Source organism: Oncorhynchus gorbuscha, linkage group LG08 (assembly GCF_021184085.1).
Source record: "Oncorhynchus gorbuscha isolate QuinsamMale2020 ecotype Even-year linkage group LG08, OgorEven_v1.0, whole genome shotgun sequence".
Taxonomy (NCBI): Eukaryota; Metazoa; Chordata; class Actinopteri; order Salmoniformes; family Salmonidae; genus Oncorhynchus; species Oncorhynchus gorbuscha.
Genome location: NC_060180.1, coordinates 63,580,476 through 63,724,283, shown reverse-complemented (window position 1 = coordinate 63,724,283; position 143,808 = coordinate 63,580,476). Strand labels below are relative to the sequence as shown.

General features: G+C 41.6%; 6 protein-coding genes, 1 non-coding gene and 1 pseudogene across 21 annotated transcripts in view; 2 read left to right on the top strand and 6 right to left on the bottom strand.

The window, feature by feature from the left end:
* The window catches only part of LOC124041974 (cyclic AMP-dependent transcription factor ATF-6 alpha-like), a 51,301-nt gene extending 21,498 nt beyond the window's left edge, over positions 1–29,803 (top strand). For 7 of the 8 annotated variants that reach the window (XM_046360198.1, XM_046360196.1, XM_046360200.1 and 4 more), the window contains 8 exons: positions 998–1,177; positions 3,874–3,939; positions 4,809–4,932; positions 10,825–10,889; positions 11,504–11,615; positions 21,144–21,228; positions 27,172–27,314; positions 29,545–29,803. In XM_046360198.1, coding sequence (XP_046216154.1) covers positions 998–1,177; positions 3,874–3,939; positions 4,809–4,932; positions 10,825–10,889; positions 11,504–11,615; positions 21,144–21,228; positions 27,172–27,314; positions 29,545–29,679 — 910 coding nt within the window. In that variant the 3' untranslated portion in view covers positions 29,680–29,803. The remainder of the gene's footprint in view (positions 1–997; positions 1,178–3,873; positions 3,940–4,808; positions 4,933–10,824; positions 10,890–11,503; positions 11,616–21,143; positions 21,229–27,171; positions 27,315–29,544) is intronic. The other variant, XM_046360194.1, reaches the window with a different exon arrangement.
* Positions 29,804–29,866: 63 nt separating this feature from the next.
* On the bottom strand, positions 29,867–35,508 carry LOC124040973 (olfactomedin-like protein 2B). Of its 2 annotated transcripts, none has more exons than XM_046358117.1 (8): positions 35,065–35,508; positions 33,610–33,873; positions 33,255–33,362; positions 32,606–32,782; positions 31,934–32,120; positions 31,188–31,691; positions 30,822–30,998; positions 29,867–30,651 (listed from the first exon to the last, which is right to left on the bottom strand). In XM_046358117.1, the coding sequence occupies exons 1-8, from the start codon at positions 35,233–35,235 to the stop codon at positions 30,053–30,055; spliced, it is 2,187 nt and encodes a 728-aa protein (XP_046214073.1). In that variant the 5' UTR covers positions 35,236–35,508; the 3' UTR covers positions 29,867–30,052. The 2 variants fall into 2 exon arrangements, with proteins under 2 accessions (XP_046214073.1, XP_046214074.1); XM_046358118.1 differs by having other exon boundaries at positions 31,188–31,688.
* A 20,472-nt stretch (positions 35,509–55,980) lies between these two features.
* On the bottom strand, positions 55,981–84,861 carry LOC124041973 (annotated as a pseudogene). The gene is made up of 34 exons (XR_006840021.1): positions 84,742–84,861; positions 84,245–84,404; positions 82,899–83,108; positions 82,524–82,693; positions 81,709–81,912; positions 80,249–80,430; positions 79,352–79,463; positions 78,625–78,751; positions 78,250–78,352; positions 78,036–78,133; positions 77,568–77,707; positions 76,823–77,010; positions 75,595–75,718; positions 75,153–75,316; positions 74,802–74,903; positions 74,056–74,211; positions 73,603–73,753; positions 73,215–73,339; positions 72,608–72,720; positions 70,647–70,781; positions 68,719–68,849; positions 68,026–68,162; positions 67,620–67,753; positions 66,854–67,029; positions 66,422–66,524; positions 65,492–65,717; positions 62,179–62,299; positions 61,814–61,949; positions 61,068–61,180; positions 60,626–60,837; positions 57,489–57,586; positions 57,198–57,285; positions 56,917–57,050; positions 55,981–56,835 (listed from the first exon to the last, which is right to left on the bottom strand). The product of XR_006840021.1 is annotated as a glycogen debranching enzyme-like (transcript).
* trnay-gua lies at positions 72,340–72,426 on the bottom strand. The gene is given in 2 exon segments: positions 72,340–72,375; positions 72,390–72,426. It is a non-coding gene; the product is annotated as a tRNA-Tyr (tRNA).
* Positions 84,862–90,229: 5,368 nt separating the features above from the next.
* Positions 90,230–99,707, bottom strand: LOC124041971. The gene is made up of 7 exons (XM_046360190.1): positions 99,472–99,707; positions 98,972–99,116; positions 98,369–98,464; positions 96,828–96,972; positions 91,508–91,653; positions 91,169–91,308; positions 90,230–90,812 (listed from the first exon to the last, which is right to left on the bottom strand). The coding sequence occupies exons 1-7, from the start codon at positions 99,569–99,571 to the stop codon at positions 90,658–90,660; spliced, it is 927 nt and encodes a 308-aa protein (XP_046216146.1). The 5' UTR covers positions 99,572–99,707; the 3' UTR covers positions 90,230–90,657.
* Positions 99,708–99,965: 258 nt separating this feature from the next.
* LOC124041972 lies at positions 99,966–110,095 on the top strand. 2 transcript variants are annotated; one of them, XM_046360191.1, is made up of 5 exons: positions 99,966–100,111; positions 105,173–105,339; positions 106,231–106,332; positions 106,430–106,582; positions 106,691–110,095. In XM_046360191.1, exons 1-5 carry the CDS (start codon positions 99,982–99,984, stop codon positions 107,009–107,011), a joined length of 873 nt encoding a protein of 290 aa, XP_046216147.1. In that variant the 5' UTR covers positions 99,966–99,981; the 3' UTR covers positions 107,012–110,095. The 2 variants fall into 2 exon arrangements, with proteins under 2 accessions (XP_046216147.1, XP_046216148.1); XM_046360192.1 differs by lacking the exons at positions 99,966–100,111; positions 105,173–105,339 and adding an exon at positions 105,712–106,136.
* A 7,442-nt stretch (positions 110,096–117,537) lies between these two features.
* On the bottom strand, positions 117,538–127,816 carry LOC124040972. 3 transcript variants are annotated; one of them, XM_046358116.1, is made up of 4 exons: positions 127,642–127,816; positions 118,986–120,987; positions 118,729–118,814; positions 117,538–118,398 (listed from the first exon to the last, which is right to left on the bottom strand). In XM_046358116.1, exons 2-4 carry the CDS (start codon positions 120,862–120,864, stop codon positions 118,306–118,308), a joined length of 2,058 nt encoding a protein of 685 aa, XP_046214072.1. In that variant the 5' UTR covers positions 120,865–120,987; positions 127,642–127,816; the 3' UTR covers positions 117,538–118,305. The 3 variants fall into 3 exon arrangements, with proteins under 3 accessions (XP_046214072.1, XP_046214070.1, XP_046214071.1); XM_046358114.1 differs by lacking the exon at positions 127,642–127,816 and adding an exon at positions 125,623–125,994; XM_046358115.1 differs by lacking the exon at positions 127,642–127,816 and adding an exon at positions 125,623–125,993 and having other exon boundaries at positions 117,538–118,425.
* Positions 127,817–129,295: 1,479 nt separating this feature from the next.
* On the bottom strand, positions 129,296–143,232 carry palmda (palmdelphin a). Of its 3 annotated transcripts, XM_046360189.1 has the most exons (10): positions 143,115–143,232; positions 138,831–138,910; positions 135,973–136,024; positions 135,782–135,862; positions 135,400–135,518; positions 134,331–134,445; positions 134,165–134,189; positions 133,933–134,016; positions 132,357–133,784; positions 129,296–129,863 (listed from the first exon to the last, which is right to left on the bottom strand). In XM_046360189.1, exons 3-10 carry the CDS (start codon positions 136,015–136,017, stop codon positions 129,823–129,825), a joined length of 1,938 nt encoding a protein of 645 aa, XP_046216145.1. In that variant the 5' UTR covers positions 136,018–136,024; positions 138,831–138,910; positions 143,115–143,232; the 3' UTR covers positions 129,296–129,822. The 3 variants fall into 3 exon arrangements, with proteins under 3 accessions (XP_046216145.1, XP_046216143.1, XP_046216144.1); XM_046360187.1 differs by lacking the exon at positions 129,296–129,863 and having other exon boundaries at positions 131,242–133,784; XM_046360188.1 differs by lacking the exons at positions 129,296–129,863; positions 138,831–138,910 and having other exon boundaries at positions 131,242–133,784; positions 143,115–143,199.
* Between the last annotated feature and the right edge of the window lie 576 nt (positions 143,233–143,808).

Here is a 143,808-nt window from a genome sequence, read left to right as displayed (position 1 = left end):
TTTGGATGAATTTCCAGGCATTTAGAAAAAGGAATTGGTTAGGGGTGTGTTATTTTATGGGGTGTGTTTTCATCTGATGCTACTGCACAAGATTTTGACCACTCTTTGGCATTGTTGTGTTGAGTACCTCTGTCAAATCTTACTGGGTCTCGTATTGTTTTGGCTCGAGTAGGAGGCCACAAGTTTATTATCCTCTTCTGTGTGTGTGTGTGCGTGTATATGCTTGTGTGTGTCTGTGTGTATACGTAGGCTTACGGTATGTGGCCTTCAGATTGCAGGCCTGTCTAAGACTAAGGCAAAGAAACTGGCAAGACGGGTATTGCTCTGTTTCAGCTGTTATGGGCAGCCTAGCTGGGTGGAGAAGGTACTTTTTATATCCTAAAGTGCCCGTGTATCCAATAACTTTTAAATGTTTGAATCATTCCTTGATGTAATGTGATTTGTGGATTCAGATAAAGTATTTAAAATTTAGCCTAGAGCGTAAATTAAAATCTTTGATTTTGTTCACACACAATGGATGTAAGTCATGCCTCTCCTAAGCCAGGTGACGTCTCTGTGTGGTTTTAAGTCTGTAGTCTGGCCACAATGACCAATCCTCTACTTCCTAACCTGTTGTTGTGATCACTCCTCTTCTTGTCTTCAATACCCATCTTGCTTGTTTCAAGCTTATGTGCATTTGGACCTTTTTGATAAAACGTTTTAACTTTTTGAGAAAATGATTTGAAGAGCCTTTATGGATTTATAACACATTAAACACTACCATGAATTTGTGAAATTGGAAACTTTTTTTGATCTTTGTAATAGCTTTAGCCACCATTGGATGTGAATGCGTGTTTGTGTGTGACTGATTCACTGCAGAACGATTCGGTCCTCAAAGGGAAATGCTCGAAAGTCTGTAATGCTCTAATGTTCTTGAACATGTGTGTGTCAGTCCATGTTGTTCTTGCCGTGTTTGGCCTGGCTTGTGTAACTGAAGACCCTGTCCCTCTGGTCTCAGTGTGTGGGAGTCGGAGCCCAGCAGCTCCAGTCTGTCCACGGGGACGCCACAAAGCAGCCGACATCTGCTCAGCTTCTCCCCCGACCAACAACAGAGGCGAGGGGAGGAAACACCAGCCCCGCAGTCCCCATTGGAGCCGATGGATGCCCAGTACCCACAATCCCACCAATCCCAGGACAGGTAATTACCACAACAAGAACATTAGGGTCCTCGAGAGTTTCTGGCCCAATATACATATCATGCTGTGTACTGTATGCATATCATGCTGTGTACTGTATGGACAGACGGACGGACGGACTGAGGGAGGGAGAGAGAGAGGGCGGGGGGGGGGGGGGGGGGCCTACTTGCTTTGGTGCAGCGCTATGTAACAAGGAGATCCAATGGTTTCTGCTAAATAGCTCACTGCCTTCTAATTAACAAGTCTATTTACACATCGGGTGCATTAGAGTTAGGCACAGGCTTGGATTGATAGGCTTTAAAGTCACATCTTTGCCTTTGCAAAATGCTCACAAACCAGGAAGAATATTTTGTTTAAGAAGGACAAAAAAGCTGAATTAAAGAGAAGTGGGTACCCTCAAGTGTTGGCTTCTGGAGGAGAATCGGATCCATCCAAGAGAACTTCATTCTGTCCAGGGAACCAGAACCGTAGAGGAATTGGCCGGTCGTTTCAGTTTGACTAAGCATCTATTTCCAGCCCTGTTTTTCTTTGTTTCTGTACAGCACTTTGAGATATCAGCTGATGTACGAAGGGCTATATAAATAAATTTGATTTGAATGGAAAGATTTCTCATTTTATCTTGGTGATAATATTTACATCCATTTATTTATTTATAGGGGACAGTGCACATTCATCAATATTACAGTAATTCGACATCCGTGTAAATGTGCCGGGGCTAGCCAAAAGCTTATACAGGACTCCTATATTTACCTTATTTAGACTCATTATTCTGTGGTGAAAAATCACTGTGTTGAATAGGAGCGTTGCAAGCAGAGCACAATATAATAGTATTACTTGTGGCGTCTCTTTTTAGTGGCCAGTTTAATTTGAACCAATTTGGCAAACTAATGTTGTCTCGCAAGTTTCCTCTTTAACATCAGTGTATAATTTCAGCACTAGTTATACTCGTGTTGTGTGTGCAGCTGTAGGATCTTAATTTGAGACAGTTTGCAACAGCAGAAAAACAATCCTGCATCAACAGGAAATGTGAATTATTATGTGGATTATAATTTATGGACACTTTTGTAGGGGTTAATACATTTTTTGTTAGGGCAAATCAAGAAAAACATTTCTACGTGGAAATGAGAAATACACTACAAGTTTGCATTTAATTCTTAAAAACAAAATAGTGATGAAATTAAGATCCTACATCTTTATCTCACTCAGTCAAAGATTATGACCTTGCTGTGTACAAGTCATATAGTTGACTGAGTATTTATTTTGGCACGAGTGATGCAAAACACACAAGAGGCCTTAAGAGATGACAGACATGTTTGCAGGAAGCATGCACTGTGCCGTGTATGAGTCATCCTGTATGTCACCCCTGCAAACAATCTATTCATATCCAGATTGACAGACTCTTTATAAACTCCTGGCTCACCACCGGTTGTCCCCATGTGTCCAGCTCTCTGCTACAAAGTACTATATAACTTCACTACAAATACCTTGTGGTAGTACAGCAGTAGTCTAACTGGAAGGCTTGGAGAAGGTTACATAGTCTCCCACTGAGAGAAACCACTTAAGGAGTGGAGCATTATGTAACCGATAGCTTAGTCATCTGGGCCCAGGCTATAGAACACAATACTGAATATCATCAAAGTATATGTTCACCAGCACAATGTGTGTGGACTCCTCCTTTTTGGCTTATGGACCATTTTAATGCCCTTTCTCCACCCTATTGTTCTAATCTGGAGCCCAGGGCTCATCCGAACAAGTGGATGTTCCACACAGATTTCAGGAGCAGACCATTTATCTAACTATTCCCAGGAGAAATCCAGTCCAACCTCTCTGCTCCTACTGTGTGTGTCTGTGCCTACCTGCGTTTGTGTGTGTGAAGATCCCACTGGCTCTGCTGGTTATTGTTGCAGCTGACTGAGCAGAACTCCGTAAAACGTATTAACTCAAACCGTTTAGTTTATGGCATTATTCATCAACTCAACCCCTTCTTTATTTATGGCTTTGTTCATAAACTCAACACCTTTTAATTTATGACATCTGTAAGAACCGATGCTGGAGATGAGCAGCAGGTACAGGGAGTACACATTTAATGAACGGACACGTGACAGAACAGGAACAGGGTCAGAACGGGGAACAAATGACATGACAATATGCTGAAGTCGGGGAACAACCTCGTCAACAGACAGATATAGGGGAGGTAATGAAAGCAGGTGATTGAGTCCAATGAATCGTTGATGCGTATGACAAGGGAAGCAGGTGTGCGTAATGATGGTGGCAGGAGTGTGTAACGCTGGGCAGCCTGGTGCCCTCGAGCGCCAGGGAGGGAGAGCGGGAGCAGGCGTGACATCATTCATCAACTCAACTCGTTCTTTAATTTATGACTTCATTCATCAAGTTGTTTTGTCTATTGAGTCATCTGCAGAGTTTTTGTTCCAGATGCCCGTTTAGAACTGATGAACACCTGGGACATCCAGAGTAAGTGACTGGTATTCCAGTTAATGCATTAAGGTCTATAGACCACAAGGAAAACCCACAACGCACTGCAGCATGGTCCTGTAGCATATCAGCTGCTGAATCACAACGAGATCAGAGGGGAGGGGAATGTGTTGTTGATGATTAATGTCGCCCTCGCTTCCTGTCTCTCTCTCAATCTACCCCTTTGATTCTGTTATCTCTCCCCCCCCAACTATCTGTGCTCTAGATGGGAGGACTATGCTCCAGAGGAGATGGCTTCCCACTCTCCTGTCTCCAGGACCAAGTCCCTCCGGTCAGTACTAACCAAGTCAATCTGATCAGTAGCCTTCTACCAGCAGATAATTTGGTTCTACAACTGTAGGATCTTAATTTGATCACTTTTTTTGCTGAGAATTTTTAGTGTGAGCTTCGCGATTGACATATTCACTGAAAACCCACGGTTATAGTATCAGTATTGTACTTTTCATGTAGCCTACTTTTGGCCAGCTAATAGCCTCACCACTGTTCAATTAACATTATGGACTAAACATTCAAATCCAGTTGCTGCAGGAATATTTTGCTCTGACAATATAGGTCAAATTAAGATCTTACATCTGTACTTAGCCTCAATCGTCCAGCCTTCTTGTCTATATTGTCAGTATGAAAGCAAGATTAGAACATCCGGTTAGGTAAGACTTGGGTACATCGATTTCAGAATTTGAATTCCATATTGAAATCACGGTGATAGCTACCTCAATTGAGTATCAATGAGTCCACTCAGTGCTCTCTGAAGAGCTAGACTTTGTCCTCCTCATTGTTAAGTAGACTGTAATGTGATCCACGTGGACCACTCATCAAACAAGTCTTCACCAGTCGTTTTGACGCCGTCACAGTTGACTGACAAGATGGATGGTGCTCAGTATGAAAACTGATGGCCCACACTTTAGCTCCACCCATGAGGTTGGATGAGGTTCATACTGTATGAAAGGCAACAGCAGCCTTCAACAGCTTTTACATAGAAAAATCTCTGAAAATCAAGTTTTTTAAAATTCTGTCATAATAAAATACAATATGGCTACCAAGTTCATTCCGAAGATGAATAGAAAGCTAATTTTCTTTCAGGCAATCAAAATAAGTTAATAAAGTATGATTTCTAACTGAATATTGGTTCTTCCCCTCCAGTCTGGCTCAGAACCTGAGAGGTTGGGTTCATCGACACGAAGAGGAGAGGACCAAGTCCACACGTTCTACCACCAATCAATCCAGACATACAACAACTGAACAGCACACAACCAAAACTGTCCTGGTAGGTTAGACACGCTTCTTCCCTACAAAACAGGGAAAAAGATACTAACTAGTTCCTAAGTTTTCCCTGGTCATGCAGGTTACATGGCCCTAATAATGAAGACATTTTAATGTCTGAACAGACGTCAGTAATGGTCCTTGCTGATTTTTGGACAGGTTAAGCAGTACCTCAGAGGCTATTTAAACTGTCAGTATGTAGGCCAATGTGTACTCCACAAGAGGTTTCAGGCCCTTGTCAACACGTCTCTCCGTGATGGTCCATTAAGTAGAGCTGCCACAGCAACATACACATATTCTCACTAGACTGTTTATCTTTCTTGTTATGAGGTCACAGCTGCCGACATCTGACACCATTTGGCTAATATTGTAACGATGTACGCTGAAAGTCGGGAAGCAAGTTCAGGGAGTGAAAACATTTAATAAATAAAAGAACAAAACGAACACAAACAGCGCACCGACATAGAACAGAAACAACGACGACTGGGGAAGAAACCAAAAGTAGTGACATGTATAGGGCAGGTAATCAAGGAGGTGATGGAGTCCAGGTGAGTGTCATTGTGCGCCCTAACGAGCAGCCTGGTGACAATTAGCTAAATATGTTTTTGTTGTTAAAACTAACACTCAAATTTAACCTCCGGGTGATAAATCCTTCCTTAGGTTAGATACTGATATTAGTTGATTGCATTTGATTTGTTTTTGATATAGCACTTTTTATTTTGTTTTTGACATCTGGAATGTGTTGTCTTTGACAACTTAAATATAGAGATAGAATAGTGGGGGCTATAGGTGAAGTGTTACAGTTTCAGACTGGCTTCCATTTGAACTCAGACTCAGTGAGTCAAGTCTGTAGTCTGCTGTGCTGCAGTCAGAATGTGAGGAGCCCAAATCATTAAATCAGTTTTACAGGCCTAAAATATTGGTCCCACCTGGAGACAAAGTCCTTTAAAAAAATGTATTTCACCTTTATTTAACCAGGTAGGCTAGTTGAGAACAAGTTCTCATTTGCAACTGCGACCTGGCCAAGATAAAGCATAGCAGTGTGAACAGACAACAGAGTTACACATGGAGTAAACAACTAACAAGTCAATAACACAGTAGAGAGAAAGTCTATATACATTGTGTGCAAAAGGCATGAGGAGGTAGGTGACTAATTACAATTTTGCAGATTAACACTGGAGTGATAAATTATCAGATGGTCATGTACAGGTAGAGATATTGGTGTGCAAAAGAGCAGAAAAGTAAATTAATATAAACAGTATGGGGATGAGGTAGGTGAAAATGGGTGGCTATTTACCAATAGACTATGTACAGCTGCAGCGATCGGTTAGCTGCTCAGATAGCAGATGTTTGAAGTTGGTGAGCGAGATAAGTCTCCAACTTCAGTGATTTTTGCAATTCGTTCCAGTCACAGGCAGCAGAGAACTGGAACGAAAGGCGGCCAAATGAGGTGTTGGCTTTAGGGATGATCAGTGAGATACACCTGTTGGAGCACGTGCTACGGGTGGGTGTTGCCATCGTGACCAGTGAACTGAGATAAGGCGGAGCTTTACCTAGCATGGACTTGTAGATGACCTGGAGCCAGTGGGTCTGGCGACGAATATGTAGCGAGGGCCAGCCGACAGGTCGCAGTGGTGGGTGGTATAAGGTGCTTTAGTAACAAAACGGATGGCACTGTGATAAACTGCATCCAGTTTGCCGAGTAGAGTATTGGAAGCTATTTTGTAGATGACATTGCCGAAGTCGAGGATCGGTAGGATAGTCAGTTTTACTAGGGTAAGTTTGGCGGCGTGAGTGAAGGAGGCTTTGTTGCAGAATAGAAAGCCGATTCTAGATTTGATTTTAGATTGGAGATGTTTGATATGAGTCTGGAAGGAGAGCTTACAGTCTTTTAATTTTTGTGTTTTGCTGTTTTAACTTTGTCAGTAACAATGTCTTCATACAGTTTTGTGAAGCTCACACTGTCTTTTGGTTCTCACGTTCAGCCAGTACTCAGCAGTGTGTCAGGCTCAGTTACATATACAAATGGTTTGAGGACATTATTGTTGATACATTGTGTTACTGTATGCACCACTTACTCTAGAAAGAAAACAAACTAGTAAAAACACCCAAAGATATGGTGCCACTAACATTAGTTGACATGGGAAGAAAATGATAACCAATGGTGTTTCTTCTCTTTGGGAGGATTCCACGTGCATCTCTAGCTTCCTGTGTAAGACGTATTTAGGGGTTGCCTAATTGGAAGTGGGGGGTTTCCACTGTGTATGACACCCTCAGGTAGTTCCAGGAAGTCAGGGAATTATCTGATGATCATGTTAAGTGAGGAAGAGGATATAAATGAATGTTTAATAATGTTAGTTGTGCAGCGTTTCATGCTCAAGGCTCTCCTAAACACGTAACCCTCAGGAGTCCTTGACTCAGCCTTTCTTTTCATTAGCTCCATCTCAAATGATACCATATTGTCTGTGTAGTGCACTACTACAGATGATCAGGGGGCCAGAACATAATTACAAATCATTTGTAGACTGCAAATTGAAGTCAAGAAGCCCAAACCGATATAATATTTGTCTAAAGCAGAATCATTTCAAACCTTGCTGACATTTGTATATAATCACATCACGTATATCTCTCTATTATGCGTGGGAATATGTTGAAACAAATTTCCAAAATTAAAATCACTTTGAGCTGATTTGCTGGTGTTTTTACAGTCTTATGTCCAACAATAAAAACTAAAAATATACTGTATATATTTGTTTTGCTTCAAAAAACTTACGGGGTCAAATAAAATGACATGTGGGCCAAATTTGACCTATGGGCTACCAGTTGGGGAATCGTGGCATATAGTACTAGTGATAAACTCTTCTCAAGGGAGTACTTTTATAAGTGAGATTTACAGTTTGCACACTGTCCCTCTGGATGTGTTTAACTTCTTCCAGACTTTGGGAAAACCCCTCTGCATTTGCTCTACCAACTGAAGAGGCACAATAGAGATTCATGATTTGTCAGACCAGGAGATGTTGTCTATGTAGCTTTGCATAATGTTGGCATATCCTCACATCATGCAACTTTAAAGTACACTTATCAATCAGTTTTGTTTGCCATTTGATGAAAAGCAGTTAGATATTTTTTAGCCCTGTGTGATTCAACCCCAGACTTTGAGTTTATGGGGGAAAACCCCCACTGATCCCAATGAAATGCACGGTAAAGCACAGACTTGGAGAGCCTTCGTCGAATTGGATGAAAAACGCCTGTCTGTAAATCTCTCTCTCCATCCTCACCAACCTGTTGTGCAGAAAGAAAAGGGACAAAGAGGAGACAGGGTTTGTTTTTGTCATATTTCCTGTGATATCACTTGAAATATTATACTGCCGTGTCCTACCAGGTCAGGCCAGATTCGTTGCAGAGCTCTTCTTGAAAACCGCTTTGCTCCACTCGTCTAGTCGCACAGGAATAAGGCTAGCACGCATAGTTTTAGGAGGATGGATATTTCAGGTGAAAAGGGAATCAAATTTACAGTACAGACTGTATCTGATACAATCAGGCAGAAGTCAAAACTCAAGCTAAAGTGGCGCCACTGTCTCAGATTCTGCAGTAGAAGCTGATTTATTTTGTAACATTTTTGGTTTCTCTGATGTGCGTGTCAATGCCTGCGTTTGGTTTATCTTGATTTCTTACCTCTCTATCTCCGTGAAGAGGAGCGTGTCCTAAATTGAGAAACTTGGCACAGAAAAAGTTATCTGTTTTTATCAGTTTCTGTATAGCACATCTGTGTGTGAGACTGTTTTCGATAGCATCTAACTTGCTGAATTATGGAGAGTTGGACGAGCATCTTCTAGATTTACAATCCCTTGCCTCTCTATCTCCTTTTGCACAGAGCAGATACCCCACTTCCTGGCTAGTCTCCCATTCCCTGCCTCTGAAAAACATCACCACAGCATGATGCTGCCACCACCGGGATGGCGCCAGGTTTCCTCCAGCCAAAGAGTTCAATCTTGGTTTCATCAGACCAGAGAATCTTGTTTCTCATGGTCTGAGAGTCCTTTAGGTGCCTTTTGGCAAATTCCAAGCGGGCTGTCATGTGCCTTCTACTGAGGAGTGGCTTCTGTCTGGCCATTCTACCTAAAATGCCTGATTGGTGGAGTGCTGCAGAGATGGTTGTCCTTCTGGAAGGTTCTCCCATCTCCACAGAGGAACTCTGTAGCTCTGTCAGTCACCATCAAGTTCTTGGTCACCTCCATGACCAAGGCCCTTCTACCCCAATCGCTCAGTTTAGCAGGGCGGCCAGCTCTAGGAAGAGTTGTGGTGGTTCCAAACGTCTTCCATTTCAGAATGATGGAGGCCACTGTGTTCTTGGGGACCTTCAATGTTGCAGACATTTTTTGGTACCCTTCCCCAGATCTGTGCCTCGACACAATCCTGTCTCGGAGCTCCACGGACAATTCCTTCGACCTCATGGCTTGGTTTTTGCTCTGATATGCACTGTCAACTGTGGGATCTTATGTAATCAGGTGTGTGCCTTACCAAATCATGATCAATTGAAAAATGTTGAGTCTCATAGCAAAGGGTCTGAATACCTATGTAAATAAGTTGAGTTTTTTAAACACATTTGAAAAAGTTTCTAAAAACCTGTTTTTGCTTTGTCATTACTCATTGAGGGGTGAGTTTTGAGGCTGATGGTGTCCGAAAATGTACACACTGATCTTCATTCACAGTGAAACCTGTTTTCTCAGCCGTGGGCCACTCATGCAATGACCCTTTGAACTGGCATGCCTGGATTCTGTCATTGCCATTGATAGGCTTTAGGCAATTGTTTTTAAAGTGTTACTTTCATCCCATCCGTGTTGGTTTTTACAGTAATATTGCATGTGTCATCCAACAATAACAGTTGTATACATTTTTTATTTAGATTTTTCCTTCAGAATATTTTAAAGGAACTTTTCAGCTTACATTTATTTTGAAGGTTATATACCTGTGCTTCTGTTTTACATGTAAATCACAGGATATGTGTAGCGCAGAGACAGGATGAAGATCAGTGCTTTTTCAGGTCAAACACATAATACAGTGGGCAAGGCTGTCAGAGAGCATGGATAAATCCATACTGGCTAAGGAAATGGTCAAATACATAATACAGTGGGCAAGGCTGTCAGAGAGCATGGGTAAATCCACAGTGGGCAAGGCTGTCAGAGACATGGGTAAATCCACACTGGCTAAGGAAATGGTCAAATACATAATACAGTGGGCAAGGCTGTCAGAGAGCATGGGTAAATCCACACTGGCTAAGGAAATGGCCAAATACATAATACAGTGGGCAAGGCTGTCAGAGAGCATGGATAAATCCATACTGGCTAAGGAAATGGTCAAATACATAATACAGTGGGCAAGGCTGTCAGAGAGCATGGGTAAATCCACACTGGCTAAGGAAATGGCCAAATACATAATACAGTGGGCAAGGCTGTCAGAGAGCATGGGTAAATCCACACTGGCTAAGGAAATGGCCAAATACATAATACAGTGGGCAAGGCTGTCAGAGAGCATGGGTAAATCCACACTGGCTAAGGAAATGGCCAAATACATAATACAGTGGGCAAGGCTGTCAGAGAGCATGGGTAAATCCACACTGGCTAAGGAAATGGCCAAATACATAATACAGTGGGCAAGGCTGTCAGAGAGCATGGGTAAATCCATACTGGCTAAGGAAATGGCCAAATACAAGAAAAAAGTGCCACATATATAAACAAAATGTCTCTAAGTTCCACTTGATTGTTTTGTCATCAATCAGCAAAGACAAAAGACACAATTCTATAGTGTTCTTCATTCAATGATTCAAGTTTCAGAATGGAGCGGTCTGGTTTAATAGCAGTGACTCACTGACCACCATTCTATAACATTTTCACAGAAGTCATCTGAGAGGCCTCAGACGACCCAGTCCAGTAACCAGGTGGTAACAGTCAGCTACTCTGAGTAAGTATTCATCAAAAATGGCAGAAACAATGTGTTGTGCAAATACATTTTAAATGGACCCTACAGTATTTTCAGTGTCTTACTTCAAACTCTTCAAAATTATTTTATGGTCATGTTTTCCCTTTTGGCTCCACTACTGTGGAGAATGAGAGGCCAAAACAGTTGTGTTGCTATTTACCAGCCCAACTACAACAGTAGCCTTTGCTACCAAGTCAATGGTAGACCTATGATACATCGATGCCCCACACATACAACTTGTGTTACACTGTGAGCTAGAAGTGGGAAGATGTTCCTCTAGATTCAACAGGGGAACTTAGAGTACTATTTCTAGATCACTTATTCCCTTAAACATAGTAATAGCATGGTAATAACTTTGTAATAATGTTTCATGTGAAGGAGATGGTGATTTTAGATACAGTAAATGTAGTTACATTTAATCAAAATCTCCTAGGTCTCTTTCTTTTAAATTCACTGACACAGCAGGCTGCAGTCATAAATATAGTCAGACCTTCTTTAAGATGTCAACTAACCTTAATTACACAGATTTCTATTATGTTAGATTTAGTTTTGATATGTCATATAGTCTATTTCACTGCCACCTCGCTCTCTTTCAGCAGACCAGGAAGTGAGGTTCTGGTGTACTACTCACCCCATCAAAGCTACAGCGACTTCTTCGATGAGTTAAATCGACGAGGCGATACTTTCTATATGGTGTCCTTTCGCCGGGTGAGTCACTCCATGCATATTCCATAGCATATTCCGTAGAAGCAGGCAACCATGTATCCATCTGGTTGTGACAATGTGCTGATCTCAAGGCCAAATTAAAATCTGGTCTGTAACTGTTTCATGACACAGTTTTGCCTTCAGCAAGTCTTCAGCGGATGAAACTGATAAGTAGGGAAGAAATGGAATCATGAAGTGGTTGTGAAACTATTTTTGAAGAGCATACTGAGCACTAATCCAGGGCACCCAAATTCAAGAGCAGATGATCTTTTGAAGCTAATGGAAATATTTGTTTTTCTTTCCTTCCTATTTTACCTCCCAAATGCATGAATGAATGGGGTTAGAAAAATGGCTGGTGCTGCTGATTAAACATGTACATTAGCGTTTCAATCATCACATATGAGCGTATGTAATGCATTTATATGTGATTTGTAACTTTATCAGTGTACAGTTAATGATTCACTAATTGACCTTGACACAAATTGCATTTGTGTGTTTTGATGTAGGCCTTTTGGATTTTGAGCGAGCACATTCGGAAGGAATGTTATGGTTTTCAGAGACGTAAGGCATGTAGACCTTATGAAATCAGTGTCCAAATTCAATCGGTGTCCATCTAGAACAATAAAAAGATGATCCTTGATGCTGTTCTTATATTCCTTTCATTCTGTGTGGTGTTTTGGATGAAATGACTATTTACGGTAACCAATGGTGTCCGTTTCTTGTTAAGCTACCAGATTGGAATTTCACTGCAATTTTTATTTGATGTAGCCTAACCACTGAATCTTTTTGATGTATTGATTGAGCACATTGTCCTTCCGTCCCACACATCTTGAAATCTTTTCTCTGGTGAAGTGGAATGATGTAGTTAAACATCTCCAATACATTTACATTAAAGTGAAAATTTAAATCATATTCACAACTGTTTATCGGCAACCTCTGCCAGGAAAGTATTTTCGATGACGAGCCTCCATACCTCCATTTTCATAAAAGACCCATCAACTGTAAACTATGAGATTCTTATATCTGTTATTCCGTCTCCTCTGATATGTCTCCATACATTCCTTTATACATTTGATGGAGCGTTTTATACACTTCTGAGGCTTTGTGAAAGCAGTCTCATGATGCTCATCGGCTGAATCCCTTCTTAGTTCTGTCGGTTTTATTCTTATTCTCAACCATTGCACCCCTAACACCCCTTACACCACCCTATTCATTTAGCCATCTATTCAGACAGCCCCTCTGAAGTCTTGGTTTGATTTTCAACGTTATTCTAACCTGATGACTGGTCAGGAAAGTCAGCAAGGACCATTCTCTTTGACGGCCTGCCAATGTCTGTTTTGTGGGAACCTGAGAGAGAAAGAGAAACAGACAGAGAGAAGGAAAGTGAGCTCTGATTGCAATCTCTTAACTCAATTAATTCAGAGCATCAACTCCAAGAGGCCCCTCTTCAGCTCTTTTGTGTGCCCATCAGCTCTGCTCTCTGAGGGCCCTTTATCCAGGATCAGATATCTGTTTCCTAAAGGCCCATTAACTGAGCCCCGATGGAGGCATTAACCCACCCACCACCTGCCTTCAGACCTGCCTGCATCATTCAGTCCGGATAAGAAGCTCTTGTACAATCGCCATTGTTTTGTATCATGGCCTCAATAGAAACCCTTTGCTGGCAAACCAAGTATGCTCCTTTCCAGAAGGTACTGTACATACGCCGTACATTGAGAGCCGTTGTCAATGTGTCAATCCCACACTCTGACGATCTTAAGCTGAGTGTCACACACGTACAGTAATTGCATGAATTGCACCTGGTTTAACCTCAAACAAGAGTTGTGATGTCATTGGAAATGGCTGCCTGCTTCTGTACGGTCTGTACTTCTAGCCCTCAAATGGGTCATTCAGCCAGCCATTGGATTGGAGTCCCTGTACTAGTAGATCGATTTTTAATTAAAATTATTTTTTTCACTCTTCATGCGATGCACACTGCAGAGAACACCGTAGGAAGAATTATCACTGAATTATCACAGTAAATTATTGTAATATTTGTTAATGTGTCAATTAATACCATAAGGGATGGGTTGCCAACTGGGTATTTGACACGGAAATAAAATGTCATTCATTAATTTCCTTTTTTTTATCATTCAGTAGAGGAGAATGTACTTTAGACGAGGGTGTGCAGCTGCAGCCGGCTCTCCTAAACCTAAGCTCTCTGTCTGGCCTGATGGGATGAACAGAGCAGCGTCTGGTCTCAGTGGCCTGTCTCAAAGAGCACGCCATGGCGCAAGTGATGGAAAGAGCAGAATGCTAACTTAATGCATTGGACCATGGCTGCTGTGGGAAAGAAAAGCTGAGCCCAAAGCTGAGCCCAAAGTTTTGTAGGTGAACATGATGATCAGGAATATATTCATACAGTATTTTACTGAATCACTTTTGATGATGATAATTGGCTCGCTGGGGTACTGTGCAAAGGGCAAAGAAATTTTTGGACAAAATGGTAGAAATGTTTCCCAATAAATAAATAAATTCCCGAAGCTCATGGAAACGTTCCATCTCCGAGTTCAGGGCTACCCACTTTTACAATCTTTGCCAAAGAGAATTCCAAAGGGAATTTCATTCAAATGTTAAATTTAAAACATTTAAAAAGGTATCATTTTTAGATAAAACTATACTAAATATAATCACATCACTAAATAATTGATCAACAGCACTCTGTAGGGTAGCACCATGGTGTAGCAGTAGGACAGCTAGCTTCCATCCTCCACTGAGTACATTGACTTCAATACAAAACCTAGGAGGATCATGGTTCTCACTCTTCCATAGACTTGCATAGTAATTATGACAATGTCCGGAGGATGTCCTCCAACCTATCATAAGTTACAGCTAGCTCGCAGTGCATAGAATGTGGGGAGTTGTTGACTCAGAACTATTTTGAAAAAAATCATTTTGCCTTTTTTTTCATTTAGTTTCACTTACTTAGCTAGCAAATGCAGCTAGCTAGTTTAGCTTCCTGAAACACCCTGCTCAAACAGAGGGATGCTATGTTAGCTAGCTGGCTATGTCTATCCAGCACAATACTGGAACTCTTCCAAGTCAAGGTAAGCTTTTAGTTTTACAAATGTAATGCCACTTCCCGGGGAAGGACTGCCCGTTCCATGATCTCGCCATCACGGTTGACAACTCCATTGTGTCCTCCTCCCAGAGCGCTAAGAACCTTGGCGTGATCCTGGACAACACCCTGTCGTTCTCAACTAACATCAAGGCGGTGGCCCGTTCCTGTAGGTTCATGCTCTACAACATCCGCAGAGTACGACCCTGCCTCACACAGGAAGCGGCGCAGGTCCTAATCCAGGCACTTGTCATCTCCCGTCTGGATTACTGCAACTCGCTGTTGGCTGGGCTCCCTGCCTGTGCCATTAAACCCCTACAACTCATCCAGAACGCCGCAGCCCGTCTAGTGTTCAACCTTCCCAAGTTCTCTCACGTCACCCCGCTCCTCCGCTCTCTCCACTGGCTTCCAGTTGAAGCTCGCATCCGCTACAAGACCATGGTGCTTGCCTACGGAGCTGTGAGGGGAACGGCACCTCAGTACCTCCAGGCTCTGATCAGGCCCTACACCCAAATAAGGGCACTGCGTTCATGCACCTCTGGCCTGCTCGCCTCCCTACCACTGAGGAAGTACAGTTCCCGCTCAGCCCAGTCAAAACTGTTCGCTGCTCTGGCTCCCCAATGGTGGAACAAACTCCCTCACGACGCCAGGACAGCGGAGTCAATCACCACCTTCCGGAGACACCTGAAACCCCACCTCTTTAAGGAATACCTAGGATAGGATAAAGTAATCCTTCTCACCCCCCCCTTAAAATATGTAGATGCACTATTGTAAAGTGGCTGTTCCACTGGATGTCATAAGGTGAATGCACCAATTTGTAAGTCGCTCTGGATAAGAGCGTCTGCTAAATGACTTAAATGTAAATGTAATGTAAATGCCACTGGGGCCCTCCGGTGTAAAGAAGATGTGAGAAGGAATACAACGTGGCTGCTATGAAACTGTGAACTGTGTTTACGTGTGATCTGTGGTGTATTCATTCCACCGATTCTGTTGAAAAATGTTTCTTAAACAGAAGTAAACGGGGATAAACATACCTGAATCTGTCCAATAGAAACTCTCGTTTGTAACTGTTGGACTAATTATACCCACTAACAGCTAGATGCAGGCAAGTCGGTATTGAATGTCACTATCTGTCCGTGTCACTGTCTGTCACATCAATTTTGTCTCTCGACCTGTATGCCCCTACATTGTAAATTTTCATTCATAGGCTAGGTTGTAGCAACCTCATGATGGGTACAGGGAAAATTTGAGTATCATGTAGTAGCCTAAACCTATCGCTGTTATATTTAACTGGGTGAATGGAATATGAATGTCATCCAATATGCTGTAATAGAAAATAAAATGCTCATTAAACAAAAAATGTTCCTCCCTTATCTGAAATGGCAGTGACTGCCACTGACATAGACAGCTAGCACTATCACTTGAAGCTTTTACTTCCTGCTTTGCTCCTATGGCTATACTCGCAATAGCCACCATTATGCCATCATTGATTTGAATGGGGACGCTCGTTTTATTCGATCTATTTCTATGTGTTTAACACTGTATCAAAGCTCCATAGTTTTGTCAGATGTTTAGAACTGGTGTTATTTGAAGGGCTGGATCAGAACCAGTCTCTGTCTATTTCAAGACTAGTTGTCCCTGGCTTCCATGTCTTAAAGCAGTGTTTCCCAACTCCATTCCTTGAGTACCCCACAACAGCACACATTTTTGTTGTAGCCCCAGACAAACGCACGTGATTCAACTCCTTGAGGGCTTGATCGTTAGTTGAAACAGGTGTACTTGTCTGGGGCTGCAACAAAATGTGTGTTAGGGATTATCAAGGACTGTCTTAAGCCAGAAGTCTCAATGTTTATCTCCACCTACTTACACTGTTATTTACACACTGTATTGCGCTGATCCAAACCGTTCCGCTGATCCAAACCATTCCGTATTTCACTCGGAAGCAGACTAATCATGTTGCTTGCTACCTTTAGCACACACTAATGTTTACCTTAGCCAGCTATGTTGATCTTAGGCACAATCACATGTACTCCCAATAGTGGCAGCTGGCTTCAAAACAAAATATTTACCTCTGTGCCGTCACTCTACACTGTAAACGTCTGACTTTTTGAGTCTTTTGGTATGAAAACTAGTCTTTGAGAGCCCTAAATTCAATGGTGTGTTTAGGAAGGGACCTCATAGCCCCTTCAAAGCCTACAGTATAGGCCTACTTTATAGTATATCTGTGCTACATCAGTGAGCTTTGGGATTAAGTTCCTAGTTTTTCCATGACTTCTTCTCTTTTCCCAGGGACAGCTCTGTTTTAACCAGACCTGGGTTCAAAAACTCCTTGAGGTATTTTCAAATACTTCAGCTGGGCTTGATTGAGCTTGCCTGGCGCTTTGGAACCAATAGAATAGTCACAAAACTGAAAAACCCACCACCCAGGCAGGTGAAAACAAACATGGAAAGTACTTTTACTGCTGCTCTATTCCAACTGGGAGAGGAACCGTCTGGTCAAGCTGGTGACAGCAGTCTCTCAACCATGCATGGTTCTGCTCTCCCAGACCACCAATATTTATCAAGACTTTTAGTTACTGTGTTTAAAGGCTAGGGCTCCTTGGAAGGGGCCTAGACGACTGGCTCAATCCACCGCATCCGCCTATGTTGCACTTCCGCATCTGCGGTGAAATGTGTTTGTCAGACCATGAGACATCCCGAAAATTGGTCTTCTCACAAAATCGTCTGTAGCGTCAACTGTTTTCCCTGTTCATGAGAGACTCATGAACACGATGCTGTTCTCAGTTTTTCCCTACAACACCTAAACGGGTCTTAGAACTTGTCTGAAGTTGGTACAGCCGAAGTGGTCCGATGACGTGTCTGCTAAGATACAAGACTAATTTGCTGGCGCATTGAGGAGTATACCACCTCAGTTACTGGCTTCATCAATAAGGGCATCGACAACGTCGACCCCACTGTGACCGTACTTACATATCCCAACCAGAAGCTATGGATTACAGGCAACATGCACACAGAGTTAAAAGCTAGAGCTGCCGCTTTCAAGGAGCGGGACACTAAGCCGGACGCTTATAAGAAATCCCTCTATGCCCTCAGATGAACCAGTGACGGCAAAGTGCCACATGCTACATGACTAAGATTAAATCCTACTACACCGGCTCTGACACTCGTCAGATGTGGCAGATGTGGCAGGGCTTGCAAACTGTTACAGACTACAAAGGGAAACCCAGCCACGAGCTGCCCAATGACGTGAACCGACCACGGGCTAAATGCCTTCATGCTCGCTTCAAGGCAAGCAACACTGAAGCATGCATGAGAGTACCAGCTGGGCGACTGAGTGATCACGCTATCCGTAGCCGATGTGAGCAAGACCTTTAAACAGATCAACATTCACAAAGCATGTGCGGACCAACTGGCAGGTGTCTTCACGGACATTTTCAACCTCTCCCTGACCGAGTCTGTAATATCTACATGTTTCAAGCAGACCGCCATAGTCCCTGTGCCCAAGAAAGCTAAGGTAACCTACCTAAATCGCTACCACCCTGTAGCACTCACGTCGGTAGCCATGTAGTGCTTTGAAAGGCTGGTCATGGCTCACATCATCATCCTGGAAATCCTAGACTCACTCCAATTCGCGTAACGCCCCAACAGATCCACAGGTGATGAATCACACTCCCCTCTGCCCTTTCCGACCTGGACAAAAGGAACACCTAAGCTACCGTTCAAAAGTTTGGGGTCACTTATAAATGTCCTTGTTTTTAAAAGAAAAGCAATGTTTTTTGTCCTTTTAAAATTTCAAGTTGATCAGAAATACAGTGTAGACATTGTTAATGTTGTAAATGACTATAGTAGCTGGAAACGCCAGCTTTTTTATTGAATATCTACATAGGTGTACAGAGGCCCATTATCAGCAACCATCACTCCTTTGTTCCAATGGCACGTTGTGCTAGCTAATCCAAGTTTCTCATTTTAAAAGGCTAATTGATCATTAGAAAATCATTTTGCAATTATGTTAGCACAGCTGAAAACTGTTGTTCTGATTAAAGAATCAATAAAACCTTCTTTAGACTAGTTGAATATCTGGAGCGTCAGCATTTGTGTGTTCGATTACTGGCTTAAAATGGCCAGAAACAAATAGCTTTCTTCTGAAACTCGTCAGTCTCTATTCTTGTTCTGAGAAATGAAGGCGATTCCATACAAGAAATTGTCAAGGAACTGAACATCTCATACAACGCTGTGTACTACTACCTTTACAGAACAGAGCAAACTGGCTCTACCAGAATAGAAAGAGGAGTGGGAGGCCCCGGTGCACAACTGAGCAAGAGGACAAGTACATTAGTGTCTAGTTTGAGAAACAGACGCCTGATAAGTCCTCAACGAGCAGCTTCATTAAATAGTAGCCACAAAACACCAGTCTCAACGTCAACAGTGAAGAGTCGACTCCTGGATGCTGGCATTCTAGGCAGTTGCAAAGAAAAAGCCATATCTCCGACTGGCCAATAAAAATAAAATATTAAGATGGGCAAAAGAACAGACACTGGACAGAGATTGCCAGCATCCCGGAGTCGTGTCTTCACTGTTGACGTTGAGACTGGCATTTTGTGGTTACTATTTAATCAATTTACTCATCAATCTGAAAACAATAGTCAAAGTGAAAACAGGTTTAGATTTTTTTTTTAAATGTATTAAAAATTAAGACACCTTGTTTACATAAGTATTCCTTTGCAATGAGACTCCAAATTGAGCTCTGGTGCAACCTGTTTCCATTGATTATCCTTGATGTTTCTACAACTTTATTCAATTGATTGATTTGGAAAGGAACACGCCTGTCTATATAAGGTCCCACAGTTGACAGTGCATGTCAGAGCAAAAACCAAGCCATGAGGTCAAAGGAATTGTCCGTAGAGCTCAGAGACGGGATTGTGTCAAGGCACAGATCTGGGGAAGGGTACCAAAAAATGTATGCAACATCGAAGGTCTCCAAGAACACAGTGGCCTCCATCATTCTTAAATGGAAGAAGTTTGGAACCACTAAGACTCTTCCTAGAGCTGGCCACCCAGCCAGGGAGGTGACCAAAAACTCGATGGCCAAGCTGACAGAGCTCCAGGCTTCCTCTGTGGAGATGGTTGTCCTTCTGGAAGGTTCTCCCATCTCTGCATCATTCCACCAATCAGGCCTTTATGGTAGGTTGGCCAGACGGAAGCCACTCCTCAGTAAAAGGCACATGACAGCCCTGCTTGGAGTTTGCCAAAAGGCACCTAAAAGACTATTAGACCATGAGAAACAAGATTCTCTGTTCTGATGAAACCAAGACTGAAGTCTTTGGCCTGGATGCCAAGCTTCACGTCTGGAGGAACCCTGGAACACTCCAGAGGGTGAAGCATGGTGGTGGCAGCATCATAATATGGGGATATTTTTCAGCAGCAAGGACTGGGAGACTAGTTCGGGTTGAGGGAAAGATGAATGGAGCAAAGAACAGGGAGATCCTTGATGAAGACCTGCTCCAGAGCTCTCAGGACCTTAGACTGGGGGGCGACGATTCACCTTCCAACAGGACAACGCTCCTAAGCACACAGCCAAGACAACGCAGTAGTGGCTTTGGGACAAGTCTGAAAGTCTTTAAATTGCCCAGCCAGAGCCTAGACTTGAACCCGATTGAACCTGGACTTGAACCCGGTTGAACATCTCTGGAAATACCTCAAAATAGCTGTTTCAGCGATTCTCCCCATTCAACCTGACAGAGCTTGAGAGGATCTGCAGAGAATGGGAGAAACTTCCCAAATACAAGTGTGCCAAGCTTGTAGCGTCATACCCAAGAATATTTGAGGCTGTAATCGCTTCAATAAAGTACTGAGTAAAGAGTCTGAATTCTTATGTATTTGTGATATTTCAGTTTTGTATTTTTAAAATAAATTTGGAAACATTTCTAAAAACCTGTTTTTGCTTTATCATGGGGTATTGTGTGTAGCTTAATGAGGGATGTAATTATTTTATTTTTTACATAAGGCAGTAACGAAACAAAATGTAGAAAAGTCAAGGGGGTCTGAATACTTTCTGAATGTAATGTATATAGAAACTGTTTAGTACCACAAAATACATTACATAACTAAAATATGTTCTTTTTATCTCTCAGATATAGAACTGACACTTCAGAACAAACTTATTTTAGATTTTTTTTTCTGTTTTCCATGTAGTGTTTGTATGGGCTAAAATCAGTGTTAGGCCAAAACATTTTTTAATACTTCAAGGGGTGTTAAAATTCTAACTCGAATAGCAAAATGACCATTGATATGACCCTCTTAAAACAATTCCATATAGCTTAATATAACCCCCCCCCCCTCCTCCGGCTTAGACTATAATGGGTTCAGGACCAGTTCAATTTAGTTAATGCAGTTAGATAACTAATGACTAACGCCAACTCTTTCTTTCCTTGTAGGATCACCTTCTGCTCCCTGCGACCAACCACAGCAAAGGGAGAAGGCCAAAGATGTCCTTAGTGTTACCAGCTGTTAATGTGAATGGTAAGGACTAGGAACTGAGCAATAGCAAGCCAAAAATAACCATTTGACTTTAAACTCTAAGGAAGTTTATTTATGTACGTTTTGGAGAAGAGCTTTCACGTAATCAGAAGCCACAGCCAATCTCCACCTTCCTTCTGTGTATAAACAGACAACCTACGCTCACTATACACTGTAGTCATCAGTTTAGTTACAGCTTGAACCAGCTTGAACAAATTACTGTTATTGTGATGGCTGAATGCTCTCTTTTTCTTTTCGTCTTGAAAGCTTTCCTCTATATTTACTTCCCATTGTATTAGTGACAGAAATAGCTTTCAGGTGTAAACTAAGCTATTTTTTTTACTTCTGTCATGTGCAATGAATTAGGCTATTTTGCTAAGGGCAATCGTATTGGTCTGTTGGTGTCCCTTCTACCCTGAAGAAAATAAGTAGAATACAAATTTTCCAAGGATAGAATGTACACTTTCTGAAGTTCAGAGACAACAGTACTGTACGGTAGGTACATTTGCTTTTCTAATCTTAGGTGATTTACTGTCTCTCCAGTAGCAGGGGAGGGTTAAGCTTTCGAGAAGAGCTTGTCTGGGGGAGCCAGATAAATAGTTTGAAAATACGAGTTGGCTTATACTACGTATGTAGGATCTTCATTTTACCAGTTTCTCATGGCAGGATAATTAGTCTGCAGCAGCAAGAAATGTGAATTATTCTGTGGATTCTAATTCATGAAAATTGTTGTAGGGTTGATACATTTGTTGTTAGGGCAAATCAAATCAGAAATTTGGAAGTGGAAATTACACATTTAGAAGCCCTTTTAAACCTTGAATACAGTTGCAGGTACAGTTGAAGTCGGGAGTTTACATACACCTTAGACCTTAGCCAAGTACATTTAAATTCAGTTCTTCACAATTCCTAACATTTAATCCAAGTTAACTCCCTGTTTTAGGTCAATTAGGATCACCACTTTATTTTAATAAAGTGAAATGTCAGAATAACAGTAGATAATTATTTATTTCAGCTCTAATTTCTTTCATCACATTCCCAGTGGGTCAGAAGTTTACATACACTCAATTAGTATTTGGTAGCATTGCCTTTAAATTGTTTAACTCCGGTCAAATGTATCGGGTAGCCTTCCAAGTTGGGTGAGTTTTGGCACATTCCTCCTGACAGAGCTGGTGTAACTGAGTCAGGTTTGTAGGCCTCCTTGCTCGCACATGCTTTTTCAGTTCTGCCCAATCTATAGGATTGAGGTCATGGCTTTGTGATGGCCACACAATACCTTGACTTTGTTGTCCTTAAGCCATTTTTCCACAACTTTGGAAGTATGCTTGGGGTCATTGTCCATTTGAAAGACCCATTTGCCACCAAGCTTTAACTTCCTGACTGATGTCTTGAGATGTTGCTTCAATATATCCACGTAATTTTCCTACCTCATGATGCCATCTATTTTGTGAAGTGCACCAGTCCCTCCTGCAGCAATGCACCCCCACAACATGATGCTGCCACCCCTGTGCTTCACGGTTGGAATGGTGTTCTTCGGCTTGCAAGCCTCCCCCTTTTTCCTCCAAACATAACGATGGTCATTATGGCTAAACAGTTCTATTTTTGTTTTGTCAGACCAGAAGACATTTCTCCAAAAAGTACAATCTTTGTCCCCATGTGTAGTTAAACTGTAGTCTGGCTTTTTTTATGGAGGTTTTGGAGCAGTGGCTTCTTCCTTGCTGAATGGCCTTCAGGTTGTGTAACTGTTTCCTCCAGCATCTTCACAAGGTCCTTTGCTGTTCTGGGATTGATTTGCACTTTTTGCACCAAAGTATGTTCATCTCTAGGAGGCAGAACGTGTCTCCTTCCTGAGCGGTATGAGGGCTGTGTGGTCACATGGTGTTTATACTTGCGTACTATTGTTTGTACAGATGAACCTGTTATCTTCAGGTGTTTTGAAATTGCTCCTAAGGGTGAACCAGGCTTGTGGAGGTCTACAATTTTTTTCCCAAGGTCTTGGCTGATTTATTTTTGATTTTCTCATGATTTCAAGCAAAGAGGCACTGAGTGTGAAGGTAGGCCTTGAAATACATCCACAGATAAACCTCCTCCAATTGACTCAAATGATGTCAATTAGCCTATCAGAAGCTTCTAAAGCCATGACGACATCAATTTCTGGAATTCTCCAAGCGGTTTCTAAAGGCACAGTCAACTTAGTGTATGTAAACTTCTGACCCACTGCAATTGTGATACAGTGAATTCTAAGTGAAATGATCTGTCTTAACAATTATTGGAACAATTACTTGTGTCATGCACAAAGTAGATGTCCAAACCGACTTAACAAACTATAGTTTTGGCAACAAGAAATTCGTGGAGTGGTTGAAACACTTAATATATGCCATTTAGCAGACGCTTTTATCCAAAGCGACTTACAGTCATGTGTGCATACATTCTATGTATGGGTGGTCCCGGGGGATCGAACCCACTACCCTGGCATTACAAGCGCCATGCTCTACCAACTGAGTAATTAAAACTAGTTCATGTAAACCCCCGACTTCAAGTGTATGTATTTTAAGCTAGTAAGTATTTCCATACTATGTACTATGATTAGCATTTAACCGTTAAAAAAAAAGGGTAGAAGTGTGAAAATCCCAGATTACAAAGCAACCACTGCACTTGAGAATTTAAGCGTCTGATGTTTCTCATAGCGTCCGTTTCTCATAAAAGCTCTATGCTCAGCACTAAATGCTGTGAGACCACCATGCTTTGGAGTTATTATCATGGTTCGTTCATTCCACACCAATACTGTCTTTCAGAGCTCAGCCCTTACAGACAAGCGCCTCCGGCCAAAGGAAAACCTCCTTCCCTGGACACCTCTGGGGATCGGCTGCCTTCAGTACAGGAGCCTCGACCATTATGGCGTTGAGCCAGGCCCCTGTAAACATACTTTAGTGGGTCCCAGAGGCCCGCCAGTACAGAACATTGCAGAGGCTGCTCTTACCCGCCTCACACTGTTAATGGTCCTGAAACATTCCAAGACCTGTTTCCTGAGTCTTATGGATCAAATTTGTTATGCAAACATGCATCATCCTACAAAACCAAACTTTATGCTGACTGCTTGTTGATAGCATTTTTGCTTTCTCTGAATCCAGACATATAAATCTGAATTTTGGCTTGTTTTTGTAGGGAAAGATTCATCATTAACTTCTTTGTTTAAGGTCTAGGCCATTAGATCCCATAACATTAGCCAACATGTTTTGGATCTGCTATTATGCAATTTCATAGATGGGTGACAATATCTAGATTACAGCTTTCGAGTGATTATGAGGAGAAGAGAGAGAGTTGGATAGAGGCGTTGGTGGAATACAATGCAGTCATGTCATGGGAATGCTTTTGGTTGATTTCTTTATCTCTGTTTCTCTTGCTCAGTCTGTTTCTTTTGTTACCACCATCTCAGTTTCTTTTATTACCACCGTCTCGGTTTCCTTTGTTACCACCGTCTCGGTTTCTTTTGTTACCACCGTCTCGGTTTCTTTTGTTACCACCGTCTCGGTTTCTTTTGTTACCACCGTCTCGGTTTCCTTTGTTACCACCGTCTCGGTTTCTTTTGTTACCACCGTCTCGGTTTCCTTTGTTACCACCGTCTCGGTTTCCTTTGTTACCACCGTCTCGGTTTCTTTTATTACCACCGTCTCAGTTTCTTTTGTTACCACCGTCTCGGTTTCCTTTGTTTCTCGGTTTCCTTTGTTACCACCGTCTCGGTTTCTTTTGTTACCACCGTCTCGGTTTCCTTTGTTACCACCGTCTCGGTTTCCTTTGTTACCACCGTCTCGGTTTCTTTTATTACCACCGTCTCAGTTTCTTTTGTTACCACCGTCTCGGTTTCCTTTGTTACCACCGTCTCGGTTTCTTTTGTTACCACCGTCTCGGTTTCCTTTGTTACCACCGTCTCGGTTTCCTTTGTTACCACCGTCTCGGTTTCTTTTGTTACCACCGTCTCGGTTTCTTTTGTTACCACCGTCTCGGTTTCTTTTGTTACCACCGTCTCGGTTTCTTTTGTTACCACCGTCTCGGTTTCTTTTGTTACCACCGTCTCGGTTTCTTTTGTTACCACCGTCTCGGTTTCTTTTGTTACCACCGTCTCGGTTTCTTTTGTTACCACCGTCTCGGTTTCTTTTGTTACCACCGTCTCGGTTTCTTTTGTTACCACCGTCTCGGTTTCTTTTGTTACCACCGTCTCGGTTTCTTTTGTTACCACCGTCTCGGTTTCTTTTGTTTCTCGGTTTCTTTTGTTACCACCGTCTCGGTTTCTTTTGTTACCACCGTCTCGGTTTCTTTTGTTACCACCGTCTCGGTTTCTTTTGTTACCACCGTCTCGGTTTCTTTTGTTACCACCGTCTCGGTTTCTTTTGTTACCACCGTCTCGGTTTCTTTTGTTTTCGGTTTCTTTTGTTACCACCGTCTCGGTTTCTTTTGTTACCACCGTCTCGGTTTCTTTTGTTACCACCGTCTCGGTTTCTTTTGTTACCACCGTCTCGGTTTCTTTTGTTACCACCGTCTCGGTTTCCTTTGTTACCACCGTCTCAGTTTCTTTTGTTTTCAGTTTCTTTGCGGTGCAGAAGTGGATGCCAGAGAGGAATTTGTTTGATGTGCTTATGGCTTTGTTGAAAGGATATGCTATGCTTATTACATATCATTAGATAATATCCTTGGAGAGGCACAGTGGTGGCTGCACATAATTGCCATGTGATTGTAACGGTAGGTTGTAATTTTCCCCAGCCACACAGTGTGGTTGTTTAGAAAGACATATTCTTGCCATAAATAGCTTCCATCTGTAGAAATCAGTTTGATATTCCTCACTACTTGAATAGAAGATTTACCATAGTTTTGTCCTCAGAATCACTCTTCTGGGCTACAACATACGGTGCAAGAATGCCGAGTGGCCTTTTGGGTAACTGTCATAACCAATTGGCCTCAGTTGAATGCTGCATGGTATGTGGAGGATAATGAAGGTTAATTGAGTATTTTTGTTCTCATGATTTGAAATAAGCCATTTCACTGTGTTGTCTTGACAGACCAACATATTTTCTCATGTTCGCATAGTTTAATTTATGGTTGGTCTGACGCAAATACTTCCACCATTTGGAATTAGCTATGCTCAGGTAAGTGCTGTGCCATTTGGAATAAGGTATGGTCTGTATGAATACACAAGTGTTCCATTTGGAATTAGCTATGAAATAAGCTGTGTGTCTGCCAATCAACTCAACACCTTCAAGTTCCAAGCCTTAAAACTGTAATCTCGAGACAATGGAGGTGTACACCTGGCAGCTAAAACTCAGATTCCTTCCACAGATATACGGGCGGATTCAGCTCTCAAAAAATAACAGTAACAAAAGTGTTAAATTCTATTTAGCTTTAGTGGGTAATATTTTTGAATAGTATATCTACAGTAGTGTATTCAGGTACTATGGGCTTATCATATTAGTTTTCATCAAACATACAGTAGAAACACACATACTTTGAATGTCCATGTGTTCACAAAATGTGATCGGCTGCATAACCCTTTCAATTTAATTTCCATATGCATTAATCACCTTTAGATCCAGAGCCTGATCCCTACATGTGTCAATCCAGTCCTCCCGGTGGCTAAGCCACATGGACCTGGCCTTTCTAGCCAGGCTGATGGCTTCAGCCAGTGTTCTTCCAGGAGCTGGTGTTCAGCCTCCAGCCGTCCTGCAGGCTCATCAGCCACCTGACACCAGACAGGGTCTCTGGGAGAAGGCAGTGAACCAAATAATGACTTGCATTTGGGCTCTAGAGCGCTAAGAGGACAGACTTTGGGATTGGATCCTCACAGAGAGACACTAGAAGGGGATCCCCTCGAGATCCTCATTGGATGTCTTGACCCAAGATGACTGAATATCATTTAGATTTTAACCATATTTTTTTACTTATTGTATTTCATTACAGACTCTGTCATCAAGGACGACAAATTTGAGGTGATGATGCAGATTGACTGTGAGGTCATGGACACCAAGATCCTCCACATCAAAACCTCCAGCATCCCAGAGTTCCTACGTGCCAACACCACTGACTTCCAGGCTGCAGCATCGGTTGGTGTTCTATCAGACTCTGCCTGAATATCACTTCAACCAGAATACCTGCCAATCTGAAAGCCTATAATTTAGCCAACATTTAGATATATTGATAAACTGTGACAAAACATGTAGCTCTGTTGTATCCTCTCTGGAAATGTTCTGCATCAATTTCGCACATCCTCTGTCTTCCACATTTCACAAGTCCTTGTACCTCCGATGTTATAAATCTATCAAGACTTATAAAGAAGTTGTCCAGCAACTGTTTGCCTCCATATTGCTTGGTTTAGAGCATCTGGTTTATGTTAAATTGACAGGCTGCCAATGCAGGCATCTAGGTCATTTGTTAGAATAAATATGGGACTTAATGTTGAACCCTGTGTAACCCCTTCAAAAAATTCCTTCACTGTCTTGACCCTACAGCTATTGCGCTCTTTTAATTGAGCCATAATTTTACCAAATGCAACCTAATACCTTTATACAAAACAGTAATTGATTCTGGACCCTATTGGTGGAACCAAGCCACGTTAACAAGATCCTTTTCACATATATTAAAGTTGTTAATAGACATATCTGATGGAGTTATGATTCTTACTTTTTATGAAGCCATGTTGAGTGAACAAAATGACTTACTAAAATCCCAAACAATGTAAGCAATACATTTACATTTTTGTCATTTAGTAGATGTTCTTATCCAGATCAACGTACAGTTTGTGTATTCATCTTAAGATAGCTAGGTGGGACAACCACATATCAGAGACATAGTAAGTATGCTTTCCTCAGTTATCAGGAAAGTCAGAGCTAGAAAGGGGTGGGGGGTCAAGTGCAAGTGTGGTTCAGTTGAATTAATATTATTTTTGTGCCGTAGCAGTATCACACAAACATGATGTAAGGTATGATGTGGCCAATATTTTCAGAAAAGTGTACATTCTGGGTGTAAAAATGAATTTGTTTTGTTTGAGTTTTTAATGGTTTGTCATGGTTTTCAGAGTTTTTCAGAAATAAAACCATGGTCAGTAACATGTTCTAACACTGATGACTAGTGTGTGTCAGTATTCATGTTTGAAGGCATTTATTTTATTAAAAGCTTCATTTTAAATTACAGTATACACGACATACACTTTTTAAACTTCTAACAAGCAGTAAGAAATAACCGTGTCTTACTTCGCTGAATGATCTTGCCTGCTGCCATTTGGGCAGTTAAAAATGGTGACCATTAAATATAAAAATACAATAACATGTGTTGGGACAAAATGGGAGACATTTTGAGAAAAAAACACAAACAGAGCAACAGAGATTATAAAGTGCAAAACACAATGGCCCTGTAGACTGATCTACAATCCACTAAGACATCAAATGTACACTACCGTTCAAAAGTTTGAGAACACCTACTCATTCAAGGGTTTTGCTTTGTTTTTTAATATTTTTTTTCAACATTGTAGAATAATAGTGAACACTGAAATAAGACATGTAGTAACCAAACAAATCAAAATATATTTTATATTTGAGATTCTTCAAATAGCCACCCGTTGCCTTTGACAGCTTTGCACTCTTGGCATTCTCTCAAGCAGCTTCATGAGGTAGTCAACTGGAATGCATTTCAATTAACAGGTGTGCTTTGTTCAAAGTTAATTTGTGAAATTTCTTTCCTTCTTAATGCGTTTGAGCCAATCAGTCACAAAAACCATCAAGCGATATAAAACTGGCTCTCACGAGGACCACCACAGGAAAGGAATAACCAGTTACCTCTGCCTGCAGAGGATAAGTTCATTAGAGTTACCAGCCTCTGAAATTGCAGCCCAAATAAATGCACAGACACATCTCAACATCAACTGTTCAGAGTAGACTGTGTGAATCAGGCCTTCATGATTGAATTGCTGCAAAGAAACCACTAAAGGACACCAATAAAAGAAGAGACTTGCTTGGGCCAAGAAACATGAGGAATGGACATTAGATCGCTGGAAATTTGTCCTTTGGCCTGGAGTCCAAATTAGAGATTTTTGGTTCCAACCGCTGTGTCTTTGTGAGACACGGTGTGGGTGAACGGATGATCTCCAAATGTGTATTTCCCACCGTGAAGCATGGAGGAGGAGGTGTTATGGTGTGGGGATGCTTTGCTAGTGACACTGTCTGGGATTTATTTAGAATTCAAGGCACACTTAACCAGCATGGCTAACACAGCATTCTGCAGCGACACGCCATCCCATCTGGTTTGGATTTACTGGGACTATCATTTGTTTTTCAACAGGACACCTCCAGGCTGTGTAAGGGCTATTTGACCAAGGAGAGTGATGGAGTGCTGCATCAGATGACCTGGCCTCCACAATCCCCCGACCTCAACCAAATTGAAATGGTTTGCGATGGGTCGGACTGCAAAGTCTAGGAAAAGCAGCCAACAAGTGCTCAGCATATGTGGAATCTCCTTCAAGACTGTTGGAAAAGCATTCCAGGTGAAGCTGGTTAAAATAGATTGTGCAAAGCTGTCATCCAGGCAAAGGGTGGTTAATTGAAGAATCTCAAATAAAAAATATATTTTGATTTGTTTAACACTTTTTTGGTTACTACATGATTCCATATGTGTTATTTCATAGTTTTGATGTCTTCACTATTATTCTACAATGTAGAAAATAGTACAAATAAAAACCCTTGAATAAGTAGGTGTTCTTCAACTTTTGAATGGTAGTGTATATATTTAGGATCTTTAATACAAAAAAGTGCTCGTCCCTTTATTATATGGATCACTACTCGTCTGCTTTTTAATATGCAAATATAACATTGTAGGTCACCTGGTGACCGTTGTCCCATGCGTACAGCTTTTTGTCCTTAGGGTTGTAGTCGATTTGCGTCGTGTATGTGTAGTTGTTTGTGAAAGGTATTCTGGGGATCATCTGGGTGTGTGTGTGCGTATCGAAGGCGTAGGATATATTGGCGTGGGTGCGTTCGTAGTTGTCCACTGCATACAGGACACCACAAATGACAAAGGAGTTTCCGTAGAAGTGTCTCCTCAGGCCCGTTCTGAACGTACTCTGGAGGCTGAGGTCGGTTGGGTTCACACGGCTTAGGATGATTACTTCCTGATGGAAGCCCTCCTCATCCAGAGCAGGGTACACTAACCACAGGCCGCTCTCATCCACCGCAAAGTCGATATCCGAGTGTCCTCGCCACCTCCAGGAGGCGTCCTCCTCCTCTAACACGGCATCGTGCAGCGTCGTCCAGGCCGCCACGTAGAGCAGATGCAGGTCGAACTTGATGATGTCACGGGAGAAGGCGCGGTTGTAATAGAAAGCTCCGTTGTACACCACGTGGCCTGTGCCGATCCAGTTGTACGGTAGCTTGTAGGAATTAGTGTAGTGTCCTGACAGGAAACAGACCAGAGAAATAATAAAGTATTCAATACTGAGCAGCACACATTGCACAAATCAAATGACACCATTACATGAATCTATTGCCATGTCTGTCTCGTAATCATGGCACCTAGAACCAAAGCAGTTACTTAGCTTTGAGACTATTCTATTGTGAAAATACCTTGTTTGAAGTTGTCCATGTTGTGGAATTCCAGTAGATGGTTACCGTAGTAGTAGTTGGTGACATATATGACATTTGCGTTGCCTTTTGGGTCCTTCATCCAGGCCCCTTCCTTCCGGCCATAGGTGTTATGGGTCACTGGGTCCGAGATGGAGGCCAGAGTGTCTTTGCACATGCCTGTAAGTAAACATACAGAGATAAAGTTAATCTGTACTCCCCTCAGGTATTTAACGATCAAACAAATAACACTATTTCCCTCCCAAAAAGATCAATGTAGTGTATAATACAAATCATGCCTTTTTCAGCATCAAATTTGAATTTTACTTTGGAAAATAAAAAATCTGATCAACCAAAGATATTTTTTACCAGGGACTTTAGGGATCGCCGAGGGGACCTCTGAGTGGCCCTCTGTCCAGCTGATGTGATGCTTGGGTTTGGGTGCACCAGTCACCTTGCTGGGTGGGGCTGTGGTGCTGTTGACCTGTCGCACTGCAGCGGTTAGAGACGTGGTCAAAACAGACAAGGTTTCAGGTTTCATAGTGGCCACTGGTTGAGTGGTGCTTGCGCTTGCCGCAACCTTTGTAGTAGTGATGGTTGCTGCGGCCGTAGTTGTGGTTGGAATGGTTGTGGTCGGGATGAAGACAGTGGTTGATGGTGTCTCGGTAGCTCTAGGGGCAGATGTGGTGGGATTCCCTTGGGGACTAGGGGCTGTTTTGGAGGCACGGGTGGCCTGGTTGTCTGGGTTCCACTTCCTGTCTTGCGATGTTGGTGTCGGGGTGCCTGCTACAGGTCTGGGCTGGGTGGGTCTCAGGAGCTGGTCATCGATGAGCAGGTCCATGGAACCATCACCGCTCAGGGCTTCGTCTGCTGCTGGTGAATGAGCATCACAAGCATCATCTACAGTACACCAATATACTCAAGAAGCCTCTCCAATCTCATATTAAACCCCAGAACAAAACATGTCTATAGGCACAGACCCAATATAGAGACCCCCAAAAAGAAGCCGTCGACAACACTAAAATCCCTGGGAAGATGTGCTGTATGTTCTGAACTGGATAGACCACTGCTATGTTAGTTGTTCTAGTATATGTCCAGTATTTTAATGGACTTACTGAGCTCCTCAGCGGCTCCATCGTCCACCGTGTTGGCCTTGTAGAAAGTCACTCCTCTGATGACCATGCCGTTGAGTCCCACCTTGCCTTTCTGGGGCTCCTCCCTGTTTTGCTGCTGGCTCCTCTTCAGCATGGGCCTGGTGGTCCCCTGGCCCTTGGCCCCAATGTAGCGCTCCTCATACTTCTTCTATAGGAGGATCCAATCACAAAGGACCAAACGTTACCATTGTGTTATCGTAAAGCTTTTAGTGAGACAACTGTACTACATACTATACCTGTTTATTTTTAGTTACAATAAGTTCTTAGCAGCCATTTGTCGCATGGCAGTAAAGTTCTGTTTCTGATTTGAAATTGTAATACTAGGCTACAGAAACAAATGCTATGGTTTTGAACATGTTGTTTTTCTGAAAATGTATGCAGTCGAGGTTCAAAGTAAGAAAGTAATTTATTGTCAAATACTCTGAAGTCTGAAGAAAATTCATTGTTTTCTGAGACATCTGGAAACTGTTGTAGTCCAAAAAGCAGACTGGTTTTGATCCTGCCACACTGTATTAAAGACAGCGCCAGGCTACTGGCTACCTTAATGTCTTGCCAATGTTTCCACTACAAGTCCAAAGAGACTGACTGCCTTGGTTAGCATAGACTTTGTGTGTGTATGTGTGTGCGTCTTACCTCTGTGTTAGCATAAGCTGCAGCTGTATCCTTCTGCAGGGACGGCTCCAGCTCAGTCAGACGTTTTCTCTTTTCCATCCACTGCTGGGCTCTTCTCTCCTTCTCTCTCTCCTTTTCCTCACTAGAGGGGCTCCTCATACTCACTTTATCCTTCTCCGTGTGGTTACAAGAAAAGGTCTGGACACCCACAGAGACAAAGCAAAATGGTGAGAAGCCAGTACCATGACCATAGACTCTAAGGCAGGGCTCATCGACTAGATGCAACCGGGGGCAGATTCTTTTCTTGAGCGGATGGTCAGGGGGCTGGAACATTATTACAAATAACTTGTAGACTGCAAATTGACCTCAAGGAGCACCAACAGCTATAATATTAAACATAATAACAAAAATAACTAAAACATAATAATTTCAAACCTTGCTTACATTTGTATATGATCAAATATATCTCGCTATCATGTGTGTGAATAATTTGGAACAGATTTGCAAAATGAAAATCACTTGGAGCTGATTTGTTGGTGTTTTTACAGACTTTTATGCCCTTCCCCCCAAAATATAATCACCCTCGGGCCAGCAGTTAGGGAACCCTGCTGTAAGCTATGCAAGCTATGACTGCCCATTCTGAAATGCCTATGGGTGTCAGATAACAAACCTTTTCTATATTGTCAACCCGGTTGAGGAGTTTGGTTGTAACTGAGTGCAACTTTAATAGATCCATCCCGTAAAACGCTCCCTCCAGTAACTCCATTACTGTTGAGAGCTGTAAGAGAAAGAGATCAGAATCATTGCAGTACATTTTAGATAATGTAGTCCTGTCTCACGCCGTTTTCAACCACATATTTTCAATCACAGATTTGGACATTTTCATTCAGCTCAAATAAAGTTTGAGGAAATATTCCATTGCAAAGGGACCTGGCTAACTCCTTGTTTGACAAAGCCTATGGGTTATTTTATGATGGACCAGTGTAGTGTTCTTTGTCCTAAGAGGTAGGCGCTTATGTTTTTACCTTGATGTCATCTTTCTCCGCCTCCTGCAGCTTCTTGAACCTGTAATCTCCCTCGCAGGGATTCAGAGCAGAGGGCGGGGCTATACAGGCACACTTTTTACAACTGGGCCCCGATTGGGTCTCCACTGTGTAAAAGTCTTCGGGCTTAGCGGCGCCCTCCTCTATCCGCCGGCAGGCACTTCTGCTCAGCGGTCTGACAACACATTTACAGCGACAGTCTGAGCCTTCCGACAGCGTTTTCACTTTGTCATAATCTCCCAGCAGCTATAATTGAGAAGAGATGGGTAGAGCATGGGTTGTCCACCAATTTAGGAGCACACCATTTCACAATTCACACAGACACAAGGCATTGACACATGCATAGGGTCAGTTCAGTGGAGGCTGGTGGAAGGAGATGTAGGAGGACAGCCTAGTGGTTAGAGCATTGGGTCAGTAACCTAAATGTTGCTGGATCAAATCCCCGAGCTGACAAGGTAAAAATCTGTTGTTCTGCCTCTGAGCAAGGCAGTTAACCCACTGTTTCCTGGGTGCTGTGGATGTTGATTAAGGAAGCCCCTGCACCTCTCTGATTCAGAGGTTAAAGCTGAAGACACATTTCAGTTCAAGGCATTAAGTTACCTAGTCAGACTAGGTATCCCCTTTTCCTTGGAATGGAATGGAATAAATGGAACTGAGTCAAACATGTTGGTTTGATAAATTCTCTTTGTTCCAGTCCCAATCCAGCCACTACAATGAGCCAGTCCTCATATAGCTCCTCCCACCAGCCTCCTCTGGTGCAGTTACTTATAGGATGGATCAACATAGAATATTAATGAGCATGGATACATTTATCACTACATAGGAAAAATTAGCATCTCATCTCTCTGATACCAAATATTTTATGCACATTGCACATTGAAATCGACTAATGTAGAAAAAAATACTGCTTTTTAACTCTTTATATGGGTATGAAAAATATTTTTGTCTTACGAACATATTTCACATTTAGGAGAACATTTTAAAACTAAAGTAACTATATACTAAAATGACAACGCTCGGTGTGCATGCGTAAGTCCGCATGATAAGTGCTCAACGTAATAATAATATAATAATAATATATGCCATTTAGCAGACGCTTTTATCCAAAGCGACTTACAGTCATGTGTGCATACATTCTACGTATGGGTGGTCCCGGGGATCGAACCCACTACCCTGGCGTTACAAGCGCCATGCTCTACCAACTGAGCTGCAGAAGGATAAGGTAAACTTTTCCAAGGCCAAGATTCATAGACCATGAAGTGTCAATTATTAATATCCTAAACTAAACGGAATAAAAATGCTTGGGAAAATTACATTATTCTTCCTCTTTGTTATTCTCATTAACCGTCGCATTTGGCTTTAGATAGGTATGGGATGTGCGTAAAATTAGGCTATCTAATCGATCCTGTTACAAATACCGAGGAAGGTCGTAAATACCTGAGTTAAAACGTTCTCCTGGTTGTCCATCTCATCATCTAGCAGTGGTCCGTCGGTCTGTTCTAGTTCCTCTTTTATTCCATTATCCATTACGTCGCTGAATGCAACTTGTGCCCAAGTGAGAGCGACCGCACACCACAACAAGAGCAATATCTGCAACCTAGACACCATCTCCTAAATTACCAGGTGCACAATTGATAAATTGCTAATCAAAAAATGATGTATTTGAAACTCTCTGCAGCGAATTGTAAAAATAATAAAGTAGTTTGAAATATTCAAATGTTATAATAAGGAATATTCAAATGTTATAATAAGATGTCCATGATAAAATACCAAAAAATGTGATCTCGCAATGGATGTTAATCCGAGATGTATTTAGAGTCCTGAAAATGATTGTGGAAATGATTGTGTTGCCCTCGCTGTAAGTGATAGGTATGACCCCTGTTGATGGTTGGAGGTGAATGAACAGGCAAGTGAACGTTCTAATAGTTGGTTATGGATAGGTGGGACGGACTTTGTCATTATTGGACACAGGGTGCAGTCTGTCTCACAGAATGTTACAAGAGATTAAACAATAGTTTTCATAATATTTGGTCATTAATGTTCTTTCTTCTGTATAGTTGTATAAATGCCTCTTCTGGCCATTGGTAAATGTTTGCTATATAATTCCTGACTAGTAGGGTATTATTATAGGTGATATTATTTGATGGACTGCAGAATGAAGCTCATAAATCTGACACAATTTTAGAATAGGCTATTTGTGGTTGAAATAATGAGAAAATGTGAGCCACAATTTACCCCATAGCGCCATCTAGGGGATTATTTCTGTCATCGTCGGTTTATGTGATGGACATTAATTCTCCCACCATTACAGCAATGTGGGAATCAAGATAAATGAGAATTATCCGTTATATATTATGTAGAGTGAACAGCCATGATACATAGTGTATTTAATAATAATAATGTGCATTTCCCTCACATTGTGGATCCTGTCATAACTGTTCAGCAGTTATTTACTGGTATACTGGTCTTGATACACAGGCCACAGGTCTTGCAATTGTTCCTTAGATCAGTAGGTGGACTATATGTGAACTTTTCTAATGCAGAATATTGTACTCAAATGCCTAAAGTATGAACACAAATGCCAATATTGTATGTTTTACTTACACCTTACTTTTGATTATCTTGATTGGGGCTAATGAACTTGTTTCCCAAATATAACGTCTGGGGGCCAGAAACAGTTAAATATGTATTTTCAAGTAATTTAATCTCACCTTTGCTCCAACTTAGACACTTTATTCTGTGTTTGGTAGGTAGTTCTGAAAGGTTCTCTTAAAGAGAGAATAGAAAGGTTCAACAGCCTGTGCTCTTATTAACACAAGCCACTCAAACCATTTACAATAACCTCCTCACCCTCTGAAGGATAGTGCTCCTGGTTGAGTAATACTTGATTAATAATTCCCTGTGCTATGGAATGTGTACAGTGGGGCAAAAAAGTATTTAGTCAGCCACCAATCGTGCAAGTTCTCCCACTTAAAAATATGAGAGAGGCCTGTAATTTTCATCATAGGTACACTTCAACTATGACAGACAAAATTAGAAGAAAATCCAAAAATCACATTGTAGGATTTTTTATTAATTTATTTGCAAATTATGGTGGAAAATAAGTATTTGGTCACCTACAAACAAGCAAGATTTCTGGCTCTCACAGACCTGTAACTTCTTCTTTAAGAGGCTCCTCTGTCCTCCACTCGTTACCTGTATTAATGGCACCTGTTTGAACTTGTTATCAGTATAAAATACACCTGTCCACAACCTCAAACAGTCACACTCCAAACTCCACTATGGCCAAGACCAAAGAGCTGTCAAAGGACACCAGAAACAAAATTGTAGACCTGCACCAGGCTGGGAAGACTGAATCTACAATAGGTAAGCAGCTTGGTTTGAAGAAATCAACTGTGGGAGCAATTATTAGGAAATGGAAGACATACAAGACCACTGATAATCTCCCTCGATCTGGGGCTCCACGCAAGATCTCACCCCGTGGGGTCAAAATGATCACAAGAACGGTGAGCAAAAATCCCAGAACCACACGGGGGGACCTAGTGAATGACCTGCAGAGAGCTGGGACCAAAGTAGCAAAGCCTACCATCAGTAAATCACTACGCCGCCAGGGACTCAAATCCTGTAGTGCCAGACGTGTCCCCCTGCTTAAGCCAGTACATGTCCAGGCCCGTCTGAAGTTTGCTAGAGAGCATTTGGATGATCCAGAAGAAGATTGTGAGAATATATGGTATGGTCAGATGAAACCAAAATATAACTTTTTGGTAAAAACTCAACTCGTCGTGTTTGGAGGACAAAGAATGCTGAGTTGCATCCAAAGAAAACCATACCTACTGTGAAGCATGGGGGTGGAAACATCTTTCTTTGGGGCTGTTTTTCTGCAAAGGGACCAGGACGACTGATCCGTGTAAAGGAAAGAATGAATGGGGCAATGTATCGTGAGATTTTGAGTGAAAACCTCCTTCCATCAGCAAGGGCATTGAAGATGAAACGTGGCTGGGTCTTTCAGCATGACAATGATCCCAAACACACCGCCCGGGCAACAAAGGAGTGGCTTCGTAAGAAGCATTTCAAGGTCCTGGAGTGGCCTAGCCTGTCTCCAGATCTCAACCCCATAGAAAATCTTTGGATGGAGTTGAAAGTCTGTGTTGCCTAGCAACAGTCCCAAAACATCACTGCTCTAGAGGAGATTTGCATGGAGGAATGTGCCAAAATACCAGCAACAGTGTGTGAAAACCTTGTGAAGACTTACAGAAAACGTTTGACCTCTGTTATTGCCAACAAAGGGTATATAACAAAGTATTGAGATAAGCTTTTGCTATTGACCAAATACTTAATTTCCACCATAATTTGCAAATAAATTCATTAAAAATCCTACAATGTGATTTTCAGGATTTTTTTTCTCATTTTATCTGTCATAATTGAAGTGTACCTATGATGACAATTACAGGCCTCTCTCATCTTTTTAAGTGGGAGAATTTGCGCAATTGGTGGCTGACTAAATACTTTTTTGCCCCACTGTATATGCCAGTGTTTATGTAAGGGTGAGAGGTGCAGATCCGTTTAGCTTGGCATCCCTCATTCAAAGCTGTTAAGACAACAGTCATTTGTGTAGGTACAGAGCCCTTCAGCAGTAGCAGTATGTGGCAGCTCGGGAGGTTGAAGTTGTTGCTTTGACAGATACCTACAACTATGCCACAGCCGCTAGAGGTCCTCTTTAATGGGTACAATGTGTGAGTGACATCACAGATCCTTTTTGTTTAAAAAATACCTGCAATAGTATTACAACATGTCAGGGACAGCAGCTACTAATCTCAGTGATAATATTTTATTTTGTGGTTGAAGAAAAGTAGAAAATGTAATTGTGTATTATTAGTCAGCGTAGGAGGTCAGAGTTGTTTGTTGGGTATAAGGTCTCACTGATTTACTTCTTTTCTTTTTAGAAGTAATAAATAATTAATGTTATGGTTAGCATGGTCAAACACTTGGTTGGTTTAGGACTGTTTTACATTTGATACAGTTTCCTTTCCTCCCCAAAGAACTTTGAAGGTGAAAGATTCCTTTTTAAGTATTCCACCTGATGTGTTCAGTGAACCACAAAGATAGTGAATTCCTAAAAGAGGGACTCTGACAGCAAAGTTATTTTGGGTGAAACGTCTGAACATGCCTCTTCAGTTCAACCTTTATATTCACAGTAACACTAGAACAAGCTTGCATTATCCAAGGTGATATACTATTGTCTGGTTGGAGTTCAGATGGGTTGGTGCAATCGACCACAGGAAATATATTCAGCAGGTTACCGAACTGGGAAATCTCCTGCAATCTGTTCATTAAAGAGACCCCATCAAAGTCCTCCATAAATATTACATTCATTGGCCTCTATGTAAGATCTTCTGTTGGGGAGCAGGAAATGTTTTGTAGTAACAAGAACTACTACAAAACATACACCTCCCCCTGGGCTTTGGCCTTATTTTACTCCCTCCTTTTACATCGCTCCATATGGAACAGCTTATACACATTGATGGAAACATGGAGACATTTGGCCAGAAAACCAAGTGAAACAGCTACAGGCTTTATTTCCAGTTGTCGGGGCTGGGTTTGACTTCCATAAGCCTATTTAATAGAATATACAGGTTTCATAGATTTTCGGCTTTAAGTGGAACAGTTGTTGGCGTCTGTAACCGTGTTTCCTGGGGAAGACAAAAGCAACATCCTTCCAGCACTGAGAGAATGAATGCAAGCTTGGGTTTGTGTAAATCAATAAAATAATGTTAACAGTATGACCGGTATGAAACTAAATCAACTTTACGCCGGCGTATTTATTCCAACTTACTTTCTAGCAGCATGGGAGGAAGGATATTCCAACTTACTTTCTAGCAGCATGGGAGGAAGGATATTCCAACTTACTTTCTAGCAGCATGGGAGGAAGGATATTCCAACTTACTTTCTAGCAGCATGGGAGGAAGGATATTCCAACTTACTTTATAGCAGCATGGGAGGAAGGATATTCCAACTTACTTTATAGCAGCATGGGAGGAAGGATATTCCAACTTACTTTCTAGCAGCATGGGAGGAAGGATATTCCAACTTACTTTCTAGCAGCATGGGAGGAAGGATATTCCAACTTACTTTCTAGCAGCATGGGAGGAAGGATATTCCAACTTACTTTCTAGCAGCATGGGAGGAAGGATATTCCAACTTACTTTCTAGCAGCATGGGAGGAAGGATATTCCAACTTACTTTCTAGCAGCATGGGAGGAAGGATATTCCAACTTACTTTCTAGCAGCATGGGAGGAAGGATATTCCAACTTACTTTCTAGCAGCATGGGAGGAAGGATATTCCAACTTACTTTATAGCAGCATGGGAGGTAGGATATTCCAACTTACTTTCTAGCAGCATGGGAAGAAGGTTATTTCAACAAGCTTTCACAGTCTTACTGCAGAATTAGACGGTCATCCACGTTCTCCAAATGTCAAATTTTGAAGTTGCTCCTGCTCTGTATCATTCCATATTTCTCCAATGAAAACCAGTGTTTACGACTGGGATTGAACACACAACCTTCTGATCCACCACCACCCACATCCACATCCACAATGCCCTAGCAAAACTCATGCCCACTTGATAGCAATATTGCTCACTGTTGCCCCTAGTGGCTGGTTTGGAAGGCAATACCCGAGGTCGTCAGGACACGGGATAGACGTCCAATTTCAACATCAATCTTGAACAACCTGGCTGGATATTTTTGCCTTAGCTGTGGAACTCTAACCACTTTTTTTGTTGTACAGTAATGCCTATGCATTGTTCACTCACAGCCAGGATCATTGTATCTGTGAACACACACACACACACACACACACACACACACACACACACACACACACACACACACACACACACACACACACACACACACACACACACACACACACGATTCGGTATTATTCTTATTCACAGCGCTGTCTTGCTATTCTGAACCTTTGAGAGAGCATCCAAATCGCATACTTTTCATTCATAAAAGTTATTTTATAATCTTAATCTGTCTTGTGCAGAAAGCCGTGCGCTTCAAACATCCTTGTTCTCAACTCAAATGTCTACGTGTGCATGTATCCCGGTACTTGTCTGCAACTAAAGCCTTCAGATGGCAAGAGGATACTCTGTTTCTAGACTACTAACCCATGCTTGCCCGCAACAGTTTCAATCTATTCGGGACTGTATTAGCCAAAAGGTAGGTTTTGCGCCTTCTCCCCCCACTCCGTTTTATGCCGAAATACTTTTTCTGGACCTTTTATGCTTCAATATCAAAGCCCCAGCTGGAGTCTACATGTCTGCCTGGAAATGTCCTAAGCAGTTGAAGTGGCTGCATATTATTAGAGAACTTTGTAGTCCACTGGACCAAAACTAATGAGGCTGGGCGGGAGACATGGATACGGTACAGGGTTCTACTTTAGTTCTAAATGAAGGAAGGCAGTCTGTAGACGTCTGACATGGGACGATGCTCTAATGCGTTAACAAAACAGTCTAGGCTAGTCTACATCTAACCAACATCAGGGAAACAGTTATAAAACAGCTTCTGGGAAAAAAAGTTTTGAACATTTTCCCCAACTTTTTTTTTACAGACATACTTCAAGCCTTCTAGATGCGTCAAAACAGCTGTTTAGTGACATATGGTTTTCCAATTCCAAGGGTTCATTTCTGCTATTGATATACTCAAGCCTCTTGAATCATCTACATGGCCTCCACCTGACCAGCACCAGACCTGCTCAACTCCAGGGACTTTGAAGTGAAACTGACCAATGTCCAACTGGCAACATGGTCTCAGGGAATTCGTATTATTCTGTATGTAAATCTGTGACTCCCCCTTTAGTATCAAATGCTACATTATGTTAGGTTACATTATGAATGGAATAGCGGTCGTGCAATATCATACGAATTAGAGGACGTATATTGTCATATTGTAATGACCTTGATAGATCATTAGTAAAATAATATCCAAGATAGTGGATCGCTTTCTCGAATCAGACTGTTTTTTATGCAACTCGAACACGTATGTCCGTAGCCTACACCAGTAAATCGTTTTACATAAATCACTAACTCTGATAGCTATCTCACTGATCCAGGACGTAAGATAGAGAGAATAATCAAGCATGGCAACATAACACAACCTGTGGTGCCCAGCCCCCTGCCCTAGCAGACAAGCAGGGAGGCTGGTATACTGTACCCCGCAAAACTCTGAGTAACTGGTAAACGTGCCCTGATAACCACACAACAACAGAACGTCAGAACACAAGCACACAAAACTGTCCAAGCACGTCACTACAGATGAAATCATTGATAATACATCTTGGAGTACGTATAGTACTATAATCTTTATTTGAGACCAGGTTGCTTGGTATATCCTACCACCATTAGGACACATCGCCCTAGGACGAGCTACTTCTTTTCAAATTGAAATGATGTGGAAATGACGTTGATTTAACCAGTGTGTTCAGAGTGGGAAGTAACTAGACCTTGATATGGCTGAGCAACAATCGTCCTTGATATGGCTGGGCAACAATCGTCCTTGATGTGGCTGGGCAACAATCGTCCTTGATTTGGCTGGGCAACAATCGTCCTTGATGTGGCTGGGCAACAATCGTCCTTGATATGGCTGGGCAACAATAATCCTTGAAATGGCTGGGCAACAATCGTCCTTGATATGGCTGGGCAACAATCGTTCTTGATATGGCTGGGCAACAATCGTCCCCACTGCTGGTCGCCACCACCTCCAAAAAGGTAGTGATTTGGAACTTCCGGGAGGTTCCAGGTTTGATAGCCTTGTGCATTAAAACCTGAAAAGTGGGGCCTGCACATTCTTGTTTGTACATGCATCACTCTAGTACCCTAGTTGAGTTACAGAATTGTCAGACTTTTGGGGTTCTACCCATGTTTGTGATTTCAACAAAATAATTGATTTCATACCTCTTCTTGTGTTCAAAGATGTGGTGATGTAAAATGAGTTTGTCTTAAAATCTATATGGCTGTCTGATGTAGACTATAAACACTCAACAGAAAATAATCACCCACAACTCAAGGTTGAAAACAGGCTGCTTAAGTATGGTTCTCAATAAGGGACAACGATTGACAGCTGCCTCTGATTGAGAACCATACCAGGCCAAACACAGAAATATCATAGAAAAATGAACATAGACAACCCACCCGACTCACACCCTGACCATACTAAAACAAAGACATAACAAAAGAACTAAGGTCAGAACGTGACACCCATGGTGTTTATACTTGGGTACTATTGTTTGTACAGATGAACGTGGTACCTTCAGGTGTTTGGAAATTGCTCCCAAGGATGAACCAGACTTGTCAAGCAAAGAGGCACTGCGTTTGAAGGTAGGCCTTGCACAAAGTAGATGTCCTAACAGACTTGCTAAAACTATAGTATGTTAACAAGAAATTTGTGGAGTGGTTGAAAAATGAGTTTTATTGACTCTAACCTAAGTGTATTTATACTTCCGACTTCAACTGTAGGTATAGGCCAGAAAAACATGCAAACACAAGTCTTCCTAAAATTATAGGCATTAGCCAACCAAAAATACCTCAAACAAATAGCTGCAACTCATTCAACATTTTCAGATAAATACAGCATCTATAATCACAGTTTTTACTCTTGAGAACTATTGAGAGTGAAACCTAAATCATTGGGGGGAAATCATAGGTTCTGCAACAGCGTGTCCAGCCATGGCAGTGTCTGTGTGCTGTTAATGCACTGTAATGGTCAGGTTTAATGGGCTACGATTAACCTGAAGTCTAGACAACAGGAGTCAGCTTCAGTTACTCACAGGCAGCCACTGGCCCTTTCATTAAGCACTCGTTTTAGAGGCCCTCAATCCTCATTCTGTCTCCATTCCTCCATCCTTCCTTCCATCCCCCCTCCCTCCTCCTGCCAGTCTCTCATCTACCCCTCTATCTCAGAAAAAGCATAGTAATGATCTTAAAAGTCTAACTCCTACCTCTCTGTTAAGAAAAGAGATTCATAACCAACCACCAGCTCTGTTTTTGAATCTCTCTCTCTCTCTCTCTGTCTCTCTGTCTCTCTGTCTCTCTCTCTCTCTCTCTCTCTCTCTCTCTCTCTCTCTCTCTCTCTCTCTCGCTCTCTCTCTCTCGCTCTCTCTCTCTCTCTCTCTCTCTCTCTCTCTCTCTCTCTCTCTCTCAAATGTGTTACAGGTTTTGGTCTCTGCTTTCCTTGAAGTACCAGAAGTAAACAGTTTTACCCCTGCATCTTTCACGGTCCCCCAGTTTCATCATAGCGCTTGATGGTTTTTACAACAGTACTTGAAGAAACGTTCAAAGTTCTTGACATTTTTTGCATTGAATGACCTTCATATCTTAAAGTAATGATGGACTGTCGTTTCTCTTTGATTATTTGAGCTGTTCTTGCCACAATATGGACTTGGTCTTTTACCAAATAGGGCCATCTTCTGTTTATCACCCTGACCTTGTCACAACACAACTGATTGTCTCAAAGGCATTAAGAAGGAAAGAAATTCCACAGATTAACTTTCAACAAGGCAAACCCTTTCATTGAAATGCATTCCAGGTGACTACTCATTAAGTTGGTTGATAAAATGCCAAGTGTGCAAAGCTGTCATCAAGGCCAAGGGTGGCTACTTTGAAGATTTGCAAATATAAAATATATTTGGATTTGTTTAACACTTTTTTGGTTACTACATGATTCCATATATGTTATTTCATAGTTTTGATGTCTTCACTATTATTCTACAATGTAGAAAATAGTAAAAATAAAGAAAAACCCTTGAATGAGTAGATGTGTCCAAACTTTTGACTGGTACTGTATATTGTTTGAAAGCTTAGGCTTTATAGATTGTTTATTTGTATGTGTTGGGCTTCAACTGAGATTATTCTTTACAGAGTCAGGTGTATTTGACCAGGCCTCAATCGTTTCCCGATAATTCTAATGTTATAACTTCTAATAGTTGAAAATAAAAGAGAGCCGCACAGTCTAGGAGCTCAGATGCAAAAAATGTATTTCCAACGTTTCGACAGCCAAGCTGTCTTCATCAGGATATTACTTCTAATAGTAACTTCACACACTGGCAAATTGGGAGAGAGTGAGTTGATTGCCATCTAAGGGCCAACCTCTTTTTTGCAGTAGTGACAGCAGTAATCATCTCTGATTTACAGAGAGATTCAAGTAGCGATCATTGTTAAGTAACATAGTCGATGCAAAGCATTGAACATTTACATTCATGCACTTCAAAATTGATTTTGTAACTTTGTCCCAGAAGCATTTAGCTGCTGTGCACTCCCACATCATATGAAGGAATGTACCTACCTGATTTAGGAGACACAGTGAACAGTTAGAAGTTGGGGCCAATTTAATCGTAAAACATTTCCTTCATGTTAAATACTATCTGTGAACCATCTTAAAATGTAAACGTTGATGGTTTGGGTTATGGAATGCCCAAGGCCAGATGTTTTTATTTTCTGTTCCAGTTAAAGTTTTATATATGAACAGAATATGAACTTTCCAAAAGTTGTTTATATGTATTATAGAGATCAGTTATTTCAGAGCCTAGATCATTTATTTATGAATCCCATCATAGGATACTTTGTTAGTTGGGTTTCCCAAGCTGAACTACATTGGAAATATAGAAAAAAAGGAGTTTCCTGGTAATGTGTATGTGTTCTCAAACCATTACTGTCCATTATATCGGCAAGGGTATGGATTCCACATTTGGACAATTGGGGGGACGCAAAAGGCTGCCCTCCAGATCACAAGGAATGATTGTGAAATATTGGAGTATGGGCATGCTAACTATGCCACTTCATACATACTCATCTCATATGTATATACTGCACTCAATACCATCTACTGTCTCTTGCCTATGCCGCTCTGTACCATCACTCACTCATATATCTTTATGTACATATTCTTTATCCCCTTATACACACAAGTGTAAGGTAGTAGTTTTGGAATTGTTAGCTAGATTACTTTTGGTTATTACTGCATTGTCGGAACTAGAAGCACAAGCATTTCACTACACTCGCATTAACATCTGCTAACTATGTGTATGTGACAAATAAAATTGGATTTGATTTGATTTGCTATTTTGATTGATGATTGATTTTGATTCCAGATACTATAATGAACTCCAGTTCAATCTTACCACACTCCCAAGTCATATTCAGGAAGCCTGGAAATAGAGGTTGAACCATCACACACTCAACCAATCAAGACTTATAAAACACATCCAGTTTCTTGCTGTCACCACCTGTTACCATTACACTTATGACAGCCTGATGTAGTTGTTACAACACACATTTGTAAGTGTTACGGAAATGTCTGCCAGTCAAGGGCTGATGAGGCCTGACAGGCTGCAGTGCTGTTAGCACGCACACACACACACACACACACACACACACACACACACACACACACACACACACACACACACACACACACACACACACACACACACACACACACACACACACACACACACACACACACACACACACACACACATTTTGACAGTTGGAGCCTGAACTGAACCCACTACTCATACTGGGGGGTGTCAGTCCTCATCAGCGAGTTCGACCCCAGAGTTAATTTAAGCGGCTGGTAATTGGGGGCTCAATGACCTCTGGTGTGAAGTGTCCGTGTTCAACCCTGCCTGACGGCCCCTGCGTGTGTGTGTGACATACACTGAGCGTACAAAACACGGTTAACTTTCCGTGACATCGATTGACCAGGTGAATCCAAGTGAAAGCTATGATCACTTATTAAATCCACCTCAGTCGGTGTAGATGAAGGTGATGAGACAGGTGAAAGTAGGATTTTTAAACCTTGAGACAATTGAGACATGGATTGTGTATGTATGCCATTCAACAGGTGAATGAGCAAGACAAAAGATTGAAGTGCCTTTGAACGAGTTATAGTAGGTGGCAGGCACACCGGTTTGTGTCAAGAACTGCAACGCTGCTGGATTTTTCCACATTCAACAGTTTCCCGTGTGTATCAAGAATGGTCCACCACCCAAAGGACATCCAGACAACTTCACACAACTGTGGGAAGCATTGGAGTCAGCAGTCTGGCCAGAGTGACAGCCATATTTATAAAAGGCTTTTAATCAGGCGGTGGGCCATTTAGGGGGAGATTCCCCCCACAGATAAGCACCAGCTGACAACTATTGGCACTTCCCCTGTGGGGTTGGGAGGAAAATGTAAAAAGGGAGATGTGGGTAAAGAGATAGTGAGTGGAAAGGAGAGAGAGATAGGGAGAGGGGAAAAGAGAGAAAGAAAAGAAAGAAAGAAAGAAAGAGAAAGAAAGAGAGAGAGAGAGAAAGAGAGAAAGAGAGAGAGAAGGGGAGAAACATCTGCAGGGGAGGAGTGGAAGAGGTGTTGGGAAAAGCTGGGGAAAAGCCTGGGAAAGTTCAGCATCTGGAGTCTAGGTGGGAACTGGGACTTAGAGTCCGACAGCTTGATGTGTCTATCTCGTGTTAGTCCTGTGGAAGGCAGGCTAAACATAAAGGTCTGACTCCATCACAGTGGAGCAACTAGAGGTGAACATATAACCTGAAATTATTGTGAACTGTGAGAGAACTTTTGAGTTCATTTCAACCTTACAAATGTTAAGGAGTGTACAGTGAGACCAATAACAGTGTTTAAACTGAGGTATATTGTAATGTCACATTTCATATAATCACATTTTGTCTGCTCATGCAAGATAAGCTCATATGTTTAACCCTTTCTCTCCAGATTCACCGACACACAAACCATCAACAGCTCCTTCTGTGTGTGATCTCAGTATCAGCTGTGTTCATTTCAGGTATGCATTTAGACTAACACCATGAAATGAAAATGTTCCTCTCATTTAAGAACTACACTATATATACAAAAGTTTGTGGCCACCCCTTCAAATTAGTAGATTTGGCTATTTTAGCCGTGTATAAAATCAAGCACACAGCCATGAAATCTCCACAGTGGCATTAGAATGGTCTTACTGAAGAGCTCAGTGACTTTCAACGTGACACCATCAGAGGATGCCACCTTTCCAAAAGTCAGTTTGTTCAATTTCTGCCCTGTTAGAGCAGCCCCAGGTTAACTGTAAGTGCTGTTATTGTCAAGTGGAAACATCTAGGAGCAACAACAGCTCAGCCTCGAAGTGGTAGACCACACAAGCTCACAGAACGGGACCCCCAAGTGCTGAAGCACGTAATGTGTAAAAATCGTCTGTTCTCGGTTGCAACACTCACTACCGAGTTCCAAACTGCCTCTGGAAGCAACTTCAGCACAATAACTGTTCGTCGGCAGCTTCATGAAATGGGTTTCCATGGCCGAGCAGCCACACACAAGCCTAAGCAAAGCCAAGCGTCGGCTGGAGTGATGTAAAGCTCGCTGCCATTGGACTCTGGAGCAGTGGAAATGCGTTTTCTGGAGTGATGAATCACACTCCACCATCTGGCAGTCCGACAAACAAATCTGGGTTTGGCGGATGTCAGGAGAATGCTACATTCTCCAATGCATAGTGCCTGCTGTAAAGTTTGGTGGAGGCTGTTATAGCAGCGAAGGGGGGACCAACTCCATATTAATGCCCATGATTTTGTAATGAGATGTTCGATGAGCAGGTGGCCACATACTTTTGGTCATGTGTATCAACAGAGTCAGTGCTGACAGTTTGTCAAAACACCTCAAAACAAGACATGATATCAAATACAAGATAAGACTAGCTGAAATGAGCCACTCAAAATTCCCCACACGTTAGCTTCTTGTCATTGTTACTAGCTGTTTGGCCATCCAGAATCACAACAACACACTGCCTTCTTCCCCATTGAAGAGTGCACATTGTTTTCCTGACGTTGTCAGCTAATCTGTCTATTGGGATGAGTCCTCTATTTCTCCCTCTTCCTTTCTTTCTCAAGTGTTTGCCTAGTCGTATTCATTTGACGTTCCTTTTTCTCACGATTATTCTTTCTTCTGTGTCTTTGTCTTTCATTTTATTGTCCGACTCTGTCTTTTGCCTCAGGAATATAGTACCATTCCATAGAATGTCTTACATCATGCTTTAAGGTCCCAGTCCAAGGTTTATATCATCTTCAAACTCAGATTATTGTGTCTATGTTTCTAGGAAAATTACATTTAGATATGACAAATTAATACATTCTCATATCTAATCATATTTGGGTCAAGTTCTTAATCCCTGTACAATCAAATCTCCATTCTAGACAATAACCTCAGGGACTGGCTTTTGTAGCTCACATCAAAACAGGACTAACTAACTTAGAGTAACTGAACATTTCTTTACGATGTTCTCTGATGTCACTTCCTGTCCCAGATGACTACATCAGTATCTCCAAGAAACCGTTGGTGGTTGTGACCTTCAGTGCACAACCACCACAGGGGAGAGGCAGCTATTGGTTCAAAGCATCTGCCCAACAATGTCAATCAATGCTCTTTGGACCTAGGTCTCTAATGAGTTGTTGCTAGGAGGTTTTCCTGATTATCTACTTAAATCTGGTTTAGTTCAAAGCATCTGCCAAACAATATAGATAGTTTTTTCTGGTCAGGTTACAGGAAAATTAGGAAAATGATCCCTAGCAATGAGGTCTCTGTTCTCCTCTCTCCCCTTAATGCCCTATACTACAGATGGTGGGGTGTGACAGCAAGCTTCAGATGGTGGGGTGTGACAGCAAACTTCAGATGGTGGGGTGTGACAGCAAGCTTCAGATGGTGGGGTGTGACAGCAAGCTTCAGATGGTGGGGTGTGACAGCAAGCTTCAGATGGTGGGGTGTGACAGCAAGCTTCAGATGGTGGGGTGTGACAGCAAGCTTCAGATGGTGGGGTGTGAAAGCAAGCTTCAGATGGTGGGGTGTGAAAGCAAGCTTCAGATGGTGGGGTGTGACAGCAAGCTTCAGATGGTGGGGTGTGACAGCAAGCTTTACTCCAGTGAAACGGTAGATACGTGCGGTGTGTGTGGCGGGAATGGCAGCTCCTGTTATAGAGTGTCTGGGTCTTATTTTTTTATTTTTTTATTTCACCTTTATTTAACCAGGTAGGCTAGTTGAGAACAGGTTCTCATTTGCAACTGCGACCTGGCCAAGATAAAGCATAGCAGTGTGAACAGACAACACAGAGTTACTGGAAAGGGAGCACACAGTTAGGTATATCTATCTATGTTTTTAAGCAACGTTTCAACATTTGTAAAATCAAAGAGCTTTAACCTCAATGTCACAATGTGCCTGGAAATAGAGGCTCAACTAAAGTGGGTGTTTGTTTTTCCTTTGGATCAGGTTATGTGTTTATTACCAAAATTCCTACCGGTGCTACCGACATCCAGATCAGAGAGATGGAAAACAGAAAATGTTCTCGGTAAGATCCAGATCATGATGTATGGAGTTTTATTGGGATACAGTAATTCAAATTTTTTAAACTTAACAAGCAGAACATGCTTGGAGGATATTATTCAACTTTAAAGTTTGAGTAGTTGCCCTTTCCTGCAGTCAAATGACCAAATCTCACTCTAGTGGCCTCATGGGTGGAATGTTATTCATATTTTTCATATTTTCATAATTACTTAACATTATTTTTTTAAACATGCCAAACATGCAGTGTTTCTATGTCAAACTGTTTAGTTATATTCCAGTCTTCTGTGATTTATATAAAGTGTAGTTTGGGTGTATACTTTTGTTTCAAAGTAGATTTGTTTAAGACAAAGAAACACTGTATGACCCTGATTTAGCCCACTGCAGTAAAAGGTTAAGTTATATTTGCTAGAATTAAAAAATATGTGCAGTTATTGATTTCTGCGTGATTAAAAAGGCATCCAATCAACACTGTCAGGGTTTGTGGAATAAGTATTTGTGGAATTAGTATTTGGTAGCATTGCCTTTAAATTGTTTAACTTGGGTCAAACGTTTCGGGTAGCCTCCTACAGTAAGTTGGGTGAATTTTTACCTATTCCTTCTGACAGAGCTGGTATAACTGAGTCAGGTTGGTAGGCCTCCTTGCTCGCACACACTTTTTCTATAGGATTAAGGTCAGGGCTTTGTGATGGCCACTTCAAGACCTTGAATTTGTTGTCCTTAAGCCATTTTGCCACAACTTTGGAAGTATGCTTGTGGTCATTGTCCATTTGGAAGACCCATTTGCCACCAAGCTTTAACTTCCTGACTGATGTCTTGAGATGTTGCTTCAATATATCCACATACTTTTCATGATGCCATCTATATTATGTAGTGCACCAGTCCCTCCTGCAGCAAAGCACCCCCACAACATGATGCTGCCACCCCCGTTCTTCACGGTTGGGATGGTGTTCTTCGGCTTGCAAGACTCCCCCTTTTTCCTCCATACATAAGGATGGTCATTATGGCCTAACAGTCCGATTTTTGTTTCATCTGACCAGAGGACATTTCTCCAAAAAGTACGATCTTTGTCCCCATGTGCAGTTGCAAACTGTAGTCTGTCTTTTTTATGGCAGTTTTGGAGCAGTGGCTTCTTCCTTGCTGAGTGGCCTTTTAGGTTATGTCGATATAGGACTTGTTTTACTGTGTATATAGATACCTTTGTACCTGTTTCCTCCAGCATCTTCACAAGGTCCTTTGCTGTTGTTCTGGGATTGCTTTGCACTTTTCGCACCACAGTACGTTCAGCTCTAGGAGACAGAACCCGTCTCCTCCCTGAGCGGTAATACGGCTGTGTGGTCCCATGAAGTTTATACTTGGGTACTATTGTTTGTACAGATGAACGTGGTACCTTCAGGTGTTTGGAAATTGCTCCCAAGGATGTACCAGACTTGTGGAGGTCTACAACATTTTTTCTGATGTCTTGGTTGATTTCTTTTGATTTTCCCATGATGTCAAGCAAAGAGGCACTGAGTTTAAAGGTTGGCCTTGAAATACATCCACAGGTACACCTCCAATTGACTCAAATGATGTCAATTAGCCTATCAGAAGCTTCTAAAAGGGATGACATAATTTTCTGGAATTTTCCAAGCTGTTTAAAGGCACAGTTAACTTAGTGTATGTAAACTTTGACCCACTGGAATTGAGATACAGTGAATTATAAATGAAATAATCTGTCTGTAAATAATTGTTGGAAAAATTACTTGTCATGCACAAAGTAGATGTCCTAAACGACTTGCCAAAACTATAGTTTGCTAACAAAAAAATTGTGGAGTGGTTAAAAAACGAGTTTTAATGACTCCAACCTAAGTGTATGTAAACTTCCGACTTCAACTGTAGATGTGCTTTTGTTTGAAGGCTCTTTGCACCTTTATATTAATTACCTAATCTGTTGGCTTCAATTTAGTTTAATTCAGACATTCAATCACCTTTCTCCCTCTGTGTGCGTCTCATCTCTTTTTCCTATCCTCTGGTTTTATCATTCTTTCTCCTCTCTCCCGTGTGTTCCAGCAGCAATGAGTTTGAAGTGCGATTGCTAGACCATGACATCAGCCTTTCTGACTTGTACAGATGGAAGGTATCTGCGTATGCACCCTGCAGTTCAACATGTACCACAGGTGCAGCTACCAGTCACACCACACATTCAATGTACACATACACACACTTTACACATACTCTCAAACACATTCACATACATTACACCAACATTGATCATACCTCCCACTAAAGATAGTTTAGTCTCATGAACAAAAGAACCATAAAGGATACATGTTCAATGGGATATTTAGTGTAAGCCTGATTGTTTAGTATTATATTGGTCATGGTAGTCTATGCTCTGCAGGTATCAGTATCGGTGTGTTCACTATGATGGCTCGAGGTGGACGAGACTTACTGCGACACCGTGACCAAACCTGAACCCACATGAGTTCTGCACTGGGAGGAGTGTCCACCAAGGTGACATCACATCAGAGTTCTCACGGACTAGGACCTGACGGTGTGAATTAGGGCTGTTACATTGACCATATTACCGCCACACCGGCAGTCATGAGTCATGATGGCAGTCAGATTCCACGTGGCCGTTTAGTCACAGTAATTAGGCTTTTCCGAGCTCTGATGCTGTTGATGGTCATTAGTAGCCTACCAAACTTGCTAATTGCCTGGCACTCAAATCAAATCAAATTTTATTTGTCACATACACATGGTTAGCAGATGTTAATGCGAGTCTAGCGAAATGCTTGTGCTTCTAGTTCCGACAATGCAGTAATAACCAACAAGTAATCTAGCTAACAATTCCAAAACTACTACCGTATAGACAAGTGTAAGGGGATAAAGAATATGTACGTAAAGATATATGAATGAGTGATGGTACAGAGCAGCATAGGCAAGATACAGTAGATGGTATTGAGTGCAGTATATACATATGAGATGAGTATGTTAACAAAGTGGCATAGTTAAAGTGGCTAGTGATACATGTATTACATAAAGATGCAGTAGATGATATAGAGTACAGTATATACATATGAGATGAATAATGTAGGGTATGTAAACATTATATTAGGTAGCATTGTTTAAAGTGGCTAGTGATATATTTTACATCATTTCCCATCAATTCCCATTATTAAAGTGGCTGGAGTTGAGTCAGTGTGTTGGCAGCAGCCACTCAATGTTAGTGGTGGCTGTTTAACAGTCTGATGGCCTTGAGATAGAAGCTGTTTTTCAGTCTCTCGGTCCCAGCTTTGATGCACCTGTACTGACCTCGCCTTCTGGATGATAGCGGGGTGAACAGGCAGTGGCTCGGGTGGTTGTTGTCCTTGATGATCTTTATGGCCTTCCTGTGACATCGGGTGGTGTAGGTGTCCTGGAGGGCAGGTAGTTTGCCCCCGGTGATGCATTGTGCAGACCTCACTACCCTCTGGAGAGCCTTACGGTTGTGGGCGGAGCAGTTGCCGTACCAGGCGGTGATACAGCCTGACAGGATGCTCTCGATTGTGCATCTGTAGAAGTTTGTGAGTGCTTTTGGTGACAAGCCAAATTTCTTCAGCCTCCTGAGGTTGAAGAGGCGCTGCTGCGCCTTCTTCACGATGCTTTCTGTGTGGGTGGACCAATTTAGTTTGTCTGTGATGTGTACGCCGAGGAACTTAAAACTTACTACCCTCTCCACTACTGTTCCATCGATGTGGATAGGGGGGTGTTGCCTCTGCTGTTTCCTGAAGTTCACAATCATCTCCTTAGTTTTGTTGACATTGAGTGTGAGGTTATTTTCCTGACATCACACTCCGAGGGCCCTCACTTCCTCCCTGTAGGCCATCTCGTCGTTGTTGGTAATCAAGCCTACCACTGTTGTGTCGTCCGCAAACTGGATCAATGAGTTGGAGGCGTGCGTGGCCACGCAGTCGTGGGTGAACAGGGAGTACAGGAGAGGGCTCAGAACGCACCCTTGTGGGGCCCAAGTGTTGAGGATCAGTGGGGTGAAAATGTTGTTGCCTACCCTCAACACCTGGGGGCGGCCCGTCAGGAAGTCCAGTACCCAGTTGCACAGGGCGGGGTCGAGACCCAGGGTCTCGAGCTTGATGACGAGCTTGGAGGGCACTATGGTGTTAAATGCCGAGCTGTAGTCGATGAACAGCATTCTCACATAGGTATTCCTCTTGTCCAGATGGGTTAGGGCAGTGTGGTTGAGATTGCATCGTCTGTGGACCTATTTGGGCGGTAAGCAAATTGGAGTGGGTCTAGGATGTCAGGTAGGGTGGAGGTGATATGGTCCTTGACTAGTCTCTCAAAGCACTTCATGATGACAGAAGTGAGTGCTACGGGGTGGTAGTCGTTTAACTCAGTTACCTTAGCTTTCTTGGGAACAGGAACAATGGTGGCCCTCTTGAAGCATGTGGGAACAAGGTTTTTCCAGCCCTGGTTGCGCAATCGACATGCTGATAAAATTTAGGGAGTCTTGTTTTCAGATTAGCCTTGTTAAAATCCCCCAGCTACAATGAATGCAGCCTCCGGATAAATGGATTCCAGTTTGCAAAGAGTCAAATAAAGTTTGTTCAGAGCCATCGATGTTTCTGCTTGGGGGGGAATATATACGGCTGTGATTATAATCGAAGAGAATTCCCTTGGTAGATAATGCGGTCGACATTTGATTATGAGGAATTCTAAATCAGGTGAACAGAAGGACTTGAGTACCTGTATGTTGTTATGATCACACCACGTCACGTTAACCATGAAGCATACGCCCCCGCCCCTCTTCTTACCAGAAATATGTTTGTTTCTGTTTGCGCAATGCGTGGAGAAACCAGCTGGCTGCACCGACTCCGATAGAGTCTCTCCAGTGAGCCATGTTTCCGTGAAACAAAGAACGTTACAGTCTCTGATGTCCCTCTGGAATGCTACCCTTGCTCGGATTTCATCAACCTTGTTGTCAAGAGACTGGACATTGGCGAGAAGAATGCTAGGGAGTGGTGCACGATGTGCCCGTTTTCGGAGTCTGACCAGAAGACCGCTCCGTTTCCACCTTTTATGAAGCCGTTTTTTTGGGTCGCCGGCTGGGATCCATTCCGTTGTCCTGGGTGAAAGGCAGAACACAGGATCCGCTTTGCGAAAGTCATATTCTTGGTCGTACTGATGGTCAGTTGACGCTGCTCTTATGTTCAGTAGTTCTTCTCGACTGTATGTAATGAAACCTAAGATGTCCTGGGGTACCAATGTAAGAAATAACACGTAAAGAAACAAAAAACTGCATAGTTTCCTAGGAACGCGAAGCGAGGCGGCCATCTCTGTCAGCGCCGGAATATTGGCCCCTCGAATATTCTGACAGATTCAAATGCAATGTAAAATCCAATCAAACACTTCATGAGAGCCCATGTTGCGCAACGTTCCTATAAGCTATGCAATTGTGTGAGAAAATAGAGTTGTGATGGCCTCTTAAAAATATTTGTGTCAATCTCAAAACTTTTGGCCACGACTGTACACTGTTACTGCATGATGTTCTCCATGGTGCAGCTGTAGAACTTTGAGGATCTGAGGACCCATGCCAAATCCTTTCAGTCTCCTGAGGGGGAAAAGGTTTTGTCGTGCCCTCTTCACAACGGTCTTGGTGTGTTTGGACCATGATAGTTCATTGGTGATGTGGACACCAAGGAACTTGAAACTCTCGATCCACTCCACTTCAGCAAGGTCAATGTTAATGGGGGCCTGTTCGGCCCTCCTTTTCCTATAGTCCACAATCAGCTCCTTTGTCTTGCTTATACTTAGGGAGAGGTTGTTGTGAGACAAAGGAGCTGATCGAGTAGGTGTGTTCAGCCTTTTGACGGGTACTGTAAAAAAACATTTATTTTGTGCTGTGTCTAACAATCCAGAGAAAAAAAGCTGGTGAACAGGCTAACCCTATTATGGGTTTCTTTACCTCAACACAAACATCAAGTCAAAGACACAGAATGTCTCATGTTGCAGACTGTTTATGTGACAACACTATGTAGACAGACACACTTATGAATCACACTATAAACTGGGAGCATGCTGACCAATAAAAAGTGGCACCAGATTCACAAGGAGCGATGCATCACATTTAGGGTGGGTTATGGATAGAACAGCTACTCTACAAGTTCTTCTGTCACAGTGATGCTTTCCACAGAGGTTTATTTTTAGGGATCTAAACTCTAATAAAAAGGCATGGAAGCACACAGCAATGGGTTGTCACCTGACTAATTTCATAGTACAGTACATTTTGATACCATCTTTAAAAGGATCTCCATGGACCGGGTCGCAGTGCAGGCAGCACACGGTTAAAGTTCAACTGCCTATGAGGTTAGCTGGTTTAAAAACAGTCGGTCTTCCAAACCCTTCCAATACTTTATCTTTAATACTTTATCATTAAGTGCTTTAACATTAGCTCATGTATCTACTGTAACACAGGACTCAAACCTTGACAAAACTAAGTCAGCCGTCAAATGAGGCCGTGAGCTAAAATTTCCCAATGCCGTCCACAACCACTAGAATTGCTGGTGTTCACAAGGCATTACTGTATACTTGCGAGCCCAGTAGGTTTAATGCATAGGGTGTACACGTGGTCCAAAACAAGACAACAAACACCACACTATGAAGGTGAATTAAAACAGTGCCGGACTACAGGAGGACATTAGATCATGGGGCGAGTCTCCACCCACAGGAAGTAAGGTGCTATATGTCGTGGAGGACTTCCAGCACCGTGGAGATGGACCAGGCCTGTGATTCGCAGCTGAAGGGACAGTACTGGCCATTCTCATTGGTCAGCTCTGGCAGACCCTTCCAGCTAGACCTTAGAGGGTAGGAAGAGACATGGATGAAAGTTCAAAGTGTGTGTGTGCGCATGTGCAAATGTGTTAGTGTGTGTATTTACCTCTCCAGGTGGACATAATGCTGAGAGAGAATGCTCTTCACCAGGTACACTGTCTGTTCATAGGTCTCCTTCCCAAGCTTCTTGGCAAAATAGAGCTTTGCTCGCAGGAAGTACCCAATTGGCCATAGCCACTCCTAAAAACAAACAAAAAGTCATTAAACCAATCAGATCAATTTAATACAACTTTATTTATACCCTCGGGAGCATTGACATAATAAAGTTAACAATAACTCCTAATTCAAGGTATAATACAACTCAATTCCTCAGTAAGGGACACTCACCGGTCCTTGGTGGTAGTTGAAACCTCTGGCCACGTTGTAGTTATCGTTGTCCAGGGCGTTGTCATAGACACCACAGTACACCATATCACTAGGGGAGAAATTAACTTGATGTCAGTATATGTGCCAGGAAAATAAGTATTGAAAATAAGTATTGAAAATGAATCAGTTAATGAACAAGTATTAGTGGGGTCAGGAGTTTTTCTTGAACATATGACCTGAATAAGAAAAACTCAGGGCCCTAGGTTCTCCTGGTCAGGTCCCATGGTGATGAGGGATAATGAGGTATCTTACTCTGGGTCCAACGTCTTCATTCCCAGAGGTCCTAGCAGCTTCTTCTCAGCAATTCCCAGGGCTCTCCAGGCTCTCTCCACAGTGAACAACTCCGGAGCCTCAAGGACAGAATAGAGAACACCATTCAGGTCAACTTATTAACCCATAAGAGTTATTCTGAAGTGAAAATGTCTAGAAGCAACAACAGCTCAGCCACGAAGTGGTAGGCCACACAAGTTCACAAAAACAAGACCGACGAGTGCTGAAGCAGATAACGCGTAAAAATCATCTGTCCTCAGTTGCAACACTCACTACTGAGTTCCAAACAGCCTCTGGAAGCAACGTCAGCACAAGAACTGTTCATCGGGAGCTTCATGAAATGGGTTTCCATGGCCGAGTAGCCACACAAGTTTTGCTGCCATTGGACTCTGGAGCAGTGGAAACGCGTTCTCTGGAGTGTGATCAAGCTTCACCATCTGGCAGTCTGACGGACTACCAATGACATTCTAGACGATTCTGTGCTTCCAACTTTGTGTAAGGCTCTTTCCCGTTTCAGCATGACAATGGCACCGTGCACAAAGCAAGGTCCATAAGGAAATGATTTGTCGAGATCAGTGTGGAAGAACTTGACTGGCCTCAACAGAGCCCTGATCTGAACCCCATCGAACACCAACCTCATTAATGCTCGTGGCTGAATGGAAGTAAGTCCTCGCAGCAATGTTCCAACATCTAGTGGATGTTCTTCCCAGAAGAGTGGAGGCTATTATAGCAGCAAAGGGGGGACCAATTCCAAATTTATCATAAATACAGTGTAGACATTGTTGATGTTGTTCATGACTATTGTAGCTGGAAATGGCAGCTTTTTTTTAATGGAATATCTACATAGGCATACAGAGGCCCATTGTCAGCCCATTACCCTTTGCAATTATGTTAGCACAGCTGAAAACTATTGTACTAATTAAAGCTGGCCTTCTTTAGAAAAGTTGAGTATCTGGAGCGTCAGCATTTGTGGGTTTGATTACAGGCTCAAAATATCCAGAAATAAATACCTTTCTTCTGAAACTCATCAGTCTATTCTTGTTCCGAGTAGTGAAAGCTATTCCATGTGAGAAATTGCCAAGAAACTGAAGATCTTGTACAGCGCTGTGTAGTACTCCCTTCACAGAACAGCACAAACTAGCTCTAACCAGAATAGAGAGAGAAGTGGGAGGCCCCGGTGCACAACTGAGCAAGAGGACAAGTACATTAGTGTCTAGTTAATGAAACCTGTTGGGGCTAGGGGGCAGCATTTTCACTTTTGGATGAAAGGCATGCCCAGAGTAAACTGCCTCCTACTCTTTCCCAGATGGGAATATATGCATATTATTATTAGTATTTGATAGAAAACACTCTGAAGTTTCTAAAACTGTTTAAATTATGTCTGTGAGTATAACAGAACTCATATGGCAGACAAAAACCTGAGAAGAAATCCAAACAGGAAGTGAGAACTCAAATTTAGAAAACAGTGCCATTTGATGTCCATCTTAGATATGGATGAGCATGCACTTCCTAGGGCTTCCACAAGATGTCACCGTCTTTAGATTCTGGTTGTATGATTCTACTATAAAGGTGGGGCTCATAATAGCTCTTTGAGTGGGTGGTCTGGCAGAAAGCCTCAGTCTCATTGCACGCAGTCACGAGAGAGTGTCCTCACGTTCCAAAGCGTTTCGTCAGACAATGAAATTCTCCGGTTGGAACCTTATTGCTGATTAATGTTTAAAACATCCTAAATATGGATTGCATACATCATTTGACTTGTATCTACGACCTGTAACGGAACTTTTTGAGTTTTTGTCTGGAAGAATTGCTCGTGCTTTTTGAGGATTGAATGCTGGGCTGAACAAGCTAACAACAAATGGCTAAATGATGGGCTTTTTGGAACTTTATGGAACAAATCAGTCATTTATTGTCGAACTGGGATGCCTGGAACTGCCTTCTGATGAAGATATTCAAAGGTAAGTGAATATTTAGTGTTTTTTGTAGCTTCTGTTGATGCCAAAATGGCGGCTATTTCTTTGGGTTGTGAGCGCCGTTCTCAGATGATTCTTTTTCCGTATATTTTTTGTTGTTGAAAAATCTGACACAGCGGTTGCATAGAGGATACGTTTATCTTTAATTCTGTGAATAACACTTGCATCTTTTATCAATGTTTATTGTGAGTATTTCTGCAAAATCACCGGATGTTTTGGAATCAAAACATTACTGCATGTAACGCGCCAATGTAAACTGAGATTTTATATATATATATATATATATATATATATGCACATTATCGAACAAAACACACAATACATGTGTAACATGATGTCCTATGAGTGTCATCTGATGGAGATAATCAGAGGTTAGTGATTCATTTTATCTATATTTATGCTTTTGTGACTGTGAAAAATCGCTGTGTGTGTTTTTGAATTTGGTGGTCATTTAACAAAGATATATGTTGTGTTTTTGCTGTAAAACATTTTTTTTTTAATCGGACTCCATGGGTAGATTAACGAGATGTTTATCTTTCATTTGCTGTATTGGACTTGTTAATGTCTGAAAGTTAAATATTTCTAAATAATATATTTTTTCAGCTAAATGGGATCCCTTTAGGGAACTCCTTGTGCCCCCTAGCCCCAACAGGTTAAGAAACAGACGCCTCCTCAACTAGCAGCTTCATTAAATAGTACCCGCAAAACACCTGTCTCAACGTCAACAGTGAAGAGGCGACTCCGGGATGCTGGCCTTCTAGGCAGAGTTCTTCTGTCCAGTGTCTGTTTTTTTGCACATCTTAATCTTTTATTTTTTTATTGGCCAGTCTGAGCTATGGCTTTTTCTTTGCAACTCTGCCTAGCAGTGATGGTTGCTGATAAATCGGCCTCTGTACGTCTATGTAGACATTCCATTAAAAAATCTGCCGTTTACAGCTACAATAGTCATTTACAACATCATCAATGTCTACACTGACACTTTTGAACGGTAGTGTATATGGGCTAAGGACCAGGGTTGGTGTCAATTCCATTTCAATTCAGTCAATGCTGGAAGAAAACTGAAATTCCAATGCTTCTCTATGAGAAAAAAAACATGCAAAGGATTGAAGGAACGGGGCATGGGCTGATGCCACACTGATAGCGACTCACCACCACCATGGCAATGCAAAAGTTGGGCCTGAGCTGGTAGTCACACCAGGGGCTGGAGGCTCCATGGCTGTCCTTGTAGATGCCTCTCTTGTGGACCAGGTCGGGGTGCTTCTCGTTGGGGTCCTTCTCGTCGTGGGACACATAGAAGTTCCTCTCAAAGTTGGCCAGGATCTTGTGGTTCCACTCCTCATAGGAAACCTTCACCTCCTTACCTGCAAGGGAAACCAATCATATAATAAAACATGTTTCATTATGTCTTATTAGCGAAACAATTGTCTCTGAGGGAGGGACATTGCACATGTATGTTTGCATACATGTCAATGTGTGTGTATGCCAGCACTGCTGGTGCATGTGTGTGTGTGTGTGTGTGTGTGTGTGTGTGTGTGTGTGTGTGTGTGTGTGTGTGTGTGTGTGTGTGTGTGTGTGTCCAGGCAGCACTCACCGTCCCGGTGTATTTTCATGGAGCTGTGGGGGAACAGGCCCTTCTTATGGAGCTCCACCAGCCAGCGCACCGCAGACTTACTGAGGCCCACAATCTCCACCGCTGACCCATCTCTGGAGACACACAACCAGGGAGACAAGTCACATCAAATCAATTTAATATGCATTATTACATCTTTACAAACTTCAGGAGAAGCAGGAAAGACACCCAACTAAACATACACTGGCTTTTCCCTTTTCCCTAGTTTGGTTTAATTGTATTGTTTTGTAGGTTTAAAGGCCCAGAGCAGTCAAAAGCTTGATTTTCCTGTATTTTATATACTATATTTCCACACCATGAGGTTGGAATAATACTGCGAAATTGTGAAAATGATGGTAATGCCCTTTTAGTGTAAGAACTGTTTGAAAAGACCGGCTGAAATTTCAGCCTGTTGTGGTGGGATGGAGTTTTGGCCTGCCTGGTAAATTAGTAAATAGACCAATAAGAAAGACCGTTCCAAACCTCTCTGCCAAAAACAGCTTGTTTTCAGTTGTCCCCTCCCTACTCAGACAACTCCCAGACAGTCCTAGCAAAATTCTTGTTTGAGAAATTACTCTTTGCTAAGAAGCTATTTTTAGTTTAATTTTGACCATTTTAATCAAATCACATTAAGGTGATTCAATGTTACCCAGAAATGATTTGATATTGAGATAAAAACAGCTGAATTGGACCTTTGAGAAATAGGGGTAAAGTGGATAGAGTCTTACCTGGGTGTTGCAGGCATGCCCTTGTTGCGAGCTTTGTCACTCTCTCCCATTTTGTCCATCCATGTTCCGCAGTTGAAGTGGTTGCCACCGTAAACAAAGCCAGTATCACGGTGCACTTTGGCCACAACATTGAAGCCTGGGAGCAAGGAGAATAATAACAATATACCATATTTGCTGAAGCAAGACAACAAGACAATGTGCACCTCATAACAAAAACCTTAAAAACAAAAAGAGCCACTTGAAGGGAATAACAGGTGGCCCAGAGTTTTTCCTCGTCAGGTAACTTGGTCAGTAAAAACTCCTGGTACTACTATTAACTCAAAGTGTGACCGAAACGAGAGGTGACAAGACTGTGGCAAACTCACCCTCGTCCTTCATGTGCATGTCGATCTTTGGTCCTGCGTTGCGCTCTCTGAAGTCGATACCCTGCATGTGACGTTGCATGGCCTCGTGGATGACATCACACAAGAGCTGTGTGAGCAGGGACTGAAACACACAAGGATCAAGTTAGACTGTACCTGTGCGTGATGTACAGAGCCTTTAGAAATGTTTCACACCCCTTGACTTTTCCACATTTTGTTGTGTTACAGCCTGAATTTGAAATGGATTCAATTGAAATTTTGTGACACTGGCCTACACACAATACCCCATAGTGTCAATGTGGAAATGTTTGCAAATTAATAAAAAATTAGTCAATAAGTATTCACACCTTTGTTATGGCAGGCCTAAATAAGTTCAAGAGTAAACATTTTCTTAACAAATCACATAAGTTGCATAGACATTGTTGAATGACTACCTCATCCCTGTACCCCACTGGTCCCTCAGTCGAATTTCAAACAGAGTCAACCACAAAGACCAGGGAGGTTTTCCAGTGCCTCGGAAACAAGGGCACCTATTGGTAGATGAGTAAAAATAAAAAAGCATACATTAAAAATATATCCCGTTGAGCATGGTGAAGTTATTAATTCATTGTTTATTTTTATTGAACCTTTAATTACACTTTGGATGGTGTATTAATACACCCAGTCACAAGATACAGGTGTCCTTCCTAACTCAGTTGCCGGAGAGGAAGGAAACCGCTCAGGGGTTTCACCATGAGGCCAGTGGTGACATTAAAACAGTTACAGAGTTTAAAGGCTGTAATAGAACAAAACTGAGGATGGTTCAACACTGTAGTTACATCACAATACTAACCTAATCAACAGAGTGAAAAGGAAGCCTTTACAGAATAAACATATTCCAAAACACGCATCCTATTTGAAACAATGCAAGTAACACTGCAAAAAATGTGGCAAAGCAATTTTTGTCCTGAATACAAAGTGTTATATCTGTGGCATATCCAACACAACACGACTGAATACCACTCTCCATATTTTCAAGCATAGTGGTGGATGCATCATGTTATATGTATGTTTGTAATCGTTAAGGACAAGGGGGGGTTTGTAGGATAAGAAAAAAACGGAATGGAGCTAAGCACAGTAAAAATCCTAGAGGAATACCTGGTTCACCAGGGAAACCTGGCTTTCCCACAGACACTGGGAGATGAATTCACCTTTCAGCAGGACAATAACATAAAACACAATCCTAAATCTACACGAGAGATGCTTACCAAGAAGACATTGACTATCCCTGAACGTCTGAGTTACAGTTTTGACTTAAATCTACATGAAAACCTATGGCAAGACCTGAAAATGGTTGTCTAGCAATGATCAACAACCAATTTGACAGAGCTTGAAGAATTTCGAAAATAATAAATGGGCAAATGTTGCACAATCCAGGTGAGGAAAGCTCCAGACTTTCTTTCTTTTTTACCCCACAATTTCATGGTATCCAATTGGAAGTTACAGTCAGTCGTCTTATCGATGCAACTCCCGTACAGACTCGGGAGAGGAGAAGGTCGAGAGCCGTGCATCCTCCGAAACACAACCCAACCAAGCCGCCCCGCTTCTTGACACAATGCCCACTTAACCAGGAAGCCAGCCTCACCAATGTGTCAGAGGAAACACAGTGCACCTGACCAGTGTCAGCGTGCACTGCGCCTGGCCCGCCACAGGAGTCGCTAGTGCGCGATGGGACAAGGACATCCCTGCCGACCAAACCCTGCCCTATCCTGGACGACGCTGGGCCAATTGTGTGCCACCCCATGGGTCTCCCGGTCGTGGCACACGGTCGTCGGCTGCGACAGAACCTGGACTCGAACCCAGAATCTCTAGTGGCACAGCTAGCACTGCGATGCAGTGCCTTAGACCACAGCGACACTCGGGAGGCCGGAAAACACTTAGACTTAATCGCTGCCAAAGGTGCTTATACAAATGTGTCATTGTACACTGATGAGTCATGTTATGTTCTTTTAAATCCACAATTTGGATCAGTCCGCAGCCTCAGAAGATCTAAATCATTTCCTTAACCTCTGGATTACAACCTAATTAAGTGTACTTTACGTATTGGATTTTTTTGTTTTTTTACATTTGACATTACCATGTAGTTTACCAATAAAATGGTAAACGGTGAAGTGGCCATAATGGGTATTCATATCCCAAAATAAATGTACTTGTTCACTGACAAGGATGTAAACAAATTTGTGCACAAAATTTGAGAGAAATAAGCCCCTTGTGCATATTGAACATTTCAGGGATCTTTTATTTCAGCTCCTGAAACATCGGACCATGTTGCGTTTATATTTCTGTTCGGTATATAATTGCAGCATTTCCGCAAAAATGCCCTAGATTAAATAACAAAACTGGTTAAAGAAAATTGTGATAAATAAAGAAGTATACAAGTTTAATTTAAGGACCCAAAAAATGACAGCTGTGCCATACAGACTGCAAAACAGTTGGAAAGAGATTTTTCGATGTACCGATTCCATGGCACATGGTTAATGAACTGATACACAAAAAATGTTGAGTTTTTTCAAATAGCACTGCAAATAGCACTGCTGTGTGATATGAAAACTCCTAGTCAATTGATCAATAATATAATAATACTCTTAGCAAAACATTTGATCTTTAATTTACAATCTGTAGAATCTTTGAGAATAGAAAGGTTCAGAACCTTCGTGAAACATCATCGCACAATTGAAAAACACTGTATATAGCAAATAGAATATTTAACAAAAAATATATGGGGGATTGAAAATGATGCAGATAATTACATTGATTGAAGTTACAATCTATTTGCAATACTAAAGCTCGTCTACCCCCCAAAAATCTATTGACTCAGGGGTGTGAATACTTATGTAAATGAGATATTTCTATATTTCATTTTCAATAAATTAGCTACAATTTCTAAAAACATGTTTTCATTATGGGGTATTATGTGCAGATGGCTGAGAGAAAAACATTGTTTCAATCAATTTTGAATTCAGGCAGTAACAACAAAATGTGGAATAAGTCTAGGGGTAAGACTACTTTCTGAAGGCACTGTATGTTTGTGTGGACCTGTATGTGTTTATGGATATGTGTGTCTATATTTGTGCATGTGAGAGTGTGTTGGTGGGAAAGAGAGAGAGATGGAGTGTGTGTGTGTGGGGGGGGGGGGTGACAAAGAGAGATAGATGGGGAGTGTATGTATGTGTTTATGCATGTGTGTTCGTGTCTGATGTGTACACGTGGGTGTGTGTGTGTGAGAGAGAGAGGGATGTGTGTGTATGCATAATGTGTATGTATAGATATGACCTACCGGAGTGCCAGGGACCTGGGGCTCAGAGTCGTCACGGGGGTACATCCTGACCACAGGGCAGCGGAGGATGGCAATGCCCTCGGGCACCAAGGTACAGTAGTCCTGGATGCACTGCAGCCACCACCACACGGCATCACGGCAGTTGAAGCGGGCACAGATGCCCTCGCCCAACAGGTTGGGGATAAGACCGTGTCTCAGGGTGCCTGCAAATGCCAGGATGATGTTTCTGTAGGAAAAAGAGACATTCAATGAATATATCAACTGTACTCCAGTGCAATATCCAGTGGTGGAAAAAGTACCCAATTGTCATAAAAAAGTAAAGACACCTTAATAGAAAATGACTCAAGTGAAAATCACCCAGTAAAATACTACTTTAGTAAAAGTCTAAAAGTATTCGGTTTTAAATATACTTAAGTATCAAAAGTAAATGTAATTGCTAAAAGATACTTAAGTATTACAATTAAAAAGTATAAATCATTTAAAATTCCTTTATATTAAGCAAACCTGACGCCATCATTTTCTTTCTTGTTTTTTAAATTTACGGATAGCTACGGGCACAGACAGAATTTACAAACATCATGTGTGTTTAGTGAGTCCGTCAGATCAGATGCAGTAGGGATGACAAGGGATATTCTCATAATAAGTGCATGAATTTCACAATTTTCCTGTCCTTCTCAACATACAAAATGTAACGAGTACTTTTGGGTGTCAGGGAAAATATATGCAGGAAAAATAACATTATTTCTTGAAGAATGTAGTGATGTAAAAGTTGTCAAAAACATCGATAGTAAAGTACAGATATCCTCAAAAAACGACTTAAGTAGTACTCTAAAGTATTTTCACTTAAATACTTTACACCACTGGTTATATCTTTTCTAATAGCTAAGAAGTTCAAATAGGATACTACTACAGTACAGACAGAATACACACCTAGCCTCCAGGTGACGACCAGTGATCAGCATGAGTCCACGCAGAGCGATGAAGGTGTCTCGGCCCCAACAGCGGAAGATCCCAGAGGAGAAGTGAGGCAGACCTGTGAAACAGGAAGGCAGAGATGAATAAAGGAAGAAGACGTTCAAATGCAGCTGAAATTCTAACACCAATTCTCAAAACGGTACCGAGATACAAGTAGGACTTTGTCAGCTGACCTACTGGATTGGAATGAAGCTTGTAGAATTGTGTCAGCTTAAAAATACCAAGCGACTGACTACAATAGACCATTTTGCTGACCAACAATAGACTTAAAACACCACTTTCGTGAATATCAACAGAGAAGAATTTTGGTTATAAGGTTGGCATCCGACTACTGTTTACAGAAGTAGAATAGAATATATAATGGAAATTGTTTTTTGCTAGGCAGACCTGCGGCCAGGGAGATGCAGCACTGCTCCTTCTTGCCGGTGTCCTTGTTGAGGCGGTAGGGGACGTCGGGTAGTTCCAGGGACAAGGGAGGCAGAGCCGGGAAACTTCCCACACCACCCATCTGGACCGAGCCCAGAGCTAGCAGTTTGACAAAGGTCGAGCCGTTCTGGACGAAACTGAAAGAGACAGAAACCAGAAAAAAAACCATGGTTTTACATAAAAAAATATTGTGCACCATTACTGGACAAAACTGAACACGCCACAAGAAAATAGACATGTTGTAAAAAAGGATAGAGGTTAAAAGATATTGTCAAAAACATTTAATGGTATGGTTCTGGGTTTCGGCATAAATACCCTTAAAGGTGCAAGGCCTTTTTTAATACAAATATTCTCACTAAATCTAATAATTTAAGAATATTCCATTCTTCTATTGCATCATTTCCGCAATGTATGTTGGGTATGAGATAAACGTTATAGGGTTGTTTGTGTGAGACATCCAGGTGCAAGATTTTAATTTGACCAGTTTCTCACAGGAGGAAAATAATCCTGCAACTTCAGGAAATCTGAATTATGTGTGGCTTATAATTAATGGAGATTTTTGTAGGGGTTGTTACATAATTAGAACAAATCAAGTCTGAAATGTGTAAGTGTAAATTACAAATGTTTGAATCTTTTTAAAACCTTGAATACACTAGAGGTTTGCATTTCCTGCTGTGCAGGACATTTCCTGCAACAGGGTGATCAAACTAAGATCCTAAATTTGTACCTGGACATCTTGTTGAAGGTGGTGTCAAGAGCCGTGGTGTAGACTCCCACTAAAATGGCATCAAAGTAGCAGGGGATGAGGTAGCGAGGGATGTGCTTCAGATAATGGAACATCGCCTTGAGCCACTTGCCCACCTGGAAACAACACATGTTATCTGGATAACACCAAACTCAAAGATTATGACAACGGAAAATGGCTATTATCATACTGCTACCACAGTGGTTGATTTAAAACTCAGGTCTTAGACCTTAGCTGGGCTGAATTGTAGGATTCATTTCTATTTACAATAATCATTGTCAAGTTCAGACCATCTTGTTTGTCTACTTCTTACCATCATAAGGCCTATAAAAAAATCAAAATGGGATTCATTCATTCAGTTTAAATTACTGTCACTCAAACCGCTCACCTCTCCTAGAGCGCCACTGTGGCACACCAGCCTGTTACTGACGTAGTCGATCATCCAGTCCCCCTGTCTCAGGTTGTCACACACCGGGTGGCCCAGGTCGTTCTTGGGACGAATGTCCGCCATCACTGACAGAAGACCTGTATGAACACAATGAATCCCGTTTTCAATGTCTAAGTCCAGTTTCATTCAATAATATGTGTACAGCTGCTTGTAGACACAGCTCTAAGATGAGCTAACCAACTCAAATCCTAACCTTAACCATTGTGGGTGATGGAAAAATATCTGACCCTGTATCAGTGGTTGGGGCAACTTCCACAATGTGTGCTGACCAGGGTTAGGATTAAAACAGTCAATTCAGGAAGTAAACTGTACAATTCCAAGTTACTCTGAATTGACCGCATTTAAACGGAATTGACCCCAATCCTGGTGCTGACTGGACCACCTCACTGTGCACTGGGGCAAAATTGGGCTCCTGAGTGGCGCAGCGGTCTAAGGCACTGCATCTCATCCTGGTTCGAATCCAGGCTGTATCACAACCAGCCGTGATTGGGAGTCCCATAGGGCGGGGCACATTCGGCCCAGCATCGTACAGGTTTGGCTGGGGTACAGTAGGATATCGTTGTAAATAAGAATTTGTTCTTAACTGACTTGCCTAGTTAAATAAAGGTTAAATACATTTTTTTTAAACTGTACCTTGCAGGCCACCGTACTTGAAGCTGGTCCAGGAAGGGATGTTGTAGCAGCCTCCTCCGTCCTCCTGTTCCTCAGAGTCACAGCGGAACAGCAGCATGTTCATGTCGCCCAGAGTCAGCTTAGACATGATCCTGAATGGGGACAGAAGATGGAGTCAGATAACATTAGAACACACCCACCTGAGAGCACAACTGGAGACGACAGAGCCCTGCTGATCAGTATTTCAACACAAACTGTATGGACACAATTCATCACTATACAAATATATAGCCACCAGGAAAAAACCAAACGCTTACAATGGCTTGAAAGGTATAGTAACGCTTTTCCAATACACTTGGTGAGTGAATTCGGAAAGTATTCAGACCTTCAGTTTCTCCACATTTTGTTACGTTAATGCCGTATTCTAAAATGTATTCAATTGTTTTTTTCCCCTCATCGATCTACACACAATACCCCATAAAACCAGATTTGGAATAACTGAAATATCACATTTACATAAGTATTCAGACCCTATACTCAGTACCCTATACCCATGACAGGTTGCAGTTGTAAATGAGAACTTGTTCTCAACTGGCCTACCTGGTTAAATAAAGGTGAAATAAAGGTGAAATAAAAAACACTTTGTTTAAGCAGCGACTACAGCCTCCAGTATGGGTATGACACTACAAGCTTGGCACATCTGTATTTGGGGAGTTCCTCCCATTCTTCTCTGCAGATCCTCTCAAGCTCTGTAAGGTTGCATGGGGAGCGTCGCTGCACAACCATTTTGTTGTCCTATTGGAAGGTGAACCTTCGCCCCCAGTCTGAGGTCCTGAGTGCTCTGGAGCAGGTTTTCATCTCTCTGTACTTTACTCCCCTCATCATCTTTCCCTCGATCCTGACTAGTCTCCCAGTCCCTGCCGTTGAAAAACATCCCCACAGCATGATGCTGCCACCACCATGCTTCACCGTAGGGATGGTCCCAGGTTTCCTCCAGACGGGACGCTTGGCATTCAGGCCAAAGGTTTCAATCTTGGTTTCATCAAACCAGAGAATCTTGTTTCTGATGGTCTGAGAGTCATTTATGTTTCTTTTGGCAAACTCCAAGCGGGATGTCATGTGACTTTTACTGAGGAGTGGCTTCTGTCTGGCCACTCTACCATAAAGGCCTGATTGGTGGAGTGCTACAGAGATGGTTGCCTTCTGGAAGTTTCTTCCATCTCCATACGAAGAACTCTATCAGAGTGACCATCAGGCTCTTGGTCACCTCCCTGACCAAGGCCATTCTCCCCCTGATTGCTCAGTTTGGTCAGGCAGCCAGCTCTAGGAAGAGTCTCCAAACTTCTTCCATTTAAGAATGATGGAGGCCACGGTGTTCTTGCGGACCTTCAATGCTGCAGAACTTTTTTGGTACCCTTCCCCAGATCTGTGCCTCAACACAATCCTGTCTTGGATCTCCACGGACAAATCCCCTTCGATGCCATGGCTTGGTTTTTGCTCTGACATGTGCTGTCAACTGTGGAACCTTACATAGACAGGTGTGTGCCTTTCCAAATCATGTCCATTCAATTGAATGTACCACAGGTGGACACCAATCAAGTTCTAGAAACATCTCAAGGATGATCAACGGACACACAATGTACCTGAGCTCAATTTCGAGTCTCATAGTAAAGGGTCTGAATACTTATGTAAATGTGATATTTACATATTTTCTTTTTAATACATTTGCAAAAATGTCTAAACCTGTTCTCGCTATCATTATTATGTGTAGATTGACTCAGGAATGTTTTTGTTTAATCCATTTTAGAATAAGGCTGTAATGTAACAAAATGTGGAAAAAGTCAAGGAGCCTGATAACTTTCCCAAATGCACTGTATATGTTTGCAATGCAGTGTGTGTGTGTAAAGGTACCAGGTACATTTGCGTGTTTTTGTGTGATGTATACTCACTGTGCCAGTGGTATCTCCAGTATGGTTGGTGTGTGCTGGTCAGGCAGACTGCCAGGCTTGTACTTGGGGCTGAATTGGATCAGGTGATGTCTGATGACTCCCACCAGCCCCTGAGCCTTAGGGTCCAGACTCACCCTGGTGAGGGAAACACATATACACCTCCAGTCAAAAGTTTTAGAACACAACATAGTGAAGACATCAAAACTATGAAATAACACATATGGAATCATGTAGTAACCAAAAAAGTGTTACACCAATCAAAAATATTTTATATTTGAGATTCTTCAAATAGCCACCCTTTTGCCTTGATGACAGCTTTGCACACTCTTGGCATTCTCTCAACCAAGCTTCATGAGGTAATCACCTGGAATGCATTTCAATTAACAGGTGTGCATTCTTAAAAGTGAATTTATGGAATTTCTTTCCTTCTTAATGTGTTCCAGCCAATCAGTTGTGTTGTGACAAGGTCAGGGTGGTTACAGAAGATAGCACTTTTTGGTAAAAGACAAAGTTCATATTATGGCAAGAACTGCTCAAATAAGCAAAGAGAAACGACAGTCCATCATGACTTTAAGACCTGAAGGTCAGTCAATACGGAACATAAAGAACTTGAAACTTTCTTCAGGTGCAGTCGCAAAAACCATCAAGCACTATGATGAAACTGGCTCTCATGAGGACCGCCACAGGAATGGAAGACCCAGAGTTACCTCTGCTGCAGAGGATTAGTTCATTAGAGTTACCAGCTTCAGAAATTGCAGCCCAAATAAATGCTTCACAGAGTTCAAGTAACAGACACATCTCAACATCTACTGTTCAGAGGAAACTGCAGTGATCAGGCCTTCATGGTCGAATTGCTGCATTGAAACCACTACTAAAGGACACCAATAATAAGAAGAGAATTTCTTGGGCCTACAAACACGAGAAATGGACATTAGACTGGTGGAAATTTGTCCTTTGGTCTGGAGTCCAAATTTGAGATTTTTGGTTCCAACCGCAATGTTTTTGTGAAATGCTGTGGGTGAGCGTATGATCTCTGCATGTGAATTTCACACTTAAAGTTTCGACAGGCAAGCTGTCTTCATCAGGGTATAATCACAAACAGTGCAGGGTGACTCGTTTAAATAGTGTCAAAAAGAAACACAGGTGTCGTAATCATGGCCAAGAGTGGCCTAATATCATTGGTTAATTCTCAAATATTAAAATGGCATACAAAGAACAGCATACAAAAAAACAAATGGATAGCATGCGATCATAGATTAATTTTAGACTACACAAGCTTACAAACAATTACAATGGCAAAACTCACAATAATCACAAGAATGGCTTCAGATCAAAGTCTACGTTGTTGAGACCAAAGGGAGCAAGGCACACTTAGAATTCAAGACACACTTAACCAGCATGACTACCACAGCATTCTGCAGTGATACGCCATCCCATCTGGTTTGGGCTTAGTGGGACTATCATTTGTTTTTCTACAGGACAATGATCCAACACACCTCCAGGCTGTGTAAGGGCTATTTTACCAAGAAGGAGATTGATGAGTGCTGCATCAGATGACCTGGCGTCCACAATCCCCCGACCTAACCGATTTGGGGTCAGGCTAGGAGACATACTGTACAGGCTATTCAAGGCTGGAGAGATTCCTGGATTTATGCCATGAAAGGTCAGCCAAAAGCTAGAGGGAAAGGTTTCTTCCTTCGAGCCGAATTTGAACCAGCGACCTAAGGACCACTGCTATTTTACCTACAGTCCTCCGCTCTACCAACTGAGCTATCGAAGGGGTGCAGAGTCAACAGTATTATCTGTGAGTTGTGAGTGGACAATAGGGACTAAACAACAGTGTACAATAGGGGGCCAAACTGGCCAGAGAATATCCCTCATTGGTGTGTGTTACAATAGACTATGCTTTGAAATTCTATTTAATGGGTGTATATATTGGTCTGCTCATTATGACCTCTGACCTGAAAGCGATGACGCTGCCAGGGGTGAGGCGCTCGAAGATGATCTCCTGGACAAACTCACTGCTGCCCTTAGACGTCACGCCTGCGTGTTTTACAACACCACTATCTTTCAGCTGGGGTGACAGGGGACACAGAAGACCAGGGGTGAATAATGTTTCACTACCACACAAAACAGTATGACGGTCCACAATGGGCGATTGAGAGGAGAGTTGAGGACAATTATGAAATGGCTTTTGCTGGTCTATATAACCAAATATTGTGTGTAGATTGAGGAGGATTTTATTGTTCATACATTTTAGAATAAGGCTGTAACGTAACAAATTGTGGAAAAAGTCAAGTGGTCTGAATATTTTAGAAATGCACTGTAAACTAAATGGCATTCAACAGAAACTGACAAACATTCCAGACAGAATACAGACACAATACCAGCTTGTGAAATGTAACCAGATGCCACTGAAGCTTCTTGTTTTTCAAGACCCAGTCTGAAAATGGATTTGTTTTGGTTTGAGAGGAAATATTTGTCACAAGGCGATCTTTACTGCTCAAGCTCATTGTGACAGGAGGCCTAAACAACTAATTATTACCCACATTCCCAGCATCACGTCACCTGGATGTGCTCCTTAATCTCCACGGTGTACTCCGGCATGCCGTTGATGTACTTCTCGCACTTCTTGTAGGTGCCGGCTTGCCGGTCAATGATACGCGCCTCCAGAATGACCTCCTCAATTTTACCTGGAGATGGAGAGAGATGAAGGGGATTGTGTTAAAATAGTAGGTGCATCCAGGTCAGTAGTGTTCTCCTGTGCCTCTCTTGACATTTTTTTATCTCCAATTATACTGGTTTTTAATTATCCCTGACTAAGATGGCTGCCATTATCAGCACATTCTAGAGTTCTGAAGATGAATGACATAGGCCACTCAAGTATAATTGTATTTTTATAGATAGCCCATTCTGAGGACAGTGTCTTGTTTATGATAACAGTGAAGCATCACACCAGGGATAAACATGGGTGGAACCTCCTTCCTGTACTGGTGGTGTTTGGGGTTATGGAAGGCAGTGCGACACACGGCCACCACAGACTGGTGGGTACTGGGACAGTGACGTGTCACCGCTACAATGTCCTCGTCCACCTGGTCAACGTACACCTAGGAGAGGGGCCAGGGGACAAGCAGTGTTACAAACAACTTTTATCAGGCAAATACATTTCCACATTCACACACACATACTGACCTGAATACTGTAGGGACAAAATGATCCTTTGGTTATTATCGACTCCTCTTCACATCTCAAAGGACTAAATAGGAGTAACTGCTATGTCATATCTATTTAATCTAGTCTACAATTACCATTCACCATGTTGTCAATACCCATTCAAAGGCCTATGGATATGGGCAAGAAATTGGTTTGAGATTGAGTCAGACGAACACCCATTCCCCCACACACCCACCTGGTTGAAGCCCTTGGAAGCCAGTTCCTGGTGCATTTTGTTGAGGGCCAGCTTGCCAGCGATGATACCCGTCTTCAAGTTGACCTCCCCAGGTGACGAGGCCTTGGCTTCAGGGTTCCACTTGGGGTAGAAACGCTCCTCCTTGACCACTGAGATCTACAGGCAGACAGGCAGGAGAGATGGTCACTAAAGAGTCTAGTCCAGGAAGGAGAGATTGTCACTAAAGAGTCTAGTCCAGGAAGGAGAGATGGTCACTAAAGAGTCTAGTCCAGGCAGCGGTGCTCAAGTACTATTTGAGACCCCACGGCAGGTAGCCTAGTGGTTAGAGCGTTAGACTAGTAACCGAATGGTTGTAAGATAGAATCCCCGAGCTGACAAGGTAAAAATATGTTGTTTTGCCCCTGAACAAGGCAGTTAATCCACTGTTCCTAGGCCGTCATTGTAAATAAGAATTTGTTCTTAACTGACTTGCCTAGTTAAATAAAGAATAAAAAATGTTTCAAAAATAACAATATTCACACCCCTCTTATTGGAGTAGAGAACATGTTGCAGTTTTAAATCTCCTTTCCTGAAATTCTACATATGATACCAGGGGTAACTAGCTACCATCATTCTAAACTCCTTGGCTTTATACTTAGTGATTTAAGATATTGTGACGCTATAGTGGTGTATATGCATTTAAGATATTTGTATATCTGTCTAAAAGTCATTATACTGTTATGACCAAGAAAAGGTGTGAGAGTTACCTGGTGAGGCACCATCTCATCATATCCCCTGGTGCTGCCAGAGCAACAGCAGGCCATTGAGACGATGGCAGAACTGGGGAGTGAGTCATACGAAGAGCGGAGCTGGAACATAGACAACAACAAAGGAATTGACACACACCAAGGTTTGTGGTTGTCTCTTTTTTGCCACTAGGGGAAATGTTCCCAGAGAGTAAACATGGAAACAGCACACACACCTCACTGGAGTTTCATATTGTGCATATTGAAATAGTGCCTAGATATTTTATTTACAGCAATGAAACAGCAATGGCCACTATAACACTGTGATGTACCTGAATAGCGGAAGTCAAGGATAGGCTAAGAATAAAGTACCTGGATGGGGCACTCGTTGTCATGGGTGACGTCCAGGAACATGGCGTGGGCGATGCTGGGCACCAGGGGGCGGAGGCTGGGCTGGACGAAGGCCCCGACAGGCTCCCCTCCGTACCGGTACACAAGCCTGCCCTCCTCGTGACTGTCCCCTGCACTCATTGCCTCTGGAAGGGCCAGGAAGGGAGGGAGAGGGAGGGGTTCACAGGTACACCACTGTATAAGTTTGTAGTCTTTTCAATCACATACAATGGTGTCAACATACAGCAATTGAGAACGCCCGTTGGTACAATGTTTCATTCACAGATGCAGTGATGCGTTAACCTGGTCTCAGATCTGTTTGTGGTGTCTTACCAACTCCTATGGTTATTAATGACAATAACCAAAGGAGTTGGCAAGACTGCACAAACCATTCTGGGACCAAGCTAGTGGTGTGCAATCCTACCTCTGATGAGCGAGGTAATGCCTAGCTTAGTCACAAAGACATTGTCCAGGTCCTCGCTGCCCGTGAACAGCTCAGCCACCACGTACAGACTGGGCCTCAACACACGAGCCACGTCCAACATGTACTACATGTCCACATCCACAGGTCAGTCAACGTTGGGTTAAAGCACAGAGAGGGTGGGGTAGAGGGTAGAGGAAGGAGAGGGAGAAGAAGTGGAAATGTAGGGAGGTACGGTGAAGCTAAGCAGGAAAGCAGGTTAGTATGGAAGAGGGGGTTCAAGGTTCAAAAGAAAACAAGCCAAACACCAAACACAAACCAAACAAAGAGACAGAAATATGAGAAGGGAACCGATAAAGGGGTGAGGAGGACGCCAATGATAAAGGTCAAAAGGTCAATGAGGTGTTTAGACCAGGAAGTAAAAGAAAGGTGATATGTTTAATGCAAAAATGTTTAGCAGAGAGAGAGATAGTATGTAAAGTGGGGTATAGGAATGATGAAATGAGGATTGTAAATGGGAGATATTAGAGACAAGAGAGACACAGAAAGAGACAAAAACAGAGACTAGATTTAGTGTCATGCCAAAACAAAACGTTTTAGGTAACACTTTATTTTACAGTCCTAAGATGGTATTTGGTGTTTACTCAAAAATGATGTTGTAACCAAAGATACTTTCTGGTATTTGCTTTGAAGACACTGGTACCAGATGTTACAAATATATCTGTTTTTCAATTAATCTCAAAGACACCAAAATGCAATTATGTCATTTAAATAAACATTTTCAATTGAATGTTTAGTAAACACCAGATAGGTCAAATAAAGTGTAACCTGGGATTTAACCCCCACCACTCCAGTGCTGTATCTACTACATGTCAACGTCCAGTACCTCTGACAAGACTGGTTATCCCCAGGCGGTTAACAAACACATTGTCAATCAGCTCGCTGCCCGTAAAGAGCTCAGCGATTACATACAGGTTGGGCCTGATCGCCCTGGCTGCAGACAGCATGTGCTACGGAAGGAGAGTGGTTTCAGTAATGACATTGTTTTGTCACTTTACAGCGAATAATCACTAACTTTACTCATGTATCAACTGTATCAATTATCTTGGAAGATACCTGAATCGTATTAATTGGCCATACAGTAACGTTATGAGTTTCATAGATAGCATGTCCTACACGGAGTGTAATAACAAACTCAATGGCTCAGACTGAATGGAATTGTGTACAGTACCTCAGCGACATGCAGTGGGGTGGAGTGACAGTTGTCCAGGCGGACCCCAGCGAAGTGCTTGGCCGTGATCTCTGTGTACTTCTGCATGTGGGCCCACAGGTAGGGACAGTCCTCGGGCTTGTTGCCGTAGCGAAGTTTGACGCTGTCGCCCCAGCAGATCAACTCTCTCCTGATGTACACGTTGGAGCCTGGAAAGATGGGAGAGGCATTTGTTTTCTTTCAATTCTCAGACTTGGCCTTTAGTAACACTGGGAATTATATTTACATCACACTGGCTCCCCCTTGTGGAATGATCAGGTTACCACAGAACCAGCATCACCATTTCCAGCTTTTTGTGTATAAAGTCTGAACTAAAAATGTATCTTTATATTCATCTCTATCACTTAGGCTAAATATGTTTGGTAATATAGGAGTTGTTCTTAATCAGAGTGACTTGATCACGCATCTCTACACTGTTTGCGTGTCATTGACCCATAGAGAGACACTGGTCTTTGCCCTGAAGAAAAAAGTGAGCATAAAGTTATCTTCCTTAGCTGAATGCGCTTATTGCAAGTTGTTCTAGATAAAAGCACACGTTTGAATTATTATAATTTAAAACAATTGACTGAGCTCCAACATCCCCAGAGCTGGGGAACAGTGGAGAAACAGCCGAAGATCGTCAGAAGTGAAGATTATTTTGTTGCTGCCTCAGTGCCAGCCGGCACAATGGGCAGGAATGAATGAATGTAAAATAAAAAGTATGGACCTGGCTCAGCAAAGTTCCTAAGAGGGTCATCTCCCATCACCCAGCCGTTGTGAGCCAGGAAGTGACGGGCCTTGTCTGGCTGGTCCATCATCAGCAGGTCTTCCTCCAGGCTTTTCTCCTCGAATGGGAAGGTGAAGTATCTGTCAACATACAAATGCATTTATTTATTTGGATCCAGAATGAGATGTGTAAACAAATGATCCAAATTGTATTTAGATGTGCATGACTGCTTTGGCTCGAAGGAACGCACTCCTGTTCAAATAAGCTTAGCATGATATAATCGCTGATGTCACAGATGGAACTCCCCATTTTTTCAATGCCAGGAAATAAAGTGAATCTCCTTCTTTAACATTACAGTCCTAATACTGTAGACCTTGTTTCTGAATCTGTTTTTATATTAATGTGAGTGAAGTAAACTCATTAATCAAGCCTTTTAAAATCTACATACAGTCAGCACACGCAGCATACCTGGTAACAATAGGGTCTTTCCTGGAGACGGGGCCCAGCTTGGGCCCATGGTCAGCCAGGCGCTCATAAACTACATTTCCCACAATGCAGTTAGCAGCCTGTTTGGAAAAAAATAAGCAGAACAAAGAATTGTAAAATGGACGGACTACATTACCCAGAAACACATATGGTACATACCAGAGCTACTGCTGGGGGTGGCGGGAGTGTGCCCTACCTGCTCCTGGTGCTGTAACATCTGCTGGTACTGCTCTTTATTCATCTCCTCCAATCTCCCCCACAGCCAGTTACAGGCCTCCAGAATGGCTTGAGGACTGCGGCTGGACAGGGACAAAGAATCGACAATGTGCAGGATGAGACTTGGCTTTAGATTTGGGGATCGATTCATTCAAGAGAATCTACTCAATTAACTGATGTTAAGTCATGATCATCGATTCACCACACACACACACACACACACACACACACACACACACACACACACACACACACACACACACACACACACACACACACACACACACACACACACACACACACACACACACACACACACACACACACACACACACACACACACACACACACACACCTGTGAGGCACAAAGGTCTCCAGAGCAGAGTCCATGTCCACTTTATTTCCGAACCGCCTGAACTTGGGGTCCTGGATGATCTTAAGTCCCTGTTTACCCTCAGTCTTCTTCTGGTCTGGTTTCGCTCCTGAGTCCAATCACATAATACCACAACATATAAATGACTTCATCAATACCAACACATTCAAGCATATCCTCAATACCAAATTACAATTTCTCTGACTGAGAAATTATAGCTGTCAAAAAAGGAACATTGGATAATGATAAATCAACAACACTTTTGCAATTTCTCCTCATTTATATGATGTTTCTTTTTTATGGAGTCATTTGTTTCACATCAGACATGGACAAACTGAGGTGGAGGTAGGTGCCTGTTTGACTGTGACTTGGCTCTACTTCTCATGCGAATCCATACACGGTCACTGTTTGGACAGGTGGAGCTCATAAGAAAAGGAGATGGTTACTCTTTTGAACAACAGACTGACATAAGGTGTCTATAAATCAAAGGTGTATTCATTAGTGCACACCATAGCAAACCGTATTAAACATTCTGCAATGAAAATGAGAGTTTGTTATTGGACAAGTTCATGGAAGTAGGTAGGTCTCTCAACGTTTTGGCCTGCTTGCTTCCTTGTGAATACACACAATTTATTATAATGACACAGCAGATGTCATGAACAGAAAGATAAAGACAGTGCTGTACAGTGCTCAGTTTGATTGCTCCCACCTTCTGTGAGCAGGGTCCTGAACTCCTCCACAGTGCACTCGATTTTGACCTGGAAGAATTCCCACAGCTTGACCTTGGGGAACACATGCTCCCACAAAACACTGCGGATCGCCTTAGAGAGGTAAAATAAACAAATAAAGGTTTAGGTCTTCACAAAAGGAGCTCACAATTTCATTAAGACAAAATGAACGAGGTGTTATGTATTAGGCCCTGGAGTTTTTCCTGACCACATCTGACATGACCAGGAAAAACTCTAGACCACCATTATAGTGCTTTTGCCAGGGTACAAAAATGAAGTAAGCTTTCCTTAAAGGTCCAATGCAGCCATTTTTATCTCAATATCAAATCATTTCTGGATAACAATTAGGCACCTTACTGTGGTTCTTTCCATTAAAATAGTTAAAAAAAGTAATAGCTTGTTAGAAAATAGCAATTTCTCAAGTAAGAATTTTGCTAGGACTGTCTGGGAGTGTTCTGAGTGGAGAGGGGGAAACTGAAAACTATATGTTATTGGTAGAGAGATTTGTAACTCTTTCTTATTGGTCTATTGACAAATTTACTCCATGGTGATGTCACCAGGCAGGCCAAAACTCCATCTCACCAAAACAGGCTGAAATTCCAGACAGTCTCTTCAAACAGCTCTTACACTAAAAGGGGATTATCATCTTTTCACTATTTTACTCCAAACCTCAGTGTGGAAATATATATAAAACACAGAAATATCAAATGTTTGACTGAACTGTGCCTTTAAGTTCCCGGTTTGAGGATTCCCTCCTGCTTATTCCCTCCTGATTCCAAGAATCCTCCAACCGGGATATATATTTTTTTAAACATGGGAATTTTGGGAAGGTTGGAATTTCACAATCCTAGCCAAGAAAGTAAACCTCAGACACTCACATTGAGGTGCCCCTCGTTTTGGACCTGGGCGGGGAGGCCCATAGCAGCGTACTTAGCGTCAGCCATGTTGCAGGTCATGTGCCATATGGCCCGGTCCAGCACCCAGGCTGACCTCAGGTGGGGGGAGTTGACTAGGTTGTAACCACACTCAGGATGCTCCTTGATCCACGGGCTGTTGGCGGCTGCACAGGCAGGGAAAGCACACAAAGCAACAGTTACCACACTGAAATCCTCAGTTATGGAGGACATTGAGGCCTTTGTCAAGGAATATTACAGAGGGGAATGAAGGTTCATTGATTCTATGCAGACACTCCCTGAGAACTAACCTTCTATCAGTGGTAGGATAATCGTTGGGCACATGACCAAAATGGCAGCGGTAGTATCTCTGCACTCGAGTAAACCCTAGAGACTTTTTTTTGCATGAAAAATATGTTGTTTTTATGTAAAACACTGAACATTTTCACTTTTGATCTAGGTTATTTCTCAGATAATACACTGACCACAGATCATAGAGTTCAGCAGGTTTCTGGACATCAGTCAGCACATGGCCTTTAAGCTGCCATGGAGATAAGGTTTCTCTGACCATCTGACCTTTCACAATACTGGGTCTTGGCCATAGAGTGCTGCTCTCAAAACCTCATCCTCTCCAAGCCTTACCTAGGTTTCTGAAGCAGGCTACCTACAGTACACTGAACCTTATTACAGACACTTGCAAACCATAAAGGATACAACTGCCCTGAATAGAAACTAGTAGACAATAGAAAAACAACTCAACTACCTCCAAGCAAACACCACACTCAAACACTGAAGACAAAAGAAACCAGCACTGAACCAATGGCAAGGAGCCACTTTGACACAGGTTTCATTCAAAACACATCTAATCAATAGGAGCTTGAGTCAGCGAAAGCATTCTCTCTTTTAGCTTAGCATGCTAGTCACATAGATTCTGTTATGCAACAACTTGGCTGCAGGGCTGCACACACAGAGACTGGGTTCACCAGCAGCCATGACCAAGTGGTGCAGAATTATCTAGGGAGGGTATTTTTAACACGCCACTCATCTTTAAAGCTCGCACTAGACTGGAGGACCATGACTCGTCCTTATTTTAGAGACTGTGGCCTTTTCCTAGTGACCTTTCCCTAGTCTACATTCAGTAAGAGACATGCAGTATGCAAACATTGGCTAGAGTGGGACTTTAAATATGTTGTAGATGTAGAGGTTATTTAATGATATAAGACTGTTAAAACTATGAATTGTGAGACCTGCCTGGCTCTTTGACAATGCTGGTACTTGTTCTAAGGACTTTAAGAGGAACTACTCTTTAGGTATAGCCTCACAGTTACTGACTGTGAAGCAACATCTCTAACCTAATATGCAGCTGTTGCAATGACCCTTCAACCAAACAGACAGAGACACTCACTCGCATAGGCACACGTTCACCCCACGTCCCACCTACACACCTGTGTGATTGTAGACCACGTCAGTGATACAGATCATATTCCACTCTTTCTTCAGTTTCTGCACCAACTCTCCCACTTCTGTCCAGGTGTAGTTCTTTCCCGGTGGTGAAAACTCTGGGTTCAGGCTTAGTTGGTCAGCTAGAGAGTAGCAGGACCTGGATATCCCTAGAGTCTGGAGTGGGGTGAAGTGGATCATGTTGTAGCCTGTGAAACAAACAAAATTAATTTGTTAATATCTAAGCATTGGAGCTAAATGTTATCAGTTTACTTAGTTGATTATGTTCTCATACGAAAAACTCAGGGAATGGCGTCCTCGCATGGCATGATAGCTATGCTTTCCATTTCACTTTAATGCATGCACGGTTATTACTACTACATACAGTATGTGTTTTGGAACCAGCTTGTTAATGATTAAACTACCCCTCTTTCTATTGTCAAGTGAGGACAAGCCTGGGATATTGCAAAATGACAAGATGAAAATGTAGTGTAAACATTGACTTGGAACCATGAACTGAACTGGTGTCCGTAGGTGACCTAAAACTAATTCTGGCAAAACCTGTTAAATGGGATTTAAACTTCCTGGTGAGACGACGGACTTACAAGACTATTCTTTGCTCTTGATCCAGGAAAACTGCAAGCATAACACACCTAATACTGTACAGCTAATTAAGTTGATGACTAGTTGAATCAGGTACTCTAGTCCTGGGTTGGAACAATTAAAGCCCTACACAGACTAGACAGCCCTCCAGGACAAGGATGGAAGAGAAGTACAGGTAAAAGCAGGCTGGCATAAAGACGTCACCCTTCTCTCTCACCAGACTCCTTGGCCACCCTCAGTCTGGCTGGCCAGTCATCCAGGTGTCCCAGGCATTTGGACAGGTAGGTCTGGATGGTGATACAGTCCAGATGGACGTGGTGGTTGTCAGCCCCGGCACGCAGCACTGGGTCCACCACTATGTAGCCACCGCCTGACTTCTCCTCATGGCTGGGGGTGAAAACATGTAGAATATTGACTTATAGTGGTGATATCAAGCATTATATAAGGACAATAAATTATTATATGAAGACAATCTGGACAATGGTCCAACTTGAACATACAACACGAAGCTATAGTTGTTCAGTGATGTTGTGGCTCATGTAGAAATGCAATATGAATACTGGTCTCTATTACAATAGTGCTTAACTCTCACCCATGACCAAAGTAGTATTGGTATGATCCAGCGATCTGTAGGTCTAGGTGCAAAACTTGTCAGAGTCGTCCTCTCTTCCCATGGGGTTGTGCCAGGCCAGGGCCTGGAAGGTGTGACGGTCAAAGTGTTTGCCCGGAGCAGGGTAGTTAGTGTGCACATGCACATGTTTTCCCTGGAGAGTAGGGCCCAGACGGAACTGGAGCTCAAAGCCTTAGAAGAAACATGTAGTACAAACAGGCCTGAGCATACAATACATTTCTATGATTGTATGCTGCAAGGCACATGGATCAAGTTACGTCCCCCCTTTCGCCATGCTTTTGAATGCACCACTAACTGATCCGTTTCAACCAACATTTGCTACTCATTCTCCAAAAAAATGCAAGAAAGGAGATTTTACACATTGCTATTAATGAACCAGCTAACAAATTTGGGACCAGTTTCCCAGACATATTTTGCCTAGTCCCGAACTACAAATAATCTTCAACTCTACATTGAGCTTGATTTTCAGTCTAGTACTTGGCTTAATCTGTGTAAACCACCCCTTAATCTGCTAAACCACCCCTTAAAGTCTAGTTGCCAGAGACCAGGGATGGGTTGCCCATCCCTGCCCTAGACTATAAGTTATTGATAGATATAGGAATAACAATGAGTTGTCTGATCTCTGAAAATAGATTCTGCTGATAAGTGCAGCAGCAGCTGCCTTATCAAGTATGGTTGAGACTGCAACGCTGCAGTTGCTCAACTGGATAAGTGGAGTGATACTGGATCTCCACTATTTCCTGTTGTTGCTCTACAACTGTACTTGTGGTTTATGAATATAATTTAGGCAATGAACAAGATTATTTGAATCATCTAAACCAGAATCTCTTCTTAAGGATGAAAACTATGTTGGCTTTGTCTCATAATGGTATCACGTTACCAGATATCACTGAATTAATATTAATAATGGCTGGGATGAGGCTATTAGGGATTATGTATAACGTCAGTGTTATCTAGAAAACGTTGATGCATTTGTATACTGTAAATCTTGGATGACCAACAGATGTCTTAATTCATGCAATAATTTGGTCTATATTAAACTAAAACAAGGCAACACTCTCACCTAACAAGAACAACAAAAAAATGACTACAAAATAACAAAATGTTCAAAAACTGCAATGCAACAATAAAGAGTCTGCCTGCAACCATACTCCCCATGGGCTATCTATAGAAACAGCACACTAGCAAATATTTCTACACGTCTCATGTTTAAATACCACCTTAACTGTAACGTTATTCTCATTCTCAATTAATCAATACCCTGGTGGCCTAAGTCATGCATAAAAAGGGAAATAATGTCCAGGTACCTTGGTCCAGGCGGAAGAGTGTCCTTCCCAGCTGTTCCATATCGTTGAGGACCTGGACTCTGACTTGTTTTGTCTGGAGGGACATTTTGACTTGGCCTAAATAGGTCGTCCTTTACTGTACAGGGGATGATGATATGGATTTTCTTTTTCCGAGAACCTCCTGTTGAAAAAAAAATGTAATATGTCACCAGCCATCAACAACATATTTCAGCTGTCTAAAAATAGTTACATTTTAGCAGCCTATTGCAGTTTCTAACATAATATTGTTGACATGTTGTGACAGCTGAATGGTGTGGTTGAAATTGGACAACTGGATCCAATTCTTAAAGATCAATGCATTTGGAATGTGATAATAGTCACTACAAAGGTGAAGTTCTTAGAAGTGGAGCTGTCACTTGACGCAATTGGCAGGCAACCTTTTATCCAGAATTGGAAAACATGTAACTAGCCAATGGTCCAGTTTAAATCCGGTCCATTATCAACTAAATTCGGCAGACCTAATTTTGAATCTTTTTCAGTTGTTCAGTTGTATCCCACCGCTCCTCGCGTCCACAATGCGCGCATCACCAACACGCACTGTCAACAAACGCCCACTTGAAATTGCGCAGCGCATGAGTGTCCATATTTAAATCATAACTCATTCTGGATAAGGTCCAGAATTCAGTCGCTTAAAAGGCCAACCAGGCTATTAAATACTCGATCTACCGTGTCCAGTCTGTCGGCCACTCACTAAAGTATAAGGACCAAGCAGACACAAAACCTGAATCTGCAAGATGCGAAAACTGTACACAAAATTGTTGAAACATTATGCGTAGCTTACAAACTATCGAAAATAAAAAGTTATGCACCTATAACACCAACCTTTAAATACTCAACGCATCGTGAAAAGTTGCTTTCATGTCATTTGCAAAAATACAAAGTATCGGTACTTTTCCTGTATTGAAGAATAGGCTTGGCATCTGAGCAGGGGGGCGTGTCGATTTCTTTAACCCGACTACCGTACATTTACGAATATAAGAAAGCTGTATTATCATACTTTCTTGTAGACAGGTGCAATACAAATCTTACCTGTTTGGCAACATTATGGCCTTATTACAGCGCACCATTCGACTGAAACACCAAATGTTGCAATATAATTGATTAAATAAGAAACGTTACAATATAGAACCGCGAACATAATTGCGCTGCTTCTACAGGAAGATGACGTGTGTTAGGTAACATGTAGGAAACATGACTGCACTGCAGAACTCAATAGAGTTCACGCGCTTTAAAGAACGTTCTCGATGGAGTAGTAAGGTGAAAGCAGTCCGAGAAGACGTGGCTGTAGACGAAATCCAAGGTGTGAAGTCGGGGGATGGTTTTCCAACAGCAAGGCCCAGTGCAACATGGCAGTGTTGCGATTCTTTATAATGTCGAAATAAACAAGTCTCCAACCCCCATATCACAAACTGAAAATATATGTGTGTATATGAATGGAGACTGCTGAGGGCAGGACAGCTCATAATGATGGCTGGAATGGAGTGAATGTAATGGTATCAAACACATGAAACCATGTTTGATACCATTACATTTACTCCATTATACTCCATTCCAGCCATTATTATGAGCCATCCTCCCCTCAGCAGCCTCCACCGGTGTATATTGTAGTATCAATTGGTGAGAGAGAGACTCAAATATATGATTCAATTGTACATATCCCCTTGGTTCCTGATTAAATCTTTGGTAACGTCTTTGGTAACGTTCGCATGGGTCAAACAAAAACACCCTAATGATTGGTTGACAATCCAGCTTCCCACAATGCAGGTGATGGCTGCAGGAGGAAGTTGGTGAAGAGCAACTTCTGAAATTTGCAGTCCACTGCAGTCAAAACTGAACGACCTTTGATCAAATGGTTTTTGTCAATTTCATGCAGTCTTCATGTAGGCAGGCGCAAGTTGGACAATTTTTATCCACATAACTCTTTGACCACTGATTGTCACCAAATTGACAAAAGTCATCCGCTCTAACACGCCCAATATTACTGTGTTTTCTATTTAATCATGTGGTATATATGTATTATTTTCTGCAGCTCATTTCACACTACAAGAACATTTCCAATTTGACTTATGGGCACGTTGACTGTGGGCACGTTGACTGTGGGCACGTTGACTGTGGGCACATTGGAACGGATCCCTTTTTTCAAGTCAGTCACCTCCTTTCAAAATGTGTTGCATTATGGGGTTGGAAATTGTTCCGACTTCCGCCAACATGTCAACTGCATCAACTTCATCCTGCAGCCATTGACTGAATTGTGGAAGGCTCTATTGTCAACCAATCATTAGGGTGTTTTTGTTTGACACCCAAACGTAACCAAAGACATGACTGAAACAAACGTTGCAGAGATTCATGTATAGTGGATACATACAAATGAATGTGTTATTTGAGGCTGTCTCATTGACTGTACATTGAACAAATATTTTAGTATGTCACTGTGTGATATGGGGGTTGAAGTGTTTCTCGACATTACAAAGAAAAACTTGAATAAACAACTGCAACACTGCCATGTTGCACCGAGCCTTGCTGTTGGAAAACCACATCAGTGTCTGACTTTCAACTGTCGGAGATGCACCTCTCACCGACTACTCTCCTCGACTTTTGTCTGCAGTCGGTTGTTTCAGCCTCACCATTCAAACGAGCCCTGTGTCATTATCTGATAAAGATGTATAGTTGAAGTCGTAAGTTTACATACAATCATTAAAACTAGTTTTTCAACCACTCCACTAATTCCTTGTTAACAAACTATAGTTTTGGCAAGTCGGTTAGGACATCTACTTTGTGCATGACACAAGTAATTTTTCCAACAATTGTTTACAGACAGATTATTTCACTTATTATTCACTGTATCACAATTCCAGTGGACCAGAAGTTTACATACACTAAGTTGACTGTGCCTTTAAGCAGCTATGACAACAGCCAGTGAAAGTGCAGGGCGCCAAATTCAAAACAGTAATCTCATAATTAAAATTCCTCAAACATACATGTATCTTATACCGTTTTAAAGGTAATCTTGTTGTTAATCCCACAACAGTGTCCGATTTCAAATAGCCTTTACAGCGAAAGCACCACAAACGATTATGTTAGGTGACCACCAAGTCACAGAAAAACCCAGCCATTTTTCCAGCCAAAGAGAGGAGTCACAAAAGCACAAATAGAGATAAAATGAATCACTAACCTTTGATGATCTTCATCAGACGACACTCATAGGACTTCATGTTACACAATACATGTATGTTTTGTAAGTTCATATTTCTATAAAAACAATCTGAGTTTACATTGGCACGTTACGTTCACAAGTTCCAAAAACATCCAGTGATTTTACATAGCCACATCAATTCAACAGAAATACTCATCATAAATGTAGATGAAAAATACAAGTTATACACTTGAAATTATAGATATACCTCTCCTTAATGCAACCGCTGTGTCAGATTTCAAAAAAACTTTACGGAAAAAGCAAACCATTCTATAATCTGAGACGGCGCTCAGAAAATAAATAAAATGATCTGCCATGTTGGAGTCAACAGAAATCAGATTATAAATATTCCCTTACCTTTGATGATCTTCATCAGAATGCACTCCCAGGAATCCTAGTTCCACAATAAATGCTTGATTTGTTCGATAATGTCCATTATTTATGACCAAGTAGCTCCTTTTGTTAGGGCTTAGGTATACAAATCCAAACGCTCCTACAGGTCCATCCGAACGTCGGACAAAAACTTCAAAAAGTTATATTACAGGTCGAAGAAACTTTTCAAACTAAGTGTAAAATCAATCTTTAGGGTGTTGTTATCATAAATCTTCAATAAAGTTCCAACCAGAGAATTCCTTTGTGTGTAGAGAAGCCATGGAACGCAGGACGCTATCATGTGAATTGCGCATGACCAGCCCTTGGTTCTCTGCCAGACACCTGGCTCATTCAGCTCCACAACACAGTAGAAGCCTCATTCAAGTTTATAAAGACGGTTGACATCTAGTGGAGGCCCTAGGAAGTGCAACTTCATTCACATCCCACTGTGAATTCAATAGGGCCTGGGTTGAAAATCGACCAACCTCAGTTTTCTCACTTCCCGATTGGATTTTTTCTCAGGTTTCTGCCTGCCATATGAGTTCTGTTATACTCACAGACATCATTCAAACAGTTTTAGAAACTTCAGTGTTTTCTATCCAATACTAATAATAATATGCATATATTGGCAACTGGGACTGAGGAACAGGCCGTTTCTCTGGGCACCTTTCATCCAATGTACTCAATAATGCCCCTGCAGCCATAAGAAGTTAACTATAGTTTTGGCAAGTCGGTTAAGACATCTACCTTGTGCTTGACACAAGTAATTTTTCTAACAATTATTTACCGACAGAATATTTCACTTATAATTCACTGTATCACAATTCCAGTGGACCAGAAGTTTACATAAACTAAGTTGACTGTGCCTTTAAATAGCTTGGCACATGCCATATGATGTAATGGCATTAGAAGCTTCTGATAGGCTAATTGACATCATTTGAGTCAATTGGAGGTGTACCTGTGGATGTATTTCAAAAGCCTACCTTCAAACTCAGTGCCTCTTTGCTTGACATCATTGGGAAAATCAAAAGAAATCAGCCAAACCCTCAGAAAAAAAATATTGTAGACCTCCACAAGTCTGGATCATCCTTGGGAGCTATTTCCAAATGCTTCATCTGTACAAACAATAGTACGCAAGTATAAACACCATGGGACCATGCAGCTGTCATACTGCTCAGGAAGGAGACTCGTTCTGTCTCCTAGAGATGAATGTACTTTGGTGCTAAAAGTGCAAATCAATCCCAGAACAGCAAAGGACCTTGTGAAGATGCTGGAGGAAACAGGTACAAAAGTATCTATATCCACAGTAAAACGAGTCCTATATCGACATAACCTGAAAGGCTACTCAGCAAGGAAGAAGCCAGTGCTCCAAAACCGGCATAAAATTGCCAGACTACAGTTTGCAACTGCACATGGGGACAAAAATCGTGCTTTTTGGAGAAATGTCCTCTGGTCTGATGAAACGAAAATAGAACTGTTTGGCCATAATGACCATTGTTATGTTTGGAGAAAAAAGGGGAAGTCTTGCAAGCCGAATAACACCATCCCAACCGTGAAGCATGGGGGTGGCATTATGTTGTGGGGGTGCTTCACTGCAGGAGGGACTGGTGTACTTCACAAAATGGATAGCATGAGGATGGAAAATTGTGGATATATTGAAGCGAAATCTCAAGTTAACAGTCAGGAAGTTAAAGCTTGGTCGCAAATGGGTCTTTCAGATGGACAATGACCCCAAGCATACTTCCAAAGTTGTGGCAAAATGGCTTAAGGACAACAAAGTCAAAGTATTAGAGTGGCCATCAAAGCCCTGACCTCAATCCCATAGACAATTTGTGGGCAGAACTGAAAAATAGTGTGCGAGCAAGGAGGCCTACTAACCTGACTCAGTTACACCAGCTCTGTCAGGAGGAATGGGCCAAAATTCACCCAACTTGTGGGAAGCTTGTGGAAGGCTACCCAACACGTTTGACCCAAGTTAAACAATTTAAAGGCAATGCTACCAAATACTAATTGAATGTATGTATACTTCTGACCCACTGGGAATGTGATGAAAGAAATAAAAGCTGAAATAACTCTATTATTCTGACATTTCACATTCTTAAAATAAAGTGGTGATCCTAACTGACCTAAAACAAAGAATTTTCACTAGGATTAAATATCAGAAATTGTGAAAAACTAAGTTTAAATGTACTTGGCTAAGGTGTATGTAAACTTCTGACTTCAACTGTATGTAATCATAGGAAACAAAATGTCCTAACCCCACATCAACCATATAATAAAACATTAACATCCCATTTTATTTTAGCATTCCATCTTTCTACTCATACTCAGTGTGTAGACTAATAGTTTCATCAAGTGAAAATAGCATTGTCAAAACAGGATAGGCAAAATATGTTTTTATGTATCAGATCAATACAAAATAGTAAGAATCAAGTTATTTACACTGGAATTGTATGATTATTCAGTGCATTGATTAGTGTATAAATATCTCTTATTACATGTTTTATAAACATAGAAAGTGTTATGCATTACAATGTAGTGGAATGTTATGATTGGATGAAAACAGGTTTTTTAATACAGTGTGCGTAATACAGGATTATATGTTTTATCGGAAGCATAGGCTTTGACACTTCGTATCGTTTACAGATCGTACTATGTAGAAGACTACCAGTCTTCTACATTAATATCTTCATCTGTTTCTTGTCCAAACTGAATAATGAATGTGTATGGTTTAATATAGGCAATGTGTTATAGATTATTACGGTTTGACACTTTGTGAAAAGATGGTATTGTGGTGTGTACCAGTCTTCTACATGAATATCTTATTCTGATTCTTGTTCAGGCTGCTGGGCGAGATCAGAGCCTCCAGGCTCATGCCAGCATACAGGGGCTGGTTCCGATTTCTCCTGAACACCAAGGCAACTCGCACCACCAGGAGCACACAGGAAACCACCAGGAGACAAACTGGAAGTGATAGAAAACAGAGTAAATGATCCTATTTATCTTTAACATGTATATTTGGTTTCTAATATGATTTACGGAAAATAGAGAGGGAGGTTCTGAAACGTTTAAGTGTTTCACATGAAGAGAATTGAGCCCAGTCCTAAAACGAAGGTAGACATTTCTTGTAGATCTGAAAGAATCTGTTGGGTCTAAGCAATATGGTGGGAACGCCATTTAGCCTATCACATGACTCGTGGAGCTATTGCTTACACACATCCAATCCTTTCAGATCTACAATACGTTTTCAGGTTTAGGAAACAAGGGTTTAAGTTTTACTTGGTAATAGATCTCTAGTCTGAGAGATGAGGCCTACTCACCCATGAAGATAGCGTTTGCGCTTGGTGCTGCAGGATCATAGTGCTTGAACACATTCCCAACCAGAGCAATGATCACCACAGGGTAAATAGTCAGGATGTACCTCACATGCTGATCCAGCAGGAAGTTCTCAATACCAAACCTACAATAAACACATTACGATACCATTGAAAGTGTGTGGCTGTGTGCACAAATGTGCTGAGAGTCTAATTTACATTGGTAACGTCTATATAATTAACAAATAAAACATATCGAGTGGGATTGGATCACAAACCCAAAAATGTAATCAAAAGACGATGAGCCTGATTCTCATAAGACAGACGTTGTTAAACTGTGCTTACCATCCGATCACCTCCACCATTAGGATACACAGAGACACAGTGGCTGCAGTGCTATTTGCCACTCCAGAGAGGTCCAACACCAGGGTGAAGTTGATCAGAGTGGCGATGGTTGTCCATGTGGTATACAGGGCAATGCCATTCTGCACCTAAGATTTAACAAAACATTACTTGTAGTACAAGACTGTATAATTCCTCATAAGAGGACAGAGGAAGGGATAAGAGCAACTGAAAAAGTGGATTACCTAAAACATTACAATAGAATGATTATGTAAAGTAAAATGCAGTAGGATGGCCAGAGTTGTATGTGCTTTAGGAAACTAATCTCAAGTCAAGGGGTATGAAAGTATTCATACCCCTTGACTTATTCCACAATTTGTTGTGTTACATACAGCCTGAATACAAAATGGTTTTATTTTTCCTCAACCTACTACACACTACCACATAATGCCAAAGTAAAGACGTGTTTTTAGAAATGTTTGCAAATGTATTGAAAATGAAATCTCACACCTGGGTCAACACAAGTTAGAATCAGCTTTGGCAGTGATTTCAGTTGTGAGTCTTTATTAGCTTTCCACACCTGGATTGTGCAACATTTGCCCATTATTCTTTTGAAAATTCTTCAAGCTCTGTCAAATTGGTATTTTCAGGTATTTCCATAGTTTTAATTAACTTAAATCCGCTTGAAAATCTAACTCAGCCAAACAGGAACATTCATTGTGTTCTTGGTAATCAACTCCAGTGTAGATGTGGCCTTGTGTTTTAGGTTATTGTCCTGCTGAAAGATTCATCTCCGAGTGTCTGGTGGAAAGCAGACTGAACCAGGTTTTCCTCTAGGATTTTGCCTGTGCTTAGCTTCAATCCGTTTGCTTTTTATCCCGACTCTCCAGTCCGTAACAATTACAAGCATAGACATAACATGATGCAGCCACCACTATGCTTGAAACTCAGTAATGTGTTGAATTGGATTTGCTCCAAAATTAACACTTTGTATTCAGAACAAAAAGTGAATTGCTTTGCCACATTTTTTGCAGCATTACTTTAGTGCCTTGTTGCAAATAGGATGCATGTTTTGGAATATGTTTATTCTGTAAAGGCTTCCTTCTTTTCACTCTGTCAATTAGGTTAGTATTGTGATGTAACTACAATATTGTTGATCCATTCTCAGGTTTGTCCTAACACAGTCATTAAACTCTGTAACTGTTTTAAAGTCACCATTGGCATCATGGTGAAATCCCAGAGTGGTTTCCTTCCTCTCCGGCAATTGAGTTAGGAAGGACGCCTGTATCTTTGTAGTGACTGGGTGTTTTGATATACCATCCAAAGTGTAATTAATAACTTTCCCAAACTCAAAGGGACGTTCAATGTCTGCCACAATTTTTATTTTTTTGGAACGAATCTACCAATAGGTGCCCTTTGTTTGAAATTCCCTGCTCGACCTTACAGATAATTATACCGTATGTGTGGGGTACATGGATGAGGTAGTCAATAAAAAATAAAAAAGATAAACACTATTATTGCACACAGTGTGAGTCCTTGCTATTTATTATGTGACTTGTTAAGAAAAGTTGTACTCCTGAACTTAATTAGGCTTGCCATAACAAAGGGTTTGGATACGTAATGACTCATTTTAGCTTTTCATTTTTAATCCATTTGTAATAATTTCAGAAAATATAATTCCACTTTTAGTGTGTAGGCCAGTGACAAAAATCTCAATTTAATCCATTTGAAATTTCAGGCTGTACCATGACAAAATGTAGAAAAAGTCAAGGTGTGAATACTTCGAAGGCACTGTGATGAGTTCTGACTTCTAAACTTGAAATATTGTTAATCATCAGGTATCCTATGGAAAGGAGGAGGGCCACAGTCTGGTTTCTACACCAGATGTTAATGGTTATCTTGAGAAGGAATGTATATGGTTGCGGTCACTGATAAGGGTGGAGAGCTGTGGATTAGTGAGGAATGGGGGCCGAGGTCAGGTCACATTAAGGGAGAAGGAACAGTTTATTACCCGCATCACTTACATCTTTATTGCTAGGCAAGAAGTTAATGTTTAGAGGGAAGGAGGAGACTTAACCCAAATTGGAGTGGGTGGATACATACAGTGGGGAGAACAAGCATTTGATAACCTGCAAAATTGGCAGTGTTTCCTACTTACAAAGCATGTAGAGGTCTGTCATTTTTATCATAGGTACACTTCAACTGTGAGAGACTGAATCTAAAACAAAAATCCAGAAAATCACATTGTATGATTTAAGTAATTAATTTGCATTTTATTGCATGACATAAGTATTTGATCACCTACCAACCAGTAAGAATTCCAGCTCACAGACCTGTTAGTTTTTCTTTAAGAAGCCCTCCTGTGCTCCACTCATTACCTGTATTAACTGCACCTGTTTGAACTCGTTACCTGTATAAAAAGACACCTGTCCACACACTCAAACCTCTCCACAATGGCCAAGACCAGTGAGCTGTGTAAGGACATCAGGGATAAAATTGTAGACCTGCACAGGGCTGGGATGGGCTACAGGACAATAGGCAAGCAGCTTGGTGAGAAGGCAACAACTGTTGGCGCAATTATTAGAAAATGGAAGTTCAAGATGATTGTCATTCAACCTCGGTCTGGGGCTCCATGCAAGATCTCACCTCGTGGGGCATCAATGATCATGAGGAAGGTGAGGGATCAGCCCAGAACTACACGGCAGGACCTGGTCAATGATCTGAAGAGAGCTGGGACCACAGTCTCAAAGAAAACCATTAGTAACACACTACACTGTCATGGATTAAAATCCTGCAGCGCACGCAAGGTCCCCTGCTCAAGCCAGCGCATGTCCAGGCCTGTCTGAAGTTTGCCAATGACCATCTGAATGATCCATAGGAGGAATGGGAGAATGTCATGTGGTCTGATGAAACAAAAATAGAGCTTTTTGGTCTAAACTCCACTCGCACGGTTTGGAGGAAGGGTGAGTACAAACCCAAAAATACCATCCCAACCGTGAAGCATGGAGGTGGAAACAGCATTCTTTGGGGATGATTTCTGCAAAGGGGACAGGATGACTGCACTGTATTGAGGGGAAGATGGTTGGGCCCATGTATCGCGAGATCTTGGCCAACAACCTCCTTCCCTCAGTAAGACTATTGAAGATGGGTCGTTGCTGGGTCTTCCAGCATGGCAACGACCCGAAACACACAGCCAGGGAAACTAAGGAGTGGCTCCGTAAGAAGCATCAGGAAACGTATGATCTCTGTAATTGCAAACAAAGCTTTCTGTACCAAATATTAAGTTTTGCTTTCCTGATGTTTCAAATACTTGTCATGCAATGAAATGCAAATTACTTAAATCATGCGATTCTGGATTTTTGTTTTAGATTCCGTCTCTCACAGTTGAAGTGTACCTACGATAAAAATGACAGACCTCTACATGCTTTGTAAGTAGGAAAACATGCAAAAGCGGCAGTGTCTCATACTTGTTCTCCCCTCTGTAAATACAGTTGAAATCTGGAATATTCCATACACCTTAGCCAAATATATTTAAACTCAGTTTTTCACAATTCGTGACACTTAATCCTACAAAAAAATCCCTGTCTTAGGTCAGTTAGGATCACCACTTTATTTTAAGAATGTGAAATGTCAGAATAATATTAGCTTTTATTTATTTCACATTCCCAGTGGGTCAGTTTGCACACTCAATTAGTATTTGACCTTAAACAATTTAAACTTGGGTCAAATGTTTCAGGTAACTATCAACAAGCTTCACACTAATTTGGGTGAATTTTGGCCCATTCCTCCTGACAGAGCTGGTGTAGCTGAATCAGATTTGTAGGCTTCCTTGCTCGCACACGCTTTAAGTTCTGCCCACAAATTGTCTATGGGATTTGAGGTCAGGGCTTTGTGATAGCCACTCCAATACCTTGACTTTATTGTCCTTAAGCCATTTTGTCACAACTTTGGAAGTATGCTTGGGGTCATTGTCCATTGGGAAGACCCATTTGCATCCAAGCTTTAACTTCCTGACTGATGTCTTGAGATGTTGCTTCAATATATCCACAATTTTCCTGCCTCATGACACCATCAATTGTGAAATGCACCAGTCCCTCCTACAGCAAAGCACCCCCACATGATACTGCCACCCTTGTGCTTCACGGCTGGGATAGTGTTCTTCGGCTTGCAAGCCTCCCCCTTTTTCCTCAAAACATAACGATGGTCATTATGGCCAAAGTTTTATTTTTGTTTCATCAGACCAGAGGACATTTCACCAAAAAGTACGATCTTTGTCCCCATGTGCAGTTGCAAACTGTAGTCTGGCAATTTTATGCCGGTTTTGGAGCGCTGGCTTCTTCCTTGCTGAGCGGCTTTTCAGGTTATGTCGATATAGGACTCGTTTTACTGTGGATATAGATACTTTTGTACTTGTTTCCTCCAGCATCTTCACAAGGTCCTTTGCTGTTCTGGGATTGATTTGCACATTTCGCATCAAAGTACGTTCATCTCTAGGAGACGAGTCTCCTTCCTGAGCAGTTTGACAGCTGCGTGGTCCCATGGTGTTTATACTTGCGTACTATTGTTTGTACAGATGAATGCGGTACCTTCAGGCATTTGGAAATTGCTCCTAAGGATGAACCATACATGTGGTCTCCAATGTTTTTTCCCCTGAGGTCTTGGCTGATTTCTTTTGATTTTCCCATGATGTCAAGCAAAGAGGCACTGAGTTTGAAGGTTGGCCTTGAAATACATCCACAGGTACACCTCCAATTGACTCAAATGTCAGTTAGCCAATCAGAAGCTTCAAAAGCCATGACATCATTTTATGGAATATTCCAAGCTGTTTAAAGGCACAGTCAACTTATTGTATGTAAACTTCTGACGCACTGGAATTGTGATAGTGAAATAATCTGTCTGTAAACAATTGTTGGCATAATGACTTGTGTCATGCACAAAGTAGATGTCCTAACAGACTTGCCAAAACGATAGTTTGTTAACAAGGAATTTGTGGAGTGGTTGCAAAACAAGTTTTAATGACTCCAACCTAAGTGTATGTAAATGTCCGACTTCAACTGTACATGCCCACACGCTGGTGGGAACATGTCTTTGCGTGTTCAGCTGTCTGGGTGAATAAACTTGGTTTTAGCTTTTATCTGTCTGTTTTTACCCTGTTATTTAGAACCTAACTACTAAGTTGCCATAAAACTAAATGGGATAAGTGAATTCTATGAAAAACAATACTCTGACTTGAGTTGGCTAAAGTACATCTGTGACCATGCTACAATCATGAGGATGGTGTGAGTCTAACAACTAACTCAATTAAGCCTCAAATTAAACTCACCAGCACCCGGATGCACCAAAGATCACTAAGTTGGTTCTGGCTGAGCCAGGCTCCGTAAACACTCAGCCCATAGCAGGAGAAAAAGATCATAGAGTAGTTGGTGACAGCAATGATCCACAGTACAATCAACGCAGCAGTCATCTGCCTGTGTGGAACAGTAAAAAAAGACTTCTCATTAATCCACAAGTTACCTTGGTGTTTTGATCAGACCAGGTCGGCTAGCCGAGAACAAGTTCTCATTTACAACTGACCTGGCCAAGATAAAGCAAAGCAGTTCGACACATACCACAACAGAGTAACACATGGAATAAACAAAAATACAGTAGAAAAGTCTATATACAGTATGTGCAAATGAGGTAGGATAAGGGAGGTAAGGCAATAAATATGCCATGGTGGCGAAGTAATTATAATATAACAATTAAACACTAGAATGGTAGATGTGCAGAAGATGAATGTGCAAGTACAGATACTGGGGTGTAGTGATGCTGGACGGGCGGGAAGGTGCGTACAGCGATCGGTTGAAGAGCATGCATTTAGTTGTACTTGCCTTTAAGAGCAGTTGGAGGCCACGGAAGGAGAGTTGTATGGCATTGAATCTCGTCTGGAGGTTAGTTAACAGTGTACAAAGGGCCAGAGAGGAATACAGAATTCCTGTCCTACAATCTATAGGCCTGGTTTTTATCACAGCATGATAGAGACCCACAAAAATATGATGAATCTCAATGGGTCCAATTATATGAACCTTGTGTTGTAACATTGTATTCATACATTATGCATTTCTATTTTAATTGTAAAGTAAAGAAGTTAAGGGGGAACGCTAGGCCTATGTGGTTCAACTTCTCTCAATGTTCTCTACAGACTGGCAGAGGCCCACAGTGTGGGTAGGTGTGGTATGGTTATAGTAACACCTTGAATACACCGTCCACGTTACGTGTGCGAGCATTGCGAAATAAATTTACACAGATGTTATTCAATCATTTCAACCAAACTAATCACGCGTCAGTGTCTGTGTAGCGTAGCAAGGCGGTAAATATAACTTGGTTCTATTTAAGATGCTCGACGGGCTGCAAATGCCCTCCTTATTGGTTACCAGGAAGATACAAACCTACGTGGATGACAAAGACAAACGAGGAGTGATTCATCAGAGATAACAACAAACTAAGTTTCCCTTTATCTGTTGAGTAGAGAAACAATTTTGTATGAATCTGGGTCCTTTTTTAAATATTTTTTTTTTACAAAGAACCAGCTATAAAGAGGACCATATGCATGTCAGGTTAAACAACCCAAATGTTAATCTCCCAAAACAAACGAGCTAGCAACATGCATGTTTCAACCTGCCTGGAAATAAATATTGATTTTGATATTTTAACCTACATGTAATGATTGCGCCTGGCAAAATGATCACGCAAACATTGGCGCAGGGCTGGACTAGCCATGGTGGAAGTGGAGATGCGGTATTTTGCTTCCACCCATCTACTTAAAAACAGGTTAGTCAGGCAACAGGAACTCATTGGTTTAGGTGTTAAAAGACTGTTACGCACTCTTGAACCCATAGGACAAGCCAGGTCATGTTGAAGGCCATGTTGACTATCCAGGACACGTAGAAACCGTACGGCAGCACAGAGAGGGTCCAGCTCCTGAGGAATTGAAAATAAAGTTGGCATCAGAACAAACATTCTACTGTAGATTTTAAAAATGTTTTATTTAAAATTAACCTTTATTTAACTAGACAAGTCAGTTAAGAACAAATTCCTATCTACAATTATGGCGCTGGGCCAATTGTGCACCGCCCTATGGGACTCCCAATGACGGCCGGTTGTGCTGTAATACCTACATAACCATACATCTAATACATTAATTACTGCATTTCACTGTCTACGTGTTGATACTACAGCAGAAGGATGGTGTCCTAAAATAATATGCTAAAAGATAGATAAATAAGATGCCGCGGTGCCAATTAGAAGTAGGCCAAAAACCCGCCACCAATACATTTATCCGCGACATCGTTTTCAAAGTAGCCCAATTTGGCAAAAGAAGCGGGGACATGGCAACCCTGGTTAAAAATAATATAAAAGATAGATGGCTGCATGGTTGAGCTATTGATTGATTGACTGATATAGGTGGGTGAATAATTGTGTCTGTACCCTCTGTAGAGGAAGGAGATGACATAGATGAGCATGAGAGACAACCAGGTGTAGATGAGCCCCCAGATAGAAAAGGTCCATCCGGCCGGAGTTATGTCGGTTTCATACTTCTTGGAAATGTTCCCTGTACTCGAATGGAATGGTCCTAGGAGAGAGGAGATTGCAAAACAAGTACAGCAAAACTGTTAGGGAAACTAGTGTTGCATCAGTCAGTTATGTAGTCTCAAGCACCAGACTTCCTCCCTTGGGGACAAGGTTGTCATTGACTTTGTGTAATAGGGTGGCTTCTAAATGTCCTTTGCTAAACATAAAGCTAGGAACTTTTAACGTTTCTACTTAAGAACAGAATAAATGTGCACCTGTGCTGCCAATAAAATGTTATTTCCTGTCCTACAGTTTAGTATGAAAAGCCATATAGGAAGCGCTACACAGTTAAAACATAGCAAGTTACAACACTGCGTTCACATGAGTTAGCGTTAGCTAAGTTACATGAGACTCACCCTTTCCAGTGCCTGCCATGGCATTAATTGCTAAAGCAGAAATGTAGATCAGCACAGACAGTGCAATGACCACAATACGAGGAAGGCTTCTATCTTCCATTATTGTTTAACTACACCAGCTACAGTGTATCTAGATAACTGGCTAGTCTAGTCGATAGATCTTGAAAGTCCACACTGGATGGTGTTTGGTTGTTTACACTCCTTATATTGTTACCCAATCTTCTTCGGGAATTTCTTGCCTGCTGCATGTCCACTGTCAACAGTAGGCATAGCACCACCTGCTGTGCAGGAGAAGCTTATACAAAAAAACAAGACTCAACTGGAATGGTTGTCTTATTTTCACTGTCCATGTGTCAAATGATAAATCCCCAAATAATATGAGTTAACATTTTTGGTGTCATCAAATCAAAAAACACGCTGACTTGCTTTATTCGGCCAAGTAGTTGCAAAGTAGGAAGCACCATCATCCAACCAATCAGATGAGGCAGTGATAGCCCCGTCATTTTCAAAATGGCAGCAACATTGCAAATAAGCGAGTTTGATAGTGAAGACCAAATAACTAAAGAAATAGCAAAACAAGAAGAGACAACGTCGTTGAAATACATAATCTTGCGCAAAGACAAACGTTTTGGGCGAAAGGGTAAGCTAGTTGCCTATCACCGTCTGATGTACTAGGCTACTTACTCCCGGGGCGAAGTGGCTAACGTTAAGATGGTTTAACGTTAGCTAGTTAGTACACTGGCCATGCTGAGCTGGTGTAGGTAGACCACTGGGGTATACAGTAACATAACGATGTAGACATGATGTGGGAATAGCTAGCAAACTAGGTCTAGCTTTTTGTCTGGTTATTTAGTAAAGGACTGCCTCTTCCTCCACATCTTAAAATGAGCTAACGCTAGCTAGCAAATTGTAACCAGAGTTGCCATGTCCCCGCTTCTTTTGCCAAATTGGGCTACTTTGAAAACGATGTCGCGGATAAATGTATTGGTGGCGGGTTTTGGCCTACTTCTAATTGACACCGCGGCATCTTATTTATCTATCTATCTGTAACTAGCTGCTTCTGACTATCAGGCAATATGCAGGTTGATACCAAGGGGATGGCCAGAGAGAGGGGGTGGGGGTGCGCTTTGAGAGAGTGCTGCAACTGAGTCAACGAGAGAACAGCGCGCACATCAACACAACTTTTCTTTTTTTACCAGTTGGTAGAATGTCTCCACAATGACACTTTTTCCATAAAACTATAACAGCGACAAAGCTCTTTATATAAATTCACTAAAAAAGGTGGTTTAAAAGTAAATTACATTCAAATGTCGACTTTTCTCATGGTTAACCATATCAAACGAAGGGTTTAGTCATGTTCAGTTCCAGGGTCTGGAGCGCTGCGAGTGGAAATGGGATATTATCTAACTCCCTCGCGTGCTTCTGTTATGTGAGAAAAGTCCAATGAAAATGACCTTGAATGATAGGCTACATTTGGATCTGTTTGCCGTCAAGTAGGCTATTAATTGCAATGCCATTCGGCTACTGTAGCCTACAATTTGAGACAGTACAATAAATGTTGAAATCACTGGTGTCATTGCAAATCCATGTGTCACTTGTGTAGCCTAGCCGGAGCTGGCAAACTGAATTAATAGCCTATAACTCAGTTTTTGTTGTTGTAGCCTTGTGTTATGCAATTGTTTATGCAATAGTTTATGGCCATGTTTAATTAATTAAATTGGAAGTTATCAATTGTGATCATGGTTACAGCTCTATCGCGAATGTATCTGTGTCCACATTTAATGTCAGTTTCATTGTGGACTTTTCCCTGAAATGAGAGCCTATAGCCCCTGGAAGGACATCTGCATCTAGCTCAGTAAACCATAGCAAAGTTGAATTTCAATTATAACCCCAGATTTTAGTCATTAGCCTATGCCTATTGAAATAACAAGTCAATCTCGCAAAGAGGCCATTTATAACAGATTGTAGTCTTAACATCTGGCACATAATGAAGGCACAATTGCCAGAAAATAGCCTAACATTGGTTTTTTAAAGTTCTTCCAAGTGTTTCCTGCACAGAGATTGAGACCCCCTGTCCAAGTTATCACTCACTTTCCCTTAGGATTTATCTATAGTTATGCGCATGCACAAACTAGACTTATTTACAATTAGAAACTGGGTAGTTTGAGCCCTGAATTCATATTGGTTGAAAGCCATGGCATATCAGACTGTACTATGGGAATGACAATTTAATTTTTTTTACAATTCTAATTACATTGTTAACCCGTTACTAATAGCAATAAGGCTCCTCAGGGATTAGTGGTATATGACCAATATACCATGGCTAAGGGCTATTTCCATTGAATGTACCCTTAGCTGTGGTATATTGTCCATCTACCATGTCCTAGGGCCTTATTGTTTAATCATGGCAGTCAAAACAAGTTAAGTTGACATCCATTGATGAAAAATTCTGGGGAGTTTAAGGGACATTTCTTGCGACATTCTTAAACTTGCAATTTTTTTCTGGTGGAAAACCACATTTTCCTTCATTGCCTACGTAGTTCAATTGTCGATATTCCTTATTTCGCTCAATAATGTTATGGCAAAAGGGTCTCATGGATAAATGTGGCAACACCCTCATGCTGCAATTTTTTTTGGGGGGGGGCAATTCTCAGGCCTTGTGGGAAGGTTTTCAGAGGTCATTGGGCAGGAAATTTTAGTTGGACCTGGCAAAACTGATTGTAAATGGTCATGACTAGACTGGCTCCAGCTTTGGTCAAATTAACATCAGATTTGACTTCATAGCAGGTTAGAAGTTACTCAGTAGGTTAGGAGAATTAGGTTCAGAAAAGGGTCAACTAAAATGCTAAACATTTCAACTTTAAGTTAATTTGACAAAAGCGCGATGCCTTCTAGCTATGTCCATTTGGTAATGGGCTAATAGAGGTTGTCACTAGTTACCACAGCCACAAAGACAACCTTGTTAATTGTTTTTTTGTTAGAAAACGGCAAGCATCGCTTGCGATACAGCTTTCAAAACATATGGCCTCTTTCATCAGCGAGAAAGAATCCTTCAAATAAAAAAAATACTTACTGTAGCAGTTTTGCACAGATCCGTACAGCAATGGGTGCCTTTAGTTGACAAAACTACAATTCCTCTAAACTTCGAGTTATGCTTACACACGTGTTTAGAGCATGTTAGATAGCTACAGTGGCTTGTGAAAGTATTCACCCCCCTACTTTTGCCGCAATTACAGCTGCAAGTCTCTTGGGGTATGTCGCTATAAGCTTGGCACATCTAGCCACAGATTTTTGCCCGTTCAAGGCGAAACTGCTCCAGCTCCTTCAAGTTGGATGGGTTCTGCGGGTGTACAGCAATCTAAGACATACCACAGATTCTCAATTGGATTGAGATCTGGGCTTTAACTAGGCCATTCCAAGACATTTAAATGTTTCCCCTTAAACCACTCAAGTGTTGCTTTAGCAGTATGCTTAGGATCATTGTCCTGCTGGAAGGTGAACCTCCATCCCAGTCTCAAATCTCTGGAAGACTGAAACAGGTTTCCCTCAAGGATTTCCCTGTATTTAGCGGCATCCATCATTCCTGACCAGTGTCCCAGTCCCTGCCGATGGAAAAACATCCCCACAGCATGATGCTGCCACCATCATGGGATTATGTTCTCAGGGTGATGAGGTGTTGGGTTTGTGCCTGACAGTTTTCCTTGCTGGCTAAAAAGCTTAATTTTAGTCTCATCTGACCAGAGTACCTTCTTCCATATGTTTGGAGAGTCCCACATGCCTTTTGGCAAACACCAAACATGTTTGCATATTTTCTTTAATTAATGGCTTTTCTGGCCACTCTTCCATATAGCCCAGCTCTGTGGAGTGTACAGCTTAAAATAGTCCTATGGACAGATACTCCAATCTTCGCTGTGGAGCTTTGCAGCTCCTTCAGGGTTATCTTTGGCGCCTCTGATTAATGCCCTCCTTGCCTGGTTCGTGAGTTTTGGTGGGCGGCCCTCTGAGCAGTTTTGTTGTGGTGCCATATTCTTTCATTTTTTAAATAATAGATTTAATGGTGCTCTGTGGGATGTTCAAAGTTTTAGATACTTTTTTTATAACCCAAACCTGATATTTACTTCTCCACAACTTTATCCCTGACCTGTTTGGCGAGCTCCTTGGTCTTCATGGTGTGTCTGGCTTGGTGGTGTTGCAGACTCTGGGGCCTATCAGAACAGGTGTATATAAACTGAGATCATGTGACAGATCATGTGACACTTAGATTGCACACAGGTGGACCCTATTTAACAAATTGTGTCACTTCTGAAGGTAATTGGTTGCACCAGGTCTTATTTAGGGGTTTCATAGCAAATGGGGTGCATACATATGCGCACACCACTTTTCAGCTTTTTATTTGATAGAATATTTTTCATTTCACTAAATCAATTTGGACTATTTTGTGTATGTCCATTACATGAAATCCAAATAAAAATCTATTTAAATTATAGGTTGTAATGCAACAAAATAGGAAAAAAATGTTAAGAGGGATGAATACTTTTGCAAGGCACTGTAATTAGCATAGGTGGTCTTCTGTCTGTTTTCCGTAAACATGCGCTGAAACATGGGGATATGGCTGTATGGGAATGCTAAACCAAACCTTATCAATGATATGGAAGATAAGGTCCTTATGCTTCCAAAACTGTACTGGAAGTGATATGTTTATGTTCAGATTGAGTGGCGTGCTCTTAACAAAACTCCCTTGTATAGAATACACCTTCATCCAATGACTTATCTGTAATGTAATGGAACAGAGAGTCATGATCAAGGACTAGCCTTACAGGAGCTGTTGATATGGTGAATCTCCTTTTAAGCCCAGAATTTTTTATTTAACTAGGCAAGTCAGTTAAGAACAAATTATTATTTACAATGACTGCCTACCCCGGGCCAAACCCTCTCCTAACCTGGATGATGCTGGGCCAATTGTGCGCTGCCTTATGGGACTCCCAATCATGTCCGGTTGTGATATAGCCCGCGATCAAACCCAGGTCTGTAGTGACGCCTCTAGCCTTAGACCGCTGCACCTCTCAGGATCCAAGGAAGCAGCCATTCACCAGCTTTTCAAGTTTAATAATGAGAAAATATGCTAGATAGTCACCAAGTATGGAGTTTAGATTGCTATCATCAAGCTACATACAACCTAAAAAAAGCCTCTTTGTCACCTCCATTGTATTGAGCTCTTGTAGACTCCCGATCATTTTCTAAATTCATACAAACCCCCTGCAGCTAGATATGGACGTTTAGAAGACATTGGTTGTCTGAGTCAGGAAGTATCAACACGTTAAGGTTTGGTCAAATGATCTGTGTCACACCAAACATTACCTATCTAATAACACCCAGCCAGCCAGCTGGAACAGACAATATCTTTAATAGTTTCTAGCATATGGGATTATATTCCAAGCACAGAGGAGTTCTTGGATAGAGAAACTTTGCTTCTTTATTTATTTTTGCATTTAGCAGCAGCTTATATCCAGAGCGGCTTACAGTAGCAATTAAGGTTAAGTGCCTTGTTCAAGGGCACATCCACATATTTTTCACCTAGTCTGCTCGGGGTGTCGAACCAGCGACCTTTCGGTTACTGGCCCAACGTGCTTAACTGCTAGGTTACCTGCCGCCCTACGTTACTTTCCCAATAGTAATATATCCGTTTCTTGTCCTTCGACAGATGCACACCCTTTGGAAGGAAAGAAGATCAGCTGGGAGGTAAAAAGTCACCCATTCAATGGCGTTCCATTTCAGGTTGTGGGCACAAGCACATATGAATGCCATCAGGGGAAAGACCGACAAGTAAAAGCTAAAGAGAAACATGCTGCTAAAATGAACAAGAAGGCGGTAAGTTCAAAGTCGGATTGCTGTCATTTCTACCATACACTTTTGCAACATTAATGTAAATTTCAATAATGTTGAAGTGTATTAGGCTAACTAACAATAGACTGTAACTCAATGAAATAGAAGATTGGACGTTAAATGGGTTTCTTGACCCTATGTGGTCACTAAAGAAAGATCCCATGGCACTTATTGCAAGAGTAGCCTTTGGCTAAAATCCAATTCCCAACCAGGCCTCATTCCATTATCATTCTTGTAATTGGCATATATATCACTCCTCGTCTCTCCACCGTGATAGCTAATGTGTGGTGAGCAGTCTGGATCAAAATGGTAGTGGGTGAGATACAGGTAACTGCCCAAATAAAGGAAACACGAGTAAATGAAGGATAATAAGTATATTGAATGCAGGTGCTTCCACACAGATGTGGTTTGTGAGTTAATTAAGTAATTATCATCCCATCATGCTTAAGATCGTGTATAAAAAATACCCAGTTGCTCATTATTTTGGCTACCATGATTAGAAGAAGAGATCTGTAACTTTGAAAGAGGGGTCTCAAAGAAGTATAGGGGCTGTCTGTCACCAGATCTCAACCCAATTGAACATTTATGGGAGATTCTGGAGCGGTGCCTGAGACACCGTTTTTCACCACCACCAACAAAACACCAAATAATGTTGCCTCCCTCCAAATACACTTGTAGAATCTATGCCAAGGCGCATTGAAGCTGCTCTGGTGGCCCAATGCCCTATTAAGAAACTTGGTGTTTCCTTTATTTCGGCAGTTACGTATAAATTGGTGGATGAGGTGAGTTCCCCCTACACAGTAAAGTGCTTCAGTTGTCTCAAATTGCTATATAATTCCAATCAATTATTATTAAATGTTTTGCCACCTTCCATAGCTTGAAGACCATGCCTTAAAGAGACGGAAACAAAATACAAAGAAGGTGGACTGCAAGGCTTTAATAAACATCGCCCACATTATCCGCTTTCCTGGTTTTAAGGTAAATATGAAGAACTATCATGATTTAGCCCTGTAGCTGACCGTCTAATGCTGTACATAACAGTACACATTTAACAAGCATGTTATTTCCTGTCTAGATTGAGGAGAGTACTGTGCGCTCTAAAAAGGAGGCCTCCAAAGATCTGAAGGCAGCTCTAAGTGAAAAACCAAGCTCTGTGAAGGCAGAGGTTGTCTACTGTGTCAGGTTCCCCTCTCTCTCTGAGCATAGCTCACACGCACTTGTTGGTGAGGTATGTGTGTATATATATGTATATGCAAGCTGTCCTACCTAAGAATGATATACTTTTACTTTTTATAAATTACTCCTCTCTGATAAACCCATATTCTTTATCCCAAAGAGGTCCTCTAAGAAGAACTTGAAGATGTTGCAGAAGCAATGTGCAGGCTATTTAAAAGAAATCACAGACCTCACATATCATCTTCAAGATGAACAGTACATGACTGGCCTGTCTTCACATCTGCAAAGCCTATTGCAGGAAATGAAAGGACTTGTCCCACAGGATAAAGATCTCACACTGACCCTTTCCCCAAGGAAGAGAAAGGCTGAGGAGGACATGGCCACCCTACCAACCCAGGGAGCATCGCAACCTTTCACCGACAGTGTAGGACAGCATGCAGATTTACAGAACACATGCGAAGAACCATGTTTGCCAAACTGAGTGTGGAGTGAGATTGCTTGTAGGCAGGGAGCCTAGTGTGTGTGTGTGTGTGTGTGTGTGTGTGTGTGTGTGTGTGTGTGTGTGTGTGTGTGTGTGTGTGTGTGTGTGTGTGTGTGTGTGTGTGTGTGTGTGTGTGTGTGTGTGTGTGTGTGTGTGTGTTGAGTCTGTCTTTTATTTTTTTTCCCAGAATATTTTATTTTTGAGAGCTGGGTTTTGTGGTAACCCAAGCCTGCCAGCATACTTGTTGTACAATTAATATTAAAATGGTAATAAAATACAATTGGGTGATAATCCTGTATGCAGTGGTGGAAAAATAACCCAATTGTCATACTTGAGTAAAAGTAAAGATGCCTTAATAGAAAATGAAAGTCACCTAATAAAAAAACTACTTCAGTAAAAGTCTAAAAGTATTTGGTTTTAAATATACTTAAGTATCAAAAGTAAACAACTGCTAAAATATATAAGTATCGAAAGTAAAAGTATAAATCATTTAAAATTCCTTATATTAAGCAAACCAGACGGCACCATTTTCTTGTTCTTTTGATTTATTTATGGATAGCCAGGTGCACTCTAACACTCGACATCATTTACAAAGGAAGATTTTGTGTTCAGTGAGTCTGCTAGATCAGTAAGGATGACCAGGGATTAGTTATGTGTGAATTGGAAAAATGTTCTGTCTTGCTAAGCATTCAAAATGTAATACTTTTGGGTGTAACGGAAAGCATAGATTATTTGATGATGTTGAAATGGTGCTGAAAAAGTGGAGGCAGCTCCTGTTTTCTTTGTGACTTGCGATAACACTGGTTCTAAATCAATAGTTGCTTACTAGTCAAATGTCGGAAACATTAACCTGCTTGACCATGCTGTCGGTCATTTAATACCACATGCTTTGTGGACTTGCTGTTGCTCTCCGGTTTTGTGATGAAACAAAGGTGTGGTTGAATTTGTACTGTCCCAGCCCTGGCTATACTTCAGCCCATAATGGCCTCTCTCAGACCTTCTCCAGGTAACGCCCAACTGTCATCTACATCTCATACATGATCATACTCTGAAGATGCTGATGCTGTAAAATAAGGTTTCTCTAAGCTGCTGGTATGGATGTTTGGTTATTACCTGTGTATGTGTGGATGGATGCTGTGTTTAATGGGGTGCTGTTTTCTGTAAATCCTCTCCATGGCTGTTATATAAGGTGTGCTTCTATTATTAAACTGTACTCTTACCACTGATTAGCTGTTCTCTCGATGCAGGAGGTGGGTATTTCACTGGATGCAATGGGGAGATTATGGCTGGTTAGTCCACCTTTGGAACTTATGTTATCTTAGTACATTTTTCTATTTGATAGTCGAGCTAAATAACTTAAAAGTGCATACGTTATCCTAATTTTGTCGTATTTCATGTCACTGTTACTGCGCAGTTAGCTGATTATGACCACTTCCCATCATTAAATAATTGTTGTTTAGAGCCAGGAGTTTTTCCTGACTTTAACAGGAAAATCTCTTCATCCTATCTATAACTTGGGCCCATAGTTTTTCCTGACCGTCTGGCCATGAAAATTATTAGCCCTTCTCATTGGTTTCCACTAGTTTCTATCGTCCCAAGGTCCTGTTTCACAGTCACAACGTCAGGTTCCACAGTCACAACGTCAGGTTCCACAGTCACAAAGTCAGATTCCACAGCCACAATGTAAAAATGAGCTTCAAAATTAACTTTTTGGTTTAAAGTTAGTGTTAGGCATAAGGTTAGGTTGAAAATCTCATTTTAAGAAGATAAATTGTGGAAATGGGCATGGTTTGTGACTGTCTATAAAAGCTACTGACGACCCTTTTCATGTGATACTCTTTTCCTGTTGTGATGCAGTCGGCCATGTTTTGGGGGATTGGTCAGCAGTCTGCCTCAACCCTGGTGGCTGGGGGTGCTGACTGGGGTTCTCCTTGAGAGTGTTCCTTGGGCTCCATTAAAAAAAGCCTACATTAAAACACTTAACTTGTTTCATGATTTATAGGTCTGTTGCTTGAATATATCAATTATTTTCAGACAATGCACTTTTCCCATTCATTTTAAAATGTATAGCAGGTTGTGTGTGAATTGGAAAGATGTTCTGTCTTGCTAAGCATTCAAAATGTAATACTTTTGGGTGTAACAGAAAAAGAATAGAGTAAAAAGTAAATGATTTTCTTTAGGAATGTAGTGAAGTAAAAGTTGTCAAATATAAGTAATATAGTACAGATACCCCCAAAAAACTACTTAAGTAGTACTTTAAAGTATTTTTACTTAAGTGCTTTACACCACTGCTTGTATGTCGCTCTGGATAAGAGCGTCTGCTAAATGACTTAAATGTAAAATGTAAATGTATGTGGTGCATTTCCACATCCAGTACCCAGGTCAGGTCTTCTGTCTGATTCCCTCCTTGGTGGAGTACTGTGGCTACCAATATCCCTGTGATCCTTCCATGTCCATGTTGCCGAGGGTTAAGAGTATAAATCGTAGATTCATAATATTACATTGTATTACACTCTCTAAACTTGTTCTATGGATTTCTTGTCCAAAATCTGTTAACTGTTTTTTCTAATACATTTTGAGATCTGGCTGTGGAACCCCTGCAATAGCGCCGCGGAACCCATTTGTAGAACCTCTGATTTATACGTTCATTGTGTGGTCTTGTCCGTTTCTACGCCAATATAAGAGAGATCTCAAAAATGGAGAATGCAGTGATAAGGCTATAATATTTCAGGATATGTGGTTTTGGTCTGTGATATAGTCTTGAGTGACTTTGATATGAAAGTGAAACACTCTTACTTTCACATGTTATCTTGTTTAGCTGATTAGGCCATGTGTCTGATTCACCTGGGAATACACTGCCCTCCCCAGAACCTGTTTTATCTCTCTTGTCATTCTATAATTGCATACAGTTGCATAACTTTGTCTGTGGATTTTGGTGGGGCAAACAAGGTCTAACACATTCTAAAAGTTATCTGATTACTTTACATAATGTGCTGCATTTCAAATGGTTTGCTTTTTTACACCCGTTAGTGGATTTGGTATTCCACACACCTTTCTTTGTACATAAAATAAAAATGCAACTTCGATCTGGTCTTCTCTTCTTACTAGTTATCTCCTAGTTCTCAAAAATGTAATGTCAGTCAGTGTTTTCTTTCGTCCATGAGGTCAAGGGGTTTGTGGTTTGATATTTGCTTATCTTACTGCCCCTGGGGTAAAGTCTCATAACATTTGTCACATTATTGTTTGACACCCACGCTTCAGCCAAAAATGTTTAATCCAAAATAGACTAATTTCCAATGGGAGCAAATTAATCATAGTGGGCAGAACAAGCCCAAGCTAGCGAGATCCTATTGGTGCGTCCCAGCATGTATTTGCATATTTCCATTAGGAAACGCCCACTCTTAAGTGCGTGTGTGCAATGGCTCAATTAGTGCTTGCACTTCTTTTAAACAACTCCATTTTTTTTATTTGGTAAAGGGCAAAGTCTACAAAACATAGTCCACTCTGTTTGTAAGAGATTCTAGTTTTGGAAACAGAACATTTTTAGTTGATGAGAACATTTGCAGAATGTGGGCCAAAATCCATCTTCTCACACTGCCGGCCACTGGGCTTGTTCTTATCACCATATTTGGTGGTACGTGGAAATTCCAACTGATTACTTCAGATATTTACATCCAGTGAAACATCTGGCTCATTGTTTTGTCGGAGCTTCTGCTACTGACTACATTTTTAAAAATTTTACCTTAATTTAACATTTACTGTAAGTGTCAGGTAAATGGTGGTATAAATATAATATGGGGGGGGGGTCTGATAGAAGGCCTCAATCATTTATATAGCGATACATTTTTCCCCTCAATGGCCACTTTATGACGGTAATGATAAGCTGTCAAAGAATGGAGAATAGAGATTAAAGTTTTTTGGGATGAAGGTTGGCGAAAGGATTGATTTAGTAATTCTTTGAAATGGCTTCCAATCATGCTGTCATAGAACAGCATGCATCTTATTAATTGTATGCCCTATTTCTAAAGATGGAGTCTACCCGTTGAATGTCACCTCACCTTCACTGACATATTAGTCACAGTATATGTCACTGATGGTACGAGAAGCCGACTTTCTGTAAGTGACTTACTACTAACTCGCCCACCTCTGTGACTATTGCCTTGTCTGGGTGGTGCACAAGCATGACCTAACCCCTCATATCCTCACGGTAGAAGGTCATCAATGTTCCAGCAGAGATTCTCACCGGCTCCCGATCACCCTTCCTCGTGAAATTTCACAGTGAGTGGAATGAACACTGAAAATAGCAGGCAAACAAATGCATAAGAATGTACCCTTCACAGAACTGTCGGTGATACCATGTTAATATGGTTGGGGCGGCAGGTAGCCTAGTGGTTAGAGCGTTGGGCTAGTAACCAAAAGGTTGCTAGATTGAATCCCTGAGCTGACAAGGTAAAAATCTGTCGTTCTTCTCCTGAACAAGGCAGTTAAACCACTGTTCCATTTATTTAATTTGATTTACCGTTATTTTACCAGGTAAGTTGACTGAGGATACGTTGTCATTTACAGCAACGACCTGGGGAATAGTTACAGGGGAGAGGAGGGGGATGAATGAGTCAATTGTAAACTGGGGATGATTAGGTGACCGTGATGGTATTGAGGGACAGCTTGGGAATTTAGCCAGGACACCAGGGTTATCACCCCCACTCTTCCTAGGCCGTCATTGAGAATACGAATTTGTTCTTAACTGACTTGCTTAGTTAAAGGTTCATTAAAAATATATACACTGTTCAAAAAAATAAAGGGAACACTTAAACAACACAATGTAACTCCAAGTCAATCACACTTCTGTGAAATCAAACTGTCCACTTAGGAAGCAACACTGATTGCAATACATTTCACATGCTGTTGTGCAAATGGAATAGACAACAGGTGGAAATTATAGGCAATTAGCAAAGACACCCCCAATAAAGGAGTGGTTCTGCAGGTGGGGACCACAGACCACTTCTCAGTTCCCCTTGCTACCTGGCTGATGTTTTGGTCACTTTTGAATGCTGGCGGTGCTTTCACTCTAGTGGTAGCATGAGACGGAGTCTTACAACCCACACAAGTGGCTCAGGTAGTGCAGCTATTCCAGGATGGCACACAAATGCGAGCTGTGGCCCGCCCGTTCCCCAGCCCTGAATCCAATTGAGCACATCTTGTCTCTCTCCATCCACCAACGCCATGTTGCACCACAGACTCTCCAGGAGTTGGCGGATGCTTTAGTCCAGGTCTGGGAGGAGATTCCTCAGGAGACCATCCGCCACCTCATCAGGAGCATGCCCAGGTGTTGTAGGGAGGTCATACAGGCACGTGGAGGTTGGATCAGCCTGTAGTGTGGTTTTCCACTTTAATTTTGAGCGTGACTCCAAATCCAGACCTCCATGGGTTGATAAATTTGATTTCCATTGATAATTTTTGTGTGATTTTGTTGTCAGCACATTCAACTATGTAAAGAAAAAAGTATTTAATAAGAATATTTCATTCATTCATTCAGATCTAGGATGTGTTATTTTAGTGTTCCCTTTATTTTTTTAAGCAGTGTGTGTATATATATATATGTCAGACTTTTGTCCACAATTTGATATATGTGGCATTAATTGACTTGATTTATGAATGATTAAGGGTAATCTAAAAAAATTTACATTATCGCTTTTGTAATATCAAGCACTCTCATGTTGATTGCTTGGATGTTGGCTAGAAGCACGGACACTTTCATAGCCAGCTACTTCAAACCTGATTGCCCAGAGTAAACACTGTTCAGTCAGAAAATGAGTTTCCAGGTATGTAACAACAAACAGATGAACTAAAATGTAACATCTGTTGTAAAAGGTTACAGATGTAAAGGCTGTAGATGTAACGGCTCAGGAAATACACTGTACATGGACAATAAGTTGTCCCTTCACAATGATATGTCACTGCTTGAAGGTGATAAGCATCAAAGATACAGTGTAAGTGTCCTGTGTATGTTCAAATGCATAGAGGGTTGATGGTGTTAACAGTGCTGCTTATCTGTTTGACTTTCACTCTTCCTTTCATCTACAAAGGAGGATAGAGTAAGGTGAGCTACAGCAAACATACAGGCCCCCCTCTTACTCTGCCTCACTCTTGCTGTTATGCCCTGCTTTAACTTTAGTTTGCCAGCAGAGGGCATCATATCTTGTTGCAGGATGCCGGCCTCAGTGAAAAAGTGGTTTGATGTACAGTGTGTTGTTTATCCAGTAGCATGTATTCTTGGATGCCAAGGGAAGCCAGTCTTCCCCAAAAAAATGACCAAGAAAAATAATTGTAAAAATTATTTTAGTCTCTCTGTGTTCCCTAATTATCCTTCAATTCAAAAGAGTCTGAATGTATCTCATCGGATAAAGCATCCGAGGGACCGAAACAGCACCCCTCTGTCTCAGTACGTGTAGGCCATTATCTGAGGCTGTCTGGTCAAAAAGAGAATAACATTACTGCCGCCTATAGTATTAAATGCAAGGGAAGCCAGTTTGGATTTGGATTCACAGCAATCACATTACACCAAAATCAACAAATAATTTACAGAAAAAAAATAATTGTTGTATCTCGTTGTGTTGTTGTTGTCCTCTGTTGGCTAGCTAGCTAGTTAAAATCCATCCTTTCCAAAATTAGCCATGGATGGAGATAGGGATTTGGACTTCTGGTTTTACTTTATTCTCCTGACTGGCCAGTGATTGTAACAGCGATTCTGATCTAATCATAAATTCAGACGTTGTGCCTCTGGCCTGAGAGGAAGGAAGTTCAATATGTAGCTAGATGTAGTAGGCTAATGTTAACTAGCTGGCTTGGCACATCGTTTCCCATGAATGGAAGTTAGGCTAGCTAGCAAGTAAGCAAGCATTTAGCCTAGGACAACAAAATCTAAAATCGTGTCATGAAAGAGAGGACAGCTTTGGTGTTTCACTACAAGTAGGGTGAGTCAACGTGTTTTTTCTACTTACACACACACACCCACCCACACACACACACACAAAGAAATCAGTGACATGGACAGCCACATCATATCTAGCTTACGTTTATTGGACTAAGTGGTTTTTGGTATCTTAGTTGTCACTGTATTAGACTAAGCATAGATTATTTGATGATGTTGAAATGTTAAAGTTTAAATGGTGCTGGAATAGTGGAGGCAGCTCCTGTTTTTTGTGTGACTTGTGATAACACTCTGTGGTTCTAAATTAATAGTTGCTTACTAGTCCGAAAATGTCGGAAACATTAGCCTGCTTGACAATGCTGTCGGTCATTTAATACCACATGCTTTGTGGACTTCACCAGACAGCTGTTGCTCTCCGGTTTTGTGATGAAACAAAGGTGTGGTTGAATTTGTACTGTCCCAGCCCTGGCTATACTTCAGCCCATAATGGCCTCTCTCAGACCTTCTCCAGGTAACGCCCAACTGTCATCTACATCTCATACATGATCATACTCTGAAGATGCTGATGCTGTAAAATAAGGTTTTTCTAAGCTGCTGGTATGGATGTTTGATTATTACCTGTGTATGTGTGGATGGATGCTGTCTTTAATGGGGTGCTGTTATTTTCTGTAAATCCTCTCCATGGCTGTTATATAAGGTGTGCTTCTATTATTAAACTGTACTCTTACCACTGATTAGCTGTTCTCTCGATGCAGGAGGTGGGTATTTCACTGGATGCAATGGGGAGATTATGGCTGGTTAGTCCACATTTGGAACTTATGTTATCTTAGTAAATATTTGTTTCTATTTGATAAATAACTTAAAGTGCATACATTATCCAAATTTTGTCGTATTTCATGTCACTGTTACTGCTCAGTTAGCTGATTATGACCACTTCCCATCATTGAATAATTATTGTTTAGAGCCAGGAGTTTTCCTGACTTTGACAGGAAAATCTCTTCACCCGATCTATAACTTGGGCCCATAATTTTTTCCACAGTCACAACGTCAGGTTCCACAGTCACAACGTCAGGTTCCACAGTCACAACGTCAGGTTCCACAGCCACAATGTAAAAATTAGCTTCAAAATTAGCTTTTTGGTTTAAAGTTAGTGTTAGGCATAAGGTTAGGTTGAAAATCTAATTTAAAAAAAATAAATTGTAGAAATGGGCTACTAATGACCCTTTTCATGTGATACTCTTTTCCTGTTGTCATGCAGTCGGCCATGTTTTTGGGGATTGGTCAGCAGTCTGCCTCAACCCTGTTGGCTTGGGGAGCTGACTGGGGTTCTCCTTGAGAGTGTTCCTTGGGCTCCATAAAAAAGCCTACATTAAAACACGTAACTTGTTTCATGATTTATAGGTCTGTTACTTGAATATATAAATTATTTTCAGACAATGCACTTTTCCCATTAATTTTAACATGTATAGCAGGTTAAAGGTGATTGATCACACTTTCTGTAGAAAGAGCTGTCATTGTTTCATATTCAAAGGTGAAAAGCTTTTAGGCACCAATTTCCTGTTTTGTGATGTTGTGACCTTGTTTCCACAGCGAGTAACCCTAATGACCAGCAGGGGATTCTTGCTTACTACTCAGAGGGCTGCACTTGGGTAACACCATAAGCACAGTCTTAAGAGTTATCTCTGTGAAGCTTTTAAGTGATTTGAAGTATACGGGCCAGTAAGAATTCAGGTTTAAAGCCAATGACGGATAATTAGGATGGAACTCTTCTCATGAACTTGATATTTTGATGAAATTGTCTTGGTTTGACTAGATATCGCAAGAAGCTCATGTTCATGAGTAAATATTTGGGATTTACTAGTAACTGATTGTGCAACGTATAATATTGGCCCCAGAACCTAATCAGCTGCTGGTTTTTAGCTAATTATTAACAGTTCCATATTATGGCTGTCTTGACAGATTGGTGCAAAGACACTTTTATTTGTCGGATATTATTTAATTGTGCACTTTTGACAATTTAATATAATGTCATCCTTTTTTCACAGGATCCATGGTTCAAAATGGTTACCTTTGTTATTGGGAATAGCGGATTTCCTGCTCAGCTTTATTTGCACCATCGCTGTATTGTGACAACTGTGAGGATGGCCTTTTCATGATACAGGACAAGTCACTGGCTGTTAGAATGATGAAGGATTGTGATTCTTATTCAGATTCAGGCCACAGGCAGATCAAGGCACTGAACCAGATGTACGATCTCTAGATCGAGGGAAAGGAAATGGTAGGGAATAATTTAAACAAAAACATTTTTACTGGATAGATTATCAATTTCACACACATACCAAAAGCATTTTTGTACTATTGATTTTGTGCTAATGTTGTTATTCCAACTTCTCAGGAAAATGCAGTGTACTGTAAATCTATTATCATGATTACAATCTTCACATTTTGTTGAAAGATATATCTGAACAGAGCAGCTCTGTACTGCATGCCATATAGCAAAGATTCAAGTGTTTTTTTCAAGTTTTTGTCCTCAATGTTATACTCAGTATAATGCAGCTACATTCATACAGGCCACTTTAAATGTAGATTGTGTAATTTCATATAAAAAAATGAATGGTTGATTGAGAACCATTTGAATGTAACTATTTAAGCTGTATATTGAAATGCATTATCTTGATACAGCCTTGTCCCATATGAGTTCATGTGCATTACATTTCTGCTAAGTGTTGGTAAAGCGCTGTAAGGCAGAATGCACAAATTATTCTTTCAATCAATTATTGATATCTTAATTAATAATTAGAAAATGCACTTTTTCTTGAACTTTAATGTGCATGTCAGATATCTTTCCAAAACGGAATGTATCCTGTAGTATACTACTGTATAAATTAATCATGCATGAATTTGTAGTTAACTATCCCGTCCTGTGACTACTGTACCTGTGATTTTATTTTATTGGTGTTATAGCTAGTGTGGACTTCCCAGTCAATAACCCAATCAACACACTGTAACGATCGTCGTAGGTGGAAGAAGAGGAGGACCAATGCGCAGCGTGGTAAGTGTCCATGTTTTTAATCAAATAACTGAACAAAAATACAACAAACGTTGTACGGTGAATGGAAAAACACCAAACAGAAAATAATCACCCACAAAACACAGGTGGGAAAAGGCTACCTACGTACGATTCTCAAAAAGAGACAGCCAACGACACCTACCTCTGAGAGCGTCTGCTAAATGACTTAAATGTAAATGTAATACCAGGCCAAACACATAAACGTAACATAGAAAAACGAACATAGGCTACCCACCCCAATTCACGCTCTGACCAAACTAAAACAAAGACATAACGAAGGAACTAAGGTTAGAATGTGACACACACACACACACACACACACACACACACACACACACACACACACACACACACACACACACACACACACACACACACACACACACACACACACACACACACACACACACACACACACACACACACACACACACACACACACACACACACACACACTTACAGGCACACAACCATACACACTTACAGGCACACCCATTTCTAGGTAACAAGAGGACAAGTCAATTATTTTCCTTAATGTCAATACAACTTTATTTTGATGCAGAATTATTAATTGAGAATAACAAAAACAAACAAAAGCGAAATCTCCATGGAACAACTTAACACTTAAAATAACAGAGAATGCAATTTAAACTTTAAAGTATTCACCTTGGAGTTTTGCATTAGTTTAGTACATAATACTAGACCACCTGCAAACAAAAAAGATCACATTGTGAAGCATAAAAAACAGTAGTATAGTTGAAAAAGGCATCTCAAAATGGCAATGTCGGGTCAAGCTTTGAATATCCTATACTATAAGTGGCTATCACATTAAACATTTTAAATGAAGTTAATTATATAGGTAATCATAATATGCATTCTTTATTTTAGAACAATGATAGTTTAGTTTTTTACTGCTTTGGGTTTCCACATTTATCATAACATTCTTATTGCCTCTTTAGTTTAAACTCTATTTAGAGGAAAATACAATACGAAAATACCATAAATATCTTTCTTTTGTATAACCAAGACGGTACTTAAAAATATGTAAAGATCTTAACTGAACAATATCGTAATGTACTCATCCGGTAGTCCATCTATGTTCATTACATTGTGTCATATCTCTTACAATACCATTACATATTCTATTTCACAATAACTTTAAAAGTACAGTACCAGTAATGAATATATATATATTCAAGCTGTATCAATAATAGAACTGGAAACATCTAGCAAAGTTCAGGAAGTTGTCAGCTGTAGTAATATGGAATGGGATTATTCAGGTTTGAATGTTCTTCACTCTTGTTCGTGGTTGACAAATAGTCTTGCCTCCCATCTCTGAGCCATCGCATTCTTTTTCCTTGGTAATGTGGAGAGTGATTCTGGGAACTGGGGGAAAGAGTTTCACCTGTAAAACTGCATGCAGTTTCAAGGTGAAAATGGATGGTGTATAAAATGGTTTGTAATGAAAAAACAGTATCAGAAAATGTAATGAACACAATTAAACATGAGCACATGCAATGTTATTTAGTGAGGCATTCAGATGACATTTAGTGAGGCAATCAGATGACAAAATATATTTTTCTACACGGGTCATGTTTTGCAATTGGCATGACAACGAACACCACAAGGGAGTTGACTAAAGCACAAACATTTGATCAGGTGACTAGGCTAACATCTGTTCGTTGATTAATTACGATTGGAGAAGATAGGACATACCCTATGGTCACATGACAGGGTGGAGCGGTCCAGCTTTCGAGTCCTTGATGGTGATGAAGGGGAAGACACACATTTCAGTGGCACTTCTGAAGAAGAAAGAGAAACCATTAATACTCATACATTCATATGCTTAGAGACCTATATCACGAATTTGGACAAGTGGTGACCACTAGTGATGCAATGAAAACACAACACAGCTACAAACCACAAACTCTTTCCCATATTAACTGTGCTCTTCATCAGTCATCAGCACATACCTGCTGTATCAAAGCTCAGGTTCTCCAGGTTCGGGGACACCACAACAGTGTCATACTTCTCCCTGGTGTGCATCTGGCTCCTCTGCCTCCTCCACTCCTCCTCCCTCTGCTTCACCATCTTAATCTCCTGGTCCACCAGGGACATGGAGCTCCGCGAGCGCAGTTTGAAGAAGGGGTTGTTGACAAATGTGCTCTCCTGGGTCTCCTGGCAGGAGGCCGAGCTCAGGCAGAACTCTGAGGCGCTCCGAATGATCAGGTTGGACGTCTCTAGAATGATGACGTTGGCTGACGTCTCCAAAGGCCACTCGCTGTAACGGCAGGGACCCGGGGAGAGCAGGGATCCTCGGGTGCGGTGCCTTGGGCTGGTGGGGTAGGAGTCTGGCTCCAGGATGATCACGTTTTGGGCGGTCATTTCATGGTAGGTCGCAGACTTCGGTGTGGGTGAGTGGGAGGTGGCTATGGAGAAGGTTGGGGTTTTTGCGTCGGGAGACCTCAGTGGCCTGCATCCGGGATCACTAGAGTCAAACATCTTCCGTTTCTCCTCCACCTCCTGGCAAAAACCTTTCCCGTACTTGCTGGGGTAGAGAGTGGTTGGTCTGGGATGTGCAGACGATTCTCCAGCTTGACCCTGTTTTGCGATCCCTCTCTCCCGCCTGAAGTTTTCCTCGCGCTCTATGGTCTGTCGTATCTCCCTTTCGACAGGGTTGTCTGAGTCCTCGTAAGGGGACCTGTAGCTGAGGTCATCCAGACCTGAGTCTTCTGAACATGGGCTGAACTGGGTGTGATGAAAGTCACCCAGGGCGAGGCTGTCGAGTTCGGTGTCCCTCCTGGGTCGGTCGATGTTCCTGACGGGTGTGTACATGGCGCTGTGGCCTCCCTGGCACATCCCCTGCTGTCTGACAGTGGGCTGGTGGACCTGGACCTGTCCTTTGGTCTGCTCCTCCATTTGGCGCCACTGCTTCCGAGCCCCCTGGAAGTCCACATGCTCTGTACTAACGTTCTTGCTCGTCATTTCTTGTATCACACAGTAGTCTTGAGGAACCTTCTTGTCAGGGTCAGAGCTTACAGAAGAGCTTGCAGATGTAGAACGACGTACTTTGCAAGCTCCGCCTTGGCTGGCCTCTTCCTCATCCTCTGGAATCTCTGATAAGACCTTGAACTGGCCAGAGGACATATCTTGGTCTTGGATCTCGCATTCTGTGGGGCAATCGGGTTGTTCAAGCTCGTGAGGACTATCTGCAGTTTCATCCTTGGCCCCATTCTCTGCCTCCCCTGCAAATGTATCCTTCTTGAGAGCATCTTGAGCATTTCCATCACACCTTTCCTCCTTGTTGACTGTAGATGCAAAAGTGGACCTCCATTGGTCATCAGTCTCGCTGTCTGATGACACGATGGCCATTTCTACCTGCAGACAGTCACTCAGGTCGTCTCGGTCAAGGTCATGACAGGACCCCGTAGAGACGTCAGAGGAGACCTCCTCTCGGATAAGCTGCTCCAAGATGGACTCTTGTGTCACCATCACTTCTGATGGAGCAGAGATGTCCACGTCAGCTTCTGCAAGCAGGTCTTCCACCTTGCAAACGGGTTCACTCCCAAATATACTTGAGGAGTTGAGTAACTCTTTTAGACTGAAGTCATCTTGTCCTGTCCCAAAGTTGAGAATCCCCTCCTCTCTGTTTCCCTCCACATGTTCATCATCCTCGTCTGGTTCATCCACTGACGTTTTTATGTTCTCTTTTGTTCCTCTGTATTCTGCGAAAGGTTCTTGGTCACATTCTTCCTCTCTCTCACTAAGCAGAGGTCTCTGGTCCTCCGTTTCCCCAGAATCCATTTTATAGTCTGTTAGCTCGTCCGTCTCTGAAAGCTGGCTGGTCTCCATGGCTACGGCCCCAGAGTGGGATTCTTGTTCTTGTTGTTTCTCTTGTGGAGTGTCGCTGGCACTGGCACTGCAGCTCTCTCTCACTTCATTCCCCTTTATCCTCTTCACTCCAGCGGTGGCTCTCTATGGAAGTCAAATAAAACACTTTAAGGGTAGGATAAGGCAGAGACACCAAAAAAATGGTATCTGAATAGATCAATGGGATAGCCTACTGAACCTGGTATGAGGTATTTTTGTCTTTCTTCGATGGCTCTTTTGATGAAGTGTGGTGGCGAGTGGAATTCCTTATTTAGTGAACCTCAAATTAAGTAACACCTATACCAGCCAGTACCCTCAGTTCCATGTCAAAAATATATAGTTTATCCTTATAGGTGGTATAATGTTATGCTTTTAACACCCACCACAGTAACTGGTTAACTGGTTATCATTTTGTTTCTCTGTGATGTGACACACCAGGGTTTCACCACGCCATTTTAATTTCATCAAAACGCCGTCTTCACTCTGGTGCTCACCGAGGGTGGGAGGAAATCTTTTCAAAGCATAAAATACCATGAGACATGCTTCAAACCGAGCATGGCTTCGCTGTAAGTGGGTGAGAATTAGCATGTTTTTGATAATTTCACAGCCAAGCATGTGATTCTGCCAGGGATAACATGTTGATGTCAAAACAAACATAGTACTGACATACATAAAAAAAAACACAGAAAATGGCTAGGTGAATGGAGATGGGCTTATTCTCATACATATTGTATGTCTTTAGATGAACGTTTGGATAAGGTTTTCATACAAGAGATGCAAGCTGTCTACATACAGTACATGTATGCATGAAAAATGGTGACCAGACCATTTTCTGAGGCCCTTAATAACAGTTTACATGTGATTAAAACTGACTTCTTGATTGGGAGATGTAAGCAAATCAGCCCACACAGTTGCCCTAATCAACATACCTAGCTATTGCTAAGACAACATTTATTGCATAGTGAATACACCCACACACCAACACTGATAATTCACACCATTGGAGTTGGCATAGGCTACTGTCCACCAGTTGGACAGCACTTATTTTTCAAGTGAAGCTGTGTAGCGTGCTTATTGCCTAAGTTGTTTGAAAGCTTGGAGACCCCATATCTGCAAATAATCAACAGTTTCTTTATCTGAAGAAAAACAAAAATATGCTGAAAGCATTGCACATGTTTCTGAGTGTGTGTGTGTGTTTGTTTACGCACATGTTGCAAACATGTGGCGCTGCATACTGTGACAATGGCATTGGAAAGAGAACAGAATAAACCCATCTGAAAGAACAAATTGGATCCATTATGTAAGAATGAAATACCTCGGCCCCCGTCATTTCGGTTGTGTCCCAATAGCGTTTGAACATTGGGTCCTGGTACTGCAGTACAGGGAATCAGTACATTCGAGCCCTCAGGGCATCCAACCCAGCCTCCATCCACCACACTGTACTAAGACCTGAATTCAACATGTACTGGTCATTCATCCATAATGCTGTATCAATCCTAATGCTGATGGTTGGAGTGATTTCTTTGAAGCTCTTAACTTGCACTAGCTTTGCTTCTCCAGTGCACCACCATACAAACTATTCCTCCCATATACTGGTGTTTCTGACTGTCTCCTGGATGGAGATCAAGTCCACTTGGTGTGAATCTCTTAGCAAACATGCTGTACTGTATATAGTATAAATATAGCTTTGGAACGGTTGCCTAGAAACTTGCTGATATGAAAATCCAAGCCCTCCTGGGAGCAGCTTGTAAGAGAGATGCCTTTTCACATGTTTTATCCTCTGGGTCATATTTAATGTACATAGAGCAGTATTAAATGTACAGTAAGCTCTCTGCAATAGCAGTAATGGCTAGATCTGCCAGATGGACCAGATTTATCTTGAATGATACAACAGGGACATATGTTGAAAAGTAGGGTAGCCTAACCCACTGGCCACACCACGTCAGTTCAACATGGAAATGTGGCTCATTTTTGGTTGAGACGTTGATCAATGAAATGTCAACCTTTATTTACCCACTCAAAAAGACAGCCAGAAGTTTGTTGAATTCCCAATGTGTTATCACATGCGTTCAACCATCTAAAAGCACAACCAAATTCCCCATGGAAAAACAATGTCAGATTTTTGGTTTAGTTGTCATCTAAATGTGTTACGACTTCAATTTCAACCATTTAAAAACACAACAAAGTTCAAATGGGATTACAATGTCAGATATGTTGTATTTATACTACAATTTAAGGTGTTATCACTGTGCTTCATCTAATAGCACTACCAAATGACCTGGATTGTAGTTGAGATTATATTACAAGATTTATTCATTTGTTCATTATATTTGTTAATATATAATATAATTAATTATATTAAAAATGATGACATCATAAGACCTTTAGAGTTACAGTAACCTCTAAATGTGGCCATGAATGAGTTGAATTAAAACTGTTACATAGCCTTAACTTTAGGCTATTTACTGAATTACAAAAGTTATATTGAATTGTGTTGGTTGACAAACAAATATCAAAATTTGAAAGGAGGTGTATCTAAAGTTTGGGTAGTTTCATCTGAGCCACTGGCTTAATCCTATTCGTTAGCTTTTATTTTTGTTTTAGTTGGAGACGTGAATCCAACATGTAGACTATTGAATCCAACAAGTTAATAGGCTATTTACGTATTGCAAAAGTGAGATTAAATTGTGTTTGGTTGTCAACGCAACCAAATATCTCCATCTCAACCAAAAATCGAAGTAATAAAACAGGACTATCAAATCAAACTTTAAATGCACTTCAAATAAAGTTTGATTTGATTTATTCCTGTTCTTTTAACTTCGATTTTCTGGTTGAAATGGAGACGTGAATCCAACATATTAAATTTGACATTCACTAAAGCTTGAAACCCTGGGCCTATATGTATTGTTTATTTTTGTTGAACCCTGAGCCTATATGTATTGTTTATTTTGTTGAACCCTGAGCCTATATGTATTGTTTATTTTTGTTGAACCCTGGAGCCTATATGTATTGTTTATTTTTGTTGAACCCTGGGCCTATATGTATTGTTTATTTTTGTTGAACCCTGGGCCTATATGTGTTGTTTATTTTGTTGAACCCTGGGCCTATATGTGTTGTTTATTTTGTTGAACCCTGGGCCTATATGTATTGTTTATTTTGTTGAACCCTAGGCCTATATGTATTGTTTATTTTTGTTGAACCCTGGGCCTATATGTATTGTTTATTTTTGTTGAACCCTGGGCTGAATTGAAACAATAGCTTTTGATTTCTTTGCAAACACTTATACAGTATGGTTAAATGTAATTTGAATGACTTCGATAGTGTAACGGATGTGAAATGGCTAGCTTAGTTAGCGGTGCGCGCTAAATAGCGTTTCAATCGGTTACGTCACTTGCTCTGAAGTAGTAGTTCCCCTTGCTCTGCAAGGGCTGCGGCTTTTGTGGAGCGATGGGTAACGATGCTTCGTGCGTGACTGTTGTTGATGTGTGCAGAGGGTCCCTGGTTCGCGCCCAGGTATGGGCGAGGGGGACGGACGTAAAGTTATTCTTTTTCAATAGCAATGGTGAATATATTTAGTTATTAAGAAATCTCTAAATAATCATTCTCACGGTAACACATTGGTAGTAGTTAGTGACAAATTTTAAAGCTGGGCTTGGTTAAACCCGGGGATGGGAGACCAAATGCAATAGCAGGTTGTGCTCAGTGGGAAGCTTTACTTTACACACACAAATATTTTACTGAATAGCATTATGAATGTTTACATGTACAGTTTGAAAATTCAATGAGAAATAAATATTTTGAGTGCTTTGCAGAAGGTCAAATTACCACAAGCCTAGGGATGGATTCACCTGCCAGGCTATCAGCAACTCATTTCACCTGCATGGCCATGTATCTTTGTGTTGTCCATGTGTACTGTTATATCATGACTACGTGGCCTGCTGTAGGTGTATGGACCCAGCACATCCTACAGGTAATGTGTTCTGTTTTCTACTCAATCATTGCAAAATGGAGTCTGTGGTCTGCACAGCCAAGATAGGTTTACTGTTTTGATCGTCTGCAGACACAACAAGGATGATATCAACAGCTGGTTACAGTAGGATGAAATCCCTCAGTTCAGTTTACGTGGGAGGTGGAAAATACAACTGAAAGATGACTTGATTGTTGAGTATGAGGAACGTCCCTCACACCTCTTCCCTTGTTACATCAAAGGTTGAGTGATGTACTCTGAATAACCTGTTCACAATTTTCCCAGGATACCCAACCAATGGTAAAATGATCCACCATTTGCAGTGATACGGAATGAGAAAATTCAATTCTAGGACATCTCAGAGAGTAAATATGTTTATGAGAATGAATTGCTTGGCTGATAATAATGTGAAAAATGTCTTAATTTAAAGGGACATTTAAATTTTTTTTCGTAAAGGCCAACCACCTGTCATATGGCTGAGGACCAAAGACATGTTGGACAACAGATAAAATAGTTACGCGCAAAATGCTTAGGATAGCCCACTGCGCAAATTACAGACATTTCCACCATTCTGCGGGGTGATGTTGATAGCAAACAGACATGCACCGACCAGGCAAATGCCCAGCATAGTGACAGATTAACTCACGTGCCGTAGCTGTGCAAAATCCATGCGATTTATGTACCCATCCAAGCCTTGAGCTGCCAATCAAAACAGGCTGGCCGTGGCGAAAATATACAGAATACTTGGATAAGATAACATATCTGGTACCTACCAGCAGCCTCCAACAGAGCAACCAGAAGGATATCATCTCCAATTTACCGAATCGACCACATATTATTTGAACTACATTCACTGGTAGAGAACTCAACCAAGCCGCCACCCGTTGCGAGTAATTCATAGGTTTAATTTGAAGGAGGAAGAGATTCGCGTTTATGTGGGTGTGTGTGGTAGGTGTCGGTCGGAATTATCGATTCGAAAGGCAAATTTGTCTGAAGTTAACTAGAGCAGACGCAATAAGTATGGGCATAAACGCCACTGAAATGCATTGCATCGCCCACGACCCCCCGCGCTTCTCTCACAGCATCCTGCCCAATCCCCATACAGATAGATACGTTGGGCGCGTATGCATCGGATACTGCAGCATCCAGCTATCGCCCCCAGGCTCCTTCTCTTTCAGAGACCAGCTATGGAACGTTTGATTTTGCCTGCACTTTTTAGAACCCTGTCGATTTCCATGACCAACGTCACTGCTGCTCTGAAATCATTAGCTCACTGATTATTCATTGTGGTCCATTAAAATCCTTTCCCATAAAGGGCTCCAGCTGTCAGGATTTGTCCATACAGTTATTTAAATTGACTGACCCCTAAGTTCATTGCTTGGGCTGTCTGGGTTATAGTATTAATATTCTGTGACTAAGGGGACAATTAGAACATCTAAATATTTCAGTCATTTCAAGGATAAACCAGAGCTGAGTGGTGCAAGTGAGTGAAGTCTCTGGTGAGGGTACTGCATTGAAGAATAACCCCTAGACACAGTTGTTAAAAAGCCATTCCAATCTGGATCAATGATGGATCTTTAAGTGAGGTGGATGAGAGTGCCTTGGCATGACTGGCTTTTTAATCTTTTAATGCTCCACTTTTGTTCTATGTCCAACATTTGGGATCAGTTGTTCACTTTGGGCATGCTGGGATAAATGAGGCCGTATGCCCATGATTAAAGGTGTTCAATTAATCTGCTGAACACGTTTGTTTTTTAGGACCGTGTTTTCATTTCTGCTTCCATTTTCTATTTATATTTTGATGTGTGTATTTTCTGTCATTTCTGTAACTCAGTGCTCATCTGTAAAAGAGACCTTGTTCCCAATATGACTCCCTGATAAAATAAAGGTTAAATACTAAATAAAATAATAATTCAATAAAATAAGAGAACCCCAACAAAAGCCACCATATCTACCCCATATGCTAAACAAAATGTCTACAAAGCACAGTTAGTTTTAGTGGCCCAAATTGGCTAAAATGGCAACCCTGGATATATATCTGTCTCTTGTAATGTGAATGGCCTGTATAACTCTGACATTTTGAGTTCCAGGGGGGCATTCCAGCTGTACAAAATACCCTATACTGTATGTCATAGTAGCTTACAAAAGTGTTTCCTCAACTCACTACAACTTTTCTCAGCTCTCCATCCAGCATTAAAACCTATAAAACACATTTTTAAAAACACTACTCTCAGTCTTAAACCAGTGGTCAGCTTGACAACCTCTCTAGTGTATGCAGGAATGCTCAATGCTGCTGTGAGTGTTTTTACAGTTGAATCCGCCCTCACTCTATGTTCTCCTCAGCTCAGCTGGCTCACTGGAGCAGAGCTTTGTTTCTATCCACTTCAACCACACACTTAAGCCACAGTAAGAACCGAATCAACCAAATACCAATAACACAACCTACCTTATGTTAAAGCAGAGCTCTCTCCTCCTCTTTTTCTCACACTCTAGCCTACATCTCTATCTTTCTCTCCCCCTCTCTCACTTTTTCTCTCTGTATCTCTCTTTCCCTGTTTTTCTCAAACACTCTCCATCTTTATCACTCTTTTTGCCTTCCAGAATACAATCCCAGCACTACTAAATCAATACTCTGAACTGGTAACCACCTCTACAAGACTATCAAGTGCAAAGCACATTTTTGTGACCTTCCTACTTTGGTCACCGTCTCTAAAGTGTCGCTAATGGTCATCAGCCTGATGCTGAATAACTAGGTGATGACCAAACGTCATGTTGTCCTACTGATCTCTTACCTCTCAGGGTCTTTCCACAGTGATTCGGGCTCGGACTGGTCCAGTGGTGGAGTGATGAAGTGGAGTGTGCCTGTCTGCATCTGTCTGACACACACACACAGTCACCACAGCGGCAGGCAGCGACACAAATCGGGTGTGTGGAAATCAGCCAATCACGAAACAGAAGCTTTGATGACAGTTGTGTGTGCAACATGCGTTCACAGGCTCACACATTGAATATCACAAGCTAAGGGCAGCTACACGGTAAATGCACTGACTGTACAAAACATTCAGAATATTGAGCTACACCCCCTTTATCCCTCAGAACTGCCTCAATTCATTGGGGCATGGACTTTACAAGGCGTCGAAAGCATTCCACAGGGATGCTGGCTCATGGTGACTCCAATATTTCCCACAGTTGGCTGGACGTACTTTGGGTGGTGGACCATTCTTGATACACACAGGAAACGGTTTAGTGTGAAAAACCCAGCAGCGTTGCAGTTCTTGAATCGGTGCACTTGGCACCTACTACCATACCCTGTTCAAAGGCACTTCAATATTTTGTCTTGCCCATTCACCCTCTGAATGGCACGCATACACATTCCACATCTCAAGGTTTAAAATAGATTATTTAACCTATCTCCTCCCCTTCATCTACACTGATTGAAATGGATTTAACAAGTGTCATCAAAATGGGATCATAACTTTCATCTGGTCAGTCAATGTCATGGAAAGACCAGGTGTTCCTAATGTTTTGTACACTCAGTGTAGATCTTGCATACACACACACACACACACACACACACCAACATGACATTTTCAAAGGACTTACTACTTTTCATAATCACATATGGCACGTGTTACATCTGTCAACTTGACATTCTAATCTCCTTCATCCTCATTAATCACACTGGCTCAGAGCAGCAGCAGTAGCAGAATAAAGATGCAAAACAACAACCTGACTATTTGATGTGTTGTTGTTACATGCATGGCACCAACAGCTGGGATGGAATACAAAGACTCCCCCACACAGCCTCCTACACAGCTAAGCGTTAGCTACTCTGTCAGGTTTTGTGTGGACCCCAGAAAGAGTAGCTGCTGCGTTAGTAGCAGCTAATTGGGATCCTTAGAAAATACCAAATTTAAATGGTAGAATCAAGGTCTGTGAATATGGATTTTTTTCTGGCTTCACAATTGATCTTTCCTCCATAGCAGTGTTTCCCAACCCTAGTACTTGACTACTCCCAACAGTACATCTTTTTATTGTAACCCTGGACAAACACACCTGATTCAACTGTCAACTAATCATCAAGCCCTCAATGAGTTGAATGAAGTTTGTTTTGTCAAGGGCTATAACAAAACTGTGTACTGTTGAGGGTACTCGAGGACCAAGGTTGGGAAACACTGTTCTATAGGGTCAGTGAAGACAATTCTATTTTAAGTGAGAGATATTTGGGGGCACGAGACAATATATATATATTGGTTTCTGTGTTTTATAATGGATATCGACAAATATCTGCAGCATCCTCCCCTTGAGCGGAAAGAAAGTTAATATCACATCACCACACTCTAGTTAAATCAAAGCCTTTGTCAAGGGACATTATAAGAAAAGCTCAGTTTCAACGACTTATTGGCATTTCCTTTGTATAACAGCTTAACACTCAGTTGTGTGACAATGAGCTTTTTAATGATTTTGTTAGCATGACTTTCTTATACCAATACACAAGCAGGTTACAGTTTCAACAGCAAATTACATTAAGGCACTCTAAAAAGGTTTATTAGCATAACAAAAGTGCTGGCTAGTAGCCTACAGTAGAGGAGGAAAATATATCTGGCAGCAGCGTAAAGGCTGGAGAGTAAACATCAAATGCACTGATATCTTCAGGAACATTGAACAAGCAGATATTTCATTTAAGATCAGCGATTCCCTTCAAACGTCTGTTTTAGACTGGTTGTTCCTTCTCGAAATGACATCATTGGTATATTTTAAGCTCTAATACTCTGTGTAAGGAAACATTATGAGCAAACATGTTTTACACTTTTAAACAGAACCTTGTATTGAGAATTATATTTCAAATCCAAATATAAAGTTGATGGCCTCACAGAAGTGTGCTCGGTGTTCGTCGAATGTGTTGCGCAAACATGTGTTTCTTCCTTCTCGTCATGGAACTGAAGGGTTGATGAGTCTTGCCTGGAGTATTTCTACACAAACGGTTCCGGTTTCTCCATACACGTACTTGAAGCTGTAGGAAATGTAAGGGAAAATAAAACACATTTACCATGTAAATATCATATCACATCAATTAACACTAATTAAGATTCGTCCAGATTAGTTGTGTTATGTTTATAGTAATGTGTGTCCTGAAATAACCTCATGACAAAAGTATGGGACAAGTCTTTATGTGAAGTATATTAACACCACCCTTCCAATAGCCTACCCATCAAGCAGACAAAGTTGTGAGGAAAAACACTGTCTGAACCAACCCCAGGAGAGCTAAGATTGGTGTATGTCCTCAGTCATGTGTCATCAGCATTTATGTAACTCAAATTATAGTTATATAAGTGTGTCTCAATCACATATTACAGGATGACACATTCCTTTTAAAAGCCTCTTAGTTCGGGAGACATCCATGTCTAATGATCTGATTGATGTCTGGACCGGTAAGTCTGTTAAGGTCCAGACCATCCACTGTCCTTGTCCTCAGAGAGATCATGAGAGGTGACAGAAAGGTCATTAGCACTGTCAGATGGTGTTAAAGTGTTTGTGTGTGTGTGTGTGTGTGTGTGCGTGCGTGCGTGCGTGGGTGGGTGGGTGGGTGGAACGCATGTCTTATCCCTCTTCCTTTGACTCCTCAGATGTGAAGTGGTCAGTAATAACACAGTGATGGTTATGTATAGGAAATTATTCTGACATTAGCTTCAGTTACAGTTCTACTGAAGAGCTTAACATATTGCCATGCACTTTCTTCTGAATCTCATTAGCTACATAGTGACGGTGTGATGAAATGTTTTAATAATAAATAAAGCAAACATTGAACAAATACACAACAATTGTTCAGCAGAAATACACTGAGTGTAAGGAACACCTTCCTAATATTTACTTGCGTTTCCCTTTGCCCTCAGAACTGCCTCAACTCATCGGGGCATGGACTCTACAAGGTGTTGATAGAGTTGCACAGGGATGCTGGCCCATGTCGACTCCATAGTTGTGTCAAGTTGGCTGGATGTCCTTCGGGTGGTGGACCATTCTTGATACACATGGTAAACTGTTGAGCGTGAAAAACCCAGTAGCGGTTTTTATTTGTTTTACCTTTATTTAACTCGGCAAGTCAGTTAAGAACAAGTTCTTATTTTCAATGACCGCCTAGGAACAGTGGGTTAACTGCCTGTTCAGGGGCAGAATGACAGATTTGTACCTTGTCAGCTCGGGGATTTGAACTTGCAACCTTCCGGTTACTAGTCCACCGCTCTAACCACTAGGCTACCCTGCCGCCCCAACTTTGTTGCAGTTCTTAACACAAACCGGTGTGCCTGGCAACTACTACCATACCTCGTTCAAAGGCACTTCAATATTTTTTCTTGTCCATTCACCCTCTGAATGGCACACATACACAATCCAAGTCTCAATTGTCTCAAGGCTTAAAAATCCTTCTATAACCTGTCTCCTCCCCTTCATCTACACTGATTGAAATGAATTGAACGAGTGACATCAATAAGGGATCATAACTTTTACCTGGATTCATCCTGGACAGACTATGTCATGGAAAGATCAATTGTTCTTAATGTTTTGCATTCTCCATTCATATTGTTACATGTTTACTTCAAAAAGCGCAATGTCTCTCTCTCACACACACACGCACACGCACGCACGCACGCACGCACGCACGCACGCACGCACGCACGCACACACACACACACACACACACACACACACACACACACACACACACACACACACACACACACACACACACACACACACACACACACACACACACACACAGATCATTGTTACACAAGAGGATTAAGGCAGTCAATAATGAGTTAATTACTGTTTAAGTTACTGGGCAAGAAATCATGCATATTACTGTAAGTATACAGAGTACAGACATGGCATAAGAACATTGCAATGTGGAAAAGAGATTCTAAAAAACACATGCAAAATAATAAATATTAAGTTAGTGCAAAACAATGATTTAATCAGAGTGTACATTTGATTTGCACTGTACCTTCAGACCAGTTATTTATAATATATCAGTAAAAAAGTTCATTCTAGCTTTGTTATCCAAAAGTAGAAACATAAAAAATATCCAATAATATTTGACATATTATACAAGCAGTCAAGCACATTTTGGCCTGTAGGAAACCAAAGTTACAGCATTACTGTCTTCCAGCCACTAGAGAGAGGCAGAGTTTGACTTCAAGTATCAAAACAAGCTCTGGTATGGATACACAACATCACGATGTATGTAAACAGTGACAGAGTGTGATTAGAATGAGAGTTTCAGGTCAGTATGTGTTACAATGATTAAGACAAGAACAAACTGATGCAACAGAGAAGCCAGCATACAGCATACAGTTCAACACACTAGCCAGCCAATGAGAAACCTGAAAAGTGCTGTCAGTCAAAGCAAAGGAAGTGATGTTAGGTAGCTAGTGTCAACAGTTGCAGGTTGGTTACATGAGCATGCAGCATGGCTTCTTTCTCTTTTGAATCATTTGAATCTTTCTGATACCTGGGACTGGGTGCCTCTCTGTCCTGTCCAACTGTCCGTCTGAATAAGGGTAGCATGCCTCTTTGGCCTGTTGACCAGGGTAGACCAACTTCTTTGACGCTGTGTACGGTGACGCATTGTTAGCGTTAATATTAGCGGTGGGCTCTGCCATGTACTGTATTAATTTCTGTTGAGGTTGAGAGTGATGATAACCCCAGTGGTTGCATCCATCCGGGTCGTAGGTGTTAAGCTGAGGGTTACTCTCGTCCACTCCATCCTCATCGCCAATGACGACAATCTCAGCCCGGATGGACCCTTCGTAGCCCAGACCACGTCCACTGTCATCCTTGGCGGTTTGGTAGCCCATAAAGATCGCAGTGATAGGCTCAGATGTGTCTATGGCGTTCAGGATACTGAAGTGCAAGTCTTCCTGGTAGATTGGAGATGGTTTCTGGTCCTTTTTAGCCGACGAGTTGTAAAACATCCCACCTTGCTGGCTCTCTCTAGGGCTATGGTAGGAGTTGTGGGTGGGGTGAAACTCCCCGCCATAGGAGAAAGGGTTCTGGTTGTACCCGTTGGTTGTGTACTCCTCGTCGTTCCTGCAGATGAAAGAGGGGACTGGAATGTGAGGGGAGGAGGAGAGACTCTCTGGCCCTGAGTAGTGGACTCCATCAATGTAGTGGAGCTCCTTCCTGGAGAGGACGTCATGCTCATACAACTCCTGCTGATACCCATTCCCATTGGCTCCTTGGAGGACTTTAGCATGACTCTGTTGGGGCCTGTTGGAGGCTGAGGCACTCCTGCCGGAGGTGGTGGAGAATGCAGGCACTGATTCCTGGTGAACCTGATGGGCCTGTGGGAAAGCTCCGCTTTGAGGCATCTTCTGCACTATAGCCTTTCGGAGCAGCTTCTCCACCTCCATAGGGCTGAGCTCCTGGTGGCTCCGAGGGCCACAGGGGGTGGAGAATGCAGGCACTGCTTCCTGGTGGCCACGAGAGCCACAGTTGGGGGAGAATGCAGGCACTGGTTCCTGGTGGCCCCGAGGGCTATAGTTGGGGGAGAATGCAGGCACTGCTTCCTGGTGGCCACGAGGGCCAAAGTTGGGGGAAATTACAGGCACTGGTTCCTGGTGGCCCCGAGGGCTATAGTTGGGGGAGAATGCAGGTGCTGATTCCTGATGGCCCTGGTGGCTCCGAGGTCCTCTCTGAGACTTCTTCTGTTCTGTGGCTGCTCGCAGCAGCTCCTCCACCTCTATAGGGCTGAGCTCATCCACTCCATTCCCCAGGTGAGACCCATCAGACTGCAGGGCATAAACGGACTTACGGCCGTCGTCGTAGACTTTAACCCCTCTCTGCTGGAGCTCCTGGGGGGTGACGGTGGATGTAGACAGGACCCGGCTCTCCCCGGTACGGAGGTCCTTCTGGACGTTGATCTCCATTGCAAACATGGCTGGAGGAGAAGAGAAGGAGGAGAGACAGAGAGTACGAGGAAGGGAGAGATGGAGAGAGAGATGGGTTGAAATTAGATACAAATAGTGTTTTGACATATCTACAGTACACGCTATTGTTGTAATAAATGTTACTATGAAGTTTCTTACTTTGTTTGGGTGTGTCCTTATTAAATTTAAAGGACTGCTTCCTTGACATTTGAGGCTTGTAGAACTTTGGGACATCTAGAGTAGCTGGGGAAATATAGATTGTCTCTGTGAAAAAAATAAGCTATGCTTTTTGTATCATACACTATACACAATGATTATGTGTATAGTGTAACACGCCTGATCAAATACATTAAATGAATAACGCAATCAGAAAGTTAGCAAAAGGCCTTACCTTCTTTGAAATTCTCATTTGCCTCCTGTAAGACAACATACATACAGCACTTTTAGAGATACAACTCAGATCAACAAAACCTCATATTAACAGTACCCTCATTGTGGCCAAAGCAAAACATCTAAACCAGAAATATCTCAATGTCAATTATGTTATGTCCAAGTACCTTTATTATCTCCTCGGGGGTTTTCTCAATAGCCTTCAGTCTCTTCAGTATGAAGCCCTCGTTTTTTGATATCATCGTCTCTTCCCTCTCCATAGCCTCAATCTCTTTCTCAATCCTGCAAGCCGAGACAGAAAGGGTCAAAGGTCATATCACCTCATAGACAGGCGGAGAAGGGATGAAGAACGGATCAGTGAACTGACAGTTTTCTCATCTTCGGAAGACTTCCTTTTCTGGCTCTAATCTCGTCAGAGGTGTAACTTGGCAAACTGATCATGGCTGGCAGCAGACAGACTCAGGGTCAACCACCAGGGCATCCCACCTCTGACAACCCCATCAATGCTGTGCTATCCCACCCAACTGGCATTAAATCACCCCATTAGAATAGCACAACCCTGCCACTTGACACCTCCAGTTCAAATGGCTATACCCCAAAGCGGTACGACCCTAACAGATTGGAACCTACCCTGTGAAATACAATGAGTCTATTTGTTGACGTCCCTCACTCTTACTAAAGAAACAAAAAGGCCAGAACACCACCTTTTCATAGTAATGACAAATAGCTAAATGTTTAAATCCAAGGTGGTTTTCGTTAGGTAAAAAAAGGAACTCTGTTACTTCCATCTCAGTTACGGGTGTCTTATTACCAGCACCTTATGGGTTTCAGGGAACGCACTGACTGCCACTTGGACCAATCTACGGACAAATATAGGTCTAACTGGACAGTTGAGGGGCTACCCTTCACCGCAGACAGTCCAATACACGTTGCCAGGGTGCTTACATTTACATTTAAGTCATTTAGCAGACGCTCTTATCCAGAGCGACTTACAAATTGGAGCATAGAAATAAAATAAATAAAAGAGGCGTCCCCATTTAAAAGCAACACTTCACCGTAAGTGGTACAGATTTAACATGGGTAAGGTTTAATCGAATCCAAGATGAAAAGCATATCTCCACATACTAAGGCCTATATTCCATCAGGCAGCCATATGAATAAATGAGCACTGTAAACATACTGTAGATCAGTTTAGACATGAACAAATGGAGTATCAGTTGTCCTGGCTTACTGTACCTGTGGATGCTGGTCTGGAGGAGCTTAGATTGTTGTTGATCTCCCCTCAAAGTCTCTCTCTGCTGTGGGCTCTGGATGGCTGCTCCATCCATGAGCCATTGCTCTCTCAAGGACTTTTTCTGTTCAAAGTAAGAGAGGGTGACACAGCATTATTTCTTAACTGTCATGAATGACATGTTATTTTTGCACTCTAACATATGTCTTTAACGGACTGCTCAGCCACAGTGACCATAAAATCTAAAAACTGTCATCAAGCTTATATACTTGGAACTCTCGCTGTCATCAGATTGTTTCAATAATTCGTAACTATGTGGTTTGACAATATGACAGTAAGAAACTGTAATGTTATCACTTCATTGATGGTCAAATTACCTAACTGTACCTTTAAGTGCTGAAGCTTTAATTTCTCCTTGTCAATCTCCAGCTTTTTATGAGCAATGTCCTCTTGGACTTTCCTCTTATCCTGCAGATAAAGTATTTAAAAAAGAAAGTTGTGAACCTTAAAGTACTTGACACAGATATTATGCAGTCGTTGATTTGCTGTAAGAGAACCAGAACTCTAGGTCAGTTTACCGTTATGGCTTGGAGCCGCTCCTTGACCAGGTCTGCCTCTTCCATACCGACCCTGGACCAAAGAAAAATTAAGAAAGATAAAACAATGGCGATGAGAAGGAAACTCTAGAACAAAAGCAACAGCTACAATGTGATGCGTTGACACACATACCAGTCATCCAGTGAATAGGGCTTTATGATCCATTGAGAGGGAAGGTTAAAGGGATACGTCACCTTTTTATGTGAACTATCCCTTTAACAGTTGAACCAGGAAGAGTGTCAGTGGTGATTGACACACTTTGAAAGAGTGACTAGAAAAATTTGACTAGAAACAAGAGGGTTTGAGTTCCACCACAGATGACAAATGACCTAGTCATTACTGAGGGATTTCACACTCAATTCTACCTGACCAGACCTGAAACAAGAGTCTGGTCTAGCCAATAACACACTCAATTTTTGGTCTGAGAGAGCATAGCATTCAGGCCCCTAATATCATATTACAGAAATGTACTGACCTACAAGGCAAGAGTCTCCAACTGGAATGCCGATACGCATACTTTCAAAAATCATAAAGTGCAAAAACAAATGCACTCTGGGGTACCTTAGGGGTGTGCTTCTGTGTGTGGTGACAGTGACAGTGACAGTGGTGACCTATGGCCCTGAAAGGGCATGCCAGCATCTCCCTGGTCTCTCCTTACATCTTTCCACGAAATGTGAGCCCTACCGCAGACTTCCTGTCTCTCACCATGCTCCACAGATATTCTAGACTAGCTATTTTCTCAGACAGCCCCCTTAATGGGATGACTCAGCAGCAGCCTCTATATTTGCTCTTCACATAGAGGTAGGAACCTGAAAGATATAGTCTGATAAGTGAGGAGAATATGGGGGCCATGTGGTAAAATGTTCTGTACATACAGTTGAAGTCGGAAGTTTACATACACTTAGGTTGGAGTCATGAAAACTTTTTTTTCAACCACTCCACAAATTTCTTGTTAACGAACAATAGTTTTGGCAAGTCGGGTAAGGACATCTACTTTATGCATGACACAAGTCATTTTGCCAACAATTGTTTACAGACAGATTATTTCACTTATTTTTCACTGTCTCACAATTCCAGTGGGTCAGAGGTTTACATACACTAAGTGGACTGTGCCTTTAACCAGCTTGGAAAATTCCATAAAATTATGTCATGGCTTTAGAAGCTTTTGATAGGCAAATTGACATAATTTGAGTCAATTGGAGGTGTACCTGTGGATGTATTTCAAGGCCTACCTTCAAACTCAGTGCCTCTTTGCTTGACGTCATGGGAAAATCAATAGAAATCAGCCAAGACCTCAGAAAAAAGATTGTAGACCTTCACAAGTCTGGTTCATCCTTGGGAGCAATTTCCAAATGCCTGAAGGTACCACGTTCATCTGTACAAACAATAGTACGCAAGTATAAACACAATGGGACCATGCAGCCGTCATACCGCTCAGGAAGGAGATGCGTTTTGTCTCCTAGAGATGAACGTACTTTGGTGCGAAAAGTGCAAATCAATCCCAGAGCAAAGGACCTTGTGAAGATGCTGGAGGAAATGGGTACAAAAGTATATTTATCCACAGTAAAACGTGTCCTATATTGACATAACTTGAAAGGCCGCCCAGCAAGGAAGAAGCCACTGTTCCAAAACCACCATTAAAAAAAACAACTATGGTTTGCAACTGCACAGTTGGAAGTTCGTACTTTTTTGGAGAAATTTATTCTGGTCTGATGAAACAAAAATAGAACTGTTTGGCTATAATGACCACTGTTATGTTTGGAGAAAAAAAGGGGAAGGCTTGCAAGCCGAAGAACACCAAACCGTGAACACCCAACTGTGAAGCACGGGGGTGGCAGCATCATGTTGTTGAGGTACTTTGCTGCAGGAGGGCATGGTGCACTTCACAAAACAGATGGTATCATGAGGTAGGAAAATGATGTGGATATATTGAAGCAACATCTCAAGACATTAGTCAGGAAGTTAAAGCTTGGTCACAAATGAGTACGACCCTGCCTCACACAGGAAGCGGCGCAGGTCCTAATCCAGGCACTTGTCATCTCCCGTCTGGATTACTGCAACTCGCTGTTGGCTGGGCTCCCTGCCTGTGCCATTAAACCCCTTCAACTCATCCAGAACGCCGCAGCCCGTCTGGTGTTCAACCTTCCCAAGTTCTCTCACGTCACCCCGCTCCTCCGTTCTCTCCACTGGCTTCCAGTTGAAGCTCGCATCCGCTACAAGACCATGGTGCTTGCCTACGGAGCTGTGAGGGGAACGGCACCTCAGTACCTCCAGGCTCTGATCAGGCCCTACACCCAAACAAGGGCACTGCGTTCATCCACCTCTGGCCTGCTCGCCTCCCTACCACTGAGGAAGTACAGCTCCCGCTCAGCCCAGTCAAAACTGTTCGCTGCCCTGGCCCCCCCAATGGTGGAACAAACTCCCTCATGACGCCAGGACAGCGGAGTCAATCACCACCTTCCGGAGACACCTGAAAGCCAACCTCTTTAAGGAATACCTAGGATAGGTTAAGTAATCCCTCTCTCACCCCACCCCCCCCCTAAGTTTTAGATGCACTATTGTTAAGTGACTGTCCCACTGGATGTCATAAGGTGAATGCACCAATTTGTAAGTCGCTCTGGATAAGAGCGTCTGCTAAATGACTTAAATGTAATGTAAATGTAAATGGGTCTTCCAAATGGAAATGACCCCAAGCATACTTCCAAAGTTGTGGAAAAATGGCTTAAGGACAGCAAAGTCAAGGTATTGTAGTGGCCATCACAAAGCCCTGACCTCAATCCTATAGAAAATGTGTTGGCAGAATTGAAAAAGTGTGTGCGAGCGAGGAGGCCTTACAAACCTGACTCAGTTACACCAGCTCTGTCAGGAGGAATGGGCCAAAATTCACCAATTTATTGTGGGAAGCTTGTGGAAGGGTACCTGAAACATTTGACCCAAGTTAAACCATTTAAAGGCAATGCTACCAAATACTAATTGAGTGTATGTAAACATCTGACAAGAAAAAGTAAAATATATCATTCTCTCTACTATTATTCTGACATTTAAAAATCTGAAAATAAAGTGGTGATCCTAACTGACCTAAGACAGGGGATTTTTTTACAAGGATTAAATGTCAGGAATTGTGAAAAACTGAGTTTAAATGTATTTGGCTGAGGTGTATGTAAACTTCTGACTGCAACTGTAACTGCTTATTCCCCCTGATTCTGGTAATCCTCGAACTGGAATTCCTGAAATAAACAAAAACTGGGGGATTCAGGGAAAGTTTCTCTTTTGCAACCTTAACTACAATATACACCCTAACTACAGAAAGTAGTCACACCCCATGACCAAATTTTGTTGTGTTACAGACTGAATTTAAAATGGATTAAATAGAGATTTTTGGTCACTGGCCTACACACAATACCCCATAATGTCAATGTGGGATTATGTTTTTCGAAATTGTAACAAATTAATAAAACATGATAAAGTGAAACGTCTTGAGTCAATAATTATTTAATCCTTTGTTATGGCAAGCCTAAATAAGTTCAGGAGAAAAATGTGCTTAACAAGTCACATAATAAGTTGAATGGATATTTTTGAATGACTACCTCATCTCTGTACCCCACACATACATTTATCTGTCCCTCAGTCGCACTGGGAATTTCAAGCACAGATTCAACTACAAAGACCAGGGAGGTTTTCCAATGCCTCGCAAAGAAGGGCACCTATTGGTAGATGGGTAAAAAAAATAAGACATTGAATATCCCTTTTGAGCCTGGTAAAGTTATTAATTACAATTTGAATGGTGTATCAATACACCCAGTCACTAGAAAGATACAGGCACCCTTCCTAACTCAGCTGCCGGAGAGTAAGGAAACCGCTCAAGGATATTACCATGAGTTCAATGGTGACTTTAAAACAGGTACAGAGTTTAATGGCTGTGATAGGACAAAATTGAGGATGGGTCAACAACATGGTTGTTACTCCACAATACTAACCTAATTAACAGAGTGAAAAGAAGGAAGCCTGTACAGAAAAAAAATATTACAAAACATGTATCCTGTTTGCAACAAGTCACTAAAGCAATACTGGAAAACATGTGGCAAAGCAATTCACTTTTTGTCCAGAATACAAAGTACTATGTTTGGGGCAAATCAAATACAAAAAATTACGGAGTACCACTCTGTCACGATTTCTGCCAAAGTCGATGCCTCTCCTTGTTTGGGTGGTACTCGGTGGTCGACGTCACCGGTCTTGTAGCCATCATTGATCCATTTTTCATTTTCCATTGGTTTTGTCTTGTCTTCCTACACACCTGGTTTCAATCCCATTCATTACCTGTTGTGTATTTAACCCTCTGTTTCCCATCATGTATTTGTCAGAGATTGTTTTATGTTCAGTTTCGTGTTGTTTGTACTTGGTGCGCGACGGGCCCTCCTACCCAATTTGTTTCATTTGTATTTATGGTTTTTGGAGTTATGTTTTGTTTTATTCAATTACTCAATTTTACCAAGTTTAATTCTCCTGCGCCTGACTTCCCTGCCACCTATACACACAATTGTGACACACTCTCCATATTTTCAAGAATAGTGGTGGCTGCCTCATGTTATGGGTATGGTTGTAATCGTTAAGGCTTGGGAGTTTTTCAGGATAAAAAAGAAACGGAATGTAGCTTAACACAGGCAAAATCCTAGACAAAAACCTGGTTCACTTTGCTTTCCACCAGACACTGGTAGATCCATTCACATTTCAGCAGAACAATAACTTATAAAACAAGGCCATATCTACACTGGAGTTGCTTACCAAGAACACAGTGAATGTTCCTGAGTGGCCAAGTTACAGTTTTTACTTAAATCTACTTGAAAATCTATGGTAAGACCTGAAAATGGTTGTCTAGCTAAGATCAACAACTAATTTGACAGATCTTGAAGACGTTTGAAAATAATGGTTAAATGTTGCACAGGTGTAGAAAGATCTTAATAGATGAACTCAGAAAGACTCACAGATGTAATCACTGCCAAAGGCGATTCTACAAAATATTGATTCAGGGGTGTGAATAACTTAAGTAAATGAGATATTTCTGTATTTCATTTCCAAGAAAATGTGCAAACATTATTGGGTATTGTGAGTAGATGGGTGAGACTTTTTTTGCAAATATTTGATCCATTTTGTATTCAGGCTGTAACACAACAAAATGTGGAATAAGTCAAGGGGTTTGAATACTTTCTGAAGACACTGTAACCTCAAGGAGAGTCTATAAATAGGAGGTCATAACAACAATAGACAAGTGTTGCACTCTGCGACAAAGCATTCGTCTGTTTGTCTCCAAAACAGAGATAAGCAAACTAAAGTACAGTTCCTGTTCTTCATTTACATGTTATTACATTTTTGGGGTTCTTCTATGAGGACATGGGAGATACACTACTCTGATATTGTAGGAGGAAATGGGGTGATGTAGAAACATTTGGGCAGCTGTTATGGTTGTAAATGTTATTGACATAAAGCCCTTGTGATGAAATATTGCCAGGTGGCATAGGGCCAGTTATGTCTATCATGATTACAGTGACATCATCACACAACTCTGTATAAACAATGCAATGCAATTCAAATTCTAATTATTTTCCTGGTTAAAATCAAAAGGCTAAATATTATTTTAAACAAGAATACATTAGAAATATCCTCACTGAAAATGAATGGCACTTTTCAGTTCTTGAAGGGGAATTTCAATGAATCTCCTGATTAGAAAGAACTGAAACAGGACTCACTGATCCCAACCCTGGTCAGCATTATGAACTGTGCCATATGTCCTCCCACGTGTGACAAAGCCTGCATTTCTCTGACCAATCACATCAGATCTTTTCACATCAGATCTAGCAGACCAATTAGTGAAAAAAGCTCAGAATTGGGCTGCCTGTGTAAACCAAGCCTAATTTGGCTGGACACAGCTTTGACCCTGAGTTCATCACTTCTAATAAGGTTTGAGACCTGATGAAAGACTTAAGAAACATGTTTAGCTGGCCTGATATATCACACTTGGGCGCATATAGAGCGTTGCAGTATGCAGACTCTTTTATTTTCTTTATAGACATATTATAGGCTACTTCTTCATCAGCACCTGCCCAGATCAATCGGATGTGTTTCAATATGTCCCCAATATGTCCCCATGTGAAGAGTGGCAGCTACAAACTGTGATGGTCAGTTCCCAGCTCCAATCCCTCCTCAGGCAGACTGACAGTTCTAGTGGAAGGAGGTTTTCTCTAAGCTGCCTGCCCTAAGCTGATCACTGCGGTGATTTAGCCAGGCAGCAAATCTGTTGGGGCATCTGCTTCCACAACAATAACTGCATGGACACATGGTTTTCAAAAGGGCACATGTACAGTAGGATGGTAAAACAGTATGCATATTTGTAGTATACAATTTCATGTGCATTCTTCCTTAATTTTCTTTATGCTTTATGCTATTATTTAATGGGTGTGTATTTCATTCCAATATAGGGCTTTGCATGATCAATACTATAGCCAAGATGCACAAAGAATGCCCAAACGATGAGACATAAATGCTGTATATTCTGGACCTATTTTGGTAAATTAGAATAGTTTATTCACACAAGTATAAGGTGAATACGAAGGAAACAAAAGGAGAATACGCGCTTGAGTACACTGCCCAAACATTGGACTGAGGAATAGTCGTCTGTGATTTTGCAGCTCTCACATGAGTGAAACAACAGTGTCCCAAGTAAAAGTTCCTATAAAATGACAATAAATCCCCATGTCTTCGCATGTTAGAACAGGAACACTGGCGGTAAAAACTGAAGTGGTTTAAATGAAGAGATCACTGGAGACCCCGCAGTGTGCCTGTCCAATTGTTTTATACATGCACGCTAAAAGAGAAATTGAACACATGAGAGTGAATTTATGTTGAAGTGATTTAAAAATAACTTACTCAGGTTAAAACCTAAAACCCATACAAAGTTATAATATATACAGGATCTTAATTTTACCTATATTGTCACAGCAGCATACAGAGCAGCAACATGATTTTAAAGTTTAGTCCATAATGTTGCTTGATCGGTGGTTAGGCTATTAGCCTTATTTTACAACATTGCCAAGCAAAAACGGATTGAGAAAATGGCAAGAACACTCACCAGTTGTGCGTGAACAAATGCTGGATATGGATTATAAATGCCTTGGTGACCCAAGTTCACTATTGGTGGACAGCGTAAAGCGCTCTGTCCTAAACAACGCGACAGTCAGGTACAGCGCGGGTGCCTTGAACAGAGCCAAGCGAATGCATGATTGGCAGCTTGCCTTTACACCAATAGCAACAGGGCAAGTGGTGTATCCCACTGAGCACAGATGTCAGTTCAACGCCAACGCCACATTTGGTTGAGTTGTCCACTAACGTGAATTCAACGTGAAATCAACCAAAAATGTCACCATGTAATTGGATTTGGGTTTGATAAAGATAATAATAAACGAGATTCCCTTACATTGATGACTTTTTGCAAATCCAATCAGTTTTCCACCTAGATTCAAAGTCATAACATAGATTTTTTTAGTTGAAATTACTTTGAAAAATTTGATTCAACCAGATTTGCGTTAGTATATGCATCAAAAGTCCCAATGCACTTTTCTATTTTTGGAGTTATTACATAAAACTGATCAGTATTCCGAAAGAACGCCGAAGTCATGTATTTTCAAGGCTGTGATGTAGGGGCGCAACTTTGGTTTTAGAAGTGCGGGGGACATAATATATATTTGTTAATGTAGTCGGATAAACACTCCAAACAGCCTACCCGACTGCTCGGAGTTGTCCGCATGGTCCTAAAGCACACCACG

Coding starts and splice junctions, on each gene's coding strand:
- LOC124041971 (XM_046360190.1), bottom strand. CDS start 99,571: ATGGAAGATAGAAGCCTTCCTCGTATTGTGGTCATTGCACTGTCTGTG. Junction 98,465..98,971: donor ATCTCCTTCCTCTACAGAGG/GTACAGACACAA, acceptor TCAATTCCTCAG/GAGCTGGACCCTCTCTGTGC. Junction 96,973..98,368: donor CTTGTCCTATGGGTTCAAGA/GTGCGTAACAGT, acceptor TGTTCCACACAG/GCAGATGACTGCTGCGTTGA.
- LOC124041972 (XM_046360191.1), top strand. CDS start 99,982: ATGGCAGCAACATTGCAAATAAGCGAGTTTGATAGTGAAGACCAAATA. Junction 105,340..106,230: donor CTAAAATGAACAAGAAGGCG/GTAAGTTCAAAG, acceptor CACCTTCCATAG/CTTGAAGACCATGCCTTAAA. Junction 106,333..106,429: donor TCCGCTTTCCTGGTTTTAAG/GTAAATATGAAG, acceptor TTTCCTGTCTAG/ATTGAGGAGAGTACTGTGCG.
- LOC124040972 (XM_046358114.1), bottom strand. CDS start 125,748: ATGAATTACTCGCAACGGGTGGCGGCTTGGTTGAGTTCTCTACCAGTG. Junction 120,988..125,622: donor TGCTCTGTTGGAGGCTGCTG/GTAGGTACCAGA, acceptor TGACTTCCATAG/AGAGCCACCGCTGGAGTGAA. Junction 118,399..118,728: donor CCCTGTCATGTGACCATAGG/GTATGTCCTATC, acceptor TCTTTCCCCCAG/TTCCCAGAATCACTCTCCAC.
- LOC124040973 (XM_046358117.1), bottom strand. CDS start 35,235: ATGGTGTCTAGGTTGCAGATATTGCTCTTGTTGTGGTGTGCGGTCGCT. Junction 33,874..35,064: donor AGGAGAACGTTTTAACTCAG/GTATTTACGACC, acceptor TCTCAATTATAG/CTGCTGGGAGATTATGACAA. Junction 32,783..33,254: donor GGGTTGACAATATAGAAAAG/GTTTGTTATCTG, acceptor GTGGGTGTCCAG/ACCTTTTCTTGTAACCACAC.
- palmda (XM_046360187.1), bottom strand. CDS start 136,017: ATGGAAGAGGCAGACCTGGTCAAGGAGCGGCTCCAAGCCATAACG. Junction 135,519..135,781: donor TAAAGCTTCAGCACTTAAAG/GTACAGTTAGGT, acceptor TACTTTGAACAG/AAAAAGTCCTTGAGAGAGCA. Junction 133,785..133,932: donor TAAGGACACACCCAAACAAA/GTAAGAAACTTC, acceptor CTTCTCCTCCAG/CCATGTTTGCAATGGAGATC.